The 144,179-nt window shown below is 42.3% G+C and overlaps 2 protein-coding genes across 3 annotated transcripts; both read right to left on the bottom strand.

Annotated features, from left to right (window-relative positions):
• Positions 1-7,863: 7,863 nt before the first annotated feature.
• CHRNA1 (cholinergic receptor nicotinic alpha 1 subunit) lies at positions 7,864-18,546 on the bottom strand. 2 transcript variants are annotated; one of them, XM_076342582.1, is made up of 10 exons: positions 18,432-18,546; positions 16,359-16,504; positions 16,177-16,221; positions 16,074-16,088; positions 15,634-15,743; positions 15,200-15,395; positions 14,344-14,581; positions 12,958-13,181; positions 11,441-11,680; positions 7,864-9,500 (listed from the first exon to the last, which is right to left on the bottom strand). In XM_076342582.1, the coding sequence occupies exons 1-10, from the start codon at positions 18,469-18,471 to the stop codon at positions 9,369-9,371; spliced, it is 1,386 nt and encodes a 461-aa protein (XP_076198697.1). In that variant the 5' UTR covers positions 18,472-18,546; the 3' UTR covers positions 7,864-9,368. The 2 variants fall into 2 exon arrangements, with proteins under 2 accessions (XP_076198697.1, XP_076198698.1); XM_076342583.1 differs by lacking the exon at positions 16,074-16,088.
• A 15,430-nt stretch (positions 18,547-33,976) lies between these two features.
• On the bottom strand, positions 33,977-139,183 carry CHN1 (chimerin 1). The gene is made up of 13 exons (XM_076342581.1): positions 139,140-139,183; positions 116,810-116,848; positions 112,639-112,694; positions 104,941-104,972; positions 103,951-104,064; positions 87,494-87,782; positions 66,474-66,551; positions 52,995-53,079; positions 40,974-41,147; positions 40,188-40,265; positions 38,881-39,018; positions 37,746-37,851; positions 33,977-34,904 (listed from the first exon to the last, which is right to left on the bottom strand). Exons 1-13 carry the CDS (start codon positions 139,156-139,158, stop codon positions 34,733-34,735), a joined length of 1,380 nt encoding a protein of 459 aa, XP_076198696.1. The 5' UTR covers positions 139,159-139,183; the 3' UTR covers positions 33,977-34,732.
• Between the last annotated feature and the right edge of the window lie 4,996 nt (positions 139,184-144,179).

Below are 144,179 nucleotides of genomic sequence, written 5' to 3'. Positions count from 1 at the left end.
TGCTACCTGATGCCATTCAGAGAGTAATGTAATGCAGTAGAAAGTTAAAATTATAATTTCAGTAGAAATACTAAAGTAGCAGCAGAAGTTAGGACACAGCTAGAAAGCTTCAACTGTTTTAATTCCCATTTGCTGGGGTGAGTGATCTCAAAGCAAGAGGCAGGGGAGAGGCAGCACAAGGCTGATAGGGGACTTTTGTACAGACAGAGGGAATAGCTGCTCCTCCTCCTCTCTCTCCTTTTCCAGAGATTTTTAACCCAGATTGCTGAACCTTTCAGCAATTCACTTGACAGCACAACCCCACGGATAACTGGGAGAGGCTGAACGAGCTGCAGCACAGGGGTAAGAACAGGTGAGCAGCAACAAGAGATAAAAGAGGGGTGGGAGGGACAGGAGTGGAGGCAGAAATCCCTAAGCTGCCAAGGGCAATGTGTAGAGTAACCACAGCCTCCAGGGCACAGCCCCTGCCCCAAAGAGCTTGCACTCCACAGGCCAACCACAGGAACTGGCATCCCTCTTGCTTCACATTCCTCGGAAACTTGCCGTAACCAACTATGGAAACAATCATTTAGTGTACAACATGGAGAACTACACATTTGACAGGCAGATGCTAAGGGCAGTGTCCTGCTCAGCTTGAGGTCAGAGGATGCTGAAGAGTGAGGCAGAAAAACACACAAAATACTTGAGGAATAAAAAAACAGCACTTTCTGGAAGAACAATAACAGGGACTCAAGAGATACGAGATTGTATTTTGAGGATATTTATTCTTGCCCTAGCTAAACAGATTTTTAAATGACATTTGTGCACATATAAAAAGCTTTTCCTCTCCATTTGTAGCTTTCCTCTGTCCCACCCGATTCTCCCTCCTACTCTTTTCCTGAATCTCCCTTTCTGCATCTGTCCTCCCCTCACGTGCTCCCGCTGCACAGAGGGCAGAAGTGCTCTGGAACAGCTGTATTTCCTCCTTGCATGCTCCCTCCCCTCGCCCGCTCTGGCAGGGGGGAAAGTACATGCCAGCTCAGCCTGCCTCATGCTTCACAGCACTCAAAAAGGTGCGCTGCCAGAGCAAGTCCCTCCACAACAGCACTGCCATCCCTCCTGCCTTTATTGAAGGCAAGGCTCCCAAGCAGGGCATGCTGTAGGTAACGTGTAGGGGCCAAACAGACTCTGAGAGGACCTCCTCTTCTTCGCATGGCCTCGGGCCTCTGCACTGTGCTCCCAAATTGGGCTTGGAGGAGCTAGTGGACAGAAGAAACAGAGGGAAAAGTAGAAAGAGAGTGAAAAAGGTGTGAACGAGGAGCAAAACACACTGCCCATCCTCTGGAAGTCAAGACAACTGAGAACAGCTGCTTATCACAGCCCTCTTTGAGGAAGCACTTGAAGAATAAAAGAACAATTTAAAAGTACCTCAAGGTGGGTTCCTGAACAAGCACACCTTAGTGCCAGAGACAAGTGCTGTGTCACTTGTGTTTTAAATAAGAGGCCTGAGCAGGGCAGCTGAAGAACACCTACTCTCAGAGAAGGGATATAGTCCTGCACTGCAGAAGGTGTTTATTAAAAGAGGAAGCACAGCCATTAGAGTAGCAGAGACAAACAAAGGGGAAGACAAGCTAAAACTTTAAGACTGTTTACTTGAGGTTCCCACGCTTGACTCTTTCAAAAAGCTCCTAAGAGCCAGCTCAGAGGGCAGAGACCTGCTTTGGCTGCCTCCACCATAAAGCCTAACTACAAGGTTCACCTCAACATTTGCTGCAGATGAAAGCACTCGAGGAAGGAAGGCTGCAACACGAACACCTGCATGAGAGAGCGAGCAAGCAACCGTAATGGCACCCTGCTTGGGTGCCACATGTGTGGGCAGCGGTGTGTGCCATGGCCCTAGTGTGGCTCTCCCCATCCTGCCACACCAGCCAGGATTTCACAGCCTTGGCTGTTCCACAGCAGGGATGGACACAGATGCCACCAGCCACCTCCTTGGAGGTCCGGGCAGAAGCACTGTCTGAGCTGCCAATAGGGACCGGGGGCTGTGTTCAAAGGCCAATGCCATCCTCCATCCCAGGCACACACCCAACCCTAGGGAAAGCGGGAAAGCGAGGGGGAAGCAGGGAGGGATCCCAGCCCCGCGAGCACGGCTTCGAAAGGCAGGAGGAGCGTGTCCCAGCCCGAGACAGAGCAGTCTGGAAGAAAAGAGAGAAAGAGAAAACAGGCACGAAGCGAGACTCGGCTCCCGGGGCAGGGGCAGCCGCTGCCCCACCGGCCGCCCCGACCCCCGCACCCGCAGGGGGCTCGCCCCGCGGGGCCGAGGGGTGTCGAGCCGCCCCAGCGCAGCGGCCGCCGCCCTGCCCGCCCCGCACAGACACCCCCCCCCCGCCGGGAGCGGGAAGCGAAGCCCCGTCCGCCTCCCCCCGGGCGCCGCCAGCCCCTCCGGGCCCCGCGCCCCCTTACCGCGCTCCGGGCGAGCTACGCGGCGGGAGGGGACGGCAGCTCCCGCCGGCGCTGCAGCCGCTGCGGCGGCCGGGACATGTTGGGCCGGGCGGCTATTTATAGCGGCAGGAAGCGGCACGGCGCGGCTCTGGGGCGCCGCTCCCCCGCCGCCCGCGCCGCCGCACATGCCCCGGCCCCGCAGAGCGGGGGGCGGGCGGGGGCGCTGTCAGCCGGCCCGCCGGTGGGTGGGTGGCTGAGTGGGTGTCCACCCGCCCCGTCGCCCCCGGCTAGCAGGCCCGGCCCGGCCGGCGGAGCGCGGCTTTCCCGTGGGGTGGTCCTTCCCAGGCGGTGTGAGGGTGCTGGTGAAGGCCGTGCCCCCCGGCCGTACCTGCGGCCCTTCTGTCCCAGGTGTTCAGTGGAAGTTAAAACCAGTCAGAGCTAACGAGATAACCACATTAACAGGGAAAGGTTTTCAGGTCCCCAAGTGCTAACGAGCTGAACTGTGAATATTGGTAGCTTTTCCCGGGATTCATCCTGTTCAAACCCCCACCGGTTCCCTGGCTGTAGGCATTACCTGCATCGGCAGCTCTGCCTTCTGTAACCTCTTGGCCTCCCCTGCGCCCACTGGCAGGGAGTGCCCGAGGGAAGAGGTGCGCTGCGCCCTCCCGCTCCTGCTCAGCACTGCCCCGGCCTTCTGGGAAAATCCCAAAGACCGTTAAGCAGGGTCTCCTCTAACCCCAGCTCCCGATGCTCTATTTGTCCGCAGAGCTCTCAACACGCTTCATTTTCCCTACCTGCCTCTGATGGCCTTGATAGCAGCCAGCAGGGGAGGGGTAGTGGAGCTTGGGGAATGGCAAGGCAGCAGGCAGGCACACACAGTGGAGTAGAAACGTAATTAAACAGTGGGAAAGAGGTACTTGCTTTTTCCCTTTTAAGGTTTGCAGTATGCAGAGGTGTGGGAAGGTCAATTACCCCTCTCTACATGATGCCCCAAAAGGCATTTGTGCTTCTTACCTCAATTAACTCACACAGAGATTGCTTTGCCAGACGAACAATAGATTCTGCTTCCTTTTCCCTCTCAGCTTGACTAAGTTTTCTAGAAACAAAGCTTCTGTTAATGTTTTTGGGTTCATCAGTAAGGTCTTGAATGGAAAAATGCCCAAATTATATGTAATGGAGTAGCTTGGGCAGATAAGAGCAAGGTTTGAAGGGTGAGAGCTGTGTCCTGAGTGCCTATGTGAGCCAACACATTGATCCTGCATGCTTTTGTCTCTGTAGGATTTCACATTTTGGAGGTATTTGGATGGTTTTTGTATCAGTGTTTGCTATTTATCCCATATGGAGCCTGGAATAAACACATCACATGGTATTTCCCCAGTACGTAGACAAGAGGAAGCTGTTTGCCTCTACGTGACTTTTCAGCTAACCAATGACCCAAATGCAGTATTGCTTTCCACTCCATGCATGAACATGGTCCAGCCGAGCAGCTGCATAACACTGTTGTCTAAAATATATGAATGTTAGGGACAGGTGTCCTGAAGAATTTAAATACATTCTTGATTCCCTTGTAGCAACATGTCCCAGCAAGGTCAAAGACTGAGTAAGCTGTGTGCTGAGGTAACCTGCTGTAATTTACTTTCATGTTTGGACCAGGAGATGACCGTTTGCCCAAAGACAGCATTATGGTGAGACACACTGCCCTAAGAACAATGGCATTACTGATTTGCCTTCAGTGTAAGGTTTCAAACCTTGCCAGGCCTTTATGAAACATATTTTCTCTGTTTATGTGTCATTGCATGCTTGGAGCATTACAACATGGACACAAAAACACGTTCAATTTTTTTCTCTCTACCCTCTTCTGACCCACGCACACAACCTAGATTAGCTTGCAAGCAAAAATTATGGAGCTCACAAATTGAAAAACTGCAGGTACTCTGTGTTTACTGCCTTTGCAGACCTAAAGCTCCCTAAAGAGGGTCACAAATCCACATGAGGCTCCTAAGCACAGCATACTGCATTTGGGTCATTGGTTAGCTGAAAAGTCACGTAGAGGCAAACAGCTTCCTCTTGTCTACGTACTGGGGAAATACCATGTGATGTGTTTATTCCAGGCTCCATATGGGATAAATAGCAAACACTGATACAGATCTGCTTGGCTGTTAGAAGTTGGGAAGATGTCCTACAATGGGAGATCTGTGCTGGGATGACGGGAAACGTTAGGAAAGAGTTCTCCCTTTATGGGGAATCGACCGAGTGACCCATCATCTCTGCGCTGCAGTAGCCTACAAACTCCTTTGGACTCTTGCCTGCTGGTCAGTCTGGCCTGTCGCATGGTAACAAGTGAAATAATTGTCCTGTCCTTGTTGCACATAACCCACCTACAGCCAATGGAACTCAGCAGGGCTCTCGCAATGAGCATGGAAATGGTTGCTTGCAGGTTGGCTGTTTTCCATAGCTCTGCCAGTCTTTTATACTTTATCAGGGACTGAAGTACGATTGTTTTAGAGAATCTTCTGCAAAGCGGTCTGATTGCCTCATCTGTAGTTGGGATTTGATTTCCAGAAAGGGAGAAAGTACCCCAGAGCTTTGTTAGAAGTCAGTGTCTGTGCAACATTTATCTGAGAGAAGCTTGGGAGACTTCGTACCGATTTCACAATTTTTCAGGAAGAGAAAGAGGGAGGGAGGGAATTTACACCCAGGAGCATGCCTAGGGGCCTGGAGGCTGTGCTAGACTTTATCTAGCACTAGTAAACATATGAAAATGTGAGGTCTTGCAACTGGATCCAAGAACAGCAACCTTCTAAAAGTGTCCAAAGTCAAAAGCATTTCTGATGTGCTAAACTATCGGTGACTTTAAAGGCAGCATCTTGCATGCCACCATACCAGAAAACAAACTTTTCAGGGAGGTAATGTGCTTCCTTTCTCCAATAGCAGCACAGTGTTTATGCACTTTGCGGGTCCTGTGTTACACATACTCTTTCGCCCTGCTGTCCCTACCCACTGTGGTTTGCTTCAGCTGTGGAAACAGGAACTGCTGAGTCAGCATGCTGATGAAACCCACACTGCTTTCACACATCTCTGGGGAGATGGCCACAGCAAGGAGGTTGGCAGCAACTTATATCCTGGAGAAAAAATGAGTACTTAAATTGTCTTACAATTGCCTGAAACAGTAATCTGATTTCTTAAAAACTCTCAAACTGAAGGAGGCTTCAGGACCCAAGCACTAGTTGCAGGTGAATGATCACACCTGGCATACGCAAGCTCATGATCAAGTGTTTAGAGTTCAGTGAATGTCATTTTCCTGCTCGCTCTGTTGATCTGCTCAACTACGTTTTACAAAGCCGAGATCCAACTGGCTGAATAGACAGAATAAGGCCATCAAGTTTAGCTCATCTGCCTGGTGATGATGGAGAGCAGCAGCCTGTTCTGATTACAGACTCATGCAGAGGTGAAATTGCTCCCTTGGAGCTGGTACAAGGTAACGGACTTTAAAAATTCAAATAACCCCCTCACAAAGGTCAGGTCTCCTGAACAGCGCAAGTGCCAAAGGGGAAAGAGATTTGGGGGTGACTGCATCTCTGAGAGCAAAATATCCATGGCACAGTAGAAAGTAGCTGAAGGTCAGCTAAAGGGATGGGAAGAGGAAAGTTAATTGCCAAATTGTTTAAAAATTGGAAAAAGAGTTAGACTGAAGAAGATTGAGACGTTCCAGAGAGCTATTCTATTAAGGACAGAAATAGGGTGTTATCAACAAGCTCAAAGTGAGCAAAAGCGGCTTTAATAGCAAGAAGATGGCAGTTAGAAGAGGGACAAGTTAACTGCTCAGGGTGCTATCACTATTAAAAGCAACACCTTCTCACCCAGAAGCCCCTGGTCTGCCTTCATTTAAATGAGGTCTGCTTACTTCAGCAGCACGGTGTTTGCATTTCATTATTTTTTACACTTATTAGAGGAATTTAACAACGAGTGTGTGAGGCCTGTTTCTTGTTTTGCTTATCATGAGAATTGTTAGTCGAAGCTCAGAGCTGAAATTTGCCTGTTGAAAGCAACGAGGCAGCAGCGGTGCACATGTGGGCCGCACGAGTATTATCCAGGGCCATCTCCCTGGGGCTGCTGGTACTACCCACATAGGAGAGAGGAGAGGTTAGTGTCAAGATTGCAGGGAGAGACTACAGTGCTGTAAATGAGAAATCGTTAGGCAATATGTACTTACACATTGACAGCAAATTGTCTTTGACAGTGACTGAGACAGCACATTTGCAACCTCCAAAGCTACTATTTTAACAGGTGTACAGATGTGCTGACACGTTAAAAGGACAGTAGCAGATAAGAAATTGTATGTAGGTAGGGGTATTCTCTTTCAGTAGATGGATACTGGTAACGGGATGTTAGTGTTATGCAAGAAAAATGTATCGCAAAGGTGAGCTAGGAACAGAGAATAAAGACGACTGGGACAGTCTGAGTATTCAAAGCAAAGCAAAACAAAGATGCAGATGAACTGTCTCCTGAAGTGTGCTTATTGGTGTTTGGACCATCTGTTTGGAGAGTCAGAGTACAATGCCTGGATTCTGCAACCTAAGAAGGGAAGTTATTAGCATTTATTTTTGCCTGGTGTCACATCTTTTGAGATGCGAGTAGCTCATCAAGACTCAGAGCGATAGGAAGGCGGGAGATTTGCTGTGCCCTTAAGACAGATCAAACTATCACAAATAAAAATTGTCAAATAATTTCAAAACTTTTTCTGAGGAAGTGGAAGGAAAACACTGCAACGTGGTAGCTAGCTGTGTATGAAGGGAGCTGGAGAAGCAAGCAGGCAGGCACGCACGTGTGCACGCACGCACCCAGGCACACAAATTGGAATTTGGAGGCCAAGACCCAGATCTGCCTTGAGGAAGCTGGGGCAGCTGAACCAAGATACTGTGGATGCTCACCATGAATCTTGTTATTTGATGTTTATTTTTAATGCTAAGATTCAACCACATGCTGCTCTAAGAGGATTGTTCTGTCAATTTTAGACCCAATCACAGTCTCCCAAATTAACTCCCAGGCACCGTTATGCTGCAGCTTAGCTCATCATGAGCCGGGGAGCTGTGTGACTCCCTCCAACGGCTGAGAGCTCACACCGAAGATAAACAGAGCTGCAGCAAGCGCTCCATCTGTCAGCAGAGGTTTTACCCAGCATACATCTTCAGCAATTGTTTACAGGGTTAATGATTATCCAGGGAGGCAAAGATTATCATCATCTAAACTGTAAGAGCTGAGCAGAGTGTTACCAAGTGATCGATTGCCCCAGACAGTTTGCTTTGCTTAGGACTGCAGCTCACCAAAACATTGTCCAGCAAACAACATGCAGCGATGGAAGTATTGCATAAGTGCCTAATTTTCCCTATAGAGCATCTCAAATGCCTGTCCTCTGCAGACATGACACATTCCTGTAGACCATTAACATAATACAAATTATTTTATTAAACGCACAGCAAATTATTTACAGCTGTTAGCAAAGTAGTCCTATTGGCTCGGGCAACCAGTTGGGAAAGATGAGTAACTTGTATCAGTTGCCCCACCTCACTTTATTTATTTTTACGAAAAATAGGCAGCACTACTAGTATTTCCACGCTGTATTACTGAAACACACATAGGCTTGTTGCTTATGTTGAATATTTACTAAACCCCAAAGGTCTTTGGCCAAAAGCAGCACTACTTCATTTTGGCCACTAGAGTGAGCTGCTGCTCAACATTTGAGTAAAGTTTGGGTAATTATTTGCGTTGCTCAGGCGAGGAGGTGTCCTGTCATTTTGTCACACGTAAGTAAAACTGAGATCCACACTTTCCCTAGGAATGATCTTTGTGATGCTGTGCCTGACTTTAATGCTCATGATCTATTTCAGCAGGGCAGGGGACAGTTTTCAGGGAACAAAAAGAATTGTGTTTAAGATGTCATACTGAGCATCCCCCAAATTTGAAGCTGCCCCCACATTAGTCATCACTCAAAATAAAGAGTGGAAACCAACCTTCCCAGAGCAGAGTAGGCTGAGTACAGAGATTATTCTGTGGATACCCTCCTTTCCCCTCTGGCCTAAACTTTTCCCTTAGGATGCAATTGCAGAACATAGCTGTTGACAACGAAAATCCTGAGCATTAATACATAATGAATGAGGGGCTTCTTATAACGAGTATTAGCAGGTAAAAATAAGAGGGCATTGACTGCAACATAGTCACTGGGATGCCTGATGGTCACAGAGCAGGGCTCGGTGAAAAAACAGGGCAAAAAATCCTCCTCTACAAGTCCTTTACCATGGGACTTGATAGCAAAAAATACCTGTGGGACCCAACTGGCTGAGTCTGGATCCTTCCCACAGTAAGGGACAGTCCCTCCTCTTTGCTGCATCAAGAATTTCTACAGGTAGAGTCACATATGACAGTTAGCATTTTCAGATTTGTGCATGAAAATCAAGTGCTTAAGCATGGAGCTTGAGATATTTCTGCTGGTTACATCTAGTGTTACAAGAGGAGTCATTTGTGACTCTGCCAATACAAAAACCACAGAGCTGATATTGAAACCAGCTTGAACGCTAAAGTTGGATACAGATTTACAGCTCAGCTAAAGCTTATTACACTGCTATTGATTTCAGTGGAATTGTATCTGTGGGTTACAAAGTCAGACAGTCTTATTAATACATTAACATTTTTAATAAATGGTAAAACGGATCAAAACCTGGCTGACAGCCATTCAGTCTACCAGTAATGCAAGTGTTTCTTTTTGGCAAGGAAATGCCACCGAGCAGCAGCTCAGAAGTGCTAAGTATGGAGCCTTACGTTTTATTATCCCTGCTCTTTCCCAGCAGGGACCGATTCCTGTCTGTGAAACTTTCGGAGGCTGGCCAGGTTCTGACGGTTAAGATGCTTTCAGATGCTGACCAGGGTAGCAAATAGTTTCCAGTTGATGTTCATCCTTGCTGATTTAATTCAATAAGGCGACCAGCAAATACAGCTAATGTTCCTATAATACAAACTAGCATAAATATGCCAAGGAGAAGATGATCAACCACCATCGCAACAAACTTCCATTCTTCTGCAGCCTGGGAAAGAAACAAAGGAGATGGTAAAATCTCTGCAGAGCCATGTTTGTTATGGGCATTCTTGTAATTTACTGTCTTGAACAGTGGAAAGGCTCTTCCTTAAGTTCCACTATTATTATGCAAAAAATACTTGTTTTCTTCTCAAAAGCAGGTCAGTGGTTCAGAAAGCCTAAGCAACCTAGAAATGCAAGTTTCAAGACTAAACTGTTTAGAAACCCTGGCAATTTGGTGAACAATTTCATTAAAAAGAAATGTTAAAAAGCTTAATTTTTAGGCAAATCGTTGCTTTTGAAAGAGAGTTTAAAACATTGAAAGCAAAATGCTTAGTTTGGCCCAACTGGCTTTTGTTTTTCTATTGCTTTTTCATTCTTATGGGATATCTAAGCAATTTCCATTAATTTAGCTCTAGTCCCTGCTTTCCATGCCTACTATACACTCTAAGGTCTGGGAAAACCTTCTTGGTAGCTCCCTTAGTCTTTTTTCCAGTTGTGGGACACCGTGAACCACTTGCTCTGTGACTGCCTTTTCACTAGATGCTTTTGGTGGGAACCCAGCACCGTAGGAGCGCGCAGAGTGTGAGGTGCTAAGTGCAGCAGGGCTCAGGATTTCCAGCCCTGTAACTCTGCCTTACGGAATGACACGTACTGGCCTAAGGCACCCTCTACTTTTGCCTTAGTTGCCCCACAAGTAGAAGAGGCTGTTGTAATTTATCTAGAGGACACTGATAATCAATACTGTTTTGAGGTGGTTCATAATTGAATGCAATGAAGTGGCAGCCTTCAGAAGCCACAACCTTCAGTTTATTTGGGGAACCTGACTTCTGAAGCCCCCTGGAAGTGATATCAACAGTGCCCAGACAACACAAGCAGCTGGGCTCCACTTCCGAAGGGAACACTTGCCAGTAACCCGAAGACCCTCCTTGTAAGTCTAGGAGGAAGTGAAGCCCAGAGATGCTGAAGCCACGCCAGCCCTGCTGAGAGCAACACTTTATCTGCAGAGAGGCATAGGAGTCATGGGGAATATGAGACTACAGCCAGAGCCATTCCACGTGCTCCAGGAATTTGGTCACAGGAACAAACGCCATGGTGTAAATTCTGCCCGTGGGAAGGAGGCGCCTCCTTCTCAAGAGCACAGGGCAAATTATTGTCCCAGAGAGCTCTCCCCCCATCTTCAGGCTAGCCTGCAGCTCAGCAGGAAAGGTCTATGATCGTTTAGACAGATGAAGTACTGGTACTGAATTATCCATGCAAAAGCTGTGTGAGCTGTGATAACTGAAATAAAAGAGGGGGTTAACTGCATTGAATGTGCTAGGAGGAGGCAGAGCTAGGTTTTCCTGGGGAACACTGCCATATGTGACTCTACACGCATTTATCCTTCCTTTGGCTTGCAATGTGGAAAAAGTCAGTAATCTGAGGAGCTCATGACGTGCTTCACTTGCAGGGACTACTTGTAGCATTCAGGAATAAAACAAAACCTTATTGAAAATGGAATTATCATTTGTAAGTTACATTTAACGCTTCTCAGATAAAACTACTAGCCTTTTGGAGTCTGGCTTGCTTCCTGGCTTTTCAAAAGTGACAGGAGATTGTTTACCGCAGGGGGAAGATGCCTGAGTGGGAGACAGGAGGAATGTGTTTTGGGACTTTCTTACAGCTCTTGAAACTTCTTTGCTACTCACAGACACTCCATCTCTATGGCTTCACGTACCACATTTAGAAAACCTTAGCACTGCCACTTTTTTTTTTTTTGGACCAAGATTCAATTGCCATCTGTGACTATTGTCTGTCACTCCTTGTTGACTGCATCAAGGGGAGAAGACTGTCCCCTGCTAAAGCCAAAACAGGGTTTGGAGTGTTTTTGTGAGGCGTGGATATTTTGCCAAAAAAAAAAAAGTAGCAATTTGAAAGCAAGAAATGAATCATGCACAAAAAATGCCTTACATTACTGGCTTCTTGGTCTGATTTCATTGTTTCCGCAATGTATTTGATTCCCTCTATAGCATTTTTCACATCTGGATTTTTGGTAAGTGGGGAGTAGAAGTTGACAGGCACAGAACCTGGCTTCCCAGAAATTTCAGAAATATCAATGTCTTCTGCAAAAATATTTTTGTCTTCTTTATCCCTGGACGGTCGTTTCATTGTAGAGAAAAACATGATGTTTGGGATTGTGTCAATAAAGATCTGAAAACAAAGAGGGAGAAGAAGACAGTTGCTGGTCGGCGGGGCTGTGTTACAGATGCAGCTGTGTACTGAACAAAGGCAAGCCTCTCCGGTCCCAAATCACTTCCCGCGCTGGATCGGCTACAGATTCCCGCTCGGAGTATGTCACAGCCTGCGCCTTAGTCACACTGGGGCTTTTGTCAGCCTTATGTCCTGGGGCAGATGGAGTCACCCGCAGGCCTGTCACACATTTTCTGGAAACCATTTCCCCCTGCCATATAGCCAACATCTACACATGAAGGGGGATGCTACATCCCAGAGCAGACCCTCATCTAATTTGGAACATATTGCTTACGAATCTGGCTTGAAGAATAGACTACAAAGGATCTCTTTTGGCTTCTTATGTTTGACTTTGCTATCACAAATGTTTGTTATACATGCATATATGGTTTACAATAATTTCCTTTGGAATAACGGAGGCTTGCTGCCAGAGCAGTTTTAAGGGCATGCAGTGTTTGCCTGTTGAAATCTCTCTTCTGCAGGGATTGTTCATGCTGCAGAGTGAATCTGATGTAAGCTGTAGCCTTAAAAGTATAATTAGAAATACACAGAACAATCTCCTATTCATGTCATGGTTTAATACGAACCCAGGCAGGCTTAAAAAAAAAAGGCAAGAATAACTGAATGGATCCACTTTGGTACTGTCTCCCTGGCAGAGAACTTGTAATGAAAGACATCCATTTTTTTCTACATCTCGTGGTTACCATTTACAGTAGTGTGCAAGGATCTCCTTGCTTCCCAAGGACTGCAGAGTGACTGTGTTTATTGGAAAAGTACAGAGAAGATCATGGCTTTTGCTAAACTCTCTTTTTCAAAAAGGGATGCTGAATGAAGGTATCCCCAATGGCCTTTGTGCTCTGCACTCACACGGGCTGGTGAACTTGGCCACTGGCAGGCAGCAATGTTTTGCAGTCAGATGGAGAATTAGACCAGGAAATGTAATTTGAGTCCAGCTGGCCCATTTTCTTTTCCCTGTACCTTCAGCTGCCCATGTTTTGCCTCATCTGTTCCCTGCAAGACTCTACCCCAGTAGACAACTTTGTTACTTAAAAGGAGCACCTTAGCAGTCTTGCTGACTTTATGCACAGCTAAGTAGTAAACACTGGCTCTTGTGCCTAGAGAGATTTAACGTGATGCATTTACTTCCCCAATTCTTGTTGACTTTTATTAGAAAACCTGCCAATAAAATATGGAGTGCTCACTGGAAACCAGGAAATGTGCAAAGCCATATAGCTCACCTTTCTGACCCAGTGCGGCATGGTGTGAGTGCTTGGGGAGCGGTGGTGGGTGTTGATGACGATGACCGTGATGATGATTGAAGCGATGACAAACACCATTGTAAACAACATATATTTGCCTATCAGAGGCACCGCACTGGAGGTGGAGGGAATCAGCTCCACGATGACCAGAAGGAACACAGTCAAAGACAGCAGGACAGAGATGCTGAGAGTCATTTTCTCACCTGCCATGCAAAAAAACAAACAAACAAAAAAACCCACCAAAACCAAAAAAACCAAAACACCTAACCTACCAAAAAACCCCCACTATTGCTGTTCCTATCATTCAGTACAGAGAGTATTTATTTGAGAAGATAGGATGTGGATGATGGCTATTCACACATGTACGTCTGTGTGCATCTGGAGTGCTATCATCTCTCCCAGCATCCAAAGCAGTAACCAGGCTGGCCAAACCTGAGAGGCTCTCAGCGTCAGCTACAGCATTAAGGTGGGAATTACCAGGTATGCCTGGGCTGAGGTATGGGTGATGGATATGGAAAGCTTACTTGCCAGGCACACTTCATGGGCTGTGCATTTTGAGTGATGAAGTATATGCACCTGATTAATGCCTGCTCCACAGCCTCCTGGGGGTTCGCTTGCCTTACTCCCTGGCAGGCTCATGCTGGGCTGAGTAGGCAGACAAAAATCACAACTGACACCAGTTGCTATTTGAGATCTTCCAGTATGTAGGATGTCAAAACCAAACCACAAAACACGATTCGCACATCTTTTTTCTATCCAGTTCAACTTTCTAGAAAGTTTTCCACTGAAAAAAAATACATCAAGTATTTCATAGAAGAGGCTTAATGAAATTAAGCAGTATGAAAAGCTGACACAAGGTAAAATGAATGAAGCAGAGGAAATGGTTGCAGGGAGCAAGAGCTGCTCAGCAGGGACAAAGGAGGCCAGAAGAGCCCAGGATTGCTCGTTGTGTCACACGGGTAATTTCTGTGAACAGATAACAAGATCTCTGCTCTAACACTGTGCCAAAGGGCCTCACTCACCCTTTGTGTGCTCCCTTACTGCGTGATGTACTAACACACTAACTACCTACCTACAGCAAAACATAACAATCAACTAGCTAGATCTTTCTTTTGCAGAAGTTAACTGGATAGTTAAGCAGTGACTTCGGTGGGAAATCAGCCCAATTTATTTATATCGATAGTTTCAGCTTTCAGCACTTACCCTTTATTTACAGAATGTTTAGAGCCATTATTTTGAGTGGAAATGTCCAGTTTTAGCAAGCGCTGCCCTTTAAGTTGGCTGGTGATTTCAAATACCCAGAATTTCTCAGAAACTTGTTAGAAGAGCAATTTCTATGGGAGTAGAATGAATAAATTCACATACCTGAATCTGTGGGTAGGTAAAAAACTAACCCAGTTAAAAAGGAGAAGAGCAGGCAGGGAATGATGACATTCACAATGAAGTAGAGAGGCAGGCGCTGCATGAGGAAGTGGTAGGTGATATCCAGGTAGGGGGTGTCAGGGCAGCAAGCGTAGTAAACCCAGTGCTTCCAGCCACGGTAGTCCTTCATCACCCACTCCCCACTCTCCATGAAGTTACTCAGATCCGGACGATCACTCTCCTGACAGCAAAAAAATACAAATTCTTAATATTAGATGTTCTGAACAAAATCAAAACTTGGCAGTCACTCAGGAACAGGATTCCCAAGAACTCGGGCACTTCATGCATTTTTGTGAGCAAACCACTCTTGTCTATGTTGTTTTAGAATATCATGCTCTACACAGCATTCAACTGAATATTTTACAGAAACAGTCAGGGATAGTTGACTAAAGAGAAAGACTGATTAAATATTTACAGATAGGAGACATACCTCAGGGGACAGGGAAAGAGTCCTTGGAAATGGAAAGTCATGAGCAGAAAAAACCACCCCCTCAAAAAAAAAAAAAAAAAGAAACCAAACAAAAGCAGAACAGGCAGCACCATAAGAAGTGGTGTGAAGCTGTCGGAAGACAGGCAGGCAGGAGACTGTTAGGGCACAGGAATTATGTGTTTGCAGAATTTTAGAAGCCAAACCAGGAAATTTTGTGCTAGATCTACAAATAGGGTTTTTATATTTTACACATAGTGCCTGCTTGTTTTTCAGTCAAACCAAGGTTATATTCCATTCTAAATCTGAGATTTCCCTAAAAAACATATCCAGGTCTTTACTGCTTTTCCCAATTACAAACTCCTTGCTTACCGGGTTAATAACAACCACTGTACCATCGTATGTCCAAGTTCCCAACTTCATACTGCAGTTCTGCTGGTCAAATGGGAAATGCGTGACTATAATTTCACAGTAACTTTTAAAAATAGCTGGTGGTGTCCAGGTGATCAGGCCTGTGTGCTCCAGAAGGACTTTGGTGTATTTAACGATGGCAAAATCACCGTCTGCGCTGCAAAAGGAACAAGGACATTAACAGCAATACGGGCAGCATAATTAACATAGTCACAAAAGGATTTCTCCAGCTGCGGATCAACTGGTCTCCCCAGTGCCATCGTGCCTGCTCCTGGAGAAACTTGCTCTGCAGCATGCTACCCACTGGCCCAGATGTCGTGGGAAAGCAGCCCCACCATAGTGGTGCCACGGGGCAGAGCTACCCCTCCCCTCCCCAGGCAGCTGGCACCCCTTACTTGTTGTAAAGAACAAGGTCTGGCCGCCAGATATCATCTGAGGGGATGCGGATTTTTTTCACACCGCCGTAGTCCTCTGGATTCCACTTGAGGTTGACGTCCGTCCATTGCTAAAGAGGGAGGATTTCAGCCACTAAGAGCCTCTTCCAGCACTTCTGGGGGTAGTTTTGGTACTTCCTAGAAACATGCACCTCCCTTCCTTTGGGACATGCAGGAAAGCATAAACATATGCTAGTGGGACCCCCAGCTAATTTTTTACATTAACTTAAATTTCGGTTTAAGAAGCTTATTTAAAAAAAAGAAAATAATATAGAAGATAAATATACCATAAATCTATTGTTTGAAATACAACACAAAATGCTTTTCTTAAGGCTCTTAGTGTCTAGCGCATTTTGTTCTTGAGACCCCAGAAAGAAGAAATGCTCTGCTAGCTGACCCACCTGTCCAAGTTGCCCCTGAAAGTATAACAGAGTAGTTCATTCCTGGCTGTGTCCAGTGCATTTATTTGAATCGGATGAAATGGTTAGCAATATTTAGAGTTACCTGTTTCAGGCGTACGTTGGTTGTTACAATCTGATTTACTTCATCCTTAAAAAAAAAAAAAGGATGCAGTAGCAGCAAACATCAGGATTAAAGGAGAAAAACTGTATCCTCAGAAAAATGACACTGTTTGGCACTATCACACAAGCCAGCAGTTCAACATGTACCACACATTCATACTGTACCACGCTAATAAGTTGAATGAGCTGCAGCCCGACGGTGACAACGACGGCATCCCGATGGTCCTCCACTGGGCGCACCACCTTGTTGTAGTCCCTGAACAAGTCCTCGACGAGGCGAGTCTCATGTTCATAGCACAGGGCCAGCCCAGCTGCAGAACAGCAGGGGTGGCATCAGTGAGATGGGACAGGGGACACGTTACAATGCCATCAGTCTGAGGTGGGCGTGAAGGAAATACTGTCAACAACAAGCTGCTGGCGGTGGGTGAACACCAAGTCCTCTGTGTGACTCCTCGTTTCAGGCGTACATTACGTGCATTGCAAATACCGTCAGCTGGGGTAACTACCTATCTGATCCGGAGGTCAGCTTAGGAGCAAGGCAACAACAGCCTCCAACCAGGAGATGAACAAAAACAAATAGCCATGATGGCGGACATCAGACTGAGCATTAGGAATCTCCTCCAGGATGTCCCAACCTGCAACTGTGCTTACATGCAATACTTTGGACAGTTAAACACAGAGAATACCCATAATCAGGGATTTCTGATGTCGTCTTCTCCACCTTCAATTCCACGGACTTGCCTGTAACAGTAACGTTAAAGGACAGGGCCAAGCACAACAGTCACTGAGGTGAAAGCACCATCCAGACTCCTTGCATCTGACGTCTAAGCAGAGCAGGAGCACCTCTCCACAATGGGAGCTGCTCAGGTCGTGTTTGTGGTGGGAGAGAAGGAAACCATTCACAATGCAGTCCCCTATTTACCTCTCCTCAGGGAAGGTTTCAACCTGTCGTTGGAGAGCTCTGCCCACAGACTGCTCAGCGTGACTCAGCAGCGCTACACAGAAGAGCATCACGAGTGAAAATGGCAGGTAGCAGCTTTGTTTCAGTGCAGCTTTAGCAGTACATATGCATGGCATAGTACTCCCAAGGGGTGAGTGCTCAGCTTCCCACCTCACAGAAAAACAGACGAACCCCATTTCCAGATCACCTGTTGCAAAACAAGCAGCCACATCACGTACCCAGACTGTAGCTGCTTCACTGTTACAGGGGAGCAAAGCAAATGGAAGGGGGCTTGGGGATGTTTTTGTATGTACCCCCTTTTAAAGGTAGTGAGAGGGAACAGAACAGCTGAGCCTCGCCACAAGCATTTTTGGCAGATCCCATCCTTGCCTTCCCTTCTCTCAGTTTGAATCCTGGGCCATTGAAGTCAACAAGAATTTTGCTGCTGACTCCAATCTAAGCCAGGATTTTCCCCTTGTTTCCTAACTGACTTTTCATCAGGTCCTTTTATATAGTTGAGCTGAGATGCCAAGGATTCTGTCTCGGCCTTGTCCTGCCATGAGATGGTATTAAAACACTTGGATGCCATTGAGAAAAGCCGTCTGCTGCAGACAAGCGCTGCTTGCTTCCCCTGCCAGGAGGCTGGGCTGGGCTGGGCAGGAGTCATCTTTCAATTTTTAAGTTATGATCGCAGCATCGTATCTAAGTCAAGATCTTTGCTATGCTTTATTAATCCGATTAAAATCCTTCACATTGCTACCTTCTGGTGTGGCTTAGCAGGAATTTAGTATACTGCTTGAATTTGGTGAAGAGTTTTTAGGATCACGAAATATTTATTCTTTTAAGGGACAGTTTAAAAAGAATTATCGTGGTACAACACATGCAGCTGCAAATCAATTCTGCTTCCTTGTCAGTAGTCCCACAACTTAATGAAATTTCTTGTAATGAATTTTTATATTTCAAGCCATGTTTACTAGACCCTTTCACACATTTTGAAATACATGTAGCACTAGAGTAAATGGGAGCATGGCAAAAAGATAACAGAGAGAAAAACAATTAAACACAAAAACATCTCACTTCAAAATATCTGGTGTCTGAAATTACAAATATCTGAGCTGTTACCAAGGCACTCCAAAGCTCTCATTTAAATGATCTGGTGTGTTCATAAAACCTTATCAGCAGGACAGGCTGCTCCCAGAACACACATTTGCTCATACTGATGTATACGCAAAGCTCTGGTCCTGCACGCTCAGGAAGGAGACGACCCCTGTTCAAGGCAATGGCTGGAACACCTTTACCTGTGGAGATGAGGAGTAGTACACGATGGACCTTCATCATCCCAGCTCCCTCTTGCTGCAGTCATACAGATGGAGACACACACAAAGCACCTTTAAGGTCTCTTCAGAGGAGGGCTGTGCTGCCTCCTGCCAGGGTGCTGGCAAAATATAACCACTGAGGTATTGATTTACAGCACCTGTTTTTGGGAATGACAGCTGAGGGCCATTGCGCTGCCGGGTTGGAAATGGAAGCACAATGTGTTTCACCAGTCAAGTATCTTCTGCAGTTTACAGAAGGTCATATTTTCTAAGTGGCAATGTGATCTGTGACTTAATAAACAAATAAATATATAAATAAAGATAAGAAAGGATTATCTGTAGAGTAACTGAACATCTCGGTGAGATCTCAGAAACTTCCCGAGCTGGAGACCCAAAGCTGTGCGTCACCCTTTTGACCAGAGCAACCTGCCAGATTTGGGATTTTATTTCTCTGAGGGAAAACAGATCACAGTCATTTATTTCTGATGCACCCTCACCAGCGTACAGACTGCGCGCTGGGATGAGGCTGCTCCCTTTGCTTCACAGATGGATGAGAAATCGTTGAAGAAGTGAACAAATACGCTCAAGAGAGATCCATCTCCTTGAATCTACTGGGACTTTCAGAAGGTACTCAGCAGAACCCACCCCTTGAAAGCTGTTAACCAGCCTAAATAATCTGAAGTAAGAGGGAAAACCCTCCCATAGATACCTATAGGCTTACTGAACAGTGAAAGGCAATGGTAGGAACATACGTTTGGTTTCTATAGCAGGGCAGGCCCAGTGGATTCCTGCAGGGCATGCTAGTGCTTGCTCATTATTGTCATAAATCACCTGGAAAAGGGGTGAAAAGTGAGGTGTTTGGTATTATTACTCAGTTATTCAGGCTAGCAAAGAAAATGACCAACTGTGAAGAGTTCCTCTGAGCTCACCGATATCACTCAGGAACAAAATCTTGAGACAGATAGTTTTGTGAAGTGCTCAGCAGTGTGAGAAAAGCAAGTCCATCAGTTCCTAGGAAAAGAGATGAAGCAAACAGGAAAGATGCCGCTATAAATCCATGGTGTCCTGAGTGCTCTTTGCAGTTCTGGTCCTCTGGTTTCAAAAGGAGACTTGGAAAAGGCCCAGGAGAAAGTGACGACATCCATGGTACAGACTGGCTTCCACACTTGGAACAGATAGATAGTATGAACCTTCAGTCTGGAAGAGAAGCCAGAGAGAGAAACGGCTTTGGTAGGGTCTGTAAAATCACAAGTGGTCTGGAGAAGGCAGATTTGGATTCACTCACTGTTCCAGTATAAAAAAAGTAGAGGGCATCGCGGGAAACTTGAGTTGACAGGCTTGAACAAGACACTTCTTCACACAGTACAGCTGTGGTGGAACTCAGTGCCACAGGAGTTTCTGGTTGCCAGAAGTTTGTGTATATTCAGAAAAATTAGTTTGATAAATTAATTTCATGGTCTAAATAAAAAAAAAAACCCAGGAAGTCTGTCACAGAAGTCCCAGAGTCACAAGTCACAGGAAGCTGGGGCAGTGTCCTGGGGAAATACTGCTCAATGCTTGCCCTGTTCTTGCACTTTTCCCCAGGCACCTGCTGTCTGGAGATATTGGACTATGTGACCTGCTGCAACCATTCCTACACACTGCTCCAAATTTCCTTTTCCAGAAAACATTCCCCACAAAAACCTTTCTTAGCGTTGCCTCTGGGTGACACCAGATGTACTTTCTGTTTCTTATGGATACCCTTTGTGCTGTCTGCCAGCTGGTTTGGTGTTTCATGCTGGATGCCTTTTTTTTTTTTTTTTTTTTTAAATCACTCCCCCTCACCCACCCCTCCTCCACTAACTCAGCATTCAGCCTCTACATTTACATTTATCCTCCAGTAAAAACTCTCCATCTACATAACTCTGGCCTTGTTCCTGGCCTGTGCCTTGGCCAACAGCTCCCATTGTTGCAGCTATCTCATTTCAAACAAGCAGCTGGCTGCTTCCAACCTTTATCCCAGGCCGGGCAGCTGCCGTGCCCAGCGGAGATACAATTGCACAGAGGCATTGCGGGAATGCTGACGATGCCCCTCCGGATCCTCTCGGGGCCTCTCAAAGCATTCCTGCCCACCCAAGGCAGGGCTAGCAGGTTCGCTCTCAAACAGATGGAGGAGAGCGTTACCACACTCTTTGGCAAATTGGGTAACAAATAGCTCTGGGGTAACATAAGTTTCTGCTCCCCCACCAAAAAAGGTCTAGCTGCTTGGAATCAGCAGGATGCAGAATCCGCATGAGCCCCAGAAAGTCTGCAGCCTTCGGATGGGTTATTTCTCTTGCAGCTGGGCTGACCTGAGAACAGCCCCCTGACCTGAGAGCCAGCTCCACCTCACTGGCTGGAAGTCAGAGCTCACGCTGGAAGAGGCAGGAGCAGGTATTTGGAGAAGGCCTTTGGGGAGCAACAGCCTGGCTGCAAGGAATGTTCGCTGGCAGAGACACAAGACTGCTTCCCTCCCAAAAAAATCAAGGCAACCCGAGCTGCTGCGGTTAAATATGGACGGAGAACTGAATGCCGCTTGTTGTCAACAGGGGAATGTGACCAGTCCTGACTGAGGTGAAAAAGCAAGGGGAGGGGACAAGCTATATCGAGTGCCTGAATTTGATCCATTGCTAAGAAGGGTATCATTTTGCCTTCAGAGTATTCAGAGATTTTTTTGACAAATGTTTTATTCCCACACAGAAAAACCCTTTTCACGTCTATCTCAACTCCAGGCTTTCTGGCTTGGTTTGTGAGGCACCCCCCCAAACCTCAGACAAACCCACTTCCCACCGTGCTAACCTGGCAGACCAGTTCTCATTCATATCGACTGGAAAGAAGCAGAACTCACCGCTAGCTGAATTTAGGGCATTGCTTTTTCCATTCATGTACCAGATACAAGTGCTGCGAGGCCTTCTGTCCATTCCAGCCTGAAGGAAGTCAGCTGTGAACAAATACTACTGCAGATAAGTCTTTTTGGCAGGGTGATATCATACAACCACGCTACAAGTGAGCAGAATACCTAATACTTTTGACAGAGTGAGGAATACAAGATTTTCACCAAAATCTTTGTCACAGAATTGCATGCAAAAATGCAATGGCCAACTAGAAAGAGCAGATGCAGGAGGCTCCAACGGCTGCAGGGACTGCAGGGCCTGCGTGGGGGAAGCAGAAGCGAAATTAATAAAAAGAATAGAGAAAAGGTAGGTATTATATCAGGGAAATTAAGGGCACAAAAGCTGAAAAATAATAGCAGTGTTCATTTGGGGGTTTTTAGCTTCCAAATGCAGTATATGCATTTTTTAACGCATTTTGGTATCAGAAAAATGGCATTGTTGGTGGCAGTAGATGATGGCAGCACTGGATAAGAGAAGGCAGATGGTTAGACAAGTTATTTGTGAATTTGCTATGTGTTTGTTACCAGATTGCCCCTAGTTATAGACAGTATGGCACACATTTCCCGCTGGAAGCCATCTCACAGGAGTCTGGCGGCTCAACACTATTGCCACCAGATGGCAACAGATGGCTAAAAAAGATGCACTGGGCACACGACGGGCATTTGAGAGAGAACGATCACAAACAATCCCTAGCAAGAGCAAAACAGGGAGTAAATATTTTCAAGAAGCAATGCATTCAGGGAATTAACGACAGTCTTGAGATGCTAATGGACTGTGTACTTCCCCCGTTTACTCCAGTGCCCATAAGAACACGCTAAGCATTAATATACACATCAGTACGTACTGACAGATAGGATTTAATTCCACGAATCAAGACATTCAAAGTTGCAGTTTTCCATACTGAGACACACCTCAGCCATCCTGCAAATATATTTTATCCCCATGGATGTTTGTAGCAAATTTGTTTTCAGCATATCTTTTCTTTGTTTTCTATTACACAGGCCAAAGGAATTAAAAATACCAAAAACTCACTCAAAAGTGGTGCTCTTAACCTCTGCAGTTACAGAGCTTACATATTATAGCATAGACATGGTGCACATTTATCTAATCAGAAGGATGCTTCTGAAAAAAGGGCTTGAGTCTGGAAAGAAAAAGAAGAGCAAGGAAAAGGTCCACAGTCAAATAGAGAAACCACAGTCACAAAATACATAGTTAGATCAGTGGCACAAGTGTTAATCTATTGCAGGTGAGGAGAAACACTGCTCCTCTATAAACAGGCATCAACCTTCACAGTCATGCTGCTCAGACAAAAGTGACACTAGCAACGGAGACTCATTGACCCAGCTTGAGCAAGCCATGTGCAGCAATGAGAATGGAGACCAGCAATAACTGAAAACACAATCCAGTGAGACGAGAGGCACGAGCTGACCAGCCACAAAGTGCCAGAGGAATTGATAAGAAGGTTGCAGCTTCATGCTGCCTTTCTGTTATGGAAACTCCAGGAAACCAGTCCTGGAGCTGAATAATGTTGCTGAATAAAGCAGTGATAAATTCAACTCCAGCTATCATCCCTGACAAGGTTGCTTCTAGGGCTCCTGTCTGAGTACTAAGGCTTATCTCTGGGACCTAGGTGAGTCATGCTGGAGAGCCAAACAAGACAACGAAAGAGGACAAGTCCATTAGATGTGAGGTTTGCTCTGCCCTGCTCCTGCGGGCCACTCTGTCAGCACAGCAGCTTGCGAGAGCCGTGCTAGAGTGGCGAGGACAGCAGAAGAACAGTTTTGCTGGTCCTTCCCCTCATGAAGACTTCCCTGCACAGCAGGACTCCTCAAACACTCTGCTTCTATGGTCAGGAAAATCTCGTTCATACATGGATGCAGCTAGGTGACACCTGTATTTATTAAAAACTCTGCCCTTTCCCAGCAGCACAAGTCAACAGCTGGAAAATGCACTCAGCCTGGTACAGACCACTACTACTACCTGTTCTGAACTTCGTCTGCAACCACCAGGCGTGAGTTTTCTCTCTGCGGATGCAGAAAAACTCCACAAAGCACAGAAGTCTTGCAGCTGAGAGTACAACTGGACAGAGAGGGTGGCCCGGGTGTCAAAGCTGGGATCCAGGTGGGCACTGCCAGCTCTGCCACATCCTGACAGTGGAGACGTCCAAGGCAATGTTTAAACAAGTGTTGGGCACCCGAGTACTCTCCTGGAAGTGTCTGCCTCTGGAGGTGGCATAATATCATCATATTATATTTTGGGTACATATTCTGATGCTGATTTGCTTTTGTAAGTATATAGTTGAGTGCAGAAAGTAGAGCCTGGCATTGCCTGACTTCTGGAAATGCGTGTATATCATATCACACCCCTACCCCATTTCATACAGTGGCTTTCATGAGTGGGACCACAGACAGCATTTAGCCTCAAGTATATCTCTGGATGCTCACATTTACATGTTTAAATACACATATCTGGTTTTGAATGTAGATGATTCTCCATTGGAGTAACTGCAGTGCAGACTGTTCAAGTTTAGCTTTACATAAAAGCAAGCTGCTTGTTCAGCTCCTAACACATTTTGGCCAGTATTCTGTAGTTCAGAGTTTTCCTGAAGACATTTTGGGGGGAGCTCCACAACACAGCCAGTGGAAAGAAGAACTGGCAATGTGGGAAGTATGTTTTAATGCTTAAAAGCTGCTGCGCTGGTTAGCTGCTTCTTTTATCCAGTTCACAGAGAAAAAAAAAAAAAGATAAAAATCACATTTTAGCTCTTAACTGACACAGGCTCTTCTCTGATTGCTGGCCCATAAGGATATAATTGACTACAACCCTTTTGCAATGTCATCACTCCCAAATACAAAAGCAATTAAATCCTGGAACATGGAGCACCCCACGGCACATTCCCCACATAGCCCCAGCTGCGGGATGAAAGCACAAACATCCATCTGGACGTCATCTGCTTCCCATGGAGTGCCCGCGTTGCGGCGAGAGGCCGGCATGCTAAACCATCCCACATCACACCTGTGGTAAGTGTAACTAGGATAAACTTTTGCGATCCTGAGAACACCTCCGTAACCCTGCGAGAGCCCCCGGATATCTAGCGTTGAGGTGCAGATTCTCTCATTGCTAGTATTAGCTGGATAAACGTGTAGAAAGAAATTTATTTTATTTTTAATTCTGCAAGTAGGCCGAGTGGCAGAGCACTCCCTCCCTTCGCACACAGTGCTTCCCCTCCCTAAGCCCTCGCTGATCCCAGAAAACACTTAACGGAGATCTCTGCAAAGCATCCCTCTCACCTAGCGTTGCAGTGGTTGCTTTTAAAAAGTCAACATTTACCTCACTGTGCTATCTGAGCCATCACAGTGTTTTAAAGCAGGAAACACCATCCTCTACCCATGCTGTCCATTAGCTCCCAGGGATGGATTTCTGCTCCTGCACGTGACACTCTTGGATTTGTTGATGTGTGCTTTACCCAGGACCGACCTCATGCCAAAATACGCACTTTTATTGCTTATGTGGGGAACTTTGCCAGCACACGCACAGCATTTTGTTGGTAATTAGTAGAAAATACTGACTTCTGTGGTTCCTGGTGTATAGTTCTCACCTGTCACACGACGTTTATTTTGCCTCCTTGGCAGGATGCAAGATCTTTGCCACGTTCCTCTTGTGTTGGACAACAGGGAACTTACACGCTTGTGTTTATAACTGATAAAACAGAAAAACAAAAACATACCCTCAACTCAAGAAACACCATCAAAGTGATAACTAAAGTATTAAAAAATCCCACTTTTGGAGTATATTTTGCAGTGCATGGCAGCTCTGGGTTCCTGCAGGAGGGGTGGGGGCTTGCAGCAGTGAGGCACATACGGGTAGGACTGAAGGCCGGGCAGAAGTCGGGAGGTGGTTCCCACCCCTCTGACAGCCCGCACTAACCTCAGGACTGCACAACGGCAAATTCCAGATTTCCCTGCTCACCAGTATTTGGGATTTGACAGGAGTTCAAAGCACCACACTCAAGACAGTTGGGGGAATATCTTGGTAACCACACAACACAGCAAGGGGAGCGATGGAAATGTAACACGAGCAGTGCAGGAGCAAAAGCAGTACAAGTAACAGCCGCATAAGAGCAACTGGCATTGAAACAAAGAGTAGAGTTCCAGCTTAATGATCCTTAACAAAGTCTAGTTTCCAAAGTAGCCTAATTGTGAAATTCATCCTCCCAGCAGACAAAGGCCACACCTACACTGACTTGCCACACAGCCCTTGAGCTTGCATTTTGTTTTCAAGCAAACAGTCTGCGTTCACATATAAAAGCTTACAGTGCGCTGAAGTGCAGCGTGGCAAGTGGCTTTGTGGTGCTAGCAGCCTTTTGTGTCCAGACGATACGTGCCATTTTGTACAGTGTCCAGCCAATCCATGCTGCCTTCTAAGAAACAAGAGAATACTCAATGTGACCATTTTCCTTCGTCAGTTTTCCTGGCTACTTTAGGTAATCAATTCTGAAAACTTTATGATAGCTTTCCTTTCTTCTCTTTCTGTGCCCCCTGCACTTGCAGGTCACTGGGATGGATATTGGAGGGACGCTACACTGACTGCTGGCTCTCCAGGAAGGTTATGACAGCAGCAAGGGCCTCATTTTTCTGACTCCTTCCAGTGTGCTCACGTGCCAGCATAATGAGGAAAAAAGAAAAAAAAAAATCAACATATCACTTTTTGGTACACAGACCATTGGTGCGATCCAGAAGAGATCAGCTGAGAGAAGATAACATTTGCACTCCTAGGTTCTTCTTAGCATCTCTAAGTAAATATAAGCAGGCTAAAAAGAACCAAAGAAATGAAGAGGGAGGTTTGGGCCATTTAAATCTTTCATGTACAATTTCCATGTACATTGCAAACATTCACCGGCAGACAAATTAGCTACCTTCCATCCCGTTACAAAATTAACATACCTACAAGAAGTGGGGAGGTGTAGGGTGGGATGCCCCACTGACACCGTGCCGGCCTCTTTCTGACCACTAAGGGAGACAGCGATGGACGGTGCCAGCACGCCCACACTGCTTCTGATCCCTGCCTACCAGCAACGATAGTCACTTGGGAAGCTCTCAGCTGGCACTCTTAGGAGAAGCAAAGCGTTCAGTTTGTTAATTTCACCTTCCAAAGCGTATTTGCCTCTTCATTTGTGATACTGAAAGGAGTCTTTGACTGGAGCCCAAGGAAGCTTTAGGAGGGGGGGTTTAGCTAGGTCAAAGCTCACTGTTGAAGTTACTTGTAACAGAAGGCGACTTGGGTGTAGGTGCACTGGCAGATTAGTTTTCTGCTCTTAATTAACACTATTAGCAAACTGACATGATGGCTTAGGAGTGAGGCTAAACCTAATATCAGAGCTGCAGATGGCAAAGGGAACATTAGTGGGGGTTTTCCTCCCACCAGCGCAAGAGAAGGAGAATGTCAGATCCCTCCTAATGCTGGGAGAGATTTCCAAGGATGGACACAGACCGTGGAACAAGCCAGCCCACGCTTTCCATGGCAGTGCCTCCAACTCCTTCTTTAGCCTCCTCCACTGCCAATGTCTTCACCAGGCAATGCCAAATCACTTCTTTGCTGTAACTTCAGACCAACCCTTCTTGATTTACATTACGGAGAGAGAACTTCAAAGTAAGCCGTGGGCAGACCACAACTCTTCCTCCAATGAGGGGGCATGAAGGAGCTGTAGAGTCTCAGCATTGCACCATATTTGAAATGTTTAAGAAGGGTGAGCATCTGGATTGCTGCACAGGGACTATTGGGTTTTGGGGTTTTTTTAAACAACATTGAAAACCAATGTATCCACTGTATTGTAACACATTTGGAAATGATGCCTTTTCTCTGAAAGGCAAGATTATGTGTGGGTTGGGGAACCACTTCCAGGAAAAGTTCACAGTTTTCTGTGAGGAAGTGATTTGCAAGTGTCATTGCAACTCACCTAGGGAACAGCTTGCGACAGATGCGGTGACTCCTCCACACTTATTTGATTATTGGCCTCTGCCTACTTTTAATAAAGGTGCTCAGCTGGGCTTTGAACCTCTTTTTTGTGAGGTATCTTGTACTGCACCACGTTGGTGGTGTCTAACCTACCTTGCAGCAATCTCAGTGTACCTGAATTCCAGTAGTTTACTGGAGGATGTCATCTGAGAGTTATTGCATGGTACAAACAACATATGTCCAGCATCATGATGCTGAAGAACATGAAAGGGGATAAAAGAACAAAAAGCAATTACAGGAATCTCTCCTCTTCCCCTTTTTGAGAACAGAGTAGGTGCTGGAGATGAGCAGTGAGCAAAGGCATCGTGCTGTGCTAAGTTCTTCTGGGTTTAGTGAGTGATCCTTCAAGTAAGCTTTAGGATACACCACCTTATGAATATTAATCTACAAAATGAGTAATTTTAATAGTTTGGACAATCCTATTTGCATTACTGACACAGTTAGTAATAAGGCATGAAAAAAATGAGGCAAAGAGAAAAAGCTTAGCATTCAAACTCTAGGCTTGATAGCAAGAAACAAAAATTACAGGCAACATAGTGCTTGAGAATGAATCCTGGTTGGCTGCCAAATGTATTTTTCAAAACAATGCCTAATTGCCTCAGGAAATACATTAATCAAAGGCTCCCAGAGGCCTAAGAACCATTTGCTCCAATCCACCGAGGCAGAGTAGCGATAAAGACCTGAGTAATACAAGAAGCTACATATGTCCTTGAGACAAAATACTTACATGAGAAATAGGAAAAGATACCTAACTAAAAGCTCTTAAACAAATTCCTGGAGCAGCTCGTCGACATCGCTCTTGGGAGAGATCAAATAAGAAAAAATGGTACTCTGACCATGAAAAACAACAGACATTAGAGAAGTTCATGAATCGTGCTGTCCAAATCGAGATATAGAAGGTGGCATCAAGAAGAGCATTTCTATGGTGTGGCCCAGATCATGTAGAGAGCAAATCGGGCCAGCATGAAGAAATGATCACCCTATGCAAGGGCTCTGGAGAACAGTATAACCCGAAATGCCCGTGACCAGAGACAGAGGAAGAGTGTGCTGAAGAACTGAAGAAGAGTTGGATCACTCGATGTGTATGTAAGGCTTCCTCCTCTCGGCACGTCAGCCCAGTGTCCTCGGATTCTGTTGGAGGCAGAGCTCAGTGCTAACCAGCCCAGTGCTGCACAGAGAGGCGACCCTGGGGAGGTTTGCTGGAGGTGCAATAACAACCCCCACACCCGGCTTTTCACGTGCTGCTCTCAGGCACGTGTCCTCTGCCGTTCTTACCCTCCTGCTAGCATGTGACCAAAGCAGAAGGCACTCTTGCCTTACATGGTTTGCTCAGCAATCGCTCTAATCCACAATGCATTTCCTAACCCTCCTTCTCTTGCATTACATAAGCTTTCTAGGGCTGATGTGCAGTTGCTAAGCAGTAATTTTGCATGACTAAAAAAGAAATCCATGATTGCTAGGTTCACTAAATGTTTTTTTTCCCTTATTGCAATATAATTATAGCTATAATAAAAACATTGCAGAACATTCATCAGCATGCAAAAATTAGGTCAGGAACAGAGCGAGTATATCATATATGCCTTTTAGAAGCCTTTACTTCTTCCTTTGCCATTGGAGGGGGAAGGGCAGGAAAAGTTTGGTATTGCATAAAATCATACATAACAGTTTTTTCCATCCTGTCAGCTAATCTGGCATAAACAGAAGTTTGCATTCTTGTTTCAGAAGGCAGCTTGCTTCCCTCATCGCAGAGCTCTCCTAAAGCCTTGTCACAGGCTCCCTCCGTACGGCCCCAGCACGCAGCGTTTTTCCCCTCTGCCCTGCAGTCTGAAATGGGGACGGCGATGCATCCCTCCGGCAGGGAGCTGGAGGCAGACGCGGCCCCCATCCAGGGAAGGAGCCTTGCACCCAGGCCACAGATGTGGGGAGCACACATGCTGCTCTCCCGAGGGGTGCACATGTCCCACACGCCACACACAGTGGGTCCAATGCGCCTCGCGTGTGCTGGGCTGCCGTGCATCGCTGCGGGTCCACCGGGATGGAGGCCTGGACCAAGGGGTGCAGTGCCCAGCCCGACTCTAGCTGGGACATCTTTCCCACTAAGTTGCAGAGGCCTGGCCTGGCTGATAAGAGGTCAAGTAACCCTGTGCTAAACCCGGCTCAGCAAATTCACTGCTGGGACATTTTCCCGGAATTCCTGCAAGATTTTTTTCCCTTTTCATCCTAAAGCTCCTAATTATGCTCCCAAGCACTGTCCTAAATATCTTTTCTCCCCAATAGTTCTGACATTTAACTTTTACTAGACATACATTTTTAACAGTTATTCACTACCTCCATAATTTTTAATAATTTTGCCTTCCTTTATCCATGTTGAAGACTTGCTTTCCCTCACACTCTGTGCAAGTTCCTTGACTGCTACCAACTCGTACTTCTTGCCAGTGCACCTCATTTCATCCTTAGAAGTCCAAGGAAGAAGCTTTTCTCTGTTTAATCCCTTCTTTCCCATCTTTTTGACTGTGGCCAACTGCCCTTTGATAAGATGTCAGTGAGGTGGCTCCAGTGTCTGCCCAGCCCCATGTTGCGCTGTAGACACGTACCCCGCGGCACTGGAGACAACGAGGGCAACTCCTGAACTAGAGATAATATGCATTCATCGTGGAAATCAATTTGTTTAGAGAACAAATCAACTTAGCGATAACCTTTACTTTTTATAGACTTATGTTATGTGTTGTATCGTCATTTAACTACCACAAATACTAAAAATACTAGTTTTTTGCATTTAATTAAAAATTTGAATAAACGTAACTTAAATCATGTAATTGCTTGTATGCAGATGCAAAGTATCTTCCTGGTTAGCAAAAAGAAGTATCAAATTTACTGCAAAGACAACATTTATTCCTGCACTACCTGCTTTAATGGTTACCACTCAGGAAAGATCAGAATTTCATTAGCATAGTAACAAAAACAAGATTAAAATGGAGGCTTTGCCTACACACTTAATGGAAAATCACAATTAAATTAAAGAGATTAAAAAAATAGTCACTGGATACAGATTCCAGGGATTCAAAGTCAAGCAAGTATTGCACTGACCGTTGGAGCCCTCCATCCCACATTCCTGTCCCTAACGCAACACACGACCTGTGTATTTGAACCTGAGACACAGGTGCTCTGCAGGGGGCAGTTTTGTCCCACGTCGGGTGAGCAGGGTGGTTATCAGACACTGTCAGGCTTAATTATTTGAATATTGAGACTGTTTGGTGTTTAACATATTCTGAAGTTTTATCGTCACTTGGCATGCAGTTTCCTTCATATCTCATCAGAATTTGAGACTTAGGGGAAGTAAAATGTGCTTATTACGGAAGGGACTCGTCTGCCTGACCTCTAAGCTCCTGTGCCTACTAGCTGCAGCAACTCCTCATTAGGGAGCTCTCAGGGGAGGGGGTGTACAGGCATTAAGGAAAAGCTATGCTTCTTGAGCTGGGTTTTTGGGGCAGTTTTTGGGGGTGTTTTTTTGTTTGAGGGTTTTTTTTTTTTCCAGTTGGTCAGCAAACTGACTGCTCCTCTCTCAGCAGTAGGTCTGCATTTAGGTTTTCTCCTTTCCTGCAGGAACTTCCATGACCATGTCACTTGTTCAACTCTCCTGGAAAAAAGACATCTCCAGCAGGGGACCAGCGCTTGGTAGTAGCTAACAAACCTTGTTTGCCCTGCATGCATTGGAGAGGTTGACTATCCCCAGAGCAAATCTAGGCTTGCTATATTCAGTGTTTTTTCTTTGACTCTGATCTAGCTTTGCGCCTGTCATCATTGCTTCTAAAGGCAGTTGAAAGCATCTGTAAAGCGAGGGGAGCAGCCATTACTGTCAGCAGCACCCATCTGCACTCCACTGAGACAGAGGAACTGGACATTTCACACAAGGAGAAAATGTAATTATCCTAATTACTCCTGTTTACTACATGCTTCCTGCTATACACGTTAGAAGTGGGTTCAGGTTTGCCTGTGTAGCGATGAGGAACAGCGGATGCCTTTTGCTCAGGTAAGGCGAGTGCTCCTCTGGCTCACCGGGGCTGCCGAAGGACACAGGGTGCCACCACCGCAGCCGGAGCTGCTGAGGCAGAGCCACACCCTTCTCTGGCCATGCCCCGCATCAGCTACTGCCGGGTGCTTTGAGAAAAGGATGCTTTTGCCACGGCTGGCTGTGGTGGCATTAGGTGTCAGGGACAAGCACGTAACAAGTAATACAAACACAGCAGTGCAACAAGTGGGTCAAATGTGTGCGTGCAAAACCTTGCCAGCGTTATTTAGAAAAAAACCCTATCTCTCGATGACAGACCTGATGATGCTAGGAGTAGAACCGTGGGAGAGTGCCACGCCAGGGAGCTGACTGCAGAGACAGTGCCAGCCAGAAGCCACAGAATCCCTGCAAGGTACCCTGGAAGGGAAGGCAGGAGTGATGGATGGTCTGAGGACTGGGATACACAGGGCCATTAGGCAACACAGGAGTGAGGAAATGCATCACATGCTGTCAAGGCAGCGGGGGAAATGCAGTGTGTTTAGGAGGTGGCTTGGAACAAGGTAGCGGTGAACATATGCGGCTGCTGGAGAGAGCAAGGCAAATGTGACTGGGGAGCATATGGGCCATTGCTCTTGGGCTGGGGGGGCAGGCAAGACTGTGGTCGAAGACAACAGTTTTCCAGCTGTGTCAGTTCATTGGGATAAATAAAGTGATAATGTGTACTAATTAATACATTAATTATAGCAGCAAGTCACTTCTAGTGCTACAGAAGATTGAAAAAAAAGCAAGCAGAAGAAAAGGATGATACTTCAGATTCTCTCAAAACCTCCCCCTGCTCTGCCTCTCCATCAGCCCCCAGCAGCCTCCCAGCCCAGAGCGGTGCTCCCCACGTGCTTACCAGTGTGCACCCCCAGCTTCACCCCTTCCTTCCTGGGAACCTTCATCCCCCACTTCCAGGGGAGCTGTAGGAGAGAGCTGCTTTCTCCCCTCTCCTCCCCTGGCTGGGCACGTAAGGGAAGGGGTGGGATACAGGGAGGCACCTTACTGCTGACAGAAGGGAGCATAGCTGGTTGCAATTGCTAGGGGATTATTCCTTCTCCTCTGGATGGTGTTGGCTGCCTGAGAGGAGGAAAACAGCAAAACCTCCAAGCTTCCCAAGCAGCCTCACCTGGCTGCTCTCCTTTGGAGCTGGCGCTAGGAAGGTGCCCAAGCAAAGCATCTCCCTAATCCTAGCATCTCATTATGTCTTTCTTCCCTGCGGGTCCCACGCTCACTCCTGCCTTTCTTCTTTTTCCCTTCTTTTATTGCCAGCCCTTCAAGCTGGGCCTTTTGCCAGTCCTTGCCTCCCCGAGGGCAGCTATGCCACTTTTCCGGGACCTGACGTTTCATTCTCACACCTCTTTTCTATCCCTGTTTACCCCAGTTCCTCCACTCTGTCTTGTGCCGTGGGGTTCTGCTTTCCTTGATAGTTACACATTTCCACTGTTCTTCAAAATAATCAGGCTCCAAAGCATTCCTCAAAAGTTTTGGATTGAATCAATGTGCCATTTGCCATTGATCTTCTCTGATGTTAGTATTTTCCCATGCACAAGGCAATGAAGAATGAGATCCAGGTGAGTCACACAGAGACACCGTTCGGTCACAAGCAATGCCGCTGCCTCGTCTGCCACTCCCGGCTGCAGCAGTGCTGCCAGAAAGCCTAACAGGAGAGGGAGTGTTTAGAGTTAGGAGGATTACAGCACAGAGAATTCTAATAACGCCAAACCAAACTCACTGGCAATACCATTTTTTTTAGTCAGAAGTTGTAGAAACGGAGAAATTAACACTTGTAAGGTCTGCAAACCATCCCAGTGTGAAACTCCACGTGCACCCGCCCAGGGTTAGCTACTCCACTGGGGCGGATGTTTCTGCCGTGCTAAGAAGTGCTCCTGGGGACAGACCGTCCACGGACGGAGCGTCTCCATCAGAGGGGCTGCAGCAAGGCTGATGACAAGCGATTTTTTATGCATTGCTTTATCAGAGCGAACAGAGAAATTGTTTATAAGTTTTGGTCATTTTCCTTTCACATGGTGTCATGGTTGAACCCCAGTAGGCAGCTAAGAAACGTTTGCAGGGCAGGCCAAAGCGCTTGCACCAGCACCAACCACTTTAAGCGCAAAGCAAGTGTTCTGTGATGCATTCGCATTAGAAATTCAGTGGTGTATCCATCTACTCCAGGCAGCTACAGCTGTGTAATGGCAAACTGCAATTCCAGTTCGTATATAGGTAATTATAACAATATATATATAAAATACGAAGTAGTAGATGGCTTGACAATACTTTTTTGGTTCGTTTAAGAGTTCTGAAGCATTCTTGAGAGGCATCTTGGACAATGAAGACAGAAATTTTCAAACTACAGAGGAATTTGTGGGAACCTCAGCAAAGCGTCAGGCTCCAAAGTACTTACATCAGAATGGTCTCGTCAAAACCAGTAAAACTCAAACCCACTTCTTTTAAGTCAGAGGTTGTTCAGGGTTAAAGTGCCAATGTAAAAAATGAAAAAAGCAGTATTTTTGAAACATGTTTGTTAAATAAAAATAAATAGCTTAATGTTAGAGTTCTAAGAGCAAAATTTAATAAATTAATATATGCATGCCAGATAAAAATACAAAATTACAATTGAAATAGCAATAATAATAAAGGAACACTGCTCAGCATTGCAGATTTCACTGCAACCACCATAAACGTCATGGAGAATTACTTAAAGTAACATTTGAAGTACACATTTTGTTTCTGTTAAAAACAAATTACTATATGATGAAAAAACTGAAAGAAACCCAAGAAGAAATCAGCCCCAAAAGTGGCAGAGAATGATATGAAATGTCAATAAACTGCCAGAGGCTCCATTTCACATAAGTCGTCCTTCTTTTTAGTATCAGAAACCAATTACATAGAACATAAAAGCAAATTCACAACAGGTTTACACGGAGAAACATGCTGAATTACAATCACAAACTATCCAGAACAAAGATGCTGCACCAGTTCAGTTGTCTTCTCCATGGAATGAGTCTCACCAGAACAGGGAGAACAGGGAGCAAATCATGCAATAGCTTTAGGCTTTTTGTTTTTTATTTTAACATGATAAACACCCAGGATTACTAGTACTGGAAAGTATGTGTTAACCTTTTTCAACATCAGCTGAATGGCACTACAGAAACGACAAAGAGTTCCTTCATTTTTATCCTGAATACATCGAAAGCTCTAGCAAATACGGAATTCAGCAACAAGAGCCATTAAATTACTTTAAAATATTCCTTCATCCATAGAACACTGTTGCTTCCTTTTTTATTACAAAACCCCCAAAATATTCAAAATAAAATGTCTTCATTTTTTATAAGCATCTCCACCACAAGTCTCTGATAACGGATGTCATTCAATGCAGCCATCGCATCCAGTTCTGGCGCTCTCATAAGAGTTGGTCCAAAAACTATGCCCAGATTCTCTGCACTCATCAGATTTTCCTTTTCATGGAGCGTTACTCTGTAAAAAAAGGACAGTCTTTTTCACATTCCTGCGGTGCCAAACTATGTCTGCATATGCTTGAAAACCTGGGAAACTGGACAGAAATGTTTGCCTCTCCCCAAAGCCTAGAAGAGGCTGCCGTTTCCAGCAGGATGTATTTGGAGGCGCCGGGTGAAACACTCAGAAGTTAGCGAGTGCTAATGCTGTGCACGTTTACAGTGAGTCAGATGTCTCTGTCCTCCTACCACGCACACAGACCATGTTTACTTGCAGGAGGGTTGGTACTCCATGGCGAAGGAGGGGGCTGAGGGGTGAATTTGGACAAATCAGAACAATTTTGCTTTCGCTCTTTACAGCGGCACCATTCGGAGGCCATTCCTATGGGGAACAGACCGTGTTTGCTATTACAGTAGCAGTTTTGTGGTCACTAGAGACGTGCTGTTGTGCCCACCCAGGTGGGATTCTGCCCCGGTTCCCCTGGTGGCATGGCTCCATGTGGTCACACTGCTCCTCTCTTGCGCATATGACAGCAATGGGGGTGAAGCACATCACGTGAATTCCCTGCCTTTAGGCACTACAGGCTAAGTGCGCTAAGCTGGACGCCTGGTTCCTCTTCAAGACAAATTATGTGCTGTGGCATGTACTAAAAAAAAGTGAATCACCACTTTGGGGCGGCTTTGAAACTGCCAGGGTCTCACTGTAACCTCATTTGCACGGCAGTCTGAGCAGGTCATTAAACCTGTGCTCTGACAGGCCCACTTCCACCCCTCCCTCTTCTGGGGTCCTCAGCAGCTGCCAAACAGCCGAGCCCCCAGCTCAGGGAAGCCTCCCGCCGCCTGGTTCCCATCTGCAGAGGAGGAGGAGGTGGGGAGGCCACGTTTTGCTGCTCCACAGGAATCCGACCTGTTCAAAGCTGTGGGCTGAGGCCCTGCTGCGGGGCAGGTTTGCAGGCCACCTCCAGAAATGTAATTTGCCCAAGAATTATACCTACAGGAGAGGCATCCTTTGCTGGGGCTATTGCAGAAACACATCTGCTCAGCAAATGCCAGAATGGTCACTGCTGCCCAACCACGATGGCCTCCGGGGTCATGGGATGCTACTTCTTAATGTGGGCTCAGGGGCAGCTTGTGCTCTCCTGCGCTGCTCTGCCTCAGCTCGGAGAACATAGGGTCCCGCACGGGGAGGGCAGGAGAAGGACAGCCTGCCTGGGACATCCTGACACCGAGTGTGCCCATTGCTGCTGCCCAGTGCAACGGATGCAGTAGACACAAACGTGCCTCAAAGCCTAAGCTTCTGCCTTGGTTTATCCTGGTGAATTGCCTCGCTCAAGGAAACAAGTTTAGATTATGCAAATGTTTTAATGCACACTATGGTTTAAAGAATCCGTAAGAATTCTCAGAAACAACTAAGAATCCAGGGACAGCAACTGAAAGAGTCTGGCTAAATTATTTCTCGTTTCACCACTGTGGCATCTTGCGTTGCATGAAGAAATCCTTTGGTATACAAAAAAAAATTTCAAGATTTTTCTTCCTTTTTTTCCCTTCTGCCTTAATTTTTATTTTGAAACAAGTCAAACTGATGTTTCCAAGCTGCTGTGTCTTCTGTTTGTAATTATTCCAGATAAAGGAGCTGTGTCTGATTACCTGAATTTAGCAGCAAGACAACAGCCTGTCGAGCACCACAGCTCTTTTTAGCAAATGTATTAAAAGGAAGTTTAAAAATGAGTGAATTTTGTCACCCTTCTACCTTATCATTCACCTATACCAGAAATACGATGTGCAAAAGCAACTTGCTAACTAGAGCAGCAACAGCTACTCTTGAACAGGGTAAGGAAAAATTAACTTCACACTTCACAAGCAGCAAGGCGGGTTTTTTTTGTTCCCAAGTCTCTCATCCCTGTGTCTGTTCTAAAACATCCATTAGAAATGTCATTGAAATAAATGGACAAATCAGGCAGAAACCCTGTAGCTGAATTTTGCCTGAGGCACTCAGCAGAGTCGACATATTCCTACTTGTAGAACTATAAAAGGAAAATAAAAGAGCTTAAAATAAAGGCTTTTTCTAAGGAAAGGGAATGATGCTTATATATTGACAGTAAGTTCATGTTACTTGAGAAACTAAAATGGCTACCCTAACATGCCACATTGATTTTTTCCCTACTTTCCTGAAAGAAATAGAACCTGTGCTGTTGTGCTGGATATTCATCCGTCAGTCCCTCTCTAACAATTTTTCAGCCTACTGATCATCTTCAGTCATATCTGGGGGAGAAGGAGAAACCTCAGACAGAATTTGTGCTCCTACGTTTTTGAGAAGGTGGCAGGTGGAATGAGAGGCTCCACACTGATGAGGAATGACTGGCAGACCTCACCAGACGTGTGGCTGGAGGGCAAATTAACACTGTGCCTAATCAGCATCAGCTCAAGCCTAGCGTGTGTCGTCTTTTTTAGGGTGTCAGGGATGACCAGGTTAGACAAGACTTAGCAGAAAAAGACACCGATCTATAGCCACTAAGCCGTATTAGTTCCTTGCCCAGGAAGCGACTTATTACTCCTAGGGGTACTAAAGGCTTTTGTTGCCATAAATATTCACTGTAACCTTAAATGTAGTGCAAATTTGTTAGGCAGGTGACTTTTGTGCTTCAAAACTGTGGTTTTTTGACTTACGTCCTTCAAGTACTTTGTGAGTGCTTTAAGCGGGATAAAAACCAGTGTTTGGGTATTTGCTGTTGTACAGACTATCATTCCCTGCTGCAGTCCATCTCCAGGATTTGGTGGGCCTTGCCGAGACTTTTCTGGAGGTCCTAACATGGTCTTTGCTAAAAATGAGTTTGGCTTAGTTCTCTCCAGCTAGTCCACCTACCTCTTCAGATGGGCCATGAGATACCGTAATGTTTCACAGTGTGCAGGCGGCAGCAGTTTCAGCGCCTCATGGAGAATTTCCAGCTGTTCGTCCGGATCGGTGGTTTCTGAAACACAGAAGTTCAACTGTCACCACATGTACAGCCAGAATTCACACACAGAAGGACAAGAACGGTGGCCTGCAGAGGAGATAGGGCCTCACAGCTCTGCTGGATTACTGATTTCCAGAACCTATCCAAGCCTCATAGTGGAAGATTTGCCTGTCCAAAGAGGTGCTCAGAGCACAGTCAGGATGTGATTGGTTTTGGACGAAGAAAACTCCCCAAAGCGAACTGCAATCCACTGAAAGATTCCCTGCAGCCTACTAAAAAAAATTCCCCTGGCAATCCTTGCTGACTGGACTAGTTTTGCACAAATAATCTACAGGTGCAACCCTGGGACAGCAGAAGGTACTGGGAACTCTGCCATCAGCGTCTTTGGCTGTGTCCATGCTACTGGGAAAGAGCCCTCTCCAGAGGAGCGGTAAGCCCAGCATCCGGCCCTTGTTTTCTACCCACAGCCACCTCACACCTTTCCAGGTGTGGCTGGTGTGACTGCGACATTGCAGAGATGCTTCAGGCAGCCAGGATGCTTGGGAGAGATGTTCCAGCTGGGCTTACCGCTGCGCTTGCAGACTCGCTGTCTGCAAGGCCAGCCTTGAAGGTGGCCTTAGGATAAGCGCTTATCAGCTTGTAGAAACACTCCAAATGGACACCTCTAGAAACAAATGAGTTATCTTATTTCTAAACATTTTCATAAATCACCTTCTTTCTGGCAACACAAACCCAACAGACTTTAAACATCACTGTCAAGTACTAGGGATTCATGCAAGACACAAAAAGCGATGTAATCCATAATGTGTGATGAAAAGGAAGCATTCCTGGTGACAAAGGCAAAGAAAAATGTAACCATGATCACGTAGCGCTACGTGGTCATGTTGTAATGTGCAGAGCATATTTACTCCTGCAATCCTTACTAAATAGGGCATGCAGGGTAAGAGCCGATGGGACAGCTATTAAATCAATAGGCAAGTACTGCACAAAAAGGAGAAGGAAAGGATGAGAGTGAAAACCAGGAGGAAAATGCGCTATACTTACTCGCAGACTCTATAAACTTTGGGTAGGCATCATACGTGATGAGTGGAATTGGCAAATCCCTGAAGTACAGTTTAAGTGCACCAGTGATAATATTGATATCTTCATACATATTCACAGAAATATCAGCTTTTTCCCCATCTGTGTGGAGAAGGCACTGACATTAAAGTCTTGGAAATGTAAACAGATGTAAAACAGCATTCAAAAGAAAAATAGTAACTTGCTTAAGCAAACATTATTAAAAGGGACACAACTACAGATTTTGGCTTTTATAAGCAAAACAGAGAGTTATTGGGCTGTGAAGTTCATTGTTTCAGGGCAAAATCCTCAAGCATTTTATAAAGAAACCTATCCTTTCTTCATTTCAAATTATTACAAAAAATGCAGGGTTTTTTGGGGGGCAAAAACCTGCCAGTCTGATCTAGCAGTATCTATCTTGTAGAAATGTGTGGAAGTTCAGCTATTTCTGAACACATTGCGTTGCCAAACAACACATTTGTCAGCACTGAGTGAGAAATCAGGGGCGCCTGGGAAAAAAAGTAAAAGAAAGAAAACCAACTTAGTCCACAGCTTCCTCATTTTATAGCAAAAACATGTGTTCACCATTTAGCTACAGCATACTACCTACTCCTGACCGCAGTGGACACAGATCCAGAACTTCGCTTCTCCAGCACATCCCCGCCCTGCTAACGCTGCAGAGGAGGCAGATGTTGTCTGAATAGGTCCAGTCCTCCGGAAAAAGAGGAGAGAGAGTTTCCAGCATGGATTTTGGCCTTCATTTCTACTGGTATAGGGGGACTGCAGCTGGAAAGCCTTTAATTTTCCCACTGCCTTTTCTCAGAGAGAAGAGTTTGTTCTCACTGACCTTCTTTTAGACTGTAATAATTCAAACTTTGTTTGCACTATTGTATTCATCTTATTATTTTGGACCTTTCATCCAGAAAGATGCATTTAAGTTGCACAGCCCTCTTAAGGCACTTCATCACTTGCCCTCTATCCCTCCCCCACCCCCCTGAGCGTAGTTTTACTTGCAAACTAGGGCAGTAGTTCAGAAAGCTTTGTCCTTTCCTATGCACATCATTACTGAAGCACAGATCCTGATGGAAGGAGAAAAGTAGATTTTGGTAACAAAGGCCAAAGTGAAGCTGATAACGCTTTTCTGATGGGAAGACTCCCCTTCTGTTAGCACAGCTGCCGGACTCCTTCAGCCCACTGATGCAGTGGAGCGTAAGACAGACGGGGGCTGCGCAGAAAAATCGTGTATATTTAATACATCAGCACAAAGTTCCAGCATGCAGGAAAGACTGTACCTCTGTCAAATGCCATTTTGACATCTTCGATAAGATCACTAAATCCTGAGACTCTGTATAGTCCTTCAGAATTAAGACCTGCAATGAACATTTTAACAAGACTAAAATTAGTCTTAATTTTAGTTTCCTTCCACCCAGTTCTTCCCTAGTCAGGTTCTTCATTTAAGGCAGAAAAAGCAGGCACATTTTAAAAGCCTTATCAGGCTTTTCTCTCAGAATGAAATCTTATCCTGGCCTTTTAACCCTGACCCTTGCATTAGCTGCTTTGTTATATCAGCACTAAATTATGTTTATACAAACGATTTCAGAGGTGAAGAAACATATTAAACCAATTACAACCGATTTAAAAATAACCGAGATTAGCATACTTGATGTTCAGTCATTATTTCAGAATGACAACAAATACTCTAATTCTAGAAAAGGATACTCAGTGGGGGCTAGGGGAACTAGCAAGAGGAAATTCATCAATACTAACTGCCTTTTTTTAGCACACTCACTTAATTTTTTTAATAAAAATATTACTGGAAAGATAGATGCCAATATGTAACTATAAAGCAGTAATTGTCCATTAAGCAATTTCTAGCAGAATCTATAAAAATTATAAATGGGTATGAACCATGAAATAATGCAAAGTATAATATTAGCTGTGCAGGGTAATTGGCAGTCATAAAATGTCTTATGCAAATCTGTTTGGAGCAATCACATGTTCAGTAGAAACCCAGATGACCCAGATCAATCTAAACGGATTATCAGTAAAGCAATGAAAGTCCATTAACTATGCCTTACCTCTAGATTCAATTTCCCTAATGCACATGTCTACTACCATTGGTCTCTTAGTGAAGTGTGCTTTTACTAGCGTTGTAAGGTCACAGCTGTACACTTTTTTGACATGCTTCAGGTCTGGCTTGCAGTCATTTGGGACCATCTTGGAACACTGCTTGTGCACATTTAAACCACAATCTGAGAGAAAAATGAAAAGACGATTAGGCTGGTGTTTGGTGAAAATGCGTATCCCGAGGTCAGTACTGCGGAGTACGTATGGCTCCTGCAGGATCTGACCTGACCTTGCAACTACCACTACTACTTCTGTTGAGACCTCTTAACCGTCAAATGCACGAGGTAGGGACAGACCTGAAGTACGACAGATTTTCTACCCAAGACATTTCTTCTGTCCCTAGAAGATCTAACACAAAGTGACAAACTTTCCATACGGTTTTTCGAATCAGGATCTAAGGGTCAATTATTTTCCCCACCACTATTACATATGTTGCTATCATGATCTAAACTTTCTTCCAAAGTTGCCGTGGATTTCCTAACACGTACAGCTTCAATGTAGTGCTGGACTGTGGCACTTAAGACACCTCCTGGGGGAGATGAAGGTAGGGACGGAGTCTCAGAAGGCTACAACCCCTCTGCAGTGCGCATTGGCAAGGCAGCCCTGAGACCTGAACCACTTCAGGGACCCCTATGCTCTTGCCAGGTGTGGCAGCCCATGCTTAGTGTTGCTAGTGACAGGGCCCATTCCCCAGCTCAGAGGGGAGCTGAAAAGCAGACGCAGGGGTCACCAAGCTGGTTGGTGTTTTCTTGCTACCAAGCAGTTTACAAAGGACTTTGCTAAGTCACAGCGGCTACAATTCTGATGCCATTTCACAGGGTGTTTCTGAAACAAAGTGTTGGCAGGCACCAAAACAATTCTGTTTACTTTAAAAATGACTTAGGGAAAATTTGTTGTGGTTTTTTTAAAAACATAAACAAAACCTCCACAGCTTTATTGTAAACATACTGAGAATGAGATTTAGTTTAAGTGAAACTTAATTGAAATCAGGTTACAGAAAAATGTTTGTTCTGCCCAAAACCATTCAAAAACATAGTACTCAGGGTCTGGGAAAAAAAATCTTGGAAAACACCACCTTAATTCCAAAGGACTCCAGTTCTGCAAGCGTTTCTCTACATCACTGCATTGCCATACGGAGTCCCCTGGATTTCTGCAGAATTAAGGGATGTAGGAGCTTGAAGGATCAATGCCTTGATGAAAATCTGTACTTTCCTCTCCCACTGCAGTACTGAGTATCTGTCTACATAGATTCCCTTTGTATTTCATTCCTGCCGATTTTGCCAATACTTGTATTTTCATTAATGCCCCATAAATTACTTGACTTTGTTCTTTCCAAAACAGTAAACCCCAGAATTCATTGCTAAGTTTAACTTCCACTAAGTCAGCTGCTGCCTGCTGCTAAAAGCACTTTGTTTACTTAACAGGCCTGTAAAGCAAACAGCTTTGTCACTTAGGATCCTCTGTAAAACATCCAATCTCTGGTTGCAATTAAAGTTCGGCATGTCACCTTCAATCAGTCAAAACTTGCACAGATCCTGATCCAGATGAAATGGCTGATTAAAATTCTCTTTAGCTATTTCTGTGCCGGAGCGACTCCCTTCCTTGCTAGGAACGGTTAGCATGCAAGACAGGGAGCTGCGAATGCTGAATTTCCCACCTGGTTGTGATTTTGTGTTGTGAACCCCACCTTGGGCAAAGCCATGCAAGGCAACACCTGGCCCCCTGCAAACAAGCAGTACCACCGGGGGTACCATGGGGGCCCACCCTGGTCAGCCTCGGTTGCTTGCTTTGACCCCCAGCCCTCTCCTGGGCTCGCCCCAGAAGCTGCTCGTCACAGCTGGCTGTCCCGGAGCCCCAGGCGGTGGCAGGCTCAACTGCTGTCCCTCCAGGCGTGGGGAAGTTCAGTTTGGTCACTCGGGTTCCTTCAGTGTTTGCTCAGTTGCCTCATTCGTGAGAGAGGAAACAGTAACAGCCAAAGCACTTGCCTTCCCCTGACCATTTATTTAAAACCTGCATTTAATCAAGTGCTTTAAGACCCCTAGTTGGAAGGTGCATGACCACACAACCTCTTCATGCACAGCACCTACCCCACCTGTGGTTCTGGGGTGTGGAACGAAGAAACTCTGAGCACGCCAGCCAGTGCAGGCAAGGGGAGCTCCACCTACGCTTTAAATGTCTATCACCAGCCCTACATTTTGTCTGAACTCTGAGAAATGAGGTGCCTCTGTGCTTTAAATAGGGAACCCAAATTCACTGGAAACATGTGACTTGAATCCCTTAGCGTCTCAGTGCTTCGGCTGTAACATGGGAAGGAGAAACTGTTCTTGCCTCCTCGGGGTCTTGTAGAAACAAATTCGTTAAATGTTTGTGGAAATACAGAGGAGAAATTACTCATCTTTGGTGTAAGGTTTGAATAATAAGACCAATGGCTACACTTCTAACAACGAGAAGACAAAATACCAAATAGGTGCTATTAAGCAAGTACCATCCATGCTGCTTTGAGAATAAGGATGAAGTTGTGGAGTAAAAAATAATAAGTAGTCAAATAATCAGAGGCAACATCTTAATGAGCACACAGAAGGGAAGCAAAGTAAGATCACATAGGAAACCTTAATTTTTTATTTCCTTTATTTCGAAACCCTAACCTTGCAATAATAGTATTTACGAATGCAAATATAATTATTATACATAGAATTCCTACAATTGCTGCAAGAAGCACCTGTTCCAACATGCGCAAAACGGCCTAGTACGTCTGTCAAAAATTATGTCTACAAGACTGGAATGGCAGCGTCTCGCTCATGAGGACTCACTAGCCATTCTGTGAGTGCAAATTACCTGCTTCACACAGACAGCAATACACCTCAGAGTTATGTTTCTGAGAATCCAAAGATAATTAAGACTAAAATATACAAAAAAAGGCAAAACACGCTTCCAAGTATCTCATACTTGACTTAAAACAATTATCGCACTCACTGAGATCATCCTAATTACATTTATATACAAGAAAGTTTCATTTCATTAAAATATGTAACTTACAGAGATGTTTTCAATGTGAAAACCTTGCTTCTGAAAATAATTGTGTTATTGCTAATCCCATAGATTCAAATGGGCTTTGGATCTGACCTCATTAATACCAGAATAATAATTACAAATGCAAAACTCAATTTTCCTCCTCTCTCGTTTGTTCTTCCTTTGCATTTGATTAGACTTTATGCAGCAGCCCACTGCTTAAGGGCTTACAAACACTCCTGAGAAACATTTAAAACCTAGAAATATTTCAGATACTTAATGCTTAGAAAATGCATGAGCACTAGGTTCAATATTATTGGGCTGTGTGGTATCCTCCTAACAATCAAGGCTCTTTACCTCTTAAGTAAGCGTAGGACATCACCTCACTTTAGCAATTCTGCATCAATATGTACTTCCAGAAGATTTCAGTGATTTTGCAACAGAAAAATTATATTTTTTCCAATAAAGAAGCTGAAATTCACCAGTGCCGTGCTTCCTATCAGGTGGGCCCCTCTCCTGAGCTAACAGTACTTGTTAGTTAGCTAACACATGACACAGCCATGTCTCAGTCACTAGTCTCTGGTTTAGTTGATAACCAGAGCCACACATGGATGAAGGATGACCACCTGTCTTGCTAACTCCAACAAGGTAAAAGGTACATGGGCAGGAGGTCAGTGCTCCTCTCCACTGAGCACTGGGAATGTGCCAACCTTCTACTCTATACTCGGCTTACTTGTTAGTACTAAAAGACAGGAATTATGCTGCAAATTGCATATTATTAAATAAAAATGCCTTCTGTTCTCATTGCAGATGCTTCATGAAAGCTTCAAAACCCATTATTTCAGAATCAACTAGGAAGGAACAAGAAAGCCAAGTCCTGAATCTCTCTGCGTGCTGCCACATGGTGAAGCTTTAGGACTGCTTGCCTTCTTCACACATGAGCTTCATGATTTGGCTGGGTTCGTTAAGACCAAGAGGATTCATTTGATTTCAAATTTAGGGTCTATTTACTTTTGGTTATATCAAAATAAATCCAGAATAGCTAAGTTGGCGTTAGCAGCTTTACTCCGGATCTAAAGGAGCCTTACCCATTTCTTACAGAAGTTCATCAGAGCTTATCTGCTGGCTGGCTATACAAATTAGAGAGGAGCTAAAGAAAAATCCCCCTAAAGCATCGTATCTGCTGATAAGTCCTATAATAATACAGGACAGATTTAGAAGATGCAGTCATGAACCCTTGCAGGTCAATAGGAAAACTTCTGCTGACTTCAGTTAATCAGAATTTCATCTTATACAGAGATGATTTGTCAGGATTAGAACTGTGAGTCACGCATACTATTCCTTTTTACAGTGCTATCAAACTGTGGCCACCTTTCAAATATACCAAATGTGACCAAAAAAAATGCAGTCATAAATTCAAGAGTTTATAGGAAGTTTGGAAATATAGGAAAAAAAAAAAAAAGAGTAATTTTAGATGACAGGTTTAAAATTCTGTGATAAGCTGCCCCGACTTTAATAGCATATTGATCTAGGAGTTCAGGTGGGCTGTGACATTACTTCTATGAGAGCTGTTAAATTTAAAACTAGTTTGACAATACTTTCCTATGATACCTAGAAAAAGGCTTGGTAATGTTTTAGAAACAGCTAATACTGATGTTAGTCCACTGGGCTGAAAGAACAAATAACATGTTCATATTAATGCATGAGCAGAGCCAAAAGATGTATGTACGTTAATACCGCCCCATGAGCACACATTACAAATATTTGCAGAGACTAAAGTATACTTAGCTGTCGCTTTTTGTTGTACTGCTGATTTGATTTTAGTCAGTTTTAGATTTCCTTTGGTTTACAATTTACTGGCTAACATGGCTGCTGATCACGCTCCATTGGAACGATACCGTATGCTACATACATCACTCTAATTATATTTTTGAATTCTCCCAAAGAAAATTTATGCATTTTGTCACTCTGAGGAGCAGCTTTAAGAGCTAAAAGGTAGATTTACATTATCTGCAAAAAGTTCTGAAAGACTCTTCAGAGGTTTACGGTAAGCGTGGGAGGGTGGGAAGCGCAGAGCTGGGGCGCTGGCACTGTGCGTTGCCTTGGGCAGGTCCACTGTGGTACCTGCCAGACAGGATAACACCGCCGCCTTTGGTAAGCTGACCTACGAAGACGACGGGTTCTACACAAGCACAAAGTATTGGCATCGTTACTTTTGCAAGGGTGAAAAGGTTAGAAAGGAATTTGCTCTCATAAATCAATCATGAGCTAGTAGGTTTCCTTTAGTAATTTAATGCTCTTTTCTGTAGCAGAGGAAGCAATGTTTTCTATTCCCTCAGATGCAGTGTGTGCGAACAAGCACGTGAACGTAGCAACCCCACTGGCCCCGCATGCTGCACTTTGTGCTTCCAAGCCCAGGGGCGGGGGGGGGGTGCCATGAAGGTTGCCTTCTCTCTCCTCCTTGGCAGAGCTGTTCCAGCCCTGGTGGCAACGCTGGAGCTCCTACACTGCCTTAGGTACCTGCCATTTGTTAATGTGCAATGCACATCTGGAAGCAACCTTGGTCCCACCAGAGTCTTAAGCCACTTTACTAAGCAGCACCATGGCAAAAATTGCTTCCAAACGTATGTGTATGCTCCCCCAAACCTGCTATCATCCGTACTACTACATCATGCACTATAGGGCACATTATTCTTTAGGAAGGAATTTCTAGGGGGCAGCTAGTTACTTGGCAACAAAATTACCTAATACCACAGAAAAATGAGGGCTTATGAAATAAAAAGAAAAAAAGCACATCCAACAACCCTTATCCCAAATCAAAAGAATACATATGTCTGCGCCTCCAAAAGCTGGCTGGAAAACGCAGGTGAAATGTTCTTTCAGCAGAGCACGTTTGGTGGCGATGGTTTGATTTTATGGAAGTTCTGAAAGATCACAGACAGTTCGTTCAAAAACTTCCCTGGCTTCCTGCCACGACACCTGCCTACCTCCTCAACAGCTCCCCTGATGGGCTGCTGGCTCGCTCAAGGCTACCAGGTCTGTGTGGGCTTGGAGATAAAGCCGCTTTTAGGACTTACAGTTTCAAGAATATATAGCTCCAGAATAGCTTCCCCATGGGAACGGCTCTGAAGCAAGGCTCCGCTGCCTGATTAGCATTTCAAAATTCTGGAGCTCATTCCTTGCAGGACCACCACCAGATCCTGAGCTGGCGGAGCAGCCTGTCAGGCAGTGCGCATTTCCTCCGACAGCATCACCACCTGCCTGAGGTGGGCAGGGACTGTTCTCCAAACAGTCCCCTATCCACAGCCCTGACCCCTGTGGCTTTGCTTTGCTCTTGTTCCCTTTTCGGGCTGACTGTCCATGCCCTACACGGTCAGGGAAACCAGCAGAATCTGGATACACATCTCGGAAGAAACTTGGATGTCTTTTTAAGGTACAGGTGTGGGCAGAAAGGGGCCTTATCATGACCGAGGCATGCAAAATACCTTGAGAGTGGGCACCACGATGAGCACACCTTGCCTTCCCCTTTGCTGAGTTACTGTCACAAGAGCATCAGTCGTTCTTCCAGGCACTAAAAGCACGAGCACTGTGCCTGCACAACTAATGCCTGAGGATGGGCAGGCTCCTTTGGGGTCTCCTTCATCCTTACACACCAGTGGAGCAACACAGGGCTGTCCAACACAAGGGATGTAATAGCAAAGCAAAACAAAACAGCACAGGAAATAGGGCAGTTGTACGTTTTTCAGTTGCTGGAGAAGGAAAGGGATGAAATGGGGAAATTAAACACTTAAGCAGTAATTCACAAAACAATCCTGCTTTGAGACTGTACTTTAAGTTTTCTGAAAATGAACTCCTGGGGCTTACTGCGGTCAGGGCTGGCAGCAATATTGCTTGGGCTTAGCCAGTGGCAGCTGATTGCCCCCACGCTGACAGTTCAGCTGCAAGTTCATTTCCATCAGTTCTTCAGAGAGAAGTTACCTACTCCAAAGGAAACAAAAGATAGGCAACTGCTACATGGGTGGCAGGCTGAGACAATTCAGAGCAAATCTATCAAGGCAGCAGAAATGGTGCTTCATGTACAGCCTCAGAGGGTGGTGCTGCCTGGTGTTAAAAGGAGCAGCCCAAAATGCTACCAAAAGTACCTAGCGAAATACAGTCAAAAAAATTATCTTTCCTTTAAGATAAGCTAATTAACGCTCTTAAACCAGCCTGTTCCAAAAAATCTTCTGATTAAATCACTTATTCCTTAAGAACAACAAGCAAAAGCGTACAGAGGAAGGAACAGATTATACAGTAACTCGAACAGTTCTTACGGGCTGGGGAAGGGGACAGGACACACGCAGCAGCTTGACAAGTCTACTAGTCTGCTTGTCTACAAGTCTACTCAGATAGTGCACGAACAGCATCATTAATGCCATGCTCTAGTCTCTGATAACACACGCTATTCTCCATTAATGCTACCAGGTGTTACGTGTTGGTATCATTCAGAAAATTAACTCCCTGGTGCTTATCTGCAAATTTTCTTTGGATATTGTTTCTCTCCTGAACACATTCTGGGTAATGGGATGAGCCCTCTGAGCGCAGGGGAGCCTTACATAGGAGGAATGTAATTGAGAATACTTTTTTTTTAAGTTCATGCATTGGATTTTGAGCTGGGGTAAACTCTTATGTCTTCATTAGCTTCTGCTGAGCTTCAGTGTTTACACAAGCTGGTGGCATTGTAATTTCAAACACTTCTTCAGTCATTTCTACTTATGGCAAAAGCCTGCAGGAAAGCACACTGGAGATGCAGCATGCCATCAGAAAAGGCAAATTCCTTGCATACAGGTGAGTCTTCATCTCACACAAATTTTACGGGCCTGTGGCTAGGATGCAAAAATTGGAAGCACGACCCTCTGAGGCAGTAGGGCAGATGTCTATTAAGGATTCACTCTAAGGACGCAAATCTGTCTTTAAAGAAGTTTGACAGTTGGACTCGATGATCTTAGAGGTCTTTTCCAACCTTAATGATTCTATGATTCTATAAGTTGATGAAAATAAAGATCAAATTTCACAGAATAAAATTTAAGAAAAAATAAATTATTCCTGTTTTGCTCTGGATATACTACTAGCAGAAGTCAGACTAAGTCCACCAATTCATTTCCTACAGGATCCAAATCCTGGACATCACCCTAGGTCTTAATTTTGAAAGACAATAAAGTCTTCCCATGTTTGGTGGCTTGCATTAATCCCGAAACCTTTGTAGTCAAGATGACAGCCAACATCTTACTTCAACCAATAACCACCCTTCAGGTGGCAAACATGGTGCCTACATTTACCTCTCGTCTTTATGGAAGGGAAAAGAGGTAGTCATCATTCTTTGTCTGCCGTAAAACCTGAACAAGGATAGGCTAGGGAGAATCCATCTTCCAGGGGTTAATCATACACGAGTGTACCTGACAAGATACTGAACACACTCAAGGCTGTATTTTGGTGGAGAGGGACACATTCAGTGATGCCAGACTGCACCAAAGCATGAGTCAAGGCAGTTCAAGTGGCTAAGGCATCCTCGCTGGTTGCTACGGCATGTGTACTGTTATGAATGTTTGGTTCTGGTTTATTATTTTTCAAAGGATTGGCTTGTCCGTGTAACAAAAACTAATCTATCAGCCACTGGAAATAAGTTCCACTTTTTCCTCCTGCTCCTCCTCCTCTTTTCTGAAATGGATTACATTTATCTTTGTTGTCCAGTCTTGGACTGTCCCACACTTCTCTTCTTGCATGTTTTTGTGCTCCTGCAGAGTAGAGGACTTAAAATGGCTGAGAGTAGCCCATGCAGTAATCCATTTGTATTTGTTAAACTTATCACTTCTATACAGCAGAGTCCTCTTGAGATGTGCAACTGTTTGGTATGAAAAGCAAACGCTTTAAAAATTATAAAATTACATATGATCAGTGCAGTTTTGCTCATAAGTATTTTCAATAAAATGATTATACAGACCACAAAACAGATTTTGTGGATTTCCCTGGAGTGGTATTGAACCCCATTTGAATGCAAGTGGGCTGCCTCCTGCTAAAAGCTGTAATTTTTTTTGAAGTACAAACCTACTCTGAAAAGCAATGGCCTCATGTGGCTCCTTGTTTACTGTGCCTCATTGTTTCCATATTAAAATGGCTCAGTTCAGAAGCAAAATGAGCACTTAAAAAAAAACCAAAACCAAACCAAAACCACTAAGACCTCCCCCCCATATCTGTGCACCTCTGCCTTGCCTCCAATATGCCTAGATCTCTACAGCTTCTGGCTCTGATGGCTTGTACAGCCTCAGCTGACAGCAGCAGGTAGACGCTGCTGCAGATGAGGCACAGAAAGAAACTGAGAAGCTCAACTGTTTGGATGAAACAACACAGGACTGAAACAAATTAAAATATCCAGCCAAATGAACCCTCACCAAACAAACAACATTCAAATCCCACAACGCAGGCTAAGCCATGCCAATGAGCCAGCCCTCCTCCGCTGATTTGCAATAAGACAAAACAAAACCCAAAGCAAAAAATCCTACCGTGAATAGCTGTTTTTTACCTAGTTCCCATTTTTATTCTTGCTGATGTCCTGTATATCCCTCTACCACAGCAGCTCCAGCTCCTCTGCTGCTTGAGGACGTGGACCCTTAGTTTAAGTCAGCACAAGGCAGACTGGGGAACTGCTGAGCCTGTCCCGCCATGTCCACCTCCATGGGGCTCTGCCTGGAGTCCCTCTCCTCTAGCCAGCCACTGATTTCTATGAAATTTATAAGAATAAAACTATCTGGGAAGCCCCTAGTTCTCTGTCAGCTATCGCTGAGGTTGGCTGGTGGCTAAATGCTAGCCTTGCGGCGAGGGGAGGACAAGCGAGGTGGGTCGGCTGCAACCCATGCCCTTGGGAAAGCCCGACCCTGCTGCTCCTCAACCCCAAGCAAGCCATGCAGGACACAGTGTGGCAACCACACCTGCCAAGCTGAGGAAGCGCTGCTCGGCAGCCTCACCACTGCACAGCTCCTCACCTGCTCCTCCTTGCACCCCGGCTGACGATGCTGCATGGCAGCAGCTCGCCTGGTTGTGCCCAACCACCCTGAGTGTGCCCCGAGAAACCTCAGGCTCCCCCTGCCCCAACCCCTCGCTGATGCTTCAGCAAGCAAGTGCAGTCGTACAACATGGGATTTTAAAATATAAATAAGATCACTGGAATTACTGGAAGCTACCGACACCAATATGAAACCTTACACAAGACAGAAAACCCTAATTATAGTTTCTGAACCTATGAAGTCATCTAATACACATACGTTCCTCTACACTGCAAGGAGGAAAAAAAGAAGACATGCAGTACTTATTACCATCCCCATAAGGAGGAAAGAAAACCAGACTTTGGAAGTTATTGCAAACTCATAATTTAGAAAAATCTGCATAAAATCAGAAAATCAGCTCTACTGTAGTTACCAAAAAAAAAGGGGGGGGGGGGGCAGTACAAAATCATAAGCACTTTGGGTTTTATTCTAAAAGCAATATTATCTGTTCATTCCACAGTGCCATGTAGCATTGTGAGCCTTCATACTGTTCAGTTTTATTGATTTTCTGGATCAAAGCTACTTAACATAAATCTGAAAATACTTGGTATTTCTCCTAAATGCCAAAACTGAGGAATCTGCTTCACACAAGGAAGGAAGATGGCACGCTTACTGACTCACGTGTCATCAAAAAATGAATACCGTAATCAGAAAACAATTCAAGAACAAAATCAGGCTTCCTCTTTCTCTTCTAGCACTGTACACCCTATGCAAAATCAACAGCAGTAAAAAGTACTAAAAATCTTCATTCATAAGCAAAGGACATGGCTGCAACCCGAAATACTTAGTAGGGGGGAAATACTGAGAAAGAAAACAACATTTTTACATAATCATTACTTAAAACAGAGCTGCACTCTCTAATACATCTTGGACAGTGCAGAGTCTATTGGTAATGACAGGATATTGCATTCAAATAATTATGGGGGAAGGATTTTTAAATATTTCAATCACATTTGGCTATAAATTTTTACATTATTTTGCAGTTCTGTGATAAAAAGCCCTTTTATTTGCTTGAGACAAGATTTCAGAAAGCTTTAGACAGAGCAGATTTTCTTAAATTAGCTTGAAAATTCAGTTTCCAGGGCAACATACGCAGGTCTTCATACATCAACATTTCTTTGCACCATTTTTATAAATGTGGCTGCCTGCTAGAATGTCATAAAATACTTTTTAAATACAGTAAACTATTTTGATCACTTTGATCCTTTTTGCCTTTGAAAAAAGCTGACTGTCCTTTCTTTTCAGAAGACTCATATCAATAAAATTGTCAAATTGTTTTACTTCAGAGAGGCTTTATCCCAGAAACGCCTGCAGTGACACCCATGCATGTAATACATTTCTACCAGCACCTGAGTGTTTATGTAACATTTCAGTACGCACCCCTTATTCATCACCCCTTTTCTTACTTCTAAGTTTGCAAGTAGGAGACACGATTTAGGGTCTATGGCACACTGGGAGTCTGCTGGCTTATAGGTAAAATTAACCTGGATGCCTGTTTCACAGCAGCAGTGTGAAATTTGCTGATCGCCCACATTGCACAGAGACCCTCAGCGAGTTTCTCACAACTACCAATACCTAAAAGTGTTATAAAAGAAACAACGCATCTATCTGTTTTCTCCTCCACTCTGAAAGGGGGAAAAAAATAAATCCCTTAATTATCATTTCCCCTCAGTGAGCACTTTAGAGGTGCTCTGCATCACTGCAGTGATGTTAGTGAAACAGGTACCTGAAACCATCAGCAGCAGAGTGGACACGTTTCCTTCTTCGATTTTAACAGGGGTCAGATCAGACCCTTGCCATGCGGCGTTATGGTGGAGCAGGCAGCACATTAAATAGTTACAACATCAGGACTGTCTTAGGAAAAGACGACTGAATGACTGTTACCTGCACATTTTACTCCCTGAGCAATGAGGCCCCACATGAAGTTGGCACAGTATTCACACCAGTGCGGGCCCCTGAACGTGTGCACCTGGAAGACAGTAGCAGAAAGGAAAATTACAGAAAATGACCCAACTCTTTCACAGACATCAATATCAATGTGTCTAAACAAGGCCGAATTCCTCTTCTTCGAAGGCACCACATGCGGTTGCTGGAAGCTTCCTTTTATCACCGCAGGAAAGGAAGAAAGAAATATAAGAAAGATTTAACTGCCAAGACTCTTGCAGACCTACGGGAAACAGGAGCTCTCCACCCCGAGCCGTCCGGAGCAGCAGAACCCAGTCTGGGGGTTCTGCTAGAATGTCATAAAATACTTTTTAAATACAGTAAACTATTTTGATCACTTTGATCCTTTTTGCCTTTGAAAAAAGCTGACTGTCCTTTCTTTTCAGAAGACTCGTATCAATAAAATTGTCAAATTGTTTTACTTCAGAGAGGCTTTATCCCAGAAATGCCTGCAGTGACACCCATGCATGTAATACATTTCTACCAGCACCTGAGTGCTGGTAGAACCCACTCTGGGGGTTCTGCTCCCAGACCACGTGGGGCAGAGGAGCAATGGCAGGCCGCAGCCCTTCTCCCGCCTCTCAGCATCCCTCCGTCTGGGCAGGATTTTAGCCACGAGGCGAGGCTTTTGCAGCAACCATGCAAGACTTCACCTCTCAATTTAAAATGTCTTCTGCTTTGCCCTCCCCTCCATAAGGTACTGTGTGAAATGCGTAGGGGGCTGCAAGATTTCGCCTCGGGCGGAGGGAGTCCTGCCAGGCAAAAATACCAGTGCTACACAGAAATACTGCAAACGCACTTAAGGGCTTTCCAGTTTAGAATAACTCTAAAAGGAAATTATTCTCTTCAGACTAATGCTACATATTGAAAATCCAAATGAATCCAGTAAATGGAAACAAGAATCCACTGAACCAGGAAAAAAATTCAAAGCTAGGGAAGAAAAAAACCAATGCTGCTTTCAATCCCGGCTCACGTGCTCGTTACAAATCCTGCAGCCACCATTAGCTGCTTCTGATTTTATTCTGATAAAGTTCCTGCTGTAGGAAACCACAGGATTCTTTGCAGAGAAAGTCATTACTTCTTTAGCCAGCGTAAAAGGCTTTGAGCCTCTACATAGAATAGACAGGCTGACAAAAAAAATCAGTAAATGGTGATCGTAAAGAAATGAAATTTGTAGTGAAGTGTAATAAAAATGCTTTAGGCTTAAGTCACTTGGTTCTCCAGTTACTGGGCAGGTATCAGAGCAGGCAGTAACCTCACGCACGTGCACTGCCCAGTCGGATCAGCGTGGAGCCGGAGAGAGAAGGAGCTGGTTGAAACGCGCGTGCCTGACATCCACATGGGGCCCTGGTTATAAATAGCAAAACACAAAGTGGCCTGAGGGAGGTGGCGAGCACCCCCTGCACCGCTGATTGAACTAGCAGCTGGATCCTGGGTGACACTTACCTCAAACAAGTGACAACCCAGAGCAGCACCCAGCAATTCAGACCACGTTTCAGTTTTGGCTATGGGAAGGTCTGCAGCCTCCTGGGCACCTGCTGCCCACGAAGCAGCAGTAAGGTAGGTTGCTGCATTAGTCTGGAAAGTTACTCTTGAATTCACCAAGTAATTCACATGTGCGTCTGTGCTAAGCTAAGCTTATAACCGCCTCTAGCCCTACGCTGCTGAACGTCTCTGGAGGAAGTGTAATGGTGCGAAGCATCATGTTCTCCCAGCGCTGGCACGGGCTGCCTCCCCCCAGCCATGCTAGGCGCCGTCCGCACCCACTCCCACGCACCTTTTGAAGGTGCGATGTGCTCCACAAGCCCCCTCCCTACAGCTCCAGCTGACTTCTACAAAGCAAACGATGACAAGACTGTCGGCAGCTGTAATCTCCATTTTCTTTTTTCCTCTCCACAAAGAGATTTTTCACACCTTCCTCTCCATTACCCACCTGCACTACCCACATCCTCTTGGCTTTCTTCCTCAGCCTTGTGGTTTTTTCCAGGTCTTTGGCAGCTTTCCCTTCCCAGAAGCAGCACATTCTAATATCCTCAAGCAAAATGCTGTGCTTTAATGCCTGCAGGACTAACAGAACTTTTTCAGGGGGAAAAAAAATCTTCCTTTCAGTCACCATCTTTTTTTTTTGTCAAAGGAACATTCCCCCCAAAATGCTTGTTTAAAATATTTGTCAAAATTTCTGTTGAGGAAAATTGGAAAAAAAAAAAAAGTTCAAAAGTTTGAGCAAAAAATAATCTTTTTTCAGAATCCTTCTCGGTTTTATAAGAGATTTTTTTTTTTTTAAGTATTTCTGATTGTAAAGGAGTGAGAATTTTGTCTTGTTCGTTGAAATGCTGACATTTTAACTTTTTTCTTTAGGCAGATCAAGAACAAATTCTGACACATTAATATTTCTTGCTAAATAAAAAGAACAATACTATCCTATGCTTCTCCACTTGCTGATTTCAATTCATCAAATTCACTCAACGTGTCATTTGCTGAAGCGTTTCTAATGCTTTGCCCGGATTGTGGGGTCCTATCCTGGCCTCTCCAGGGCCGTCTCCAGTGCTGATACTCACCAAACCTCAGGTGCCCAATCTCTAACTGGCTGTTGTTTTAGCGGTGAACATCCCTCCCTCTTGGCATCTTGCTCCCTACCATGGTCTGCACCTTTCCACCTCCTCCTGACTTTCCCTAGGAACTCTTCTGCAGGGTCTACCACATCCCAAATCTGCCACTCCAACCTTTTGCCTCCCTTCATTTTTATTTTATTATTATGAATTTTTTTTAATGAGCTCAGTTTCCATTATGTTTCTAGTAACAATTATCCACCTAGACACAGAAAAAACTACCTATTACAGCCAGTTCCCCTGACATTATCCTGGCTCTCAGCTCACCCCTCAGAGAAGTTCACATGACTCATCAACTTAAAAATGACAAGGACAAAACAGACTTTCCTTTTCCCTACCACACTGCATGTATTGGTCACCCTTCACAAGATCAAGATTGATTTTGCCCTTCAGGATCATTGTCTCAGCATCACTAGCACTATTCTCTCGACCCATGCATCCAGGCTTCATCCAAATACTGAAATGCTGTTCTGTATCATCAGTTAAGAAACTAACTTCTCTGTTAGAAGATTTATCCAGAGCCTGCTCAGCTTTACACTGCCCCATCCAAATTACTCTTTCTTATCTATTATTCTGATTGCAAACTCAAAACAAATTAAAAGCTAAGGCTAGGTTTTTCTATGTTCCATAATGCTCTACCTTGCTTCGTCCTTTATCTGACACGCAATAGGGAGGTTCTCTGGCAATATTAATTAGGAGGCCCAAAGGCCACAATGTCCTTCCGTCCCCGGTGCACACAACCCCGCAGGATCAGCTCTGAAGCCTCTTCTGGGGTTTCTAAGCAGTGCTGTCCTTTCCCAGAGCTCAGTGGTGCCGGAATGTTAATCTTCCCGCTACCATGGAGCAGAACTGGACGTCTAACCCTGCACTGGTCTGAATACACACCATTTCTGGAAATGAAATCAGACACAGTAAGTGATGCCAGAAAATAGCAAAAAATTGGTCTTCTGAGGTCAAACAGCCTCTAATCCTGTTTCATCCTGCAGAGTGGGACCTGGCAGCATGCTAAAAAGAAACACGTTTGCATCCCTTTGCTAGTTCAAGAGCCAGCACCTGCAAACAATACGGCATTTATTACATGACGCTGTTTAATATAGCATTCTGATTTTTATATTTAATTCCCCATTCTAAAAATCTGCCAGGCGACTTGCTTGTTTTCAAAACTAAAACATGCTTTCCATAAAAATTTCTGAAAACACACCCAGCAGAATCCCAGAGATCCTGACTTAAATTACAAGGGGTTTCTTTCCCCTTATAAAAAGAGCATCTGCCATATGCAGATTTTACTGTCTTATAAAATGTGAGAGAGCAGGATTGCCAACTGTGGCTTTATATCTCCCAACCCTTCCATTCTCACTCCCACCCCAAAAATCTTTTTCTCTCTCTTTCCATAAGGCTTCAACTGCGAGTGATTTTTTAAGAATGTGGAAAATGGGTACGCGGGAGAGCAAGATAAACTGGTTTTAATCTTAATTTGTAAAATACCAGGGGAAATATTCAATTTAAAATAAAAATCTAGATAATTTTAAAGGAAAATACCTGCTTTCAAAAACTAGATAAAATCCTATTACTAAGCTGTCCTGCAAGTCTGAGGTAAGAGGAGAGCCTCACGTTGGGCTTACACCTAGATGTTTCTATTTTGAACTCTCCTGCAACATCAGCAAGGTATAATAAACATTTAACTACTGTGATCTTACGTCGGAGGACAGTTTTTTGCTTAGGCTTGAAAGACATTTTCTTATACACAGGGAAAAATAGCTTAACTCCTGTGATTAGTAAGTGTTACAGAATTCAATTTATTTTTGTTTTGCATTTCATTAAAATATTTCTTAGAAAAAGAGACAGAGTTTTAGGAGAACCAAATAAAAAGTGATCTGGTGGCTCTGACAACAGATTATACCACAAGCCGTGAACTCCTCAAGCAGAGCTCCCACCATTATTTCTCAGGCTCTATAAAGGTCACTGTTGAAGTTAGTTACCCATGTATCTCGTAACTCCACTTATTTTTTACGCTTTTGGTTTTTACTAGGCAGTTGTTCAGCTAGCCTTGATTGCTATCTGAAAACCAAGAATGAGCCAGCAGATAATTAGTATTCGTAACGGGGAGACTTACATTATATCACTTGTCAAGGCAGGGAGGAAGAGAATGAGGAAATATCAGCAAAGTGCTGTGCAAACATAATGTGAAAGAACATGATGGATCAGCAGAGCTTTAGCAAAGCCACTCCCGGGAAGAACGCAAGACTGGATCTGACAAACTATGGATATGCAAAATCAACATCAAACACAGAAAACAAAGGTCTTGGTGACAGTGTACAAAAAAGCCTTCCCTGTTGAGAGGCTGCTGCCATGGTCTCCCTGAACGCCCGCTCCATCAGGTCCCCTGCTCCTTACAAGGCAGCGTAGCCTCTTCCATGGCTCTCCACGCTGAAATGCTAGTGAGAATAATGGGTTTTGGAAAATCCAGGCACTACCACCTGTGTTGGGATGAAATACATCAACTTGAAAAAGGATGCAAAAAACCATTGCTGATCTACCCTCTCGGGCTACCAGAGTCCTACGCTCTGGGTAGAAGCCTTGTTGGTGCTCGGGGAGGAGACCAAGCCGACTGGGGACTGAATAAATGGCACACATCCAGCATTTGTACTGCGTGGCGCTCCAAAGGTACAGTTCTGCTGGCTATATTGTCTTTCAAACAAATTCCCAAGGATGACGGGACACTGCTGAAGAAGGCTGTCAGCTCAGTGGTCCTAGCTGATTTGCAATTCCATCAACTGAATTCTGCCTGTTGGGACTCTACCAAGCTTTTAATTGGATATGGGAGACATCGTAAGTCTCAATTAAAATGATGAACTCAGCCTGTATTATTAATGTCTGTCTTCCCTGTCACAGATGATTTTATCAGGCACTGAGCGTACCCACGTTTGAGCGCACCAAACAGGCATGCCCTTTTCATCCATCTCTGGTCCAGGCAGAGGTTGCCTGGATGTGAAGGCTACAGAAGAGATATCAGTGAGAAAGTCAATCGACTCAACTATCAGTTTGGGCAACACTTCAATTTAATCATTGCATATATTACGATGATTAGACAGTGCCTCTAAAACAAGGGTCTCAAGCACTCCCAATATTCCAGTACATGATATTCCTCCTGTGAGGCAAATATTGCTGCTGCTGCTGAGTAATCTGAGAAGCTAAAAGACTGCCATGACAACCCACATGGCAGTGCTGTATCTGCAAGATAATTGCTTTCATGCAAAGGTGTAACAGAAGTGACAGTAACTGAGACCATTGGAACATACCTTCTCCAAAAAGAGAGCTGACTTTGCCTAGACCAGCTGGGGTGTTAATGTGGGGAGCTGGTCTGGGACCACCCCAATGACTTTGTCCAGTAGCTCTTGAGAGGAGAGATGCTGGCTGAATGCTGCATGGTTCAGAGCGTGGAGTATAAATAGCATCATTATCGCCAGTGGGTACACTGACACAAATGTTGAGCAGGCAAACCTTCCTCCAGGTCCTCACCCACTCTGAGCCAGAAGCGCTGTCATGTCTTGTTTACTTTCTGGTTTGCGCTGATCATGTCAGCAGAGATGGGAACAACTGGAAATTGCGGTTAAGTAGTGCTCTACGAGAGCCAAAGCAAAAAACTGGAGAGTAGCAGGTTGTTGGCTTTTTTTGCTTGTAAATTCAAAGAAAATGGCCACCTTTCTTTCAGGATGGAATAGCAGATTTTCTTTAAATTGGTATCTAGAAACTGGAACATTGTCCATTTTATTCCAGGCCCAAGCTACTCAATACCTGTGTCCATGCAAAAAATTCTGAAACTAGAGGTGACAATTGAATAAAAACTTTAGAATTAAAATTGTATCTATATACATATTATATACGCTATATGTAATGATGTAAATATAATATATGTAATGATGTAAATAGACTATAAAGCCGTAAGAGATTCCTAATGAAACGCTTTTGCAATGATGCTAAGGCTAATTTGGAGGAAAAGCTGTTGATGATGAGAGAGCATGACATGCGCTACGTGCTCCTTGAGGCAAACTCCCAGTCCTCCCCAGCAGAGCATTTCTAAGCTTCACCACAGACATGAGCTGGTCCGTTCTTGGGGCTGACCACATGGAAGGCTCACAGGATCCACATCTGGGGACTAATAAAACTACTGCTGTGGTGGGAAGAAATTACAGCTTCAGTGAATTAAGGATTTAGAAGAAAGGCTTTTTTTTTTTTAAAAAAAAGAGCTAAAGCTTGAGTTCAGGGACTAGCACTAAGAAACCAGAAAGGGTTAAATAATATTGTGCTATTTGGAATCTGCTTTGAAAAAGCCCTGGCTTTTCCAAAAATGTGAAAAAGTAAAAGTAACATTAAATAAATACCTTAGGAGACTAAAATCCATCAATGCCTAAAAGCTTTTCTGGCTTGAACTGTCTTATAATACACTATGAGTTTCAGAAGCAATAACATAGAGCTGATGAGATCTTCTCAGAAGTTTTGTGGAAGTTTTTCTCCAGTTTTGTTCTCCAGATACTTTCCCCGCCTTTGAACATTTTTTTCCCCTCAAGTACAAGAAGTCTAAAAGAAACATCAAATTTCCTGAGGTTTTCTTATCTGTGAGAACATGCAGAGACTCTCCCTGGGGACTGTGCTAGAGGCACCCAGCTCTCTTTCTGAATATTCATTTGAGTGCAGTGACTCACTTAAAGATGTTTTGAAAATATGTTCAGTGCCAGGTCTGTACCTAACAAAAAATCAGCATCCTCTTTTCAGCAGAGCTAGACCAATTTACCCCAAATCGGCATCTGCCCCAGTTTTCAGAAGATCAGAAACAGAAACAAGTTCAAGTTAGAAGTCACAGAAAAATGGCTCTGCTTAATACAGTAAGAGTTTGTTACAGTTTTTGGTCTTTTTGCAGCATTTCTTCTGCACTTTCCATCTCCCCGCTTCCCAGTGTTTAAGCACTGCTTTGCTGAGCAGCTCTTGTTAGAATAATAAGATCTGGCATGGAAGCGATTTGCTATGACATTTTACACTAGCAAAGCACCTAGCACAGATGCAATTACACCGGTAAAATCCAGGCCAGGGCCAGGTTAGCTTATTTGTTTCAAAGAAGCAGTACAAATTTCACCAGCAGAGTAACTCTTGTTAGAATCAGCAGTCTCTCCATTAAAGTGATGCTTGAGTCTGTTTATACTGGCGAAGCCTTTCCAGTAGAGACTGGTCCTCACCTGAGCCTTCACTTTTTGTGCACATTTAAGGCTATATTCTACCCCCAGCTATTTCTGGAAAAGCACATTGTCTCTGCTCTGGAGCTCCCCGCTTGGCCTTTCAAATGGGTCACCCTCAAAGAGAAAGCCAGGATGTTGCTTCAGCCGAGGAGGGAGATGAGGAATCTCAACAAACAAGACTCATCAGCATCTCTGCTGACTTGGCTTAAGCAACTGTGGAAAAACATCTCTCCTCTCTGGAAGAAGTGTTGGCTTGAAAGGGAATTATGTTCTGAATGTTCACCGATTCACCAAGCAGCCTTGCAACTGTTATTTATTACAATTAATTGACTGTGCCGCCTCAGGCATTAGTAAGATAGTGACTAAGAAACAGCATGACAGTACCAAATACTGCACAGAAAGATAGCAAAAAATAGTCTTCTGGAGACATATCTATTTTGTGAAAAGCAAGAGAGAAATGAGACAATATCCTAGTGAAAATGATGCATGGAAACACAGATTTCAGTCCAGCTCTGACAGGCACGGATACCTTCTTGCTTCAGTGAAGCACCACAGCACTCATCTAAGGCAGAAGAGTGGTTTTATGCCTTGGACTATTGGCAGTTACGAAACACCTGCAGAGTGCTCCGCTGGCTCAAGTCATCAGGAACCAGAGGTGTCTGAAGGAATACCCATAACCAGCCAAGGGAGCTAAAAATTCCCCAGGGCCCATGAGTCACACAAGCTGGAGGAGAGTAAAGACCTTTAAGGTGTTTTGTCCAGGCTTATTTTAAATTTGCCAAGTGAAGGGAAGGTTATTGCACTGACTAACAAGTTTCCCTACCCAGGAGGTTTCTTGCTGTTAATCTCGAATTTTCCCTTTCTTCTTTCTTTTACACTATCATCCCATAACTCCCAGCTAATGGCCCTCTTCCATGACTGCCCTCCTTGCCATTAACAGTTTTCAAGCATAGTTTTACTGTTTTCTCCAACCCCCCACAAACAGCAGGCAAAGGAGCGAGGTCAGTGCCCAAGTCCAAAGCACGGCACCAGGTGGGGAGGAGGTGCAGAAGATGTTCTGTGTCACTTAGGGATGGACTCAGGGCAGAAGGTACCTCATTAGGTGTATCTTTTTTTTTAACAGCAAAAAACTATGGGATGTAGGGGGGAGATGGAGAGATGAGGAGATGTGAAGAGGTCCGGAAGACTGAGCAAGGGGAATCCTGTGTGTTTAGCACCCTAACAAAAACTTTCTCACCAGAGAGAGAAGAGATGGGGTATCCTTAAACCCAACTCGGATTCCCCTGCTGTGTAAGGCCTCTGGTCTAAAGCCCACCTTCACACATCTCAACCCAGAGCTCCCCCCAGTCCTCCTCTCAACAACCAACCCGGAATGTTTCAATCCACATGGCACCTTGCCACAGGCCCCTTTTCCCCTCAAATTTGAGGTTCCTGTTGTTGCCTGAAGCTCCTCCTTCACCTACCTACCCAGGAGGTGTCCAGCTGCTTCCTCCCCTTAAAATTATTGAAGGTATCAGATATCAGCTAGGTAAGGAATTGTATTTTAATTTACAAGCTATCACAGTTGCTGCATTTTGGGGACAAGATAAGCAAATATGAGATTTATAAGGGATAGAAGAAAGCATTCTTATTGGTAGAGTCCAGCTGTAGAATAAATTTATGGGAACGATTAGGTATAAATCTACTCTGTCCATTTCTATGAAGTGTTACAGAACTTTCCCCTATGATAAAGCTTCTTTTTGTAAGAAAATAACACCACTGGCTTTAGCTATGCTCCTTGTCAGCACTTCAAAGAGCACCCCACAGATCCCTCAAAGCTTCCAAATAGAAGATGCTTTTGTTCATCTACATTGGGTGGAAGAACGAACTTGATATCCATCACACACACACATGTCCATGTAGATACGTGTGTACTAGAGTGTGTGGGGAGATTTCTTCCCCATAATGGGTAAGAAACTGAAAAAGAGGAAAAGCCTTTCTGTGAAAGAAGGTGGGGCTGAAATTTTGAAGATGGTGAAGTGACTGTCCTGATTCGGTCTGATGATTCATTTTACAAGAGATCTCATTCGGTGTACTGGATTTCAGAAAAGCAGAGTATACGGAGGGAAAGCAAAAGAAATCAAATATGCAAATAGACAGACCCAATCAAGCCACACTCACAGTCCTAGCTCACCTTCAAGTTCCATTATTCAATTAGAGCTAAATAAAATGCTGTGTCAAACAATGTACATCTCTTTTAGCTGATATTTTTGAATAGAAAATGAATCTTTTATTATTAGATTTATAGAGGAGAACACAGAAATATTAATTTAAAACTTTTTATAAATTAGACAAAGCCCAAATATGCTTAAAAAAATAAAATATTTTTAATATCTAGCTCTCATGCTGAGGATTAGGCATTAAAAACTCAGTCAGATCTGACATTTATAAATCATCATCCCTTTCTTTACTTACGGAAATTAATTTAAGAGAATTCAGCCACTCTGTATTTGCATTTGAGATGTGCTCATGAGAGACCAGACCTCTGCAGTCAGGAGAGTATTACAGAGCTGGAGGAGATCATTACCGGCCAGCTCTGCCCACAGAGCTCCCTGTCACCCCGGCTAGCCAGCCTGCTCACTTCAGGCAGGAGACAGCTCGCATTCCAGCAGATTTAAATAAGATTAAAACCTTTCAAAAACCCAGCTGTGTCAGCACTCCTAGCAGAACTGTCTTTACATTCTTCTTTCAAAGAACCCTCGGAGCAAAACACAGATTAACGGATTTATTCAGGAGACCTCTTGATGATTTAAGAGTTAAAAGCAGCTTTTGTGTTCACCCCTTCCCTAGACATTTGTACTCCTGTGAGGACCATCACTACACTGCTTCTCTGCCACTGTGTGCCTCTACCTGAGCTTTGCTGGAGGCAACAGAGGGTCCAAACTCCACCTGTGTCCACACCTATCCACCCCACAGGGACAGGAGGTGCAGGGGCGGAGGGAGAACTGAGGTCTCCTAACCTGTGGCCAAGCCTCTCGGGCATTTGCTAACCCCAGCCCGCCTCCGGAGCGGCTGCTGCTGTCTTCTTCCCTTCTCCAAGACAACAGCGCTAGTTGTTGTGCGTTAATGATTCTCTACTTCTCCTCCCTCTGCTGGGATGTTACAGCATTTCCAGTATAAAAGGATCTCTGAGACCCCTTTGTTTCTGTGACTTGCGATGTGACTGATCAAAGCAGCAGCCGGGAAAGGGTGAGGGGTCCCTATCTGTTGCCTCGTGCCTGTATAACGCAGAGAAGATTAGCCGCAGAAGTACAAAGTAGTGCGCATCCTCCTTTTTGCTGGTGGAGCCTCTGGGGACAGCAATCGCTGTTGGTTAGCTGAACTATATAAATTTATTTCCTTTCTAGGTTGTTTTTTCTTGTTTTGTTCAAAAGTCTAGGTTCAAGCCTCTGGGACTGACATTTGCTTCCTTCCCACATGGGTGGCACATTTGCTGCTTGGCAGGCAACCTAGGAGACTTCTGCAGACATTTTAAATGATGACGTCTATACACGTGAGAAGAAAAATTTGACAGATGCAAGGAACGATAGAAGAGAGAAGTGCATGAGCTAACGATGGCCGTTCATTTCAGATCCATAACGCAATAATTATGAAGGGCTTATGGTTATTTTTTTTAAAATGGGACAGTGGCCACATTTAGAGCTTGTGAACGCCAGCAGCATTCCTTCAAGCGGGTAGGCTGGCTGCTGCACACCCTTTAAGGGGTAAGGGGTTTGTTCCCTTCTACTTTTTTATAGCAAAAATTATCTGTGTAAGATGACTCCATTTCACTGACTTGAGAAAAGAGTTACTTCTCAAGGTATATTTTTCTGGCAACTGTACGTATAAAGGAACTGCAGTACAACTATTATAAAGAAAACAACCTGTGTGGAAAGTTTGCTGTAGCTGTGATCTTGGATCAGACACACAGTTTGTTTTTGAAAAAGGGTGGAAAACTCACAGCTTCGAAACTTTCCAGAAACAGTTTCTAGAAGAAAAACAAATAAACAAACCCAAACGAATGAAAATCAGGTTACTGGATTATTTTCAGAACAGATGTGTTTCAGGCTGTTAAAGGAAAGCAACTAAAGAATACAGATGTGCGCAAAATTAAATACGTATTATCCTACATACACTGTAGTACATGGAAAATCGCTATCTGCTGGCATCTGCAAGAATTATCTTCAAACTCTAAGGAACAAATGTAAGTTGCAAGACATTTCTGATCTCTAGGACACCTCAGAAGCCTGTGAAAAAATGCTCTGCATTTAACTGACAGCCAGAAGGATTATTTTATGCCAAGCGTTCATATTAAACACTTTTTTATGTAACATTTTGTAAGCGGTTTTCAAATTCGTGCTTTATTGAAAAACTCAAGTCAAACAAAGCATCCTGATCATATAAAGTTTCCAATTTTAGTGATTATCTGAACTCAAAAGCCAGAAGGTGGTTTAAATAAAATCAGATGGACGATAGGTAAATATACATATGTGCACGCACATGTACATTCACACATGCACATGCGTGTGATGGAAATCAAAACTGAAAATAAGAGACAATTAACAGATGCTTGTATCATCAGATGCCTGTGTTATATTAATGATTTCCCCTTCTCCTAAAATAAATAAAAGCAAAAGCTACAGGGGGGGGAAAAAACACACATTAAGGATAAAATGGGGCTTCAGGTACTATATATGAAGTTTGTACCATCATCTACAGGAATTCAGTATAACATCAATTCACTTAGTCTTGCAAATAAAGACTGCCTATTATGCAATGCATCTGACCGCCAAAAGGTTAAATTACTAAATCCTTTCTGGACACTTATTACAGATTTAGACACAAAACATGCATATGTTGTATTGACATGTGTCTCCCTTGCCAAAGAGCATCGTTTATTTAAAATAATTAAAACAATAATTAGAAGCTACATAGAAAACTAAGTAAATTTTATTAAAACACAAGGTAGTTGCTAATGCCAGCAGCTCCAAGAGCCCCATGGTATAAGCCATGCTGCTTTCAACACACTCAATTCATTAACACAGGAGAAAAGCCAGAAACTAAGGGAAATGCAGACCATCTGCTCAATCCAGATGCAGTAGAACATGCTTCTTACCTCCAAAGCTATTTACCAGCGACAAACTGAGATAAGATCAGTTAATCCTCTAATCACAGATCTAAAAGATTTTTCGGCACATCGTATCATCGTAAGTAAAACTGAACTACATTCATTTGAACTGAAAGAAAACTCTCCCAGTTTTTCTCACTTTTAGCATCTCTCGGTATAAAACAATTCTAAATAAAAGAAATAACCTAGATACGGCAAATATTATTGAAACAAATATATGCACACATAGCAGTCAACAACAAAACCCTCGTTCTTTTGCTGATATGTTCTAAAGATGTCTAATTGATTTAACCGGTAATGAGATTGAATTGAAGCATTTAAGTTCCCAGGAAGTCGTAGTTTGCACATTATTTCCTTGCAATACTGGACCCATTTTAAAATAAAAACTATAACCCCTGTGCCTTAAAAACAAGTAAGTAGCACAATTTCTTACCTTGAAGTTATGAATCTTCTCGTATTTTGGAATATGTTCATTTTCTTTCAGAGTTGCTCTTCTGACAAGTGATGTCAACTGTGAATAAGCAAAGAGTTTAAGAGGTTGCCAGATTGTCACAGATGACTTCTGAGTACCCAGTTTCATCCCCAAGGCTGCTATCAATAAATCTTGTTGACGGCTCTCCTGCTTCGAGCTGTGCACCGCAGACCTATGCGCCTTGTGCCCTGACCAGGACTCTTTGGATGGCATTTTGGAGCTGACGGGAAGGAGGAACGGCCCCCCGGACCGATCTGCGCCCTGCGTGTATCAGACTCGGTCTGAAAAACCGAAAAGGACCATTTCGGGAACCTAAACTGCTCGGAAGGGCGGCGTGGCCATGGCAGGGCACTTGTTCACCGCGCGGCTAACCCAGCGAGGCGGGCTCCCCTTCGATCTGGGCTCGGGGGCTCAGGCCTGCCGGTGGGCGGCCGGCGGGCCGGGCATGTGCGGCAGCGGCAGCCGGCGGCGGGGGGGCGCAGCCCGCAGCCTCTCCCTCCATCAGCGGCCGGCGGCGGGGGCGCGGGGACGCACGCCTCGCCGCCCTCCTCCCTCCCCGGCGCCCCGCTGCCCGTTTCGGGGGGCGACGCTGCACCGCGCGGAGCGACGCGGCGCCGAGCGGCACCGCCCCCGGGGCGGGGGCGGCCCCGCGGCCCCCCGGCGGCCGCAGCCAATGAAGCCCCGGCGAGGCGGGCAGCGCTGCTCCCCCTCCCCGGCTGGCTCCAGGAGAAGCACCAGCGGGAAGGCTGCCGGCGGGGGATGAGTCCCGCACCGCTACAAAATGGCATGTCTTCGCCCGTTGGGGGTGCGGGGGGGTGTCAGGGCATCCTCAGATGCACACAGTGAACAGCAGCCCCAGGGGACATGGCAGAAAGCGGCTCTCCCCGACCCCCCCGTCTGACATGGGTTGGGCACCAGGAGGTAAGGCTGGGAGCAGTTAATGCAACCGGTGATGCTCATCGCTCTTCCTTTAAAATTACAGTTTCCAATGCCTTTCGTATAAAAAGAGGCTCGTCAAACTCACATCATGTATCGGCCTCTTCTAGTAGTGATGTGAACACAAATGCTACCAAAAGTTCACCACAGCACCCCTTCCACCAAAGACCTAAACCCTGAATTGCTGTGGTGCCTCTCATTGGGGATTTGTGAACGGTAACAGAAGGTGAATGACACATAGTCTTAAATCAGACTGAAACCTGCTGCTTGGACTGATGCGACTGATGATGAAACCTGCACAGGACAATCTGGTCCTCGCTACCACTCACACAAGCCAAAGGAAACAGTATTTCACACCGGCATCATCAAAGCGTTGCCACAGGATGCAGCAGAGTCAAAGTGTAATGGGCTCACAAACGACTAGGGCAGACCATGCCATATCCACCCAGAGCTGCTCACCCGGGCAGCCCAGCTGAGGGAGGCTCTCTTCAGCTGCACGCTGATGGCCGGGAGGGGACACCACGACCGCCACTCGACTCCTGCCCTTTTTCTTCTAATGCTCTCCAAGCATTTGTGAACAGTCTTTGTCAGAGACTGCAAAAATGGACCTTTGGTCTGATTTGCTACGGCAGCGATTTACACTGTGGGGCTGACCACCATCCCAACGTTTAGGGCGCAAGAAGACCTTCCCATGTGCACAGCCTGCCTGTGCAGCCAGCCAGCGCGCAGTCCTCCTTTCCCTTGCCACAGGCTGCAGCACCACAACCGCTCTCCCTTCTGCAGCAAAGGTATTTTTATCTCTCATGACTCAGTAACAACCAAAGACAGGCACAGTTTGTCGCAGTCTTCTGGGTGGAACTGGTGTGAGTTTTGCAGCTGGATCACGGTGTTACCATTTAGCTCAATCCTGCCAATACAGCTGAGAGTAATGCTCACCGTGAGCCCCTCCTCTTTTCCCTTGCATGGCCACCGGTACCTTTTCTACAGGTTTTAAAAATCTGCTGGGCTGGGTCAGGTTGCAGAGATTAAGGATCAACATACGTGCTTCACCAACTGCTAACCTACAATGCAAGTTAATAGCTAATAATCAAAACACTAGCTATAGATTATACAGGATGAAGTTGTCGGGCATTAGTGGCTCATACAGGGGCCTTAAGAGTATCTGGCTCAGTTCCCAGCTTCAATACAAACAGGAGGCCGGTTGATCCATCCTATCGAGAAATACTTTTCCAATGGCTACCTCAATCTGCCCGTCTTGCTTGTTAGTGCTCATTTCTGCTGCAGATGAATAAATGCCTCTCTCGCATTTTTCTGCACATCCTCCTGAGTGTGACGCTCCACAGCAATAGGAGATCAAGAAAAATGAGGTGAGGAGTAAGAGATGGCAATAACTGACCACCTCATCTATGAGAAGTGTGAGAATAGTAGGCACTCGGGAGAGGAGGAAGCAGACAGGCTTTCGAGCTCATCCTCTCCTTTCTTTCTAGCTAAAGCCACTCCATGGTTTCATTCCCAAGGACTACATCAGGTAATAGTCCTCATGGAAAAAGGCAGACCTAAACCTGCCCCAAAGGAGTCATACTCTCCAAACAGCTTTCAGTGACAACAGGCTCAGGAAGCAAGTTGTGGAGTTCTGGAAACATAGTTTCATTATGTGCTTCTGTGGAAACCAAAATTCCTCTATTTTTTAAAAGGAAAAAATAAATCACTAAAACTTCATATTAGGAAATAAACTCTTTGAAAATTGAATTTGTTGGAAATAAATAATCCAGCGATTTTCAAGAGTACATTTACTATCAGAATCAACCCTTATTAGTGTTTGTGTAATTCCACTTAAGAAGTGAGATAAAGCATTTTGAATTTTCCTTTCAATCATTGGTAGAGCGCATATTTGTGTTTTGACATACTTATTCCTTAATTGTCAGCTTCCTTTTTCCTAATTCTAAAGAACTGATTTATTTTCAACTGCACTTTAGAGTCACGTTAGTAGAAACAGATCTCTGGCTCCTGGAAAATTAAATCTTAAGAATGCCAATAAAAAGGTAAGCGAAACTACCCAACAGGGAAAGGTCCTATCTCATGGCTGTAATTATGAAAACGCGTTATAATCTAGAAAGTAGTTATAAGATTATGAATTTTAATTCTAACATTACTTTGCGTTACAGTAATCTAACTCAGACTGCTTAATTGGTTTTACATAAATCAGCTTCCCATTGTTCAGTGCAAAGCATTTTCTGCTGTTTACAAATACAGGAATACTGGGCTCACCTACACTTACAGCCCTGCACATGTGCTATATGCACTATAGTTGTGCACACCAGAAACCTAGATTGAAAGTTAAAGCCATAAAGCTAGCAACTGAAAAATTATGAAAAATGTTATCTATTCTTACATATATTTCCCCAACATAGTGTTGTAATTAAAATTCATACAACTGCTTTCAGATGACATAATTCTATAATATATATGCTCATTCTTCTGCCATTGCCTAACTTTGGGAGCTTGGCATTGCAAGCTAGTGCTCTTCTTAACACTGCCCTCTTCCTTTCTCTGGAAACCAAAACAAAGAATGAAATTTCTGTTGTACACACCTTCCTGACCACAGTTTGGGTCACCGGGCAGGTCCAGATCATTAGCTTACCAGTACATGAGATAATAAAGTAAGAGAGAGCAAGCCACTGTCCTCAGGTAGCCCTTGTCATTGCAGAGATGAGTCACCATCCCTGAGAGCAAACAAATGAAGTCACGGACCTGGGGGTTGAACTCAAATCCTGCAGGAAGCTGTTCTCTTCCGATGCACTCTCCTGCTCCAGGCGCTCTATGCTGTCTCTATTCCCAGCTTGCAAGCCTGCAGGTCCTGCTCTTCTTCTTACACCCTTGGCTGGCTCTTGATTCAATGCCTGCTCTCCACCAGTGGCTCCTGCACTCCCACCTGCCATCAAAGTCTCCTCTCCATAGCCCTTTCATTTTCCAACGTAACTTGCTCTGTCTGAAGTCTACCTTAATGGGGACAATTATTAGATACTGTCTGCTACATACTGGATGAAAGAGAGGTAGAAATCTGAGGAGGAAAGTCCTCTCCCTTCCACTTTTCTAAGTAAAGTCTTGATTTTATTTTTTTATTAATTGTTTGTGACAGACATTTGCAATCATTGCATGTGTAGAGAGCAATATACTGTGCAGACCCCAGGAGGAAGGAAACTGCAGGGCTGTCTTTTTTTTAAATTTAATTTAAGGACGTGATTTCACAGGATTGAGGTGAACTGAAAATGGAACGACTGGAAGTAATAGCCGAGCAACCTCGCAGTAGAGCACGCAACCAGATCAGCCTCTCAGTCCTGTACATTTTAGTGACTTAAACGAGCACTAAAAAACCAAACTCGGCAACACGACAACATTTAAACCAAGACATCTGTTTAGAGGTTTTACACTGTACATATGGACTAAAAGGGGGGGGTGGGGGGCGGAGAAAAAAGACGGTAACCTGCTATTTCAAATGTTCTCATTTGTCCTAAAACCTCAACCGTAACATGGTTCAGCCTAGGTCCTACTGGGATTCCGCTTTCCTTACTTCCCCCTGGAGGAGTCCTTCAGAGTGCAGGAGAAACAGCTGTTTTCTTGAGCACTATTTGCTCTCTGTGTTAGCTGGATAACGTATGCGTGTTTTCTGGTACTAATCTCACAATCAGTTAAGTCTTATTATGAAGACTTCACAGAATTGATTTTAAAGTAATCCATGGCTTGCAGTAAATTCCAATTAGTCACTCTCTGAAAGACACATTATCTAAGTTTAATCCAGTCACACAATTCAGTCAACCTCAGACAAATTATCTTCTAAAAAGGCAAATCAATGCATTTCCCATTTGTTGAATAATAAACCAAAATCACTTCAGAAAAAAACCCCCAACAAAACAGAAAATTCAAGAGTCAGGTTAAGCTTAACAAGTCCTAAAATGCACAGATTAGACTCGGCCAGACCTCCTGAAGCCCACGTGCATTTCCAATACAATGTAGTGTTTAGTTTCATGACCACCTGGCTCCTCTCTCAAACACAGTATCGTGTTTTCTTCAGTCTCGGGAATGCACTGCAGGCTTTTCATTCTCATATGGTATTTTCATGTTGTTATGACTAAATATGCCTTTAAGGTTTCAGACTTCATATATAATATGATCCCTTCTCTCTAAGGAATGTATTTTAATAATAATAATAATAATAATAACCAGCAGTTATATTGCATGCATTTTTTTAAAAATCAGAGATGATGCCCTATTGTACATATCTCAAGAAACAAGATATTTGGGTTGCTATGTGGTTAGCCATTGCATATTTTGTCATGTTGTGTTTCACCGTATAGCTAACTTAGCCAAATGTATATGCTCAGAAAATCCTTCCTTGCCTGAACACTTTATGAGCGTATTTTATGGGCTCAGTACATGATTTTCAAAAGCTAATCAGTCAGATTGTGAAACTGAGCCCAATTCCCTCAATGCAGTTCTCGGTGGAGGCTTGTTCCATGCTAAATATAATTTTCCCAGTCATATCTTTCACAGAATTGTTCCAAGGGGGGAAGGGGAGCCCAAAATTTTACTTCTTATTTGAAATTGCTGATAAGCTGTTTTCATTTCATTTTCTTCACTTGTAGACATGCTGATGCCAGGCACCGCCTCTGCCCACAGACAGACGGCGTGAGCGGAGGGTAGGAATGCTATTCAAAGAGAAGTTCAACCTGAAAGTCAACATCTCAGGAGCTGGATGGGAAGGACCATCACACAGTCTCAGCCACCAAGGTAAGACTTCTCTTGCTGCTATTCCAACATAGCCACATGTACCTGGCACATGGACAACATCAGGCTCACACAATGATCAAAGTATACTGGGATCCTCACAGGCAACACACAACCCCGCTTTGAGTCCGCAGTTACCCACAGGGGAGTTGGGGTTTAAGACATGGTTGAATGATGAAAACTTACTGCTGAGAAAAGTTCTATTTTTTATAACAAAATTTTCCAACCGGGCTGGCTTCTAATTAAATCAGACCTTCCCATCCCCCCAGTGGAATACTTATTGCAAAATCTAAAGAAATGGCTATTTATATTTTTGAATTTTTATTTCTGATAAAAGTGTATGTGATTTCCACACCAGGTAATGAACCTTTTTATATCTAGAATTTAAAAAGAAGTTTTTTAAAAAGTGTTTTCATTAAAACCTTAAACAAATTCAGCCAAAGTGTTGGCTTGGTTTAAAGTATGATTGTTAAATTAAAAGAAATAAATAATCTAAACCAAAGTTTAAATTATGGAAAAAATGTTGCCCAATATTGCTGCTAGAAACTGCTACATAAAAAGTGAGTTCATTTGGTACTGTATTGTGCAATACAATTAGAGTATATTAGCATTATCTGGGAAGATTTTATGTTTGCACTGATGTGCTTACCAGAAATACCCTGAAGTACCCTTGTTTTCATAACAAGGGAGCATACTCATAAAAAAGCAGCGAGATCTTAGGGGAAGCCAACAGAAAGTTGTTTTTCTGTAGCTTTAGTCCTATAACCTACCACTCACTGCAGCTGATTCGGATCTAGGTCAGCCGGCTTATTTTGTTCCTGGTGGCATGACGGGTTATAGATTTGCTCCCAGCAGTTACCAGTATGGGCCTTTGGAAATCACAAGTCGAAACTGCGCACTGGCAAAAAGCATCCACTATGACTATTCCTCTCTTTCAATAACTGACAAGACAAAAACAATTAATATTTGCTGTTCTGGATAGCGGCACAAAAGCAAGGCACTTTTCAGTGGCAAACAGCGCATTTCTTTTCTGAGGGAGGGGGCTATTTTGGTATATAAACATGGACCTAGCCATGGCAAAATAAAATAAAAATCTCACAGTACCTGCAGTAAGAAGTTCTGCTTTTCTTCTGGTTCTGGAGGACTTCGCTAACATCGAGCGACTTAGCTTTTAGCGAGGTCAGCAACTGGCCCTCTGTGTCCACTGAAAAAGGGGAAGTAATTCTGGGGATTTCCTTCACGCTCCATAGGTACAAATACCACTACAGGGGTGTATGTGGGCGCGTGAGAATGTGCACAGGCAGGGATGTGGATGTTGCAATCAATAATGGTGCTAAGCTGGGTTTTACAAGCAATAGCTATGACTTCACTTATGCTGTATAAATAATAATAAGCTTCCTCACAGGGTCGTGTTCTGGGTGAGATGGCACAGTCCTGCCCCCACTCCCAGGGCTCCTTGCCTTGTCCTGCTTTGGTCCTGAGCCAGCCAAAGCCACAGGGCTCTTCCCTACAGACACCGACGCAGGCCGTCCCCATGGCCCCGGCTGCCTCTGTTGAAATAGCCAACTGCTCCAGCCCTTCCCTTAAAGACAGCCTGCTCGCAAGGGGCAAGGTATGACTGCTCGACAAAAGCAGAGCTGCTACCAAGCTGTATGACACTGAGGCAGGATATGTCAATCAAACACCATGATAAAAGCTACCGAGAAAGCTAAGAAACGAGCTCTTTTCACTCCTAACTCTGACTGTGGTGAGGAAAGCAGTTCCCCATGACCATGAGTTCAAGCTGAGGTATCAGCCTCAGCAATTCTTTCCTTGCTTTGCAGCAGCTTGTTACCACAACCCCGTTCTTTCCTTGGGAAAACTAGCTGCATTAAAAGGGGGCCAGCCCCAGCCAAACTTGGTAAGTACAGAAGGGTACCAAGAGGTGGTAGAGCACAGAAGATACCACCTCCCTGCCTCAGGGGGCTGGCAGCATCACTGTTCCCCAGGCAAAGCGTGCAAGACAGTTCATGAGCAAGGAGAGAAGCATCACGAAACACCAGAATTTGTCTCCAGTAAATCCTTCAGACGAAGCCTGTCCTTTACAGCTTTGCTTTCAGTCCTTTCCATCTACCCTTCCATCCTCCACAGCTTTGGTTTTGGTCCATCCTATCTTCCTCTTCTCCTGCCAGGAGCCTGGGCCATGGAGGTGGTAAACTAAACAGTGAGTTAAAGCAGCTGCCTGTGCCAGGTGTTCCTCTCCCTGGGAAAGGCAGAAGCAGCAACTGGGAGGACTACTCACATAGTTTAACTGTTACACCATTATGCATTGCTAAATCAGAGCTAGAGAGGTCTGTCTTGCAGCTATGAGACCTACGAGAAGATGAGTTGATGGAGCAAAGAGCTCTGCCTAAGGGAGCAACCCTCACACTGGCCAGCAACATGCAGAGGCTGCTCCTCAGCAGCTTCCTCCATCTTGCTCCCATTTAGTCAGCATTTTCTATTTCAGCTATTTCAGTTAACAGCATCGTATTTCCTTCCCTTCCCTGCTCTGTGGCACGTCTCCTTGCTGGCTTGCAGGGAGCTGTGCCATTGTGACTGAGGCACGACTGATGTTCATTGCAGCAAGGGGTCACTCCAGCAAAAGCCTTTTGGCTTGTGAGACATCAAGGCAGACTGTATTCCAAAAAGACCTTAAAAGTCATTTATAAATGCCACAAGACAATGTGCTCTGTAGGAGTGATAACAGTCAAAATGTAATGCAAATTGGCAGCTGCATGAATGCTACTCTTTTGGCAAATGCTCTTTATTACAAATATACTACATTTAAGTATCATAAGAGAAAACAGGCTGTTAGACTAATCTTCTGAAACCACAAGGGACTGGCGATAGTTTATTTCTCATCTGACCCACACTGTTATAAGGATTTCCTCAAATAAAAGAAAAATAAAAACAAAAAAAACCAGAAGGCATATCAAATAGCTTAACCATGCCCTTTGATGAGGAACCTTACCTGTCTCCTAGCAAGGAAATGTTGACGATGGTCAAACTTTATGAAATAAATAATTTACAACACTTCCTTTATGATATCCATTTAAGAATCACATTGATAAAAGCAGTTTTTACAATGAACCTCTATATGTTTTTGTAACTGAAAATGTATACACTTAGGGATAATGACAATCATGTAATCCACAAGGTCTTTCTATTATTATATTTATTAGTTTTTTTTCATTTATTCCTCATAGAATAGGAGCTCTGGCTACTGGTATAACATGGGCAAGCAGTATGGAAATTTCTTTTTATGTCTCACATTAATATTTTCTTACCTGATGTATAATATTCATTTCACATTAGTCTTGTCTGGCTGTCTAATGCATCTAATATTAGCCTTTTTTGTTCTACACAGTAATTCAATTTAGAGTAATTCAATGTATGTTATAATTGAAAACTGCAGCTCATTAATTTCTAAACACTCTTTGTATTTCAGACTACACCTGCTCCTTTGGCACATCCTCTATTTTGAATCCATCCCCTTCTCCCTGAATAAGCTATGTTGCTATGATACATGTGCTGTCACAGTTTCTTTCTTCAACATACTTTCAGTCCATAATCATACTTATTTAGCATAAATAAGACTAAGAGTGCAAAGTCTCCTAATCCTTCCTTAATTATCACTTGATTCAACCCCATGAATCAAGGTGAAAACAATTTTTAACCTGAAGGAATACTAGAGTTGTGACATGGACAGGCAACACTTGCAAAATTTATAATGGTGAAAACCTGCTTATGGACCACCTCACTGCAGAAAAATTACAAAATGGGGTAACCCCCAGTGTCCATCAGCACTCTTTGCAGACCCTGATTACCAGTTTTCCAGGTGCATGTGTGTCCATGGGCATAGCTGCACCAGCGCTGTGGGTCAAGGCCTACATGCATTTTATACAATGCAATTAGGCAGACTCAGAAAATGAGGTAGGCTGATCATCCTTCAAATGAGTCTCTCATGTAGGCTCCCACTATCCTTGCATAAATCTCTATTTAAATCAGGACTGATTTGAAACCTGCAATGAATGAAACCAGAGTGGAATTGGCAGTGGAATTATGCTCTGCTCCCAAAATCAAATTATCAGTTATCATCAAATCATCAGTTTATTGCCACCCATAAAATCTTCTAATCCCTGATCACATTCTCAGAAAAGGCTCGTTTTACATTCTGTTGACCAGCGTTCCAATTTTCTCATTTCTTCTTTTCCACATATGGTTCATCTTTCCTATTTATTCCCTCTTAGCTTCCTAATTAACATTTTAAAATGCCTCTGTCATGAAAATTTTCATGTAAGGGCAGGAAGCATCCCATTTCCCTAGAGGAAGCTATAACTGTTAAAAATTCTTACTTGAGACAGGCACTCAAGAAACCATCGTCTCAAATGGTCAAACCCAGCATCTTTGAAACAAATTTAAATAATGTCTTGATTTGAAAACGGAATTATTTTAGATGATTGAAAATGGGGCTGGCAATGCAACTCCCCATCATAAGTTTGGGCTACACAGATTATTTACCTTTTGGGGGAGAAGCAGGCTGTCACATGTGGGCAGGTTATACAACTTTTGTTACACAGGAGGGACTTTGGGGTTTGGTTTTTTGTTTTTTTTTTTTTCCCAGCAAGTCTGTGGTTTCTTGTGACATAATGTTTAGTTGATGTCTATTTTCAGTTGAAATACACTAGTCCTAGGTCCCAATCAGTAACTCAAAGATCTGACATTTGGGATTTCAGAGGCATATGACCTTTGGACAGAAGCTCTTATTTTGAGTATAGGGCGCATCGAAGCTAAAAGACTAAGTTTGGGGTATCTTTCCATTTCTTAAATTCATTGGCAATGAACAAAAGGTTTATCCAGCACAACTGCTTTCTTCTTAGCTAGCCACGTTTTTCATCTTGTCTTACAGGGCAATTTTTTATTTGTACTGCCACCATCAACTAGCACTTTAAGTGACACTGCTCATAAGATTTCTAACACTGAGGTTGTTTGAATTTTCAACGATAAAAATAGCCCAAGCGAATTAACCCATAAAGACCATTAAAAAAATTATCCAGTAAGCTCTCAGCATTATCAACTTGCTGAGCAGTGAGTCTGCCTTGCAAACTCCAGTGTGCGACAAAGGTGATTGGCAGCTTCCAGGCACCAGGCTGCAGTGCTGCGACAAATGCTAGCAAGGATTTGGAGGCTGGAGTGAATGAGAATCTGTCACTTAAGAGACTGAGCACTTCAAATTCTGTAAAAGATAACAACATGTGATACTTTTTGCAATTTTTGTGCATTTGTATTAAACACATCGTTACTGTAATCATCAGCCAATGCCTGAATGCAAATGTAATTCACTATCATATTAACTTTGGTAAATGCTTCAAGACATTTCCAGCAATGTAAAATCATCAGAAATCTTCAACCAATAAACTATTTGATACATGATATAAAGCATAGAGCTTTTAAAATATTTCACCATTACATGCAAAATGGAAATTGGAAATACAGCCTTTCATATTTTCACAGTATTCCTCTGCTCTTCTCTCAGGAAGAGGAAAAGCTGCTTGCCTCTAAGCGCTACTAATCTAATTCACAAATTGGAAATCATCAAAAAATTTACTAAATCACATACACATATGACTAAGGTTTAATAGAGGACATTGTACTTTGTGATACTAGCTCTAATATTCCTTAGGCAAACTATTTCAAACTGCTTTAGCCCTAACCAAATGCAATAATAATCCCCACCAAAAAGCAATATAGTCTAAGTGCATTACAGTATTAACTTCACTAGTAGAAACACATCATCCTGTAGTTATCTTGGAAGTTGTATGGATGTGAGGAATATCAATACTAAGATGACGAGGATTAGAGCAATAACTGTTCATCAACTGAGACTCAGATTTTTCAGCGTGATGATTCTCACCTTGCTTAAACATTAGGACCGTAGGAACAGTGAATGCCAGAAGCAACACTGTTTCTAACTGCTGATGCAATGCAGAAAAAAGGTTAAATATGGAAAAGTTTAATGCTCTAAAAGTTAATGATCAAAGGAAGACTTTTGAAAACTGTCAAGAGTTGCTGTCTTCGCTGATGATGAGTGTGACAGGTTTGAAGTAATAAGAGCAAGCAGTTTACTGAGCTTAGTAATAAAACTGCTCTCCTTACTTTTTCAAATTCAGAAAAGAAAAACATTCAGCTAGAGACTAAAACTAAGCATGAGAAGTTTTACCTGAAAATATCTTTTTTCTTATGAAAGATTAAAAGGAAAGAAACAAGGGCTAGAACAGATCAGCTTCTGCGGCATTAGCCACAGGATAAATGGTTGTTCTTTTTTTCTTTCACAGTCTAATACTTCATTTAGGCACCTCTAACTGCTTCTCTTTCTGCTACCACTTCTAAAGCAAGCATTTCCATGGGTCTTAAGGGTTTGGTAACCACTTATGAATGGGCAATTATTAGTGGAGCAGATGTGCCTGCCTATCAGGGGATTCTCTAACCGAATGGGGGCAACACACCAGACCGCCACAGCTCCACATCCTTTCCATCTTTGTAAAGAAGCCAAATGACATGTATTTGTACTTGTGAGCATGTAAACAACGACTGATGTAAAATGCTTTCCCCTCTCCCATCCAAATAAACAACACTCCCCCACTGCAAACAGTAAGGAGAAGAAGCAGCTTCTCTGAATAATGATAGAGGTAAGTGGAGAAAATCCCTGGTACTCAGACTCTTAGCACAGATTTATGCAGGCTAATCAGCGTTGCAGAGGGTATAAAACACAAGACATGTCAGATACTAGTTCACAGCCAAAGGTGCTACCAACCCCACTTCCCTTTTCCTTGGGCATCTCATGTTCAACTAGTGACCAGACCTGACCCTGCCTAGTTTATGAGATTAGACACAATAGTAGCCCAAGGTGATTATCACCAGCTATACAGCGTCACGTTATAAAGTCTAAGCGAGGTAAGAAACTTGTAAATAACAAAATTATCTTTTTATAGGGCTCTTAATTCAACAGTCCAGTCTGTTTCCTGTAGAAGTGATTAGTAATAGAAAATAATTAGGAGATGCCAGATGGGAGGAGGAGTTAAAAAAAAGATTCAAAACTCACACAGCTAAGGAAAGAGAACAACAAACGAGGGAACTGCCAGCTAGCAACCCACCGCAGTCCCTCACCATCCAGGAAGCTCTTTGCATAAGCAATAAATGACAACCACATGCCTGCTTTAGAGACTGCTCTGAAAGAGACCCACCTTCTCCCCCACCTTCTCCTTTCTTTGGCCAATGCACGGATTATTCAGTTGTGAGAAGGCATAAAAAGTCAAGGGAAACTACATTAAAAAAAATATAATAATTTCCTTATATATGGCTGTGAGGCTTCTCCACTATACATCTAGGCAGCCCTTTTGGAAACCTCAAGTATAAGGCCCATAGGGAAGGTAAGCAGCAGACTCCTACAGTGTGTTAGGACTGAAGTCATGACAGCTCTCCATTGCTCATCAGGAGTTGAGCTGGACCTCTGTATTTGTGTGTCCCATCTACTAAGGTCCACCAGGATGGGAAAAAAAAAATCTCTCTCCCCTGAAGAGTGCCCAAAGAAAGCTATCCCCTTTGGCTCTTCAAGAGCTAAAGGAGATTCCTTCCTTCCTCCCGCCCTGCGACCCTTCTTGTGCTAGCCTATCCCAGTTAAAAAGGAAGGAAACTTCTGCCAGTACACATAAGAGAAACTAAGGCTATATGGTGCTTTTTGAAGGGCATTAAAAGTGTAACCAGATACAAACCACCAAGCATTAGAAACCCTGGAAAGAACTGCTGGTGATGGCTTCACACCGACTTACCTCACAACACTGAGAAACACAGGAAAAGAATAATAGCTTATTCATTGCTAATGGTTTCATTTTATTAGTAACAACACAACCAGTATTCTTCAGATTTAATTGCATAGCAACTGTACTGCTTTACAGCCTTTTTAACAGTTATGTACACTATTCATTTTACAAAGGCTCGATCAGGCACAGGACATACACTGAGGGCAATTACTCCCCACACTTTTGCTGAGGGTCCGGTCTGTGAATCTGAGAGACCAGACCCCCCTATTTCACACAGCAGCTACCTGTCTCAGTATAATTAGACATTGAACTTTCTGAAGACTCTATCTGTGTGTACACATCTCACATGCCAGATCATAAAAGAGCCACACTTACGTGAAAAAGCAGAAAGTAACATGAAAAGTCATCGTAGCAAGCAGTCAAGTGACTTGTATCCATGACAAAAGGCTGAAGCGGGGTGCTGATCCTCAGCTGTGCTTACCTACAAAATGGAGGAAACCTCTCTACAGGAGTAGCATCGTGAAGGGAGGTGCGCTGGGCATTTGAAATGCAACCTGACCTAAGCCACTCCCCACTGTCTGAAGTTTGTGGAGCCTTATTTGTTTTGAACCTTGTAATACTAGACCAGCAATATGCAATCATGCTACCAACACAAGCACGCGACTTTCATTTCACATTAATCCCACACATTATTGTGTGAGCATTAAATTAATGTGCTTTGGAGGCACAGGCATGCACACAGAGGCAGGCAGGTGAGGTCCTGTGAGGCTAACTGGAATCAGCTGGGATGCCATTTGTAACCCGCAGGAACTAATAGAGCACAGCTGAGCACCAACCAGAGCTGGCAAGGAGAGAAGAAAGAATTTGGCCTGGGAAAAACAGAAGAGTTATGGGACCATGTTTAGCACTAGAGCTGAGCTGCAGGTCCAGTGAGAAACCGTTAAAAACAAGTCTGGCTTCCTAATTTATCCTTTATAAGCATGAGATACTGACAAGAGAAAAACTAGATATTCTGTGACCTGGGGATTAAATTAGCAAAGTTTATGCTTCATTTGGAAGCTCTGAATCAAAACAAGATCGGTTTATATAATCTTTTTAGTGTATCAATTTTACTGCCACACTGAACATAAATAAGGGCTTAGGTTACTCTCGGTGATTATGAGTAGAAAAAGCACCCTGCAGTTTGGAGAAAAGAATTTTCTTTGTGCTGATGTCTGCATACTGGACAGCACGTGCAATTAGCTCTCCTTTCTCGGGTCTTAATAAACATATAGCTAAGTTAAAAACATATATGCTTATCAAAAGGCATCATAAACATTTGCAGTCTTAGTTTGAACTGTATGTGCCATATATAATGACATATATGGCACTAGATCCCTACCACCATAAATGCTAATGCACAGAAAGGGAAGATGAAGGAGACTGAGGCTGGGGCAATCTCTGCAGAGTACGACATGGCCGATACGTTGGAGCAGCTACCTAGAAAGTAGGCTTGTCTTTCATCCTGCTAGGAACTTTCTTGGTATTGACAAAATTGCCTATGCTTTGAAGTCTCTGCTGAAAGATGGGCTAAACCCAGAAGAAATAAATAGAAGTTTTTGCCTTCTGCAGAGTTATGTTTTATTTATAAATTACATTAAACTTACAGAGTGATTGTCATGGACACCCGCGCAGGGACTGGAAAGGAACATTTGTGAGAAAAGAGTTGACAATCTCCTCAAGTTAACCCATGGGATTCTTCAGTGCTCAGTTCTCCTGTGTCTTTAAATGTACTTTAAGGCAAACATTTATTAGTTGTACTTTTAAAAACATTATTGCTTTGTTGCCACCCTTGTTATAGCTACAGCTTATCTAGAGTTTTATACACTACGCACCTATCTTTTCTAATAAAATTAAGTTAATTCGAGTAAATGGAAATATACAACTTCCAGCATTAAGATTTCTTCACTCTCAAAGCACACTCTCCTCCCTGATTTTTATGACCACATCTTCTTTTTAGTTCCTATCGGTGCCAGCGCCGGCATTACTAGGCACCAAACAGTGTTGTTCAAAGCTGTCTTCCTCCACCACAGACCTTGCTAAGGGGGCTTAATGCTTCTATGACAGACTCCTGTAACTTCCTCGGCTACACTTTCTGATGTCCTTTCACTGAAGATAAAATAAGCTTTCGTGAAGGAAGGTTTAAAGCAGATCTTACTAACAGATTTGACTGAGAGCAAAAGTAGAAAAGTAGTAGCGTCGTTAATGAAAATATCAGTGTCAGTTCAAGGTTGGAAAGTTAGACTTGTCCCTCTGCAAACACCCGTTAAGTATGACCCTTGATTTTGTACGTGGAGGCTGTTACGAATCCGTTAGAAACATACACAGAGATTGCAGTTAACTTTGTGGTCTGGATTATCTTCAGAGGCAGGCTTAAAAGCATGTTTCCTACTAAAATGACACAGATTTACATTTCCAGATCTCCTTGCACAGGGTTGCAGACAATCAGCCTTCATCACTATGGAGGAAAAAATAGTATCACCACTAAGGTCATTAAAAATAGAACAAAAGAGTGTTTTTGCTGGGTGACTGCTGCCACAAACCTTCTCTCAATTCTTCCTGTCTGTAGGAACTGAACTGAATGTAGTACAGTCTAGAAGAGGTCTTTAATTGATTTGCAGTCACTGAAGTTTCTTGAAGAAATAGCACTTATCACCAAAGTAAACATGAATAAATGTGATTCAGTTGCTATCCCAACATTAACCTCAGCATTTCATTCTGAAAGATGGGATAACTCATAACTGATTATTTCATTTTCTCATAACATATTAAATCTTGAATAAATCACTCACACAACTTCTTACATTAGTATCTCAAAAGCATGTCAAAATGAAAAAAACATCATGTTTTGCAAGGCTTTCAAGAAGGACTTTGATAATATGTATCTAGGTATTTATTAATTTCTGAAAGCTACCATTTTTCTAAGGTACTTAACTGAATCAAGTCGTCTGCTCCAAGGCCATAATTACCTTTGAGAGCAGAGAACGTTCAGAGATCCATCAGTATTCAAGGCATGCGAGGAATAGTAAATCTTGTGATACTGGGTATTATTTCCACTTCCACACTAGGCCATACAGGCTGAATCCACACGGGAAGCCCTCTTTCAAATGAATCTTAGCCCTCTCAACACACAGACCACTATGGCTGCAAAACTGAGTTCTGAACAATCTGCAGACTGTTTTGGGAACCAGCATTACCTTTTTAGCATGGCAGCTAAAATATCTATTCAGGGCATTCAAGCATGACAAGCACTCTCCTGTTTTCGATCTCCACTCCTCTAGTTTTCTCTGACTATTTATTAATTCTTTCATAGGTTATGAAAATCATAAATCATTAACCAGGAATTTTAATTTCTAAAATATATTTCTATATGGTAAGCAGTCAAATTCATTCTCATAATCAGTGAAGCACATGCTGCGCAGTCGATTATATTCTCATGCTTTTCCTATTAAAAACTGCATCTTAAATCACACCACAATATGGTCTCTTGCAGGACTCAGTACTTAGGAGTATTGTGATTTGTGTCCTACAATCCTCATCTAACGATTGCATAATTTTTGTCTTTTCATCTTTTACGGTCTTTAAATCCTTCTCCTTTACTAAGGCTTATTTTTAATGTATTGCATATGACAAGTCACCCAACACACGCTGAATTCTTCTACTATAAATTAATTGCTGAAAAGAGTAGGGAACAAAGTATTATTAGTGCATGCTGGGAGGCATCTAACACAAATCTGTGGCGTTCCCTGCTACTGCCCCTCACCAAATTCAAGGCTAGGTGAAGTGCTCTTTAATATTTCATTCTCAAGTTTGAGGCGTGTCCTCTGGCTGCCCAATTTCCTCCACTTGATTTTATGGCAGAAAGCGAAACTACATTCCCACCAGCTGCTCCCCAGTCAGAGCCTGTGCGTCTCTCTTTCCTTCTTCTGAAGGGTTTATCTTTCATACACCACCCACACAGGATTGGGCAACAGCCGCAGGCACAAAGTTTAGATTCGGATCTGAACAGCCTCAGAGTCTGCAAATCTGGGAATGTATTTTGGCTCAGGATGATCAATGTTCAAGACCCAGACTTTTTCCTCTTCTTCCTTTTGCGGAGGAGGAAGCATACAATGTAGGGAGAAGCTGTGTGGCTACAGTATAAAACTGATAAAGATGTGTTAATTGCCAAATACTGTACCCTGCAGAAATTTTCATCCTCACCATGGGGCTAAGGGGCTAATGTCGTAGCACACAAATCTTTCTGTTTGGATCATAAGACAATGTTTTTTTCTTGTTGAATTTGGCACAGTTTTCTTTGTGTTCTTTGTTAGAATTGTCAATATCGATTCAGTGATATTCTCTTTATATTGGACAACAGGAATCGGTCTGCCATCCCTCTCACCAAAGAGAAAGAAAAACTACTTGACCTATTTATAAATGTCCTATAAGAAAGCTTCCTTATATGATGGTTAAATGATTCATAATAAGGTAAATACTACATTATTACTAATTGAAGTTTTCAAGTAAATATCAATAAGAAGCAGGAGCCTCACAAAAAGGGTGAAATGACCTTCTGAGCAATTTAGTAGAGGATATGTATATTTTTCTTATTGCACTATTATTATTTTACCAAAGAAAACTTATAAACTAGCAGAGAGATTGGGTCTTCTGTTTAAGTGGAGATGTAATCTCTCCATTGTTCCTTGTGCTAGCATGTTAACTTTTTATAGTAGGTAGGCTTTTAAAAAAGCCAGAGAAATATTTCCTGTCATCCAGTACTCATGCTTTAAATGCAAATTATTTGTCAAACAAGTATATCTCTCATGATTTCAATGTTTTTTTATAAAATTAACCACCAGATGTGATTCAGTCACCCGCCTGTACAGTCCTCCAGCCATTCAGTTATGTTCACCCCACTGAACCCGAAACAGTTCTCCCAGGCTGTCAAGGTGACAGCTTTAGTGGGTGTGCAAGTAGTCAAGTCCCCCAGACAGTGATGGGAGACACTTGGGAAAGCCCTCCGAGGTCTCTGAGCCCTACGCGGCACATAGCCACCACCCCCATGAGACACTCAGCGAGGCCAGCACTATATCTCTCCCCCTTCCCATGCTCCCCGCATCCTGTGACTTACAGAGGAGGGAGAAAGGATTTGGCAAGCCTTAGCTGGACACTGGGGCTTGTTCCAAATGCTGAGGTTGCTACTGGGATCGGGTGTTGGTCATGGGGTTGAATGCCTTATTCCCCTTGGAGATTTGCTGGGTTAAGCGACACTCAGAACTCTGTCTCATCTTCTAGCAAAGACCCTGAGAGGAGTAAAAGCAGCAAAGATGTTGCCTCTGCACCACTCCACAGTAAAAAGGATCACACTGTGCCTTCCCCGCGCAGCCACGGGTAGTAATCCCAACTGGATAATGACTTGAAAATTAAACTGAAACCTCCACATTTAACTGTACTGCGATGTCTGTATGCCTCGTTGTGTCCGCATCAACATGGTTCCAAGACAAATAAAGAGAAAAGGCTCAAAAACTGGGCTTCAGGCCAGTATCACCATTGCTGTTGAACTATCTTGCAGATGAAGCCACTTAAGTTGCTTATAACTTCCAGACAAACAGGGTGGGATGTTGCAATTACATGACTAACCTCTCTAAAAGGTTTTTCACCTAAAATTTCAATCTGTGAGAACTATTTAATAGTTCTTGAGCTATTTCATGAAAAATGTTTCAAAGCAATAGGCATACCTTGTTGATGAGTCTGACATAGCACCATGTAATCTATGGAAAAAACAGCATTCTTCAATAATAATCATCGAAATCCCTTTATTATGAAAACTTTTTCATCAGTCTAAAAAATGTTGTGACAGAAGAGAGTTGTGTTGTCACTTGGAAGTTGCTAAATGCAGGATGAGTTAATTTTATGAAAGAAACACGAAGCGGTGACTTCCAGAACTCTTACAGAAGATTTTTACCCAGGCTTTGCATTATAATGAACTCTTTATGATAACATGCAAAAAAATCCTTTTGAAACAGCGCACTGCAGGTCAGTGGCTGTCAGGAATTGTAACTGATAACACACCCCTCTACTACTGGTACCTAACTGGCAGGAAATTGGATATTTAACGTGGTCAGCTAGCTTCAATATCCTCACCAGTATTTCTTTTGTCAAAATGATCTGACAACAGTGAAGATTCATACTTTAAGCTACGTTGGGTGCTTCATCTCTCAGCAAATTCAGTGCAGGATGACAGACTCTGATGGAGAAGGATTTGAAGGACCAAAGCTATGAGCCTCCTCTCTCTGTGGACTCTGTATGGAGCTTAGTTTCACTGTAATAGTCATGTATGTTGGAAATTGTCAGTGAGACCTTTCCTCCACCTCAAGAAAAACTGACATCACAGACATATTTCTGATTGGAAAGACAAACAGATGATCCCAACTAAGGTTAGCATTTCTTCTAAGCACTATAAGCATATTAGATACTCCTAAAGTCATTCTGAAGTTTGTGAAATAGGGGAGCATATCAGACTATTATTATGTGTTAACACCTACACATATGTAAAAATACACTTTAAAAAGACTTTCATATGTCAGCTTTTCAATAAACAAAGCATTTAGTCTAACATGACAGAATTTACATTATGTTTTCTTTTTAAGTTTGGTCTGTGTCACACAAATGAAGTTTCAGGCAGCTGCTTTGTCTGCCTGATACATTCCCAACCTCCTTTAATATTTCTATTTTCACCGGTTCTAAGATTTCTTTGTTGTTCGTTTTTCTTTTATAATCCAGGACACAGTTAGTTCTCAGCTGATACTGCAACTCTCTGAGGAGAGCAATCCTTCTTCAGAAGTCTAGCTGAGGCCAAAAATAGCCTGTCAGCTTCTGACAGGCTGAACTTAGCCAAGTGAAATGTTTTAACATTTTATCATCTTAATGAACAGGCTTATTTATAATGTGGACAACTTTACTGTCATTGTATGCAGACTGCTGAATAGATTATGGAACGCATTTGTTTGGGGGATGCTGAACATATTAAGAAATATAATTTTTGACCAAAGGGCAGTTGTCTTAGACACCATAAACAATTTTAAGATGAAATATTCTTAGCCCATTTGAAATAAAGAAGTGGCTTAATGGTAACATCTATAACTCTGAAAATACCTGAAGAAAGGAACCTCACAATGATAAATAGCTAACCTCCAAATCATAAAAATTTGCAATATGCAAAAATTACTATTAAAAAAACCTATAACCAACTTAAATATTACTATTAATGAAATACTGGAAATAAATATGTAGACTAAATATCTACAGATACCTTTAGCACTTTATAGTGGAGGGGGAGGGTTAAAAGTACAACATAAAAAGTCTAACAAAAAAGAGTGTGGGTTAACAATTGCTTACCCTCTTTTCTGCTACCTCATCCTCTCCTGTAGACTCTTTGCCATCATGTTCATCTCTCAGGGTTGGCATATGTTTTTTGTGTGCTGGCTCTCTGTTTAAAGTTGTATATCCTATGTGTTCATAAATTGGATTTATTGTCATCTTGGCAATGTATTCAGCTGCCTTCGTTTCAATATAAAGAGTAATCAATCCATCTGTCACGAGGTCATGGATGGACTCAAAACGTTTCTCCCCAACAAAGTGCTTTCCATCGTAGTAGAGTCTGAAGTTTCTGGTTTGACTTCCAAATCTGCCTCAATGAAATGGGAAAGTTTTTTTTTTAAAGAACAGTAAGCAGAATAAAGAAGAGTAAGCAAGCCTTTGCAAACAATAAAAAACACTTTATCACTTAAAGCTGTGACTATGCTCTGTGTCTGGTCCAGACGAGAATGAAAAACTCGACTACTACTTAGCACAGATAGGAAGGAGAGATCAACAACAACTGCAGATAGATAGCCAAAACAGTGACTGTCCCAGAAGGAGCTGTTTGTTCTCTTATTCTTTTAGCCCCTCCATTATCCCATGGAAAAACTGAAAATTACTTCACACTCTTTATGGCTTTTTTTAGTACTTTACTACTGCATCACCGTAGTCAATTTGCTTGGCTCTGATATGAAGAGTTCTCATAATAGAGTCCTCTATTACAGTTGATCAATACGGAGTTTTGATGCCGTCTCGGACCTCTGCGCCCCTGCTTGCTTGCAGGAAGAGGCCATTCAGGGTTCAGCTGAGCTTCAGTGCCAACAATTACACTGAAGCAGAACCGCTGCCAGAACTGGAGCAGCACAGGACAAAATGGCACAAGGGCAAGCATTCTTTATTCCTGGCCAAAGGCCAAGGACTAACTCTTCAAGCTTTGTACAAAAGTCCTTCTGTGTTATGCTTGTTAAGTCCTGAGCTTCAAGCAAATCTTTGTAATATACAGGATATATAAAGCGTAAGCTATCTGACACTAGCAATTCTGCAGATGGGGTGGAATAGAATTTCGATACAGCCTCTTAGCAACAATAAGAATGACAATTTTACCTGAATATTAGCATATTTACAAAAAAAACATACTTTGAATCTGCAACAATTTTCTGCCTGAAAGCAATCGAAATGTGTGAAAACACACCAGTGTTTGCACTTGGCAACAACCAATGCATTTCCTGTGGAGAAGATGGAGGCAAGAAGCTGCTTTCACAGCTCACTCCAGTGTTATTCCTTGGTCAGACAGCAGCAAGGGTGGCTGCTCAGGGTATTAGGCCCCCTTGTGAGGTCAGATCTGCCAAATAAATATTAAAAACTAAATTTGAAAGGATGGATTGCTTTCATTTTACAATCAAATGCTTCACAGGAGGTGTTAAGGAACAAAGTAAACACTGGTGCTTTGCTGAAGCGGCTCCTTTTCAATGCGGCCTTGCCGAACAGGGGAAAGCATAATTTTAGACTTTGCCTCAGGTGAAACATTGCACTCTTCTTGCAAATATGGACAAAAACACTCATTCTGTGATGTATATTTTTTTTTCTTGTGTTCTGAATCAAAATGCCAAACTTTCCCATCCCACTATCAATAATCTGACAGTGACTATAACTTCAGGAGCTGCTGTTTTTACACAACGCTCAAAAGTGAGGGGGCCCTCAAGATTCCACATCTGCTCAGGAAGAAAAGAGGACACAATGTGTAGGAACTACCTGGGCATTTTACTGGAAATTAATTGGTACTTCTATGCACATTTTTATGCCACACGAACTAAAAGTTCACTGACTCAAACTGAAAAGCAAGAAATTACAAAATGACAGAAAGAAATACATTTTTACCCAATGCTAATTTCATCACAAGATGCAATTCTGAGTGAATACAAGTCATTCAGAAAGTAGAAAGATAATGTCCTAAGTTACAGCAGAAGGGGTAGGAACATGTTCAGGCTCATTCTTCAAAGCATCTTTCTCAGCGTAGTGTGTGGCAAATAAGCTTTGACCATGAGATGTAGTCCTTGCATACCCTCCGCTGTCAGAGAAATCAACACGAGCCAAGAGTGCTCAGCACTTTGCAGTGCCAAAGTGAGCAACCTTCACTGTCTTCTGCTCAAGTCAGTGGCAATAATGCACATGAACACATACAAGCACTATGATGTTAAAATTTGACAGGAGAACCCAATAAGTTTGAAGGTGAAGAATAATGGGCCTTAAATGACAATATACAATAGAATTATTTTTATTAAGAGATGTAGCAGGTGAACTGCTGCTCTAATCAGTAACACGCTCTGACAGTACTTACAGCAGAGTTTTAAACAAGCTGAAGGTCACTTATTGCTCTTAGCTTTCTGGAAGAGAAAGTATTACACTAATCTTACCAAGAGATGATAAGGCACAGAAAAACTTCTCAGGGCCTACTACTAAGTACACATGGTGTCTTGATTTTAGTAACATCCTTCAGAGTCTAAAACAAAAACAAGGTGGCCAAATGCAGAGAACGAACAAGAGTTCTTAAAGGATTAATCGTCTTCCCATCAGGGTCAGTAGGTGCATGGTTCTACTCCAGCTACGTTTTACTCAGCAGCCCCTATGCTGTACATCTGCTCAGTCTGCTGCACGTAAAGCATGGCTTTGAGAGATACTGTAAGGAATAGGATTCCCAAAAGTACCTAATCTTTATCCCACTGCTCCTGACCCACATTTCAGCACATGACTATCTCAGACAACGTTCCACAGTTTTAATTCTTTAACAGCATCCCACGCTTAAACTCATCTCTCTCATAAACCTCACAAACAGACTGAAACTTCCTCCTGTATGGATCTGGGGAACTGCACGTCAATTTCTTTTGGCATGTGTGGCCTTCCAAAGGTACATTCAACTTTCTTGGTTTAAAATACATTAGGACAATTTAACAAGTACCACTTAAAGAAAGGTATTTAGACAAACAAATTACTCTGCATCAGTGTCATAACCACTTGGAAAAGGTGCTTGCATATCAGCTGCAAGAGATGAACACTGCATGGTTTGCCTTTATCTGATTTCCCATTTGTTTCAAATCAAACTTTTTTCTCTCTATTCATTTCTTACTGGATACGTTGTGGGGAAATACACTGTTTCTCAAATAGAATCCTATTAGCAACAAGGAAAACCCAAATCCCCACAAATCAATGAAACACCAATCTCTTACAAAGACTGTATCATCAATAATGTCTTAGAATCCTGATTTATTTCTTTCAAACTAATTTAAATTTCTTTCTGACCACACAGTGATACTGTTTTGATCAAATTACAATACAAATGCAAACATACATGTCCAATTGCAAATGATCAATTAAAATTTAATCTTCAGTCTTACTCAAAACCATGGTTTAAATTTTTCCATTAGCAAGAATATTTCCTTGTGTTTACTTTCTATAACATTACTGCAGCCTGGTTAATTATACATCACCGTGGCAACTAAGTAGAGCCAAGATTTGATATTTCAACTTCCTGATGGTCTCTTCCTAAAGGCAAGCAATAGTACCAGCTGTTTTTTGTTTAAGAAATAGAAAGCAGGACACAGATAATGTATGTTCTCTTTTGGTTTAAATAGGGAAACATTAGATGTTTTTCCAAGAAAAAGAAATAGACCTCTGACATGTCAAACAGTCTCATTGTGTCCACTGTGCATTTGTTTGCAAGCAGCAGGACTACAGATAAAAGACTTTTTTTATTCCAAGTTGTCTGAAAAGCAATCACTCTGTCTAGTCCCTTTGGTTGCCAGTGGGGCAGAGTGGATAACAACGTGGGAAAATGGATTAAATGGTAGAGCAAATGTGGCTGGTAATAAAAGACTGAGGAGCTCTCTCATAGCATGAGAGACAGGCTTCAGACTCAGCCACCTACTCCGTATGCAACATTCACTGATGAAACAAAAGGAAGAAGTGAAGGACCGAGAGCCCATCCACACTTTCTTACCATCTAAGATGATGGATTTTACAGCCCACATACAGAATTGTACAGTAACTAATCAGCTCCTTCACAGGGTATTTTATGATGAGAAGAGTATCTAGACTAAGGCATTATCTAAAATGTGTAGCTGCAACCAGACCACAAAGTTAACGCCCCTCAGGGCTACTCATGTCCTCATTAGTTTCAAGCAACTTCATACACTGAGCTGGGAAATCTTAAGTTCTGTATGTGTGCCTGAAGGTCACTTGGACTTCCACTGGAGAAAAAGTGTCTTAACGTGCTTTGCGGCCAGAAGGTAGAAGTCTCACTTAAAATTAGCTGCCAGAATTTCAGCTCTAACTTCTGAAAACTCTCAACCAACACTTAAGACTAGAGTCTTGACAGTCCATAGAAAGCCACAGAAATATAAGCAATCTTGCAATCAGGAATGTCTCCTAATCATGCTGTGTTCATGTGAAAGAAAACAAATTATTCCACAGATCCTCTTTTGGCCCATTTCCTTGTCAAAGAAACACAAGTCTTGCATGCAGCCAAAACCTCTTCTACACAATTATCCCTGAAGGTCTCCAACTCCTGAGAGCAGCTCATTTTGGTTTTTTTTTTTTATTATTTATTGGCAACAACATTTCTGAGGATGGCCAGGGAATTGTGGGACTTGCTGTCTTCCCAGAGTACCTGCCTGACAAATAGCATCATCCCCAAAACCTTAGCAGTAGTTTACAAGAACACAATATGCATAAATGAAATCAAATGCATTAGGGATTGAAAGTAAAGGTTCATTTTATGTAAGTGGAGACAAAAAAATCCTCATTGTCTGATATGGCTGAGAAAGGTGGCAGAGTGCAGTCACTATAGAGAGTTTTCCTGCACCATTTGGAAGGGCAGCATTGGCTGGCTGGCTGACTGTTGCTTGATGAACATTAATTAGATATAAAGTTATCCCTAAAACCTGATCAGACCCATGCACTGGCTGAATACATGATAGTTTAGTTTAGCATGGAAAAAGTGCGGCATCCTTCAGAACAGAAAACAAATCCCAGAGCTGGAACTGCAACATGTCTACCCCACACCAATGCAGACACAACCTTCAACTCACTCTGTCTAATCGGGATCAGGTAAAAAAATTCAGAGCTGGTGCTGTATCATTGACAACAGCCTCCCAGCAGTCTCTCTCAATTGAGACTGAAGACTGTTTACCTGCATCACTGCCCAGACTTCCTTGTCCAAGAGGGAAACAATATTGTGCAAACAGCAGGCAGTGAGGACCAGAGCAATGGCACTTTCCTGTGGATCATGAGCACTGTCAGGGACAACACAAGTGAGAGAGAGACAACTGCTCTAGGGCATCGGCAGTAGGTAACAGCTGCTGAAAACAACGATGACTGAAAGTGTTATCAGCCCTTGGTACCTATAATGGTGTGTTTCACAAATAAATCTAACAAAATAATAAGAAAAGTCTTCTTTTGTCTCAATGTCTTATTCTACTTTTAACAGCTTTCAACAGCTGATTTTCACCATCTCAAACTCTGAACAAATGTCAGCTGATCAAGGACCATGTATGCTATTAATATGCAGTAAGATCACTTAACACTTAAGATCACTCTTAACATTCTTGATCAGTGATAGATCATTTGAAAATAATCTGTTTGGTTCTGAAAAGAAGCTCTTGTACAGATGTATTGCCTCTTCTTAGTACTATGCTTGCATGCCCTATTCCATTTAAACTTGATATAAGTCCCTGGAATTGATTTGATGATTGAATCAGAATCAATACCAATGTTTTGGGCAATGTTTTACTGCTTTTTCTACCTGATGAAACTTCCGTGCTTCCTGGGAAAAGACTCACTGTGGTTAGTGATTAAGATGCATGTGAAGTTTATATACACCTGAGAAAGTAGTAAAAGCCTGATATCTTCCCTTTAAATTTAAGCAGTATTTGGAAACCTATGTCAACATACCTGGAATAAACACCTTCTGGAAATGTTACTAGCAGGAATGTAAGTAACTTTCACAGTTTCATATTAAGCAAATAGTTACGTTTCTTTGCCAAAAATTTTGAAGAAATGTTCTCCAAGAGTTAATTTTACAGTGCGACTTCATGCTACTGACAGCTTTCCTATTGCTTTAAAGTGGAACTGTGTTTTAATTCTTCTAAGCTAAGGTATCAACCCTCACCAGTGTCTGCTCAGCAAACTTCAAACTGTGTGCAAATTTTACTCTGCCTATGTATAACATTTTCATTTTAGGTCATATATGACATTGTTTTTCTGGTAAATTTAGCAGTAGAATAAAATCAGATCTGTAACGGAAATTCCACTGCAATCATGCGTACTATGGAGAGAGAACTACCATAGCATAATGCTCAAACATGTTCATTTTTGTTTCACTTACAGCAGCTTTTCCTACAAGGGTTTAAGTTACTCACAACTGTCACATTTCTTTTTTGCTTCTATGGGTTTTCTCACACTAAAAGCAACTTGCTCTTAATTTATCTTACTAAGACAATACACATATTTTAATTCAGTATATCAAGGAAACCTGAGTGGAAGACATCAAGTGAAAACCCAAAGAAATGTCCTTATCATAAAATAGCTTTGCAAGTGCAAAAAGGGGTTTTGGAGAGCAGAGTGGAGAAACATTGTTTTTGTTGTTGTTCCTGTTTTGGTTTTGTCTTTTAATGTACACTCTACAGGTTGTTGTTCAAGGTCTCGAAGTTTATATTTAAAATAAAAATATATATTTTTAAAATTTCCCTTAGATTAAAAATAACTACAGTAAGATTGCTGTTCCAGAGAGAATTTGTCAAATCTGATTTGCCTTAAGCCACTGTTAATCCCAACCTTACAATGCAGGTTTAGTTAACTTACTTAAAGCTATTACACAATTTGCTACTTACTTAATTTGTTTCTCAATGTATTCTACCTCTGATCTTCTAGTAATCACCACTTTTTCACGAACAGTGAGATTCACCAATATACTCATCCTGCTCTCTAAAATGTTTTTTCCTCAAAGCTGCATTCCTTAACAATAAACAAGCATAATAATGCAAAATGAAATGGTTCCTGCATATGCAACATGCACTGTTAGAATTTTTGGGGCTACTAACAGCTCATCAATAAAGATCGATAGCTTTTCTATTATTATATTCTGTTTTTCTAGAATACAATTTCTTCCTTCGTGCAAGTGCAGCAGTAGGTGGGGCAGATCTCAATTTATTACTGAAACTGTTAGAGTTCATTTACTCATCTCAAGTCATAAAAGAAAAAAAGTTCGCTTGATTCTCTTCCTAGCACCTATCAAATCAGGAGGAACTATACTTAACTCAGCTGAGCTACATCAAGTGCAAAAGAAGCAGAAGGAAGAGGAAAACTGGGCCAGATAACATTTATTGCTGTCAGTTGTTTTAGTGTTTGAATAATTCATAAATGTTTTTATGAAAACAATTATGAGATTAAACAACAATATGAGGCTATTGTGTGTCCTTTTGAAAACATACTTATAAAGCATCCATAGTCTCTACAGCTGAAGGACTTCTTTGCTTATTGATGAAGCACAGGAAAAAAGTTGTTTTTCCAAACACAAAAATTTATAAATACGTATTTCAAAAGCACACAAAAGAAGAGGCCAACCAAAAGGACTAACTTGAAGATATATTTCTAACTAGCATTTTCTAAAAGCAATAGAGCAAAAAGGCATTCCAGTAGAACTTGCAGAAGACAGAAAAGATACATAACCTTTTGACAGGGGAGGGAATAGGGGAGAAGAGGAGAGCGCAATGTATGCTATGTACACGTATACACAATTTAATTATCAACTGATTGCATTATAATTTGAGTTTTTACTACTTCAACTCCAGCAGTGCCTAGAAGCTTCAAACCAGGCAGACATTATACACCATAAAAATAGCACAGTACAAGACAGATTCCTGCTCAGGAGCTGTGACTGGGGGTAGTCTGAGAGATGGGGTACAACTTTCAGTTTGGGCCATTTTTAAGAGATCCTAGACTTTTGTACTGAACAGGCATGTGAGACAATATGGGAAAGAAAATATCCTGTCTAATGGAGAAAAGAGGCATGGAAAACTTAAACGCCTCGAGCCAAGTCATATGTGAAGCCAAGAAGTGAGCCCAGGTCTTCTGAGCTCCACCACAGTGCCGCACCACAAGCCCAATGCCTCTACTGTGCACCAGATTACAGTAGATCTTTGTGGCGCAGCAGGAGCTATAGTCAGAGGTGAAGGACATGGCATAAAATGAACATGAGCTATATGCATTGAGCACAGACAGCTTTTGGACAAGTTACCAAGAAGTTCACAGCACCACCAAAGCAGAGAATATTCCTCTGAGAAGTGCTGAACTTACATGAGCAGGAGAAAGACTGCAGCAAACTGAATTGCCAAAGATAAATGAGACACTCTAGCCAAAAGAAAACAGAGCTGACAACAACAACAGATGGGAAGAGGAGGGATGGAGAGCAGGAACACAGCAAGAAGATGTGAACCATAAGGAAAAAAGCATTCTAGTCTGTGGGAGGGCCTAGGTAATCAGTTAATTACTCATTAAGGTTAGTAGCTATTTATTATTATTCTAAATACTTAAGCGAAGCCACCTCAGCAGTGCCCAGGTGCCCTTATATATGGCAGATGACATGCAGGACAGCTATGCTGTTTACTGGTAGCTGAACTTTCCACTTCATTGACAGAGTAACAGAGTATATTATTTAGTATGAAATTTTATACAGGAAAAGAAACTTCTTTTACATGGAAGACCATTTAAATAGAGGTCCAATTGTTTTACTTTAGAGCAGAAAAGCAAGCTCCAAAATTTATCAACACGCTTTCCCCTGGGGCTAGCACTAGCTTGTGTGATGTACCCAGCCAACAGAATGACAGCTTTAGTTTCAGCAGAATTTAAGCCTTCGTAAAAGAAATATTTGGCTTTTCACAAGGAGAGGAAAAAAAAAAAAGCCCAGCATATTAGCTGGCATACCGGTTGTGTTAGCCTATTGAAATAGCTTCAAGCATGAACTGCTTCTTTCATCTAAAAGAAGCCGCAGATACTCGAATGGCCAATTTTTGAAACTCGCCTGAATTCTGCACCTATGGAAATGTGACGGGCTAAGCCTGGGGGAGAAGGAAGAGTCCCTCCCTGAGAGCTTCAGATGGCCACAGAGGAAGGAGCACTCTTTTGCCATCTCGTGCAGAATAAAGAAAACTGATCGAAGTGGGTCAGGCTGAAACATATTTATCCCACAGATAGGTTTGATCACATTTTGGAGCAATTCTAGTTAACCCAGCTAAACTTTAAAATCGGGGTGTGTGTATACACATACGTATATATAGTTTCCCAGGTTTTTCAGCTAGTGACCAAGGAATATTGTGTAAATATTTTAGAAAGGTTTCTAGAAACTGAGTTCAGCCCTTGCTACTGCCAATCACTGCATTTGCAAATCAGGTAAAAAAATACACAGATAGAAAGATCTGCAAAGTTTAGTCTTTAAAATGGTCTTTATAATTTTTTTCTACCAACTAGCATGATGTCAGAATACCGTTACCACGGTAAAGTGAAGGGATGCAGTCAGCTGCTGTTTTGCTGGGCTCCTTCTGACTACTTATAGATCAGCTGTGGACTCAGGATAAACTATGACCAAATTTTGATACATTCGTAATTAAAAAAAACGTAATTCCGATATTATCACATAAAAAGTTGTTTCAAACAATTCTTCTTTACCCAATTCCTCTCCCATGTCCCAGCCTGTACAACAAGGCTTTCCAGCAGAATGCAGATGCACAGTTTTAATCTCTGAATTCAAGAAGCCTTTTGCAGATGTTGAATTTTACATGCGTAAGTAATCCCATGGCAATCAGTGTATGTTCTGGAAGAGCACTACACGCGTGTCCCAAAAGAGCCCACTGTAAGTGAACAGCATTCGGCTACCAAAGCAATTGTCCTCTGAAATTAAAAAGGTTCATTTGCAGCGTTATCCTCTAACAGCCTACCAATTATATCTCCTTTTAAAATATCAGTGGCTAGTTTCTTAATGCAATTTCATAATTTAGGGAGAGAGATCGTGTATCAATTTCTTGCACAATACATGTAGTTGGTCAACTAAACTAAGGATTACTAATTTTTGACATTTATTTCGCCTCAAGAATTCTTTCCTGATGCCACATAATCTTGAATGTGCCGTAACCCCCAAACATAAAGAAAACATGACTCATAATCACAGCTAACATCATTACCTTTTTTTTAATCATGCTGCAGAACCTTATTTCGATTCATTCTCAGTATCACAACAATAGAATTTGCAGGAAGGGAAACCATGGTAACCAACTAAACGTGCTACAGCAGATATCTGCTCAAAAGAACATGCAGTACCATCACACTTCAACGCCTACCACTAGTACGATCTCTACCCATTTCCTCTTTATCCTCATCCTAATTATTAAACAAACCCTCAACCACAAAAGGCTACATTGCGAACCATGTCTTATTGTTACTGTCATTTGCTATAGGTCCTAGCATTAAGTACTGTACTCTCTTTTGCCAAATTTAAAAGCAGATCTAATACCTCCAGGAGTTAATTAGGAATTTTCAGTAATTTTCATCCGTTTGGAACATCTAATTAACATTACAATGTATTTTATATATTTTTATTGTCACATAGGCTTGCTGATATGTATGGACACACATATATACCTACAATAATTTTCTCTTGTTAGTAATTTTTCTTAAACCTCAGGGTTGCAAAAGACTTTCAGTGGCATTTTCTGATTAATTAATTAGTAAACATTGGTGAATTCTGCGATGCTTTTTTTTTTTTTAAATAAGCTATAAGAAACCACATCCGTGATTAAGTACAGGCATTAAATATAGCAGGGTGCCGATTTGCTGCTCTCATTTGTGTTTATGCTTCATTCTCTTTTATCCGTCTGAACTGATACAATTTCACAGGCCTTCTTAGGCTCTGAACATCAATTTTATTTGAAGGACAGCTCTGAATAATTAGCCAAACTCACACACTTAAAACAACATTTAAATTATCATTTTCTTTTTCCCTAAGAACATACTTCTACCTCTGTTACAAATCCTGAGAAATTTGCTTCCTGAAAACAAAACCTCTTTTGTTTAAAATTTAGATTTAAAAGGTAGTCTATCTTAAAAAAAAGCCATGATGCAAATTAATTGCACAATAATGGATGAAAGTAGACAAAAATATCTCATCAGAAGATGATCAAAATGCAGCTTATTATATAAGTGGAAAGCAGCTTTTACAGTAACTCACCGGCAACCTTAATAACAGAAAAGTTCTTTTGGGTAAGAATCACTTTTTCTACCTTATTAAAGAAGAAGAAATATTCAAAATCTTCACTTTGAACTCAGTTAACTATTCTATAGCATTGCACTAAGAATATTTGACTGCCTCGGTTAAGCCTGCAAAAGCTATTCTTTGTCCTGTCCTATATTTGGTCATTTAATTGGTGCTAGGCTATGTCTGTAGCTATTGCAGCTCAGGAACAGATCTTTAGATTTACTAAAGCTAGTTCCATAAAAGCCTCAGAGCCTAATGCTCCACAGTGGTCAAAAATTCATTTAAAAAGGTTTAGAGAACAAAGAAAGAAAACTCCATGGCCCACTTCATCCTGAAGAGGATGTGCAGTCCCAGTCCCTTCATCTCCAAAAGATCATCACAGAGTAAGAGAAAGGCACAGAGAAAGATGACAGAGATGATGAGGGGTATGGAACAGCTTCACTACAAAACCTGAATCTATAGCCTAGGACTCTTCGACCTGTAAAGAGAACAATAAGGGGGATGTGAGTGGCATGGAAAAGCTAAATGGAGATCAATTGTTCGCTGTTTCTCATAATACAAAAACTAGGGAGCATCAAATAAAATTGTGAGAGGGAATCTTCAAAAAAGGGATGCTGCTTCGCATAAAACCTAGTTAAGGCATGGAATTCATGCTACAGTTGCAGACAGCAAAGTCTACGAGGGCTCAAAAACGTGCTCAGAAAGCCACTAGACAAAAATCAAAAATCTCTCCATCAAAAGCCCAAAAAAATAGCAAAGATAACAATTCTGCTCAGAAGTCCCTGAACAGCAAATTTTCAGCAGCTGGGAGAGCACACCAGAGAACTACTATTACATGTTCATCTTGTTCTTACACTTTTCTTTCATCGTCTGCTATTAATAGCTACCAATGAATGGATACTGGACTGGATTACGAACTGATCCTTTGATCTGACCCAGCGTGTTCATAGTCAGAGAACTTGATAATACAATAACAGAGATATATAACTGGGGAGAAACTCTTTGCAAACAATTATCCAGCTCTCTCCCCAATCTGCCCATTTTATGATGACTTAAGGCATCCCTTAGAGTAACTTAACAAGAACTGAGATGCAGAAGAGCCATGTTTGAGTGGTTAAACATTGGAACAGGCTGCCCAGCGAAGTGGTGGAGTCCCCATCCCTGGAGGTATTTAAAAGACGAGTAGATGAGGGACTTAGGGACATGGCTTAGTGGGTGGTGGTGTTGGGTCGACGGTTGGACTCGATGATCTTAGAGGTGTCTTCCAACCTCAATGATTCTATGTTAGGAGTACAATGGTCCATAAAAGAACCTTCATGCACCAACTGCATTTGCATTCAACGCATTTTAGCTATGGCTGAAGGCTGTAGCTTAGTGTGATTGTCCAATCTGTTCCAGATTTCAAAAAAACATGTTTTTATAACTGTGAATTCTATCTGCCTATAAAGGATTTATGATTTGTGGTATTAACAGTTTATTCTTTATCTTCTAGAAATATTAAGTTGTTTAACAAGTGGAAATCTTCAGTGCAGAGCACAGACAATCTGAGCATCTCTGGAAGATGCCCACTATAAGTACAGTCTAGAAGGGAATGAGCAGCGAGGATAGAGACAGAACAAGAGACAATGTGGTTGTTTTTCCCCTGTTGTTTTAGCCCTCTGTGAGGTGATCTTCTTTAATAATTCCAGAAGAAGATAAATACTCACTTTATAAAGCTGAGCTAGGGTTCATTAACATCTATCAGATTTGCAGCTTAGAGGATAATGCATTCACAAATACAATGTTTGGGCAGTCATAGTAAGGATTCTGAGTTCTACGTTTATCTCTCACCTAGCTTGCTTTGTAGCCAAGGGTTTTTTTAGGTTTTTTTCTAACTTCCAATTTAACTACGTTAGAAACTTTACCAACACAGCAGATGCCTGATGTTGAAATTGATTAAATAAACTGTAATATAAAATAAATAAATCAAACAACAATCACCAGGATATCTATTCCGAGGACGCAGAGGACGCAGTGCCTTCACTTAATTTAGTAACACCAAACCAAAATATTAGACAAAACAAAACTACAATTGGAACTAAATTCAAAATGACTTCACCAATGCCTGGTATGAACATACCATCAAGATTTTAGACATCAGCTACAATAACTGGTGGAATCAAATGTAGCATTCAAATTGTTCCATGATGATTTGAGGAGTTGGCTGCTTTGGGTCCTCAGGACAAAACATGAAAAGCTTGTTTTTTCCATTGCAGATATGAAGACTGGAAATATTTCATTACAGAGACATCATACCTTTCCACAGAAAGGGTTATGATCCTGTTTCACTAAACTACTTTTCAAGACTGGGTGCACTGGGTTTTTCAGGATTCCCAGGCAAGCCGACACAAACGTAGGAAGAAGACATCTGCCAGAGCTGGGCGTGCTGAGCCGCCTGTATTACTGAACTGCCTGCCCCCCAGCAGAACCACCTGTAACTACAAGCCAGGAAACAACCCTGTCTCAGTCTCAACAGCAGCTGATCCTACCCAAGGTTTCCACAAGACATTTAGGTCTTGATGAACTGGGATTTTATGATGCAATCACACTTCACAGGTAGTTTCCAATTTGTCCTAATCATAATTGACAGACTGTCAAAGGCAGACAAGTCAGGCAACAAACATACAAAGTGAGAGATAGATTGAGCAGATACACAGAAATACAGAGGGATCCAAGTATTTGTGTCAAGAGTCAATGGGTACCCTCAAGCATCTAAATTTTACTAAACATTTTCCATTCGTTTTCCAAAGCATGTCTGAAAAACAATCAGAAAACATGGATACTCCATTTTATGTTTTGTCATTATGTTATTTATTGCAGGATTAGGGCACCTCTTCAGCATTGCTGGGTTAACTTTGTAAAATGCTGTGAAACCTGTTCTGTGTCTGTTTCTTTATATAAAACTAACAGCTGACCAAGTTTTCTTTCCTCCCACACCTTCTAAAGGGTAAAACAAAGGTAAAGAAGGAAAAGCAAAAATCATACAGAAGTGATCTTAAAATTAACATGACTGCTTGAATGACAGAGTGGCATTTAAGCCTAATATGAAAAGATCAAATTGATTCACACAGCTAGAAAAGAAAGAATGAAATTTGAGACCCTGAAGTAAAAGTCTTCCATTGAACTTGGAAAGGTTTTGCCCATACATACTACCCTACTGACAAGCTACGTTTCTTGTCATGGAGGTGACATTCTGAGATTCCTACTGGGATTATCTAAGCTGCAGACAGAGCTACCTTTGCCGTCTGGCAGTGTAGTGACACAAACACAAATGATGGTCTCAAAAAATGCTATAAATTACAGGTAAAATTACATAAACTCATCACGGCAATCACAGCAAATTTCTCACAGTCAGGATGAACAGACAGACCGCAGAAATTACCTAGTCTTTAAGAGATGCTACAGTGTCAGCAACACACTCAGTGGGAATATTGGCTAACAGGTATATTCTGCGTATATAATTTCAGGGAGAGGAAAAATGGAAACTGAGCAAAACTCTGCCTCCAGTCAATGGAAACACAGACTCCTGCTACACTTACTAGTAGAGAGAAAAAGAAATCCTAGTGGTAAAATTCCCACGTGTGGAAGACACAGCACTGCAGTTCACAGAGAACTTTCACCTAAGGTATGAGAGCAAAGACCCTCATTTGTATACTTTAAAGGCCAACAGCGAGACAACAGAGCATTACTTGCTGTGGGATGGAAAGCAGCCACCTAGACTACCGCCCTTAATATACAAGTCATTCAGCTAGCACTTAAACATAATGAAATGGCTGCAACATGCTGCAGTTTCAGATTCTGAGGTGTTTTGCCAAATGCTGAATTTTCCTCAAAATAAATCAGTTATAACAGCTTTGCTATCATTTGAAACTGTTTCCCAAACTGATCACCAACAGCTATTCATTCTCTTTTCTATTAGGTATAAGAATAGATTTTATTGCTTTCAAAGAGGTCTTCCAGTTTGAAAGAGATACCATCAAACCTAGAAAAGACCCATCTTTTGACTTGCTGCACTGGAGGAGCATTTGTAAAACAAGCTATATCAATACATCCTGCAAGATGCTCAGCAGCTTCATCTTTCACAGTCTATAGGCCCTGTGCCTGCTGCACCATCAGAAGCAAGGGGCAGGAGTTCTTTGTCTTCAAGCCAGGTGTTATGACAACTGTTTTCTTTTTAGCTTTAAATGAATATTGCAAGAGCAGAAGTAGATGAAATGGAGTATTAGACTCTAATAAGCAACACCAATTTATTTACACTGTTAATGCAAACCAGTGTAAATATCAATAATGATTCTATTTGGAATCTTATTACTACAGAAACAAATATCTCAGTAAAATATACCTTCCCCCCCCCAAAGCAAACTAATTCATCACAACCTGTTATTTCAAGATATTCTTATTTTAATCATAATCTTACTTTACTCTCATAAAACTTTCAGTAACTGCATCTTCTCCTTCAATGTTTTTCTGTCCCACTTAGATTTGAAACATTGCTAATAATCACCATCTCCCATCTGAGTACTTAGGTGTACAGCCCAGGCCAAAATAACCATTACCTTAAAAGTAGTTAAACTACTTAAAACTTACAACTATTTAAGTTATTTTTTATTTCAGTTTTTTAATTATATCTGATCCACTTGCCAGAATTTTGCAGAGCGAGGAAACAGATCTGCAAACATTGTTAGCCAACAGGTGTTCAGACAAAAAAAAACCTCCTGATTTGAGGGACTAGAGAGAACTAATTGCTCTTCAGCAACAGCTAGCTAGCTAGTAAGTAACCCACACAGTAGACTAGTCAGGTGAACTCATAAGATGGCTTTTATTTCTTGACCGCCTGCTCTCCCAATGTCTACATGGGGTCACATGTGTAACATAGTGGGAGAAGGGCAAAATGAAGCACCATCAGCAAAAACACAATTGCTGTTCTCCTCATGGTGCAAATAATAAGGAATGTTAGCACTTTAGAAAGGGTTAGGGAAGGTTAAAGATACCAGATCTGTAACTAGGGTAAAAAAGTACCAGTTCATTAAATGCTGACCATGATTTAAAAAAAAAAAAAATTAAAACAATCACAAGGAAGTTTAAGCACTAAGGTCAACAACACAGTACAATCTTTTGAATATTTTATAAATTTAAAAATGAAATATTAATTACCAACCTTAATGCCAAAGTGTAGGTTCCAGGTTGCCGTTGGCTTTCACGAATGAGATAGCTTCCCTCTGCAACACTTAATAATTGGTCAGCTTCCTCCCTTGAGATCATACCATGGAATCTAAGGAACAAAGGCTTTTTGAAACACATGCCTTTTCACTTTTAATTCACCTTTTCCTCTTCTTTTAAAACCCACCAACCATGGTAATTAAAAAAGAAACAAACATAAAAATGATTGATTTGCAAGGGAGATTAAATTAATCTCCCTTTCTGCCTGCATTTGAAGTCACTTTAAATGGTTTAGAAAGGCTTCTATGAAACAGTATCTATGAAACAAGTATATTGCTTTTTAAATCTGCATCTATCAATTTAATATGTAGAAATAAATCCATTTTCTCCTGCTGGCTTCACATGTTTTGTGCCAGTGGCATGCAATGCAACATTTTGCAGCGTTCAGGGATATTATAGCAACTTGCTAAAATGTTGGGGAGTGCATATAATCTCAGTAATTACTGGTGTAATAACCCAGCAACACTACACATCTTTTACCAAAATAAACACAAATAAGATCTGCTTTGTTTCCCCACACTAAATCTAACCATCTTTGCCTTACCAGTATGAAATAGAAGACACATATATACTATACACTTATATTGCATTTGTGATCCAAATCTTTTTTTTCCCTGCACAAAAACACGTTTTGCAAAAGCCAACTGGAGCGGGAGGTAGACAGAGACAACCCTTTGAAAGTACAGAAACATATGTTTTTCTCCCTTAAGGTAGCACTCGATATCCATATCCATCAGAAAATGCAGCTGTAATTTTAGGCAGACGAAAGTGATGGTACTGCAATAATAATCTGATGGTGAGCAAGACACACTGCTGTAAAACACGCAGAAGAAACAAAGGGCCCAGAGCAAACACTTGCAGTCTTTTCTGTAACTATTATCAACCAACATGTCCGGATAAACCACTTTCAGAGATGTATGTTACTTACTCTCTTCCATAATATTTGGGTCTGTTCTCTACCTAGAAGAAACAACAGAAACTGTCATGTTTCATATCAAGTGAACCCATACAGTAAGCATATTGTCCACAATATAGTAATAAAAATAGAAAGGGATATAATGCGAAAGTACAGACAAAAATCACCTACCATCCCAGGATTTTCCCTGTGGGTGGAATATAGGGAAACCAAAAGTAGACCTTTGGGAAATATTGCACTTCTGAATGGCTTAAAACGGAGTGAGAAAGAATGAGCCGCTTGGATCACATCATCCTCGGGGCTCTGCTAATACAAACTGATGGCATTAAGTATTGCTTGTACAAACTGCCAAAAAGGGGAAACAAAAGATTTATTTCATGGGTGTAAGTGTACTATATCGTCAAGTGCACTAATACAGTGAAACATCTATAAAACTCTTAAATTTACACGTTACCTCCCATCATAAAGCCATTGGTGCCACTGCTGTGAGAAATTAAGCCACTACCGCAAGAAATTAAGCCACTACCATATCCCCTCAGAGTGAGGGCAAGTGGTAGATGAAACGATCATTAGCAAGTGTCTAAGTCCTGCACTCCTTGACTTCACTAAACTGTGTGATCTGTAGTATCACCTAAAAGACCTCAACAACAGGTATGCATGTGTTGTGCTGTGTAACACAAGCCCATCCGTGCTCTAGAGACCCATACAGTGTAAATGCACACAACATGCAAGGGTGTCAGAACACAATTTGGCTGCTAAGTATTTCAGATGAAGTAACTCATCTGCAATTGCCCAGGAAGTTTATAGACAAGTGAGGAACTGCAGACCTCCCCGAAATCAGCTCAATAATCTAAATCACCAGATTATCCCTCCTTGCTAAATTTAAAGGAGGAAACTCTTTGGGGAGTAAAATTCAACAATTATACAACCTGAACTACATGAGTATAAAACGATCCAGCTATAAAAAAACCACAAAATATTCACAGTAAACTGCCACTTCAGTTTCTTTTTTCCATCTTTTCAGAAAAAAATCTTTCAAAATTAGCACTTCTCTCCGGTTATCTCAGTGGAGTATAAATAAAGATTTCAGATGTCCAAAACAACAAAAAATACATCCTGGTGTACAGTCTAATAACAACTCTTCCACATTCCCAGCAAATAAAAAGCTATTGTGATGGTTCATCACTTTTGAAAAATCATTCCATCACTGGAAAGATTTATAATGTTCTAAAAGATTTCCTTTTCCTGCATAACAGCAAACAAGAGTTGACCGGTGTGATAACTGTTTTCAAAGGGCCTGAAGAGACTGGATCATTTCAAAAAAGAAAAAAAGCCATACATTTTTTGTTAAATGTAGGCTATTTCTCCAATAGGAAGATAGCAACATGAATGGAAAAAAAGTGAAAACATTTTATTGTTATTATTGTAGGAACTTCCACCAATTCCTAGCTAAAACCCTCAAGACAAGACACTAGTCTCAGGCAGTTGTTAAAAAAAGACTCCTGTCGTGAATAAGATTTTGTTGTCTGTCTATTGAGATTTTATATTTATCTCAGCGAATACAGTGAATTTATATGACAGACCTGGAAAATTTATATAGGCAAAAGCATTCCATTTCAGAAATGGGTTAGTAATGTGACAGGGCATCTTCAGAGTACTTGCAAATCCTAAGACAAATTATAATACTATACTCTGTGTGCAAACATCTGAAAATGTGATCTGGCAGATGACTGGAGCAAAGCATCAGAGAAAAGCTCCGCAGGACTTCCAGGCAACTGTAGCTGGGTTTGCAATTCATCTTGGTGGATGATGAGTTAAAGAGGAAAACAACCACTTTGTTAACATTGAGTCTTCTACTGATCAGTTTTGCCAACTCGCAAAAACTTCAGTATAAATGTTGATGTGTAACACTGTTGGCTTGTGTAAGACCCAGTGCACCTGGAACCCCAATTCACCAAGTTTTATTGCCTGGGTCTTGATGTTTTGGGTTTTTTTCGTAACTTTTTAAATTTATGATAATATTAGGGTTTTTTTGACATCTAGATTGAATGCATACACTTAGAGTCTAAGGCAACTCCATCAGAACTCAGCAGGGGCCTTCTAATTCACTCAGAATTAGCTGGGCTACACATACACACTTAGTGCAGGCCATGTGAATTTACTAAAACACACAGATTACCTGTAAGCCAAATTTACCATGTAAGACAGTAAACACTGTTCTCCAGCTTTCTATAACGCTTCCTACAAGTATCGTGACACCAACTTTACTCATAGCAACTTAGGCATAAAAGGCGGTGTAGCATTTGTTCTTACTTTAGGTATCCTTAACTGCACCAGAACTAGAAGCAACATGCAGCTTTCTTGGTCTTTTGTGTCTGTCTGGACTTCACAAAGTTCCTGCCAGACTGTATTTCTAGAAATTACAGTTGCGGGTACCCACATATCCTTCAGTTGCATGTGAGCACTGAAAGCCAAAACAGTTCCGAAGCTTCATTAGCCTAACTTTCACACTCCGTCAGCCTTAAGTTAAGGAAACTAAACGGAAACATCCATCTGGACTGGAACTAAACCCCACCTAAGAAAGGAAATACATTTTTAAATAAAATCGAAGCAGTAGCAAGAAAATGGTCATTTTAACTAAAGCTGTTAACTGAAAATACCATGTAATTATCCTCTGCAGAGTTTCTTTCTGATTTGGCAGTATTTTTGGACCAAAGTATCGTTGAGCATGAATAAAGGTCGCCTTAGCTACTTCATTTTCTCTGTATCCAGCAAAGATCAGCTGAATGCTCAGTCTTTTGACTTCTCAGGACTTTTTATTTATGGGAAAAATTTCCTATTGCTCTTTGTTTAGCCTATGTTTGGCACAGTTTTAAAAATTGCTTCTAACTTAGAAAAAAAAAGAAAGATAATTGTGAGATATTTGTTTTCAATGTGCTTATTTGTATAGCACTGATGCAGAGGCTACAGGAAAGATTCAGGTGTCACTATGATACCTGCAAGAAACACAAAGGTCAGTGAGATATCCACCATTGCTTTGCTTCTGATGTTTTCAAACTGAGGTGTGAAGCCAATGAAACCAAGTTTACCAACAGATAAATGGGGCAAACTTGGCAAGTGCCTTACAGTAGCCATTCCTTTGGAAAAGAGCTTAGTTACTGTGAAAGCTGGGAAGTTATTCTGGGTGAATATCATACAGATAAAGCCATCTTTGAGAACCTCTCTAACAAGGATGTGCATTATATATGCCCAGTCTATGCTATGTTTCTTGACTACTCACAGAGGCCATTTTCACATAGAGATGCTATTTAACAGGCTTGTTAACTACTAGCACTGAATTAGGATGAAGCCTCGTAATAGAATGGAAAAGGCCAGTGACTTTAATTATCTCCATCATTTGCCTGTTTGATTTTTTTTGGATACATAGTTATTTAAAATTTATTGTGGAGTGCCTTCATGTAGCAGTCAAGGATGCCCTAAATATGCCTGCGTGCGCACGTACACACGTATGTATATAAAAGATTATATGCACAACAAATACAAATTCCAGGAAGGTAATACAATATTAATTGGACAAACAATATTACAATTTGGATGTAAGCCTCATGCAGAAGTCAAACATCCTTAGAATGTTATGGAATCATCAACTTTACAAGTGAACATCATACAGTGTTAAAAGCCTTGGCTCTGCTGCACCTTCACAATAAAAAAATTCCAAATGAATGCAATGCTCTTTTTACCTCAGTGTAACTCCACTGTGTGTTGCTCTGATATGAAACTGGTGTAACAGAGCAGAAACTCAAATTCTCTGTATTTGAGAAGCATTTCATGTTAAGTAGGTCATCCTGTTGAATACACCTCTCAGTATCAGCACTTGTACAACACGTGCCTTTGCACCTTAAATCAATGGTTGGGTTTTTTATGGTGTGATTTCCAATTACTCTTTAACAAGTGCTTTTTCCCCTAATCATCACTCTTGCTTATGTCAACAAGTGGAATACATTAAAGCAAGAAGGAGCAATTTACGTGCTAATACCTTACCAAATTACATGTTGTTCCCTCCCACTGACCTCTCTGATGTTCTCTGGACCAAAATCCTCTTCCTAATATTTATGAATTTGTTTATACAGCTGAATAATTCAACCACTTAGGAAAAGATTCTGCTCCCCACTGACTCACACATGGCTAATAGAAACCCAGCTGAGAAAGAGCAGATCACAAAGCTCAACACTAGCAGGAGAGGCTGAGACCAGGGAGAAAGGTTAAATACATTACTGCTCGCTGAATACATTTTCACTTCAAATCTAGCTCAGCTGCATAAATTGTTCAATACTTATAATGAAAACCACTTATCTGCATTATAACGAATTAATGCAGAAGTAGGAAAATGCACACTGATAATGTATTCTTTCAATTTTACCTTTATTAGGTAAAAATAAGCTTCAAAGAGCTTTTTTTTTGTAAATGGATTCTTTAATGAGAAAATGTGTATTCAATATGTTCTGTTCTGCAGCTAAATACCTGCAACTGACTGATTCTTTCATAGCTCTATTTTATTTAGTTCAATTCTCACTAGTTTCTAAAAACTGCAGATTTTATTTCTCAGTTTCTACAACAGCATTCATGGTGCAGACACAGGTTTACTCTGCAATTCAGGGGCTGGGATGAAGCTATTTTAAAACACAAGAATGTCTGTCTTTTTTTTTTTTTGTTCCCTCTGGCACAAGGAAAGTTTTACACTTAAAGTTTGTCATATTATAATCTTGTTTTGGAATAAATTCATAGAAATATGATATTACAGACACTAATGTGTTGCATTTCTTTCTTCAGTGATGGCAGGACTTAGGAGAGTGTTTTGATTGCTTGTGGTACTTTCGCTAATCCCCCATTGACTCTAACAGACTACCTGTTCATAGAATTAGACCAGGAGGACCTCTCTGTGTAGGGATGCAGTATGCTCAGATACCCTCCAAAGTGCTTGGATGATTAGTTCATGCAGAATACCATGCACCCACAGCATATTTTCCTCCCTAAAACAGTCCAACTTTTCAATTTGCCACCTGTATAATAGCTAATAAAGTTTTATAATTAACAGTATTAAAATTCAGCGATAACAAGGATGAGAAAATTATCGTGGTCAGTGTGATTCGTATTTGAAGAAGTTTTACACAGACGCTTTTATATTTGGCTGGCAAGAGTAGGTCTCTTGTTTGACTCTAAAAAGAAGGTAATCTAGATCTGACCAATAGCTGAAGGATTTCCAGCACTCCAGAGGCAGGAGACATTTTTAATTTTCAGATACTGTATACACAATTATATCTCTGTTTATTTGACTGGATAGGCTAATAGTATTCTAAGAAATACTATGAAGAAGAACTTAGTATAAAATTTGCTTGTGACTTCTTATCACCTAGGGCAAAAAGACCCCAAAGCACTTCTCTGCAGTCAAACTAGCACGGGATATAATGCCAACATATACTATTGAATATGCTGGACCCCTTTATCAGTTTACAGTTTCTCCCTGACTACAGGGTAGGTACGTATTGTGCAGTCAACATGCAAAACAATTACAATCGTTGTTGTCTGCTGTAAGATTTCCTTAACTGTGCTGGTAGTTTCCCACTCCCTAAATTTCTATTACGGGACTTTTTTTTGTTTTTTAAGTTTGTTTTGTTGTTGTTTTTTTTTTTTTAAAAGAAACCAAAAGGTATATAGAAAAATGAAGGCTCTAATTCTGTAAGAATTAAAACACTCACAACTGAGGGTCTCAAAGCATCTAATTGAAGAAACTGAAGAATTGTCGCTCATCACCGCAAGAGCCAGGCAACTTTATAAGCATACACTAGAAGAAAATCTGTCATTACATGAGTAAACCATAGCAGGGCTCCAAGATAAGACTCGGCAAATAAAAGACTACAGTGATTGTACAGGCATAGCGTCAGTACCTCAATGAACAATGTCAGAAGGCTACCAGAAATCCCTCATACATTTTACAATATGCATATATACATATACCTACACACATACGAGCACTTCTTCCACCAGTGAAATACTTTCGAAGAGAGGAAGGAAAAAACAACTGTTCAACAGCACTTAACAACAACAAACACAATCCATCGGACACAGGGAGTAAAATACTTCATCCTATCCAGGTGAGCACTCTGTACAATCACAAACCTGTATTATAAAATTAAGCCCCTACAAGACTCCAAATATTTTGTATATTAATGTAATGAAAAACCCTATGATAAAGAACACACAAAATAGAAGAGAACCTTCCTAATAATGTTGTAATGGGAATAAAAAACTGGAAAATCTCCCATTTTTTCACAGCTTAGATCTTTTCTTCTATAGATCTCTCCTTCAAATCTCCATCCCACCTTATTTGATGTACATAAGATATCCGCACACCAACCTTAACAAGAATATCCCTGCTTGGATGCTCATTAACAGTAGAAACACGGGTTAAAACAAAACTTTTTGCTTCAATGCTTCTTGTAAAATTCATGTACTGTTCTTTCCTATAGCTATGTCTTGCTTAAGTGCAATCAGATATAGCTATACCTTTTCTAAAAATACAAATCTGTCAAATTAACAAAGGAAAACGAGTGCTTCCATTAAATGCAATATTTCACTCCTGTTAAATCTCTAATTTTTATCTTAAAAATTGACAGACTACTTCATAGAATTACAACTGGGCATTTGAAAAGACGACAGAGAAACGCCTGTTTAATTCTGTAAAGTAATCCTCCTTGTGATCTAGACTGTAAGCTATTAATGTTCTTGATAGTGCTGTGTCCTTCTGTATTTAATACTACGTCAAAGTGACTAACGTATTTCAAAGATTAATTTCCGTTCTCTTGGCACATGATAAAAATGCTTAAGTTTTATTGCACCAATGTAATAACTTTCAGTGGTTATTCAGTAAGAGCTGTGTTTTGTAACACTGCTTAACAAGTCAAGCCTAACATTTCAGCATTTCTGAAATTGAAATTAATGTTTCCCAGGTTCCTGTCTGAAGCTGCAAGAGAGATGCAGTTACGAGTAAAATCTTGCTGGCACGGATGTTTGGTATCAGTTAAACCCTCCAGCACCACAGCTCTGGAGAGGTGCTGCTCTGCTGAATGGCAGCTCAGGGCACACTGGAAGTCTGGGGTCTGCTTCAACAACTGACCCCATGAGCAGGTGCTTCTGTATCACTGTATATCAATGGGATCCTGTTGTTACTGTTTGGATTCTTAAAATCTGTGGCTCTGCATAGCTTAGCTGCTAGTATTAATGAGTCTTAAGTACGACGACTCAAATAACAGCACCAGGGGAGGTTTCAGTCTTCCCTCTCTTGATTTATTGCACACATCTAGCAGCGATGTGTGTACGAACAGCTGCATAGTTCCCCTGTACAGCTCTGCTCTTGCTTCTGTGAATTTCTGACCCAAAAAGGAGGAGATAAGGCATGTTTCCATGTATCTAAGAATCAAAAACCAGTAAATGATTCTCAGGTATACACATCATGCTCAAAATGTATCATGCTCAAAATGCTTTTTAATTCAGTTTTTAGATCAAATGGATTTCCAGGTACCAGTGCCCCCAAGGCTACTTACTCTAACCACAGCACCAAGTGTCCCAAGGAACTGCTGTTTGGATTGGACACCGTTAAGTATAGACTTGGAATTACTGGATTCCGTAAAACTGAACCTTTATAATACCCACCTCACGAGTGCAGGTTATCCTTCTAGGATGGGGAGCTTCCTGTTGCAACTGATACACTGGGAGAAGGCAGAAGTTAAATTCTGATTAATACAGAATCATTGTACAAGTTAGGCATTTTAACATTAAATATTGCTGTTTAAATAAAGAAGACTTTCTGCAAGATTTAATGCAAGGATACATATATCAAGGTCTCAAAAATTACTTACAAGTGGTCAGAAAAAAGAAGCCAAAACAGGATTATTGATTAGCTTTACAATTAATTGATCAAGTACTAGGGAGTAACTAGGTGAGACCAGTCAAGTTTCCATCAAGCAGATCAGAAAAGGAATCATGATAAATGCAAATTAAATTTTATTATATGTCAAATCAGGCTGCTGTCAGACTTCCTTCAGTAAGCAGATGGAGCCCCATCCTACTGCACTGGGCACACACTCAGTCACCTGAAATACATCAAGACTTTACAAGAATCATTCAGAACTTTGCAGAATCAAACCCTCTGCTTTTGCCACTGCTCAGTGGTGACCTTTCTGAACAAAGGGAGAAAAGGCCTTTGCATTTGCAGATCTAAAGACATCAGGAGTTGAATAGCAGAGTAAAACAGTTAAGGCCCAAATTATGACATACACTTACTAGTATCTTCCCTCCCCCTTTTTTTCTTTTTTTTTTAAATAAGCCTCATCAAGCCAGAATAAATCTTAGGAGCCAGTTGTAAATCTAATGGTACTGATGTGCAGACTTTCTAATATAATACCAAAGGACTGACTTTCAACTTCTATCCCAAAAAGAGTTTGGTTTGGCAAGTCACCTTCAAAATGAGGCTGTCGACACTAAGTTAGTATTTGAATAGTACTCTAGAACTGATAAAATGGACAATTGGAATTGTAATCTTTTAAAATTAAATTACGTTTCAATCATTAATACTAACACCAAGATCTAATAACATGTGCTGTCACCTTCATCAGGTAATAAGACCATACACTGATTTAACCAGTAAGATTTGACTTAATTACACTTCTCATTTGATCACGAGTCTTTTCCACTGACAAATGCTGTATTTATGTGCTAAGTTACATGGGAATGGAGAAAATGGCAAGATGCCTGATGATACGGCAATCATAAGATAAACTGGAAAAATTCACTCCCTTTGTTCCAAACGAAACACCTAATAGTTTTTCCTGACATTACTAAAATCAATCCTTACCATTCTGTATTGGTATTACAAAAATGATTTTTGCAAGTGATGAAGAACAGCACACTAGTATATAAAACAGTAATTTTAATTTCAAACATAGCATGACCATTGTCAGCACACAGATTCCCTAGCTTCTGTTGTAAAAGTCGTATTTGATGGCACTGGGCCTTGTCCATAGCTAATTCTGAGAACTATAGTGTCAAGTTTAAAGGAAAAAACAATAAAAATCACAGAGCAAATATGGATTTCTCTGAATTTCACAGAAGAGCAGTGGAGAATCACAATCGGCATGCTCTGCAGAAATCGGCTAAAAACTGAGAACTGTTTCCCACCTTACTTCAAGCCAGGCTGAAAAGATTTTCTGGAAGGAAATTAATCTTCTCCAAAGGCAGTACCTTTTTCCTCTTCCAGTCAGAAGTACAGCAGGTAGACTAGTTAAGTTACAAAACAGGATACCTATTCCTCCTCCTCTAATTGATGTATGCAATTCAAACTGTTCCAACACCAGTTTCCTTGCTGTAATTATTGCCGAGGAAGTCAAACAAGACATTCCTCTTCATCCATCATGAGAGACAAATATAATCAAACCCCCCGACTCTGCGCTTAATTCTGAACCATGAGAAGGGTTCACCACGGCGAACCATGATGGTGTAGTGGAATGCACATACATTTGCATGCACCCAAGCCTTCAGCTCCTGGCAAGCTGCCAATGAAGATTTGGTATTAGAGAGGTTGGACCCCCCATTATAGATTATGGCATGGAATAAACCGAACAAAGAGGCAGTGTGCCCTGAGTTCACAGAAGGTACAGAGCTGTGATTCACTGTTATTGCTTATAACTGGGAGCAAAATACACAGATCTCAGTAACAAGTATTGCAATCATGACTAATGATGTTTAATACCAAGGAGCGAAGTGTCTCAGTTTTATCTTTTAGCCCTCCGCTGCAAGAAAAAAAACTTGTTCAAATCATTTTGTGTGCAAATTCTTTAATATTAAGTGGCTGACTTGGCATATGACAAGCTACTGGCATAATAAATGATGATTCAAAAGGCACAGACAGGCTTTGCCACCAGATTCACAAACAGACCAAGGTCCCAGCCGTCTCAATTACATGACAGCAATTGCATATGTCGGCAATTATTCAAAACCGTTCAAAGTCATCCATCTAAAGAAAAGACTGAAGATGGACAAATTAAAAGTCTTCAGCCTTTTTTTAGATTTGTTGCCTTCCTATTTTCTTCAATTAACATAACTGTATTTTAAGAGACCCCGACATTCCTAGAGTGTTAAGGCATATGCAGTTTTGCCATAATTTTTACTACAAATTTCACAATATCTCATTATTTACTTACAGCCTAAGCTCTTTGAAATTTCTTGAGACGTTCTCATTTACAGAAGTAATCTAATGCTCATATTGCATAGATGATCTTGACTACGTAACTCATGATCACTTTAACAACTCAAAAATTGGAACCCAAACCCAAACAACAAGGCTGATTTATGAGTTTTAAGGCCTAACTGTGATTTTTGAATGTGTCAGGTTGGCAACGGCAGGGACAGAACAGAAACAACTGACCTCTGTGAGCCATTAACAGAATACTGGCCTAGGTGACAGAAAAGCTGTTTTTCTAGTGCTCATTTAATTCTAATATATATACTTTAGCTGACAAAAATACTTCAATCTGCTCTTTTACACTTACTGTCTTTCTAACCCTCGTTTTCACCAAGCCTTTAAGACCAACCCAAAATCTCTGATTGTAAAGAATCTCCCACTGCAGGATGGAAACCTTTTTGAAATAACTACATTTTCTGAGGTGCTAAATCTCCCCAACCTTTAGACAGCAACATTTTAATCATGTGAGATGTCGCTTGAGCAAATCACTTTAGCCAGCCTGAAGACACCCAGCCTTGGGAATACATACAAAAGAAAATGCAAATGTAGGTTTGACATCCCTAAACTGTTAAGTGTGTTAAACACACCAACATTCTGCTTTCAAAATCTGCTTTTAACAGAAGACTCTTCTTTCTTGCTGTGATTCAAGTCTCAAAATGTCTCACACCTTAGCTTTTCTACCTACAAAGAACTAGAATTTTGAGGTGAGACACTGTGGGAAGCTATGATGCTTTGCTACGGTGCCATTTGTCTCGTGTTCTCTTCAACCTCCCTGAACCTCCATCAGCGCTTCCAAACAACAGGTTATTCCTTTACATGGAATTTTTTTGTATTTAAAAATTTAAGGTTTTTTGTTTGTTTGTTGTGGTTTTGGTTTTTTGTTGGTGGTTTTTTTTTTTTAATTAGGAATGAAAACCAGCAAGTTCTGAAATTCCCAAGGGAGTGGCACTCTGATCTCAGGGCAACATGCCCTGACTACTGCCCTGCACACCTGACTAATGCAGCCTGCAAGGCCAGCTTCCTCCAAGCTAGGACATGCACATCGAAGAGCTGCAGAGCCCAGGCAGGCAGACTGGTGGGAAATCAGGCCCTTCTAGTCAGGGCTTCAAAAAACCTGCTTGTGATTTGTCACACCAGGCCAAACAAATGCTCTCGTTTTACTATATCAGCAAATTCTGGGGGAAAACTACTTATTTTGAGGTTTTCTGACCAGTTCAAGTCTCAACTCTAGTGATGCAAGGTACTAGAGCACAGGAGCCCTAAAAGTTTGCAAGTGATACCAACTTTAAGGCATGAATGGAGTTTACGGAAGCCCCAGTCTAGGCAGCCAAACCAATATAAGCCAGACCCACACAGGAGTGGGACCACTCACATTAGTAAGGTGCAGAGAATCTACTCCTCCAAATAATCTGCATTCACTTGTCCTTGAGGATAAACAACTGCACATGTCTCTAAATAGTAATGAACCCCTTGATGCTTCTTAAACTCACATTCTGATGAAAAGAAAGATGAGTCTTTTAAAGCACCCAACTGAAACTTTTTCAGCTCTGACTTGGAAAAAAAAAAATCCGCTGAGATACTTACAGTAAGATTTCCAAACAGGTGGTCTGTATTCATCAGTATCTGAAAGAAAAACAACAAATCTTGATGTTGTGTTGGAAACATTTTAACACAGAAATAACCCTGCAGAAGCACTTGCAAATTTATTAAGATAAATATTGCACCTAGGTTCTAAAATTATTTTTTACTATCAGAGTATAGAACAACCTGTTAAAAGTTCCCCCTCTTTACTTAAACTGAAAATATGAAAAGGTATTTTCTTTAACCAGCTAGAATAAAAACTATAGAAATACATTTGCAAAACGGCAAACGTGCAGATCAGAAGTGAAAATACTGGGGGGGGGGGAAGGGAACGCGTATTATTTCACTATGTATATATCCATAAATTCCTTTTTAAATAATACCAGAAAGATTTTTTTAATCTCAATTTATACTCCAATAAATCAGTTTTCATCCAACTTATTCCTGCCATTAGCTTTTTCCTCTTCTGGATAGCAATTAACAACTAAAATAAAATCAGAGTATGTAAGTACTATGAAATATTTTGCAAAAAAGGAGGGGTTTTTTTCATACTGAGTGTAAGATCTACCTAGAAGCAGTTAGTTGTATTAAAAGTACCAGCATATTTCTAATCCCAAATTTTAATTCTCAAATAAAAAAAAAATAAAAAAATCCCAGTGTATTCTAAATTCTGTCTCCCTTATGACTTGCTGACAACTGATCTGACATTTTGGGCTCAGGGCTCTGTTTCAGACTTTGTATCCGATCCACTGTTTTACCACTCTGATCAGCTTCAGTTCTGATGCTACAAGGTACCGAGGCTTTCTGCAAGATGCTGTGCTTATCTGCCTTGGAGCTGGTGGGAGTTACTCAGTACTCATTACACCACAGGGTCACAAGTTGAGACAACCACACAGCCAGCCAGCCAGCCTTGCTGTTTGAAGCCTCTTCTGGCTGCAGCATTCATTTCTGAGCTCTGTTTGCAATTGTCTGCTCACTGGAACTACCTGCTGCATCCAACAAACCCCTAATTTCTAGTTTTTATTATGAGGTTATGTAAAGATCAAGCAATTTGGGAACCTGTTGCTTGAATTTTGGCCTGAGTGGCATCTCCACTTGAGAGTCCTTAAGGCCTCCAAAACTGAGCCTGAAGCTAGGAAAGGATTTTGTTTTGCCTCCCCTTAGGATAAGAGATCTGCCTTCTTCAGCTACTTGCTTTAGTCCAACTCTCCCACCTACAGTCATGTCAAAATATCTCTAAATTGGAGCTTAGTGGAATGAGGTATTTTCCAGTTTAATTGGCACAGACTTGCCCAGACCCTCCCCAGACCCACCCAGCATGCTCTCTGCCCTGCCTGAGCTACCATTTTGCTCAATTTTTTACCCTCTATTTTAGTGCTACGCATGAAGAGGGTGCAGTCCTTACGGACTACCTCGGTGGTAGTGGGTTTTATAAATATGATACATTATGACTTTATTATTAAGGCAGCACTTAGTCAAACTGCCATCCTCCAGAATATGACGGGTTTTGATCTTTGGACGGTCCTGCGGATGCACTACTGCGTCCTGGGGATCGCTCAGAGCACCTCACAACTGCACAGAGACCTTCAGCAGCCTGCGCTATACTACGGCAGTGAAAGAAAACCAGCCGCAACAGATGCAGCCATGGTTATTCATTCCTACTTTGATACCTTTAATTAAGGCAGTGCAAGTCGATTCATTCCAGAAGCATTGTAATGTGATCCCTTAGCACTGCAATGTCACATGGAAAAAGGGCAAAACTTGTAAGTAAAAATAATGGGTTTAGTCCCAGAAGACGATTCTTACCCCACTAGCTGAATTTTCTTTTGCTATAGTCTTTTTTTGGCAATATATGCACCAGTTGGATTTACAAATAAATAATTTAAGTAAAGGAAAACATGCACTGTATTTGTAAAATATGAGCTGACTGTTATGAAAATACGATTATCTTGGCAGTCTAACCTATACTTGCTCGCACTCAAGCAGTATAATTGTTACGACTAAGGGCAGCATGATTATAAAACTGAAAAGCAACAATATTTGTGCCAAATGAAAAACCCCAAACCTTGTTAAAGTCAGGCAAGAACAGCAGTAACTTTCATACAACAAACATTTAACATTCAGAAATTGGAAGGAATGATTTATGTTACGCAGCTGTGCAAAAGGATTTTGTTAGAAAATCTGTCGGTGAGCTTTACTGCCTTTACAGTGTGAGAATACCCTCTAGCCATCCCACATGAGGTAATGAAAAAACAAAAGGTCATTTCTATTGTGATTTAAAAAAAAAAAGTTATCTGATATAAAATACTGCAGCAGCAAGTACAGCACAGTAACAACGGTGAGCAGAGGGTCTGCAGTGTTTGTTTCTGTGCAAGAAAGTTTCTATTATTAAAACCACCCCACTATACAAAGATAAAATAGAATAAGCATAAACATCAGACCCATCTGTTAGTTACCCGTTTTTCAAGATTAATCAATGTAGTCCCATTTAACACATCATCAGTATTTTGAAATGTGTTATTAGGAAAAGAGCTTGATTTTCAGATAGTGCAGGCTTCCATGTATGACATCTCCAATTAGGCATCCAAAGTACCCGACAAGCACTTTAAGGCATGATAAAAAACCCACAGAAAATGCTGAACCCAAAATACATTTTCTCACGAACGCTGCACCACTTTCTAATTAATGCAATAAACTCTACGCTCCCATCAGCACAGTATCTCAGCTCTGTTAAATGTTTCCATGATAAAATAAAATCATTTGCTACAAGCTGTGCATCATGTTTTATCTTAACTGTATTTTCTGCCTTAAGTGAGATGCGATTCAGCTTAAAGCTGCTCTTCTCCAAAGGTCAAGAGCACTACAGAAAACATAGATGCATAAACTGATGCTACCAGCTCTGTCCAGATGTGATCCTACCAGCATTGATGAGACTTTTGCCAGCATGAGAGCACTCTCATCAGCAAGGACATTTTAGATCAGGCACACTCTCCATGTACATAAACCGCAATTTCAAACTGAGACCAGTTTCAAGCTGACAGATGCTGGTGCTGAATAGTATTCCTAACCTTTAAAAGTGAAAATGTTTGATCATTGCCCATTACCCCAAATAATGACAGTTTTTCTAATTCTTCAGAATTTTGCTCTGATTTGAAGGGTATATGTATACGATTTTATTTTTACATAATATAATGGGACTTCTTCAAATTCTCTACCCTGAATCCATACTGATATCTAATAATTTTCCAGCCTGGAAGAGATCAGAAAAGAAACAGCTGTCTGCCCAAAATCTGTACTTTCAAGCTCCTAAATAGACCTGTCATAGTATAAATATGTATGCATGCATAAAGAAAAGAGTAAGAGTATCTTAAACTGATGCATCACTTGAAATCCCACTGAGACCCGCGGTTATATGCAAGGTTAAGGGGCAGAGGGGAAAACAATGCTGCAGGACACATGAAAAAATATATTTACAGTCCTTCACCCTGTAGAATCAGTTTTTGCTCTTGAACCCATAGCAAAATCAAACTTGTCTTTGAAGCAAGCATCTTATCACAGACCCGTAACAGCTGGCACCTCTAATTCAGGCACGGACCTACATTTCTTACGTACCCTACATGACAGGTTATGTGCCTCTGCTTCTCCAAGGGCAAGGGTTTGCCAGCCCATCTCTCTTTCTCTCCAATGGACAAGGATAGGAGTGATCCCTAAATATTTCTTAAACAATTCTCAGCACTTTCTTGCCAACATCTTCTTTCCTCCCAAACACACTCTCCTCCTCTCTTTTCCAGGACTTTGCCTTCCCCCAGCCTTAGCAATCTTCATCTGCACACAAGACCTCTCCCCTCATCCGTGAGCAACGCTTTGGTTTGCTCCCCACTGCTGTCCTGCTAGGACTCACCTACCCAGCTCACTCTATCTGCTCAGCATCTCATTCTCAAGCCATCTCATCTCTAATCAAGGCTTCCTTGAAATTTGCCTAAATGCAGAGAAAACAGAGGCAGAAAAGCTCAGAACAGCACAACAGGCAGGTTCTGGCAACAGCCCCTTTACAGGCAGAAATGTCACAGTGGGGCAAGAGTGTTGCCTGCCGGGCCCAGCGTGCCCTCCTTTAAGCACACAAATTAATGAAAGAAAAAGGAAACTACACATCCTGGGCCTGAACCGTCTGCAATTAAGAAGTGAAAAGCACGAGTGATCGTCAGAAATACACGCTTGCACAGAAAAGGGCTTCTGCCAACAGAAAATCATACAGCCATTTAGGAGAGTTCATATACAGACACAAATGCTAGGAGAGCATCTCAGATTTTTCCATAAACACAAATGTGACTAATTGTGACATTACAACATAGCATTTCCCTTTGTTATTTTCCTTCTTTCTTACTCATTTCCATTTTAACCCTTATATAAATCTGGACAACTGTAGTACTTTCAGAGTGTACATTTTAACTGCAGATATGAAAACTGTTACTATTGCCTCAAACTGTTTAGACTGCTTGTCTCTGTGTATTCCTTTTATAGAAAGAATAATAATGTTTACCTCTGCTTGAAATGGTTCTTTCTCTCTCCCCACTGAAGATCAGCCAGCTCTAGGGTAAAGCAGCAGCAGCTAAACTATGCATGGTGACCCCATAAAGCAATTTAGGACTTAATGTGAGGTTTCCTGTAGAGAATTCAGTTTTATTTTTCTTTTACTGTATGTCATTCCCTGCAGCATGGTGATCTGTAACATCATGCTGGAGATTAGTTTGTCACTGTCTGGGAGGAAACAATCAGCTATCTGCTGACACAGCAGCTCTTGTCCCAAACTTTGATTTTATTTGGCAATATCCCTATTGAACACAGGTGAGGTCTCAGGTGGTGAACCTTGTGGAAGAGGCCAGTTCTTAACCATATGGACCAAACACCAACACTATCAGGAGAAGAAAATCCAATTTTGTGTTTTCTGAACCAATCTATGACCAAGGAATGGTGTAAGTCATAAATATGAAAAGATGCAAGAAAGTATAAAACATTCTTCTGTAAGCTATGGCCTAGGCACTAACCAGTAAGCATTAACATGTGTTTTAAGATGCTAATCTTGCTTTGTTTGGCAGCAGCATGTGTCAAAATTTAACTCCTGGAGAGATGCATAACCAGCAGACGTGGCCAATTGCTGACCCATACAACAGACTCCTTTTTGTGCCCAAAAAACAACTTCTAGAAAATTCCTCCCCAGCTTCAATATCTTGCTTGTTAGCACCTTCTCTATGCCCAAAGGATGCACATAAAATCACTCGACTTACAGAAATAAAGCCATAATTTATTTGCTGGTGAGATTCTCAAGCCACAAAAACAGCGCAGTTGAACAGAAAATGTCATTTCACCTCTGTTTTTCAGAGTACAAGTGCCAACAGCATTTCAGAAACTAAGCTCAAGCCATCACAAAACATTTTAAGCAGCAGCCAAGCAGGCCCTAGCAGTTAGGGCTTTTATGCACTCCAACCAAAATAAAACTCAAACAGCATTAAGGTAATTAAAGGCTGAATACAGCCACCGCCCTAGGCAGCGGTAGTAAAACAGATGGGCTGCAATACTATGGTTTCAGGGTAAATACGAGAAGCTGATCGCTGGCTGTGACAGCACCCAGCAGCGCTGGAAGCATTTTGCAGAAGTCCTTGCACTCCGGGTGGCAGGAGAGGAAGGCAATGGCAGGCAGCTCCCAGAGAGGGGGCAGCAGGAAGGAGAGTGCAGAGAACGGCCAAAAGATTCCTGTCTATTGCGCGTGTACTGAAGAAGGAAGGGCACACACCAAAGGTCCTTTGTCACTCCTAGACGAGACCTTGGGATCCACATTTTTTTCCACAAACCCCTCTGCTACACCTCCGCTATCAGCAGCTGGTAAGTTAAATGACAGTCTGTAATGGGGTGGCGGGCAGAGGCAGAGTCTTGATGCAAAGAGCAAGAAGCATCGTGGGTGGCTACCTGCCCGTCACATGAGGTCCTGCAGAAACCAACCCATCCCTGCCCTGGCAAGCAGGGTACCATGCACACTGCTGCCAAAGGCTGCAGAGAACTTAATTTCAGCCAGTGCTTGGTAAAAAAGAGAGAAAGCCATGGTCAACCTTTCTTGCCTTGCACGAAGTGTTTTCTTAGGAACAAACACTTCTGCAGCATTAGGTTCCTCCACATGAATATAAAAAGGGAAACGATCCTCTGGCTCAGTCTTATCCTGTCTTCGCCTTTCCATAACACAGGGGTAACAAATGATTTCTGATCAAAATAGCTCGCACGGGCTTACACCACGCTTTTTAAGAGATCTCAGGCAACTTTTTGGTATATTCCCTTTCTCTTAAATAAAAACTATTATATTGTTATTTTACAAAAAATGTTTGGGTTTAAAAGTGATTGAATAAATAATGTTAATCCAAAAGTAACATTGCTTTATTAGTCCCTAAAAACAAAGACATTAATGACAAGAACCTGATGGCACACATGGCGTGGGCCCATGTGGAAAACACGTGGGGTTTCACAACTAGGGTGTCACAGAATTTCCTTTGTTTATGGGAAGATCCCTGCAGGGCTGAGAATACCCCAGGCAGTGAGCACCACATTTTCTCCCAATTCCTGAATATACAACATACTGTATGACACTCAGCAACAATGACTGATACTTCTAGACTGTTACTGAGTCTTTGATGCTACTTTAATGGTATCCTTGGCACATGATTTCCTTTGAATTAAGAAAAAAGCTTTGAAAACTTTTAGACATGTCAAGGCTCTTCCTCAGGCAGGCAGACACCATTACTGTAAGTAGCTTCAGTGCAAAAGCTTCCAAATAAACCACCATCTATTTTCTCTACCTTCTCCAGGTAGAGAAAAGATGCCAGACAGGCATCCACTTTAACACGCAGGCACATGTGACAACCTGGCACATGTCCTGGCTGCGTGTGGACAGCTAACCCTCTCAGTGGAGGATCCCCTGCTCCGAGCCCGCTGTGCTGCCGACACAACCCACTCCGGTGGGGAGCTGGAGTGGGACAGCTGTTAAATGTTAAACTAAAGCCCAGTCTGATCACAGAGACAGACTCCTCGAAAGGGGAGCTATCGCCAGCCTATGCAGTTCACCTCCTGCCAGGGGACAGCAACTGGCAAGCAGAGGTTACAGATAGCCAACTCAAGCACACCCAACTGTTTCCAGGCCAGCCCTGGAGAAGCTGGCACACAAGTTAAGTCACTCCACCACTAAAACCATCCATCTACAGGGACATGGCCAAGCCTGTGGGCAGAAGGTACGGTCACCAGCAACAGCTCTCCTTACGCAAAGTTTTACTCTGTTGCCTTGACCTTTGGCGCAGGTTGCAACACTTCTTAATGCCCATAAAAAACCATGCACTTAGGAAGCTTTGGACTTTTAAAATTAAACTGTATTTGAGTTATTTAAGCAAGAAAATGAAAACATCTGAATGTATTTTCTTCACATTTTCCAAAGGCATTCCCATCTGGGAGGAGAACAAGAGTACAATACAATCTAAGGGAAAGATACAAACCAGTGAAAACAGGCACCGATAACAAAAGCATCCCTTTGGCTACAGGATGGCACTACATCACACACACTGTGCCCCGGGAATTTTTTTATGGGACAAAACTTATTTTTCTCTGCTCTTTCATCCTCACATGGTTTTGCTTATACCACTCCAAACAAGTACAATTAGGTTTCTAATTATTACCGGAGTAAAAATGATTAAGAGAAAGCTAATGTCAACAATGCCCCAGAAAGCTACAGGGGCTATAACAATGCCAGAGAAATGGCATCTCTGCTGTGACCAAGTGGGAGACAAGAAAGCACTCTCAGCAAAAGTGAAGAGGCTTAAAGAAGGGCATGCTCTGAATAATTGCATCGGTCTTGAGGGGGAGAGAGAAAAAAGATCACACTACCATCCTGGTTTCTACAAACATCTGATCTGGCAACAATAAATTCTATGGGAATGCTTCTTAATGGGGTTGAATGAGAGACCCACCGAAAACAGCTAGAGTTCAATGCCTTTCATTAGCAGGTCTACTATTACTGCCTGGGAAAATTTTAATGAGTAATATTTTGCCTATCACAGCCACTGCTGCTGTTAAATGAACTCATCTTCTAAGTGATTAGACCAGGTTGCAAATGATCTGTTTCTAGATTTTCATTTAACCAAAGCAAGGGAAGCAAGTACTCATTTTTCCTCCTCTTTGCCAGATAAATAGTGGCAGCTGACTACATGAATGATGACAAATAAAAAATTTAAAAATCCTTTATAACAAAAAAATTAAAATGAATTTTTAATTTTAAGCTGGAATTTTCACATGTGCAATGATAAGAAGCAAAACACCGCTGTTGCCCCTTTTCTCTTGACTGTAGTTTAATGGAGGGGTGGGAAATACCCCTCCCATGAAAGTACAGTTAGCTTACTGTTTAAGAAAAGTTTTAAAACCTCTAGAATTATTTATTAGTGTTGCTGCAAGTATAAAAATTTAGACCTCAGAGAGGTAAAAAGATGACAAGTGCCACCTTGTGGGCATTTAACAAAGACAGAATTTAATGTTGCTTTCCGTTTCCAGTGTGGCATCTCAGCCTCCAGACAACAGGATGCAGCCAATTTTCAGCATTTCTGGGAACACCATCTTTGCTTCCCGAGAAAAGACAGACACGATGGGAACCTCTACCTGACACAGCCCTGCGGGTTAGCTGTAGGTACAACAACAGTCAGGCCGCCAGCTGTCTGTAACCCTCTGATTTATCTCACTATAGGAGTTATGATAGCTCTACAGACTCATAGGTATCCTGAAATCTCTGGTTTACACAGTAAACAACTTCCAGCTGAAAATGTTGTAAAAAAATCAAATATGCCTCTTTAATTTATCTATTTCAAAGAAAAACAGCCTGTAGTTATTTTTTTTTTTTTTAAACTCATTGTGGCAAAACTGACTGCGGCTGGCTGCAGCCCCTAAGTGCTGGGTCAATGAGTTAGGCAGTTTCCCATCCTCCCTAAGGGTTATTTGAAAGGTCTTTTGCAAACTAATTTTGCAAGTTCAAAAGGCAAGAAAAATGCCTTTATTGGATGAATCGCATCTTTTAGATTTGACAGATAATTTGTCCAAGTATCTTCTGTACCAGTACAGTAAAGTCTTGGAGCAATTCAGAGTAACATCAGGTAACACAAGCTTGAACACTGTAGTCAAACTTCCCTGGTTTAAATCCAGACTGGTTTTCACTGGAGACACTGTTTTGATCACGGTCAGTGAAGTTTGCTTGGAAGCCAGGAGAAATACCTGCCGAGGCTATTACTCTCACACTGCTCTCATTCCAACCATGGCAAGGGATAATGTAGGAGAAAACATTTACCCTTTGACATTTCCTTTCCTATTATTTGTTTCCACAAATCCTTCTTTGTCTCCTATTTTAAAAGCCTGCCTGCACAAAGACCGAGCTCATTTCCCATCACTTGTTTTACTCCTTCCAAACATTAATAATACCAATAAGGGCACATTAGTTTTACCATAACTTCAAGCCAGTGACAACTGTTATAGACGCAGCCTCAAGGCATTCACAAAAATTCATTTTTGTCTTGATTTCTCTAACATGTCCAACAGAGAATATTGACTAGAGCTTGATTACACAAATATTCTGACCAGTCACCCTAATAATGAAAAAGAACAATATGATGCCATATAAAAGTGTCTTCTAGCTGTAAATTAATCCCCTCCCCTGAATAAGAAGTCTGTCCAGTCAAGGTTGAGCAGAAGAGACCTGAAATAAAGGACGAGCTTTCAGGCACTTTTGAAATACAGCCCCTCCATCCATTGCATAATGCCCTAATTTGCTGAATGGGGAGGCATGTTTTATCACCGTTTGCTTGGTTGCTTTGCATTTTTTTTTTTTCCACACACAGCACTGAGAAAAGGAACATACATTCACTTTCCTGCTCTAAAATCCACTTTTAAACAGAGCGTTGTGGTTTTACCAAAAGCTGAACCACAACAAAAGAGCACAACACTGACCCTGCCTCCCTATCCATTGGTAAAAATCTGCCGAGAACTTGTCCTCTCATGCATCTTAGACCAAGATAGATGCTGTGCATTCATTAGCCTCCTGGGGGAAAAACAAAACAAAACAAAACAAAACCACCTATTAGCAGCCCAGGCAAAAATCAGAGTCACCCGGAGAAAATTAAGAGCAGATCTGATTTCTGACTGCTGTTGTAACTGGCCTCAAGACAGATGCACATGTTCCAAAGCACGTCTCTCTCTTTAACTGTCAGATGGTCTAATAGATGCTGTTGCCTCTCCTTCCTCAAACTTGACCTATTTAGATTCTTAGACCATCAGAGTTAACACAAACCTATTACAATTCTTATTACAAACAGATTTTTCATTTTCTAAAACAGTCGTCAATAACACACGCCATTGCTCATGCAAAAATATGGCTTGTATTTACATTCTTATTTCCAGAACAGATGCAACACATCAACACTCACGGTTGGAAGGAGGAGGGCAGACTACCAAGTAAAGTACCCTTGCCTGGAACCATGATCATTTTTTATAGTGTCATGAAGGAAACTCCTAAAAACCATTATTGGCAGGGTCAGAGAAAGGGAAATGGACACAATGTGGTGGGATGCCTTTTCTTGAATTGGAATTAAGTTTTTACTCCAAAAGTCATTCTCCAGTTGCTGTGAGCTTTTACCCAATCTGAAAGCTGCAAGTGTCATTCCTTACCTCTTCCTGTTCTCATATAAAACATCCAAGAGGCCTCCAATGGCACAAAGTAGGATGCTCCATGAGAAAAGCTGAAAACTTCACATTCCTTTTTGGCAATTCCATGGCTCACTATTACAACTGCAGTCTAAGAACTATGGCAAAAGATATTTACCCACCAGCCTCTCCCTGTTTATAGCATGAAATCCATCTTTTTCATAACTCTTTTACTCCTCGGCAGGTTCATCTGCTGCACTAGGCAGGAACCAGAGGGAGGAGAGAGAGCAGGTATGAGGTCCAGTCTGTGGAGAAGCTGTGCTCCAGGTCCACTCCTGCACCACCCAGTGCATTGTGGGGCTGGAGCAACAGCCAAACGATCATCCTGAAGGTGGTTTAGCAGCTCTGCAAGCACTGAGAGGTTTTCTGCATGGATCCCCCATTTGTCCTCAGTTCCCTCTGCATTTGGGAGGTTGAAAGCAGAGCAGAGGAGCTGGGAACAGGCTGCTGGAAGGAGAGCTGAACACAAAGGTTTGTCACCGCCCAGTGGGAATGGGAGAGCTGGCCAGAAAGCTTGATACGATTGATGCTCAGAGCTAACCTCCAAGTCCTTTTCTGGGTAACTCCATACAGTTTTTTCCCCCCTCCGGGAAATTAATTCAGACGGTTTTCTTGTCTCTGTTCTGAAGTTCTTCCTCCTTTCTTCCACTAATTAGAAGAAAGACAAATTGGTCTGCAAATAATGGAAACTTGGGTTTATTACCTCTCACTTTATCATGGCACCGTGTTAAACAGGAGGTTTTCAACAATTATTAGCTGCATTTCTGGGATACTGATGCATCCTTACTGGAACTGAGATCCCACAGGAATGTCCACAAGTGAAAACCAGACTTTGTCCTACAGAACGAGACATCTAAACAGAAAATAGGAACCATTGCTGGCAAGAGAAGCAGAGGCCCACATAGATGAGATCATGCTACAGATCAAAGATCAGTATCTCTATTCCCAAGTCTTGCCAACCCAATAATCCCCCAGCTAGCATTGCCTCTCTGGGTAACAGCTCTTTTGGTGTCTTTAGCTCCACTTTGACTTTATAAAAAGAATCCTATTGTGGCGATTGGCAGCACAGGAAAACATGTACAGACAGACACACAGAGAGCTATAGGATGTGACAGATCAAAAATCCAGTTTATAGTTTTAAAATGGTCCTGGCCTACCTACGTGGCTAGATGGGAACCTCCAGGAGGCAGAATGCTGCAAGCAATTGTCAGAGATTGTGATACACAGGATTTCCGTACAGAAATAAGGGGAAATGCTAATACAGCTCTGAGACATGGCAAGCCCTGCCTGAGTCTTCCACGGCTGCTCTTGCACAGCAATGGGAGAAGGAAGATGCCTTCCAAAAAAGGCAGAGTTTTTACATTTAAGAGTCATGACTAACAGCAGAGCTACCCCACCAACAAAGCATTTAAGAAACAGAAAAAAGCTCTTCCTGCTTCTCACAGACCTTTCTACTAAGTGGAAAAAAATGCCAACAAGCTTAGCAGCTGAGTTAGCCAGTGTAAGCCCTCCCTCAGACAGAGCAGTCTGCAATTCTCTCATCTCAGAGGTTGCTTGGAGGCATCCCCCAGAGTTACTGTCCCAGGAGTGCAGCATACGCTGTCCCGCCCCGGGGCTTGCCATGCTTCAGGGTGGCAGTGACACTGGGGCTATGTTTCATCTCCTGCAAATTCTGAACCTGCAGAAGAGCAAGTTAGGACAAAACAGTCATCTTGGTTTGATCTGATGCAGTCGGAGGTGGATCGGGGTGGAAGGTATCTTCTTATACAGCACAGTTTCAATAAAAGCTAAGGAATAAGAGATGCTCCACCGAGTTACTGATGAGCTTGCTGCTCTGCCACTGAGGAGGGGCAGGCAAGGGTGCTGGGAGGGGGCTGTGACCACAGCTTGCTTTGACACCACGTGGAAGTGGGCAGATATGCAGTGCAGCCAGGAGCTCCCCGAGAACCACAACAAAGCAACAGCACAGCTATACACACACGAGCTCACTGTTGGAAATGCCCCGATAAGTTTCCTCTCCTTCTCTTGGTTTTTTGGGTTGGTAATTTTCCTTTACATACTTGCAAATATTTACCTTGTTATACTACAAATATTATTTCTCAATAAAAAAAGTACCTGACATAATTCCTTTACCATGTAAATTTTGGCATTGAAATAATATGCAACACAATTTCTGAATGTTTTCTCACCGGGAAGAAGAATCGCTATTTTATTTTGAAATCCTTCTCTGCTTCTGTTAAACCAGTGAAGATCTTTTCAACACTTTCAAGTGCCATTATAAATATACGCTTTGAAAAACCTGAAAAGGAAGTCAGTAAAATTAATTGCTGTGTCAAAATCATGCTTCCTTTATTGGAAGGATATACCCATGTGTGCATGTTCAGCCAGTGAAGCAGAGGTGAGGAAGAGCTACATCCTGTTTGGGTTTTTTTTGTGGGTTGGGTTTGGTTTTTTGCTGGTTTTTTTAAATGAAAAATGATCTAAGATTGTACTTAAGCATTGTGTCCAGATTCATATGGAAACCATAAAGTGCAGATGAAAAACTATGGAAGACTGGCCCTACCAAGTAATTATCAGCAACTTTTATAGCCTGCTCTGGATTGTATACGTATCAGATACTAATTCAGCATTGAGGAGACAGACTTGTACCCTGCCAAATCGAGAGCAAGGAACAGTTAGGTACTGCACTAAAGCACTGGGTTTGTTTTTCAGAACTGTACTATTACTCCATTTTTTACAGTCCCCCATTTACTCTGCATGAGGAATAATTCCACACCTCCTTCTCTGTTGCTGCAGCAGTACTCAAAGACTTTGCTACATGATTGTACTTGCTATACAATTTAATGATTGTACTTGCTCTATTGTACTTGCTATATAATTTAAATGGTTGCAGTTGTGGCTCTGCTGGCCACTGTAGCACACTACCATGCAGTGGGCAACAAAACAATTCCAGTATTTAGGAAACAGTGCTTTACCTTTACTTTTGGAGTAGGAATTTCTGACAAGCAAGCTGCCCCAGGACATTCAGTTTCTGATCAAGGTCAGAAACCATGTTTTTATTTCAGCCTCTTAAGTGGCAAGGCTACCTACGAACAGCTGCTCTTGCAACAAAGGAAGCGTGAAGGAGATGGAGATGGGGAGCAGAAGTGCAGCAGAGAGGGAACGACCACCTCCCATCAGCACCAGGAACATCCATCCCCAACCACATGATGTATTCATCAGAGCCAGATCCTGCCGCCTGCACCAAAGATGGATGACAGTGGGCTTCCTCACAGAGATGACCGAGACCAAAAGTACAGTTACCTGCTCACTGTGAGCAGGCAAGGTCTAGCTTGCAACTTCGACAGTGGTTCACAACCAGAGGATGCAGTTTTCTTAATGCATTCTCTCAGGGGATTAAGATTTGGTCATGTGAAAAACCAGACCACATTATCACATCCTATCATCATTAAACAAAATTTTAACCAAAAGCTAACCAGCCCTGACAGTCTCTCCATGATGCTTATCACAGAACTGCTAACAAAGTCACAAAAAAAAAATTTGGGGACAAATGTATCAAAATATATCATGGAAATCAGACTCCCGCAGAAATAAATAGGATTTTACGAACACATTTTCCATTAACTATGAAATCACTTCAGAAATGTCACCTTTTTCATTCAGACAGAGGATGAACAAATATTTTGAGTGCTGGAAATGTCAGATGTCAATCAGCTCTTTCACATTCGCAGAGGCTGTTGCAGACACAGTGAATACTCCTGGCTTCCCAGCTGGGTGTGATCAACCCTCCTCCCCTGACTAGAACCAGGACATTGACCCACTACTCCACTGTACAGCTAAACCCTCGGGAAGACCGTGAAGAACTGCAGGAACCCTTCCCAGCGTCGTCTTGGGTCTGGCCAGCGAGGGTGCTTGAGGCCCGGATGCCATGCAATTGCAAAGTCCTAGCTGTATTGTTAAATGCTTTAGAAGACCAAATACTTCAGTGACTTTAAATGACACCTTTCCTTGTTTCAAGACAGACTCAAAAAAGCAAAATCTAGAGGGTTTTTAAATTTCTGCCATCATTTATGAAGACATACAAGGCAGATACAATCCACCCCACTGAAATGACAACCAAGCCAGTTTATGATTTTACAAGGGAGCAGGAAGCATCTCGTATTCTGTTAATAACTACAAAAGTGCCCTTAGGCCAGGTCTTGGGTCTGTTTTGTTTCATTTCATCTGAAGACACGTTTCTGCAGAACTGTACGATCTCTGTCCACAAGGTGGAGCAGCTAAATAGCCCGAGATGCAGATGCTAAACCCCAAGTTCAGAAAAAGGAAAAAGAATCACCTAACAATGCACAGTTGACTGTTCGACTATGCAGAGCAGTTACCTATGCCTGCGCCCTTGGAGGATCCTGATTAATGTGCTTTTATTTGGCAAAAATAACATAGTCTTCCAAAAGGCTTGTATTAGGTTTATGCTTTGAGTTTACTGATTAAAGTAGTATTTAAGTCATAACTATGCTACTGCCATTGTATTGTTCTTTTCTTGACACTGAGACATGCTTTCTATCACATGGAAATCTTTCAGTACACCTAAAAAACCAGTTAAGAACTCTTGGAGAGAGTTAGGAAGAGAATAAAGTCCCCAAACCCAACAAGGCAGAAAGGATCAGCTGAGTCCAAAACAAATAGAAGAAAACCCAGATTTACACCTGAAACATCAGCCCTTGGCTGACATGAAGTGTGCATCAGCAAAGCTTGGGAACTCTTCCTGGATCCTCGGATCCAGAGTGTATTTCACTTCAACACCATCGGATGAGATTCTATGCTACGCAGACTGTCTCCACTTCTTAGCGGGTAACTTGATGCCAACGAGGAAAGGGATGTGTTTGTTCAATGGTGTGCCTGAGCTGATAATATCACAAGAGAATCTCTTTGGAGAAAATTCCAAAACCTCATCTTAATTCATTACTTGTGCACACAATTAGACCTGTCCTTTCCAGCTTCAGCAACAATCCTCAAACCTCTGATCTCTTAAGATTCTTATACAATATTCACAATTAATAGAAAACAATTTTATACAGCCACTGCATGAAGCACACTTCTAAGCACTAAGCTGAGAAGCCATGACTGAATTTTTTTCATCCTTGTTTATAAGTGTTAGCGTCACTTCTCTGATATTTTGATCAATTGATACCAATTTACTAGTTAATAGATCCATCTTCTTTTCCCAGTTCCTACGCAGGTTTTCCTTTCAATTTTTTTCTTGAGATTGCATTGCCAGCAAAACCTTTTCAAGGTTGCTCTCCTTATTTGCTTCATTAGGTTCTATGAATCAGGTAAGGTTAGCACAGCACCTAGGAGAAAATAATCTTACGATTCTCAGCACTTGAACACTTTCCCTCCCAGATACATGAACGGGAGTCGGAAAATTGAGTTTATCTCTAACGTGGTTTCCATTTTTAACAAATCACCTTCATTTTTAAATCTTGTTAAAAAAAACCCAAACATTGTACTAATGTCCTTAATTTGTTTTGTCTAATTAAACTATTCAAAGTTCCTATTGTGACTAGATGTTGAATTGCTTAAATCTCCTTTAAAATTAGCCTGTGTCAGTCAGTACTGAATGAAGCCCAAGTATTTTAAGCAAGGGCTAAACACTTCAAGAGCATCTGCTGTAACCGGGTTAAAGAGATCACTTTGAATTCACTGCTTTACTGGCAAAAAAGATCTAGCATAGGCAGTGCAACGTGGGGTACGTATTCACTTTGAAAACCGCTTCAAGAGCATAAGATGAGCAATGAAGTTCTTTACACTTTCTTTTTGGCCTAGAAGCACCAGCGATAGGTATCATTCCTATAGCAGTCCACATTTATGCTCCCTGTAGCTACAAAAGCCCTACTATAAATACCCCAATTCCATGAACAAACTTCCATTACCGACTTCAATTAAGGAACAGATTCAAAGAACACTTTTCTGGCACAAACTGACTCTTTAATTAAGGGGCTCTGCCAGTAAACCTTTACCATCACAGCTAGCCACAAGTTTTAAGCGTAGTTCAGGGCCACATATAAAAATTCAGGGCAGAATAACTTGAATTGTAGGCGATCTGTTTACCTCCTGTTCTTAGAAGGCTCTGTACATCAGACAAGAAATAAACAGATTAATTTTTTAGTATTTCCTATCCTGCAGAGAATCCACAGGCATTACCTGTTGTGAGCCATTTTTTAGAGGAACATTTATTTTCTGTGTTCCTGTGACTAAGCTAACCAAGCACTGTAAAATTTAAAAGGCTTCCCTAAGCAAGCAAAACATTTATTTAGGGAACAATGAATTGATTTAATTTCTCTACAATATCTTTAAGATTGTCACATTGGAAAATATGTGCTTGTACCAACATAAGCATACCCTACTTTTTGAAGCAGCCGCAAGACAGTAAGTATGGTTTGCATGGAGAACAGTAATCACAGATGTATAGAACTTAAAATAGTAATCTGTTAATTAGCATTTCAAGTATGGAAGAACTTATTTCAAAGGGTTTGTCTCATACCCATAGTAGTAGATAGATTAATAGAAAAGTACTTCCACGCATTACGATAACAGAGCTTGCAGCTGTGGAAAGGAATTCTGTTAGGTGGGCAAGTTAATATTTGCGTGCTCTTTCAACAATGTATGGACACCTGAAATGGAGGTATAATTGGCTTCTTTGTCCCTACCCTTCCTGACTGTAGCAATGTATTGCTTGTTTCTTTTCATCTGATATTTTCCCCATAAATTTCTCTAAAAACTGCCCTTGTTCATCATCTCCTTAAATAACCATATCTGTCATGCTGACTACAGCTCTGTCTCTAATCCCATTCATCTGCAGCCACTCATCAGAGTGCAAGCACTTCGAAGATTAAAAGAGAATTGCTTCACTTCTCATTTCTTAACCACCAATATTCAGGAGGGTGAGTTTTCATCCATTGGCAGGCTCTGAGCAAGAAGGCAAGAGCATGAATAACTAATGACAAATATGTCCATGAAGATCTCTCCTGGCCGTTTTGAAATGTCTTCCTTTGTTCACACAAGAGAGTTGATGAGCAAACAAATGAACAGAAAGGGAATTCATAAAACATAAGGACAACTCATAAGCAGTAAAACATAACATAAAACTATTTTTCTTTCTAAGTACAATGCTGACTTTCTTTAAACACTTCTCAGGACATTCAAAGACACAAGCAAACAGCGGTAGCAATGGGATAACTTAACACTTCTCCTTTTTCCTCTACATTGTTTGTTATCTTTCCCATACTTGAGTCATCCAAGTGGAATGACAGCACACACCTCAGCCGTGTCACCGCGAGATCTCACAACTTAGGGTATTAACAGATGGGGTCTAGGAAGTTTAGCCATAGAAACGTAACTGATTGCTCTTCCTGTCTCTGCGAAGCTGCTACCCCTCACAGGGGTTCAGCAGAGCAGAACCCGTGCGAATCCTTTAGCTGCTTCCCTGCTAAACCAGGCAAGTGGCTTCAGCACAGCTCTGCAAAGGCTGGGCATGAAGCCACTGGATTTTGTGCTGAAATGGTAGAGAAGGACACCGGCTTATACGCCATTTCAGCTGCTGCAGAAGGCAGAAAGAAATGGTTAGAGAGAAAAAAAGAGGCTACACCTGCAATCACCACAACCTTTTGTAAGGGAACGTGAATCTGCTGTAGGATGAAAAACAGCACTAGAATTGGACATCTACTGAAGTTCCAGACATTTGTACACACCGGGTGTGAAAGTCTGCACTATTTTGTGGACGAAGACGTTCTTAAAATCCCTGCCAACTCTTGGTAGGCAATTCATGAATATGGATATCAAATTCATTGCATCTATTATTTGCAACAAACAAGAGGATCAGGTAGCATGTTTTTTTCACTTCTCAGATATATTGACTGTCTTCCAGACTTCTGCTGATGTGGTCCTAGTACAGGATCTGCTTTCCTCTCTTAGCTTAAACCTGCACTCTAATTGCGTGGCCACTAGAACACAAACTCAATGTACTGGTGAAACCCTACTTCTACTGGTATCACAAAAAGTCATGTCACATATGGGTGACCACCTGTGGTCACAACAGGCCCTTTTTGCCACTTTGTGTAACTATGAACCCTGTTGGGATGACACTTTTGCCTGAAGTAGCTAACACGGTTGATAGGTAACAGAGGTATGTTTTCAGCCTACAACTTCCATGCTCTCCCATCTCTGATTGCTTCTAGCAGTGGCTGCTCTTCCTCTCCATCTCTGTGGGGCAGTTAACCTCCTCTCCCTCATAACCCACACCACGCACAAACTCATCAGCTGTACCACTGTGCTGTGGGAACGTGGGCAGCTCCCTACCACCTTCCACACAGCCAACAGTCAGCACAGGATACCTTGGAAGGTCATGACTGGGAGAATATGACAAGATGAAGAAAAGAATTTTAAAATAACTAAGACTGAGAAAATGGAGAGTCTTAACATTTTCCTCCTTTGTGCTTTAATGCTGCATCATAATCTGGACAATAAGCTGTAACTGAAAAGGAATAAGAAGTCAGGAGACTCCTATAGCCCAAGGGTAACAGCCTTTTTCTGTAGCAGAAAAATGCTGCTGATACACCAGAAGCTCTTTTCTCCAACCAACTTTCCAAAGAGTCTCAAGGTGCCACCTCAAAGGTGCAAACTGCAGTTAATGCTCCAGCAGCTACGTGATGCCGCTCTGAGGACAGCAGCAAAGGGCAACCTCCAACAGGAACAGGAAACTCCCAATCACTCTGTCAAGTAGAAAAAATAAGGCATACGTGACCTTTCAACTGCCTGATAACCACATATCCGTTTTAATCCAGAATCCACAACAATGTCACCCTGCTCCCTAGTTCTGTCCCCTTTTAGTAGTCTTTGGACTATGCACCAAAATAGCCATAAAACAGTATCAAGAGCATGGAGAAAGCATGTTATGACATTTCCCATCCCTCTCCTCTCTCTTACTGTGCTCACACACATACACGCATTAATTGAAATGGACCCAGCAAACTTGGTGGATTTTCCCCCCCAAAACTGACGTGGCAAATTATCTCAAGTTTTACACGCTTTGTAGCACATCCTATTAGAAGCAGCCCTAGAATGTGTGAAATTTGGTTCAGTGTGATATACCATTATGAGTTAGGAAAAAAAAAAAGCAATACTGAACCTAGAATTTATGTGAATGAGCAGAACCAAAGCAAATACCTCCCTCAGGACCTGTCTGCTCAGGACAGTTTTACTGGTATAAGATAGGTATGAATTTAAAATAGTACAATTACAGCTCCTTAATCCCTCAAAACAGACACATTAATTCAGGAACATTTATTCTGCCTTTCCCCAGATTTGCTGATATTGCTTTGGTAGGACCTTACATTGAAACAAATTAAAAACCACTCTTTTGTGAGTTATATTTTTAATGAGTTACTGTGGGTCAGCTCTGGTGCAGCAACTGAAAATGCCACTATCCACAGGCAGCCAAAATTCAAGATAAAGGCTGAATGCTGTTCCTGAAGTTCAAAGCAAGCATGTTGTGGTCAGTCTTTGTTATATGCTAAGAGACAAAGTGTGGCAAGCTACCTCAGCTCAGAGGACACACAGCAACACAGTAAGCTGTGCTAACTCAACTGTAAGTTAATCACAACCTCATCTGCAAACATATTGCACATTTTCTGCGTTTACACAACTCACACTCACACTCTTGCATTCATAGTTTAAGATGTACTCTAAAGCTTTTACATTTATGACAGGCACCGCATTCATTTGTTGACACACATTAGCCTTATTTGTTGCATTTATTGTCACTTTGTGTTTTCTTAAAAAGATATTGTTTAAAACCTACATACAGCAGGGTACCCCACTCTATCTTCTCTTTGCTCATTATCTTTTACATGTATCAGTGTCATTTACTCTAACAACAGACATGATAGCACACAAAAACATCTAATTTAATTTACTTTATAATACAAATTTATATTAATAGAAAAATATCATTAAGTAGATAAAATACAGGTGAATTGAAAAAAGAATCACATAGGCTTAAAAAACCAGGTACCTGACTTAGGAATGCCACTTTATTTAAAAGCTGAAATTAAAATATTCCTAATTTTTGCAGCCAAAGATTGTAATGACATATTAACTACCCACCATGGAAAAAGTGCATATTTTCAGTAGCCTAAAAATTTGATTTTTTTTGTTGGGGACGACTACAATATTTACCTCCAGTACCTGTGTAACAACCTACACCTTTTCTTAACAAGCTGAAGTTACAGTGATACAATGTAGTATGCACAGTAGGCTACTTTACAAAAGCCCATCTGCCATTTGAGCACTCTCTACGTTCACTTGTGCTTGCAAGTTAAAGAGCTTGATGCCCACCCTGCAACTGACAAGGTGCAGAGCCCCCATACCTGCACCAACTCCTCCAGAAGTCCGGGGGCTCGTGTGAACTCAATAACAAGATCAGGCCTATAATGATGGAGACGGTTTACTCCACCATGAACTATGATTTACCACCTCGTGCATCCTGAAAAACGCTGGCAGGAAATGTAAGTGACAGCACTGTAGCTAAAATCCAATACCGCTTAGATTTTATCTACAGGGAACTATCTTGCAACATGTGCTAAACTTGTTTTTAGACAAGGCTTAATATGCCACAATAATATAGCAGGTGTCAAATTTTAAGAAAACCCATGAAACCATTTTTATTCTTTTAAGAAATTGTACCAGCCCAAGAATCACAAGATGAATGAAAGCAAGTCATTTGTTTACACAGGAAGTAAAATCCACAGTCTAAACACTACGAATAGACTTCATATCATCACCTAAACCTATTCACTAGAAATCGCTTCTGGTACACAAGCTTCTTACGAGAAAGAGCGTCCCCGATTATCCTGTTAATTCTGTACTGATGTTAGTCATGCTAATTTCTGCTTTCCTTTGCCTTGTTGCATTTACCTAATGTTGCTAGAAGCAGTTTGTAGCTTTTTTTTTTCCCCACTGCAAAATTAAGCATAAGCAAGCTTAATAACCTTAGTTAAGAGAACCCACATGTTCAACAGTTAAAACTAGTTTTCACATGCTGGTTCCCACTACGCTGTCTCAGGCTGTGAAGCCAACCAAAGCAACACTCAACCTCCTGAAACCGTCCTTTCATGAGTCTGTGCTATTAAACACAATTACAGAAACGCATCTGATCGTTACGGGCAATTAAGCCCCGTACCCCGACGCTCCCAGGAGAGCGGGGGTCCCTCGTTAGCCAGCCCACGGCTTCGCCGCGCAGCTCCTCAGGCGACCGGGGAGCTTGCTAAGGCACCGTAACTTTTATTTGTCTATCACGCTCCACAGCCCGAGCCCACGCCGCGGCCGGCAACGGGGGCTGCCCCCGGGGCGCGTTGTTCTCCACAGCTACCCCCGGGCGTGGGGCGGTGCAGCGGGCCCCGGCCTCCGGCAGCCCTCCGGGCCGGCGCCCACGCCCAGGCGCTGCCGTGCGGCAGACAATGGGGGCCGGCAGCCCCGCGCCCGCCGGGCTGAGGCGGCGGTTACTCACCGAACAAGGTCAGAGCCATCGCGGCGGCGGCGGCGGGGCGGGCCCGGGGGGCAGCGGGGGCTGGCCGGGCGGCGCGGGGCTGGCATTGGCGCGGCAGCTCTCGCATCAGCGGCGGGGCGCACCTGCAACACAAGTTGGGCGCGGGGCTGTCAGGGCGCCCCGCGGCACCGGCGGCCGCTGCCACTTGCTGCCGCGGGGCGGGGCGGGCGGGCCGGCCGCAGCCTGCAGCGGAGGGGAGGGCAGGGCAGAGCCTGGGGTGGGGGGGACGACGGCCGGGGACGCGCGGCAGCGGCGGAAAGCTCCCTCCTCCCGCCCCCCCGCCCGCGCTCACGCTGCGGCCCGCCGCCTCGGGGAGCCATCTTGCGCCGCCACACGACCCGCCTTCCTCCCGCTGCAAGCCGGCGGGACGGTTCCCATGGCAACGCGGCCGGCCCGCCGCCCGCCGGGGCACAAAGGGAAGCGCCGTCCCCTCACGCGGGGCGGCCCGCGGAGCTCCCCCGGCCGCGGGAGGGGGCGGTGGCCCTGGCCGCCATCCCCTCATACGTACGTGGCACCGGCCGTGCCCGGCTCGTCCTTCGGGCACCCGCCGGGGCCGTTCCGGACGACATCTCTCCGCTGAGGAGATTCTCTGTGGAAACCAGTCTGGGGTACCGGGCTGCCCCGGCCCGGAGCGGGCTGCCCCCCGGGGAGCGGCCCAGCAGGGTCGGCCTGTGCCTCTTCAGCCTCGGCAGAGCTGTGTGCCTACCTGGTACAGGAGAAGAACCAACGGTCCTGTGAGAAACATGACTTTTTTAAAGCGAGATGAAAATTTCCACTTAAATGCCAGCAAGCATAAAGAGAGCAAAACTGTGAAATTCCTCTCAAAATGTTTTGGTGCGAGAAATTTCAGCCAGCCCAGCTGCTGTCATTTTTCGCTGTCCGGGACTATAAATTTCAGAGCTAAAATCATTTACTTGAAAAGACAGCATCGTGCCCAGTGTAACTCATTTATACAGTTTGCTTTTTTAACTTGAAAACAGATATTTAAAACGGATGTTAGTTAGTACTCAGCAGATCTTCCCCAGCATACGTAGGACAATCAGACCCACCTCATTTAGCGGTACAGTAGTTTCTCACTTGCAAATACTACTTTGCCTCTCAGATGCAAGCTGTGTGTGCTGAGAATTCAAATCCAGCCTGAGCATGATCGACACAAATTGTTTACTCAGATTAAATCCATTACAGCTGTGCAAATCCACAACTTTCAGCGGACCCTTCAGAGACATCAGCCAGGGCAAGCAGATTGTGCAGGTTTTTTTATGAGCATCACACAGCCTGTCCCGCCTTCGCTTGGGGCGCTGCGGTGGCTACCACAGTGGGTGTGCAGTGGGAGGCATGCGTTCAAGACAAGGTTTTTGCCATGGGACAGTCAGAAGGAGGAAGAGCATGTACCTAGGCTGCATCTACAGCTGCTGCAATTAATGGTTCCAGTTGTGTGAATGCTTAGGGTCAGCAAGTACATAAAATACATTTTCTTTCAACAAGTCAGCTAAAACATGAAGGTCTGTCTGAAAAATGGGTGTTTAATGTAGTTAGCTGCATACGGGTTTTCATACTCTGAATTCTACTTAATCTTTTTGTAGAGAACAAAAGGGAAAGATTGTGTGGGAAAGTTTTCAGTATCTTTAAATCTTGTTTAATACAAGAAGAAAAACATGGAGGTTTGTTATGTCTGTCAAATATTTCAAAACACATATTGATGTGTTTTGAATTGATATATTTTGCTTGGTGTGCAAAGTTAAAAAAAAATAAACATTTTATCCCAGAGTGATCCTTTCCTTCATTTTATTCCTTCCCAAATGAATTCTAGCATGACGGACCTGATTTCACAAAACATTTTCATTTTGCATGTATAAAGTGCAAAAGTTTATTGAGCAGCTGGACTACTGAGAAATAATATTTTAATTGCAGGGCTAAAAGAGGTTAAAAATAGATGAAAAATGGTTTGGAAAAAAGCAACGCAAAAAAATCTTTGCCGTTCTGCCTACATGATTTGACCTTTGTGTGCATGGAGTGTTTTGCTTTGCTTGTTGGAAATAATTTGGATCTTCATATGGATTTTTTTTTTCTCTTACATTTCCTGGAATTAAATCCCAAACTTTCACTCCAACTTCCTTCAATTAAATAGCCAGCTTTTACTCTTCCACGACTCCAAAATCTTTATTGCTATCTACTGAACTGCATGTTTACGTTAGAAATGTTTTCCTATTTTTCATAATAGGCATTATCACTACTAGAGTTGTTAAGATCAGTCTGAGAAATCTGATTAGTCATTTCAGTTGTCTAATAATGCCTTTGCTATTAGTGCAGTTATGGCTAAAACCTAGGGAAACGTGCTAGTCATTTCACAGTTAGTTACTAGAGTCTTCCTGTGCCAGGAAGAGTTCTGCAGCTGATCTGAGTTTTCAAAACAAATCGAGCTCAATCATTATTTCTGATTAGATCATTTGCTTGGCTTGGGAGGATGTTTTGGCCCAGGCTCCAGCAGCCTTCAGAGAACAGCAGCAGCTTTGGGAAGGGCTTCACGGGCAGAGCTCCCGACTGGTCTTGTGCTGGCACAAGAAAGGTGCTGGGGGTAGCAAGGAGCGTGGCCGTACATGGTATGTACCATCTTACCCGATGGCAACTCTGGCTTTTACAAAGGCTGAGAGCCTTGACACAGCAGGAAGAAATCAAAGGGGCAAATCGGAAAAAAAATTAGCCCGAAGTTCACTAGGTGAAGGTCCCTTCCCCCCCCCCCCCCCCCGCTTTTTGAACAGACCTGAAATCCTCATGGCAATTTCTGTTTAACAACAACATTATCTTAAAATTACAGAATGCCTTATCAGGCCAGCACATCTTAACGCACCGGCAATAACAATGATTTAACTACAACTCTGGGAATTTCGTTAGAAGAGAGCTGGAGCTTACCGAGCACTAACCCTCCATTGCCTTGCGCAGGGGCGAGGGGAGGAAACGTGGATGCTCCGGAGCAGCTAGCACAAAGCCCCAGCCTGGCCCTGTTCAGCCAGAGGGGCTGTTCCTTCGGAGAGACCCCAGCTCGTACGTTTGCACTTTTGCAGGGGAGATCACAAAAGAGGACCCCGTTTTGCACGACCTTGATTTAAACGGCAGCAAGGATGAGCTTGGTGTCTTGTTCCCCTGGATCTTTAGCCCTTGAAAAGCCCTCCTTTTCAGAATCGGTTTGTTAGCATCACATTCTGTAGAAAAAGCACTATTATACTTGCCACCTGGTAGGAATATTTGGGGGTGTATTTACAAAGTGTACCTCAAGAATAAAGTCTCCAGAAGAGAAACATATACATAACAGGCTCTTTTCTGGCCTGCTCGTTGTCCTTCAGTAGGTTTCTTGCCTCATCTCTCAAGCCTCAAGGCTCTTTAAATACTGCAGTCAGTTTCTACTGCTTCATTCTTCACATAAAATTTCATTACTGGGATTTGGGGTTGGTTTCCAGTGTTTAGGTTTTTTTATTTTGGCCTCTCTCCTTTTGCCCCTTCGCTCTTGGTGCTGAGCACTGTGGGAGCAACGGCCCATTTTCCACACTGGCCTTTCTTTGATCCATCACCTTGTCTGAGGGTCTGGTACAAAACTGCTTCCAATTACCAGACGTTTTTTCTTCAAACCTTAACTAATTCACTAATTGTATTGTGATAAATGAGATTTTAAAATTAATCACTGACATTTTTAAAGATTTATACACAACTGTAAAGAAAGGTTCCCCGCTAGTAAATATAATGTTGTGTGAAGAAAAAAAACCCATAAATTAAAGCTGTCCTGCATTAATGGGAAGCAGTAAAAGTGAAGACATGGTGAGACGTTACCTGATGAATAGGGGTAGCATCTTATCACAGTTAGTGTCTTCCTGCAACAGACCCCCTTGACAGCAGGAAAACAGCACCGTAGAAGCCTTGTCACATGCAGAATTTAATTTAGCTTCTAATGTGTAATTGCTGGGAGTTTGTGGGGCAGGCGGGGAGCCGGCCAAGGGCTGCCTTACTGAGCAGATTCACAGTTCACAGTATTTGCAACAGAACATTTACTCCTTGGAAAACGGCAAGGCAGATTTCTACCACTTGTTCAGTAAGATAAATTCAATTGTTCTATCTAATTTAAAAGTCATCAATAAGAAGTTTGAAGACTGACTACCAAGCTCCCTAGTTAAAATTAATATTTATATAGATGACAGCTATTTGAACATAACATCAAGCCTATCACCAAACCCAGAATTGTCATTGCACATTACCAGCATTTTGGATAATCTTTCTCCCTTTGATGAGAGAACTGGCATTTGAGCTTATCTTTTTGGACGCTCTTGTTGTTCATTATTAATGGCAAAGTCATTTAAACACAGTATTACCCAACACTGTACAGGCATAGAGGGAGACAGAATCCTTGCATCAAGTCCAGCAGCTATGAGCAACCTTCGCAAACCAGACACAATCGGTGTTTTACTGGGACCTATGCTAGTCTGTAGATTTTGGTGGTAATTTTTTTTCTCTTTTATCTACAGGGTACAGACTAGCAAAGTAACAGTTGCTAGGAGGAACTTGCGTGTTGAGTTTTATGATCACTGTCAAAGAAAGCGAGACATGTGTAACATATCCACCATACCTTCTGTTTTAAATCACAGCTACCACATTATAAACTCACATTTGGCATCCTATCCTGATCAATAGGAATTGCACTATATCCCATAACAACTTCGAGCAGTTTAGTACACAGTAGGTGATGTACGTCAATGAAATGAAAAAGTGGGCTTAACATGCCTGCTTTTGGCTCTCTGGGTCATGAAAAAATGTTTAACAGACATAGGTGACAACAACGACCTTTAGAGCTAGATTTTTTTCTGGTTACACTAGAAGTGAATGCCACAAGATCTAAGGGGAAGCAGCATAGGAGCACAATCCTAATTTTAAAACTAAACTAAAGCTGTTTGCTTAACGTCTAAACAATTTGCTGTGTTTAGACTAATGTTATGAGACATTATGCCATTTTTGAAT

Source organism: Aptenodytes patagonicus, chromosome 6 (genome assembly GCF_965638725.1).
Source record: "Aptenodytes patagonicus chromosome 6, bAptPat1.pri.cur, whole genome shotgun sequence".
NCBI lineage: Eukaryota > Metazoa > Chordata > Aves > Sphenisciformes > Spheniscidae > Aptenodytes > Aptenodytes patagonicus.
Note: the sequence above shows the minus strand (reverse complement) of the source record. Positions and strands in the feature narration are given on the sequence as shown.

What these genes read in the sequence shown, in the direction of transcription:
- CHRNA1 (XM_076342582.1), bottom strand. Translation starts at nt 18,471, where the DNA reads ATGATGAAGGTCCATCGTGTACTACTCCTCATCTCCACAG. An exon ending in ACTACTCCTCATCTCCACAG is followed by an intron (nt 16,505 to 18,431) that starts GTAAAGGTGTTC and finishes GCTGTTCTGCAG; the next exon opens with CTGGGCTGGCCCTGTGCTAT. An exon ending in TCATTCAACTTATTAGCGTG is followed by an intron (nt 16,222 to 16,358) that starts GTACAGTATGAA and finishes TTTTTTTTTAAG; the next exon opens with GATGAAGTAAATCAGATTGT.
- CHN1 (XM_076342581.1), bottom strand. An exon ending in CCCAAATATTATGGAAGAGA is followed by an intron (nt 104,065 to 104,940) that starts GTAAGTAACATA and finishes TTTGTTCCTTAG; the next exon opens with ATTCCATGGTATGATCTCAA. An exon ending in ATGAGGTAGCAGAAAAGAGG is followed by an intron (nt 66,552 to 87,493) that starts GTAAGCAATTGT and finishes GCTTATTCACAG; the next exon opens with TTGACATCACTTGTCAGAAG.